General features: G+C 44.2%; 1 protein-coding gene across 1 annotated transcript; it reads right to left on the bottom strand.

The window, feature by feature from the left end:
- Positions 1 to 77945: 77945 nt before the first annotated feature.
- WNT9A (Wnt family member 9A) lies at positions 77946 to 135281 on the bottom strand (the record flags this gene model as incomplete). The annotated part of the gene is made up of 4 exons (XM_080339378.1): positions 135137 to 135281; positions 97302 to 97561; positions 91571 to 91833; positions 77946 to 78419 (listed from the first exon to the last, which is right to left on the bottom strand). Exons 1-4 carry the CDS (start codon positions 135226 to 135228, stop codon positions 77946 to 77948), a joined length of 1089 nt encoding a protein of 362 aa, XP_080195504.1. The 5' UTR covers positions 135229 to 135281.
- Between the last annotated feature and the right edge of the window lie 8898 nt (positions 135282 to 144179).

Below are 144179 nucleotides of genomic sequence, written 5' to 3'. Positions count from 1 at the left end.
TCTGAATACAATGCATTCTTCACACATGGAATATAGACGTATGCCATGGAAAGGAAAACTTTCTCCTGAGGGGTGGAGGTGTCCCCTGGCATCATGCTTCAGGGCAAGTAGTCAGGATGTTGTCCAGATCATCAGTTATAAACAGAGGTTCAAAACGTCCGCATCTGGACCTAATGGCAACCACAAACAGCATGTGGATGTTGATTAAAAATTATTCAGGTCCTGGTTCAGCAAAGCATTTTATCACATATTTTCATAGAATAGAATCATAGAATAATAGAATCATTTCGGTTGGAAAAGACCCTCAGGATCAATAAGTCCAACCATAACCTAACCTAACTCTAGCACTAAACCATGTCCCTAAGAACCTCAACTAAATGTCTCTTAAACCCCTCCAGGGCTGGTGGCTCCAACATTGCCCTGGGCAGCCTGTTCCAATGCCCAACAGTCCTTTTCAGGAATAATTTTTTTCCTAATATCCAATCTAAACCTCCCCTGGTGCAACTTGAGGCCATTTCCTCTTGTTGCTTGTTCCTTGGGAGAAGAGACCAACACCCTCCATGCTCCAACCTCCTTTCAGGTAACCGTAGACAGCAATAAGTTCTTCCCTCAGCCTCCTTTTGAATCTGACTGTGGTGGCAGTGGCAGTTCAGTCATAAGTTCGGTCATAAGTAAGCAATTTGACAGTCAAAAAGAGGTCTGAGACAGGGAAAATGTGCTGCCACTCAGCAGCAACGCAGCTCAGGAGACTGATCCACACCATCCACCTTGGGAACATCGTGTGGGTCAGGGTAAGGTCTTCTTCAATATGGATTTCACCTCTGCAAAGGGCTGGTACAGGTCTCTTTTCTCTGACACCATCAACCCTATGATTCTGCATGCCGTGACCGATCTATTTTTAAATAACACAGGCAATACAGCTCTGCCTATATCACACCTCTGGGGACATTTCTGTGATTTTAATAGAACAACTTCTCTCCTGCAGGAAGCTTTCTCCACACCTAGCTTTCACTTGCCTTGACGCCCTTTTTGTCTCGTTACTGTGGTGATGACGATTTTCTCAGGTCCCTGGACTAGATTCATGGACCTGAAAAGGTCACCGTCACCACGCCAGGTTGGAACAGAGGAGGCAATACAAGACAGATGTCCCTGACCTATGATGTTGTCCACTCATCTGAACACAAGTGTCCTGTGGGATGTATTAGCTGGCTTTAGGATCTGGAGGCAGTTTTCCATGCTTAGAATTCGCGGTTCTGGTAATTCTCCAGGAGACGAAAGGGAGGAATATATATAATAGCGCTGAGCAGAAAGGCAGTGCTGTTCTTAGAGAACTGTGTGGGGCTGACGTAATGTTCTGCGCTATGATATTCCCAGTAGGAACATATGACTTTGGGTCACAGGTTTGCGGGCAGCCATCTTGTTAACGTAATGGCAGCTCAAAGCAATCTAGCCTCCGTTTTTCCACTGCGTGTGCATATGCGCATCCATGTGGTTTCACCTGCAAGCACGGCACCGATGTGACTGGCGTTGCCTTTTATAAAATCCATGCTTTGTCTTGGTCCCTTCCCAGTAAACTATTGGCTCACCATTAGTGGATCTGGTAAGCTTCTCCTATACAATTAATAGCTGGACGGGTTTGTGGGGTGGATGGAGAAAGACCTCAGGGCTTCAGCACTTGCAAATCCCACAGCAAGTTCCTATCTACTCCCACTCCTGCAGGAACACCATGGCAACGAGCTCAAACTGTGCAAATTGGCTGCAAAATACTTTTCTTCAGTCAGTAACACAATACTTTTTCTTTCTCCAGACATCCAATATACACTTACACTCCCCCAAAACACCCTTCACCAGCTCCCAACGTGATAAGCAATTAATTTGGCTAAGGCTTCCTTTTTTGGGAGCTAAAGCTGTTAGAGTTGCTGGTCTTGGAGGAGATGTTAAATCTGCTCTCTTCTCTACCAGAGGATTCCTGCAGAACACCACCACCTCACCTCTAGGGCACTAAGATCCAAGTGATGTGAGAGCAGCTGTTGAGCTTGCAAACCCCGTTGAACCTGCCTACCATGCCTCAGAATTCTATTCTGCAACAAAAGCATCTCTCCTATTGATTTGGGTGGGCAAGTGAATTGGACCCTATCACGCAAGGCCCTTTTCTGAGGAACCATAACACTGCAGATCCATTCCCACTGTAATTCAAATCACTTTTCTCACTACAGGTTAAAAAGGAAGTGTTGAACTATGTTATGACTCAGTAAAACACAGCAGGGGTTGCTAATTTCCTGCCCAATGCTTCTATTCCGTGTTCTCAGTGCAAATGCTGGGCACCTTTTTAATTTAGAGTCCAAGGCCTTCAACCTTGAAACAATATTCAAACTCCACTGTAGCTTCAGGACATACTTTTGCTCAGCATCTCTGTTTTTTCCACCAGAAAGACATCGTGGGCTTAGTAGCTGGCATGCCCTCATTCAGACGTACATTTCCTATATTTTGCAATCCCTCAGGTATATTGCAATTTGTATTACAGAGGTACTAAGAGGTTCTGAATAAAATGAGACCTCATTTGGTGAAAAAAATGAAAACAAACAAACAAAAAAACTAATAGACTCCAAGATGAAGAGCTTCCAAAGACAATGCAGGTAGATAATCTAAGAGAGGTGAATAAAAGGAGGAACGATGTGGTGAAGCAATTTGTTTAAGGACACATGGTCTCTGTTGCATCTTCTTGCTCAGATCCTCAAGGTGGCTGAGATGATTTGATAGTCGAGAAAAAGGCCAACATCACACCAAATACCAAGGGCATGATGCATAGAGGCTCAGGCTTTGTATTGGGAAAGAAATATTATGATAAACACATGATGCTCAAAGGCTTTGGTTGAGGGTGATGGGAAGGGAGGAGAGAGGGACAGTTCCAGTTATAGCACAGAATAAGGCATAAAACCAAACAGAACAGAAAAGGAAAGGGACAAACAGAAGTAGTAGGGCAGGTAAGAAGTATCAATGGAGATCTTATTGACTTTGAACAGCAATAGGGTACCTCTAGACAGAAAAAAAATCATAAACTATGGAAGTCGTGTCAGCAGCAAAATATTGGCAGGAACCAATGTTTGCACAGAGTGGTGCTGGGCTGCACAAGAAAAGCTGCTTATCACACAGAATCACTTACTTGGCCCTCAAATTTGATTCTCTCACTCCTAATACAGGAGCCTTTCCCTCAGCTGAAAGGGTGACAATCCCATGTTGCATTTGAAGTGTTTTTTCCTCCAAAGATTCTCCATTTTGAACACAGAATCAGTGCACCTAATCCAAATCAGGAATGCCTTGTCATGAGTAGACTCACTTATGTCTTCAATGGCAAATTCTGAAAAACATCCGAGTAAATGGGACAAAGAAAACCAAGTGATTGGGTTGCAAAGTCCCTGAACTGAGACTACTTGTATGATACTGAGCAGGTCTTTAATACATGTAATGTGTTATGTTAACTGTGCCTCACTCCCTGACTTAGAAATAAAAGATAAAGGCACTTCTATTTGTTTGGATAGCAAGCTTTGAATGCAGCTCAGTTCTTAGATGCTCCTTTGGACATAATATTTACCTTTCCAGGAGGCAGCATTTTCTTGATTGTGCTCAGCGAGAACATCCATTTTCTTCCTGGGACCATTTTTCACCCCAGAGAGGAGTCCCATACTCTGCTCTCCTGCTCCTTGTGCTTGCACTCATTCTTGTTCATTCCTCTCAGATAAAGTAACGTTTACTTAAGACTGGAAAATCTTACTATGAACCTTTTACTTCATGGCTTGGGCTTGGCTCAGCTGAAAAATTAGAGGCCACATCCTCACGTAGAATGAAGCAGGAATTGGGCCAGTTTCCACCAGGGGAGAATCCAGTCTCCCCTGGCAAGAACAATGCTGCTCAGATCGACCTGTGAGGGTTAATGGGCCGTCATGCTTCGCTTTTAACATCATCTCTAACAAAAGGAGAACACAGGAGACATAGAAAGTCAGAGAGGTATTTTTCTGAGGGAGCATAAATATAATTGCACTCAGAGGCTGATATTTTCCATGGTTTGCAGCAGAGTCATTCACAAGCTTCAGACATCAATAAATGAACCTTTAACTTGCCTCCTAGCTCTGCTATCCGTGCCACAGAGTGCTTTAATTACTTGGTGCCTAAGAAGCATTTTGGACATTGAAGTCTGTCACCCCTTGAGCTGTCTGCCTGACTCTTCATTTCACGAACAAGATACACACAACCTGGTTTAGCCAACGGCAGGCTGGTCACACAAGTATTATGTTTTTCCTCTCGCTGTCTACTGTTTCACCACTGGAGGAATTACACAGCCAAGAGCATAGTAGGAATAATGGCTCTATTCATTTCCCCCTGGGACTAATTCTTACAGATGGCAAGCACTGCGATGGGGCAAATCAGCTTCTTATTTCATTTGGAGGCTTAAAGTCATAAGCTCATTTTGTTGTTGTTTACGGGGTAGCTCACCGCAGGATGGTGCAACCCTGTACATTGCTGTTCGAAGGAAAGGAGGTAAATCCTCTACCAGCGGAGGTCAGGGGGTAGGAAAGGGGATGCTAGGAGGACCCTGTCACTGCTGAGCCCCTACCCATCGTGTGGTCAGATCTGCAGCCAGAGGAAAGCTTTCTGGCTGCCTGAGCTCCCGGTCAGGTGCTGATACGAATGGGAGGCTTAGCAAAGCTGCAATCCAGGATCACGGCCACAGCAGTTCGGGAAATCGGGATTTGTGAGTGCTTCTGGGGAGAAGTGGTAGAAAAACAAGCACAGTTTCCACAAACAGGCTTGGCTGCTTGTAAAATTGCTTGGAAATTTGCTACAGATGAAAAACCGGGAGATCCTTGTTTACCTGAAAAAGTCTGACAAACAGACGTACACATGAATGTTTTCTTTCACAGTCATTTTCCTCTTGAGACACACGAGAGAGCAGCAGTTTCAAGACTCAACAGAAGATCCTTGCAAAGGGAAAGCCATCTTTTTCCCTTTGGTCATCAATGTGTGGTTTGTGATTACCCACTGAACGATGGCCATGTGCACCGCCGTACCTTCACCAGATGGCATTCCCAGACAGGGCTGAGCCTTCACGTACATCGTCATTTGTCTGATTTTCCAAGCAGGAAAACAGAAGGATATATCTTCAGTTTTGAGTGAATCAGCATCTCTCTGGAGATTTCAGTTTACACCAGTCACTAATCTGATCCATACTGTTGCTTTTTATGGGAGCTTTCATGGTCAAAGCCTCTTCTCATGAGTAGTAATGTACCACAAGTTGTTATAGAAGATGCTGGATTGGATTTCATATGCTTACAAAAATTCTATATTTGTGCCTCAGACAGAAATTGTCACTGAAACGAGTAACCGTCATTCATCAAAGATGTCATTAAGAGCTGTTTTCCTGCAACTGTCGGCCAAGATTAAGGGTTTATTTTCTACAGTGTCCCAGAATATCATAAGGGATGTCTAATCTCTCCTTGCAGAACCTGAGGGAGAGCGAGTTCATCCTCCCATCAGAGGCTTCAATTATACCAGTGAGATGATTTCAAATGCATGACAGACTTAAGTCCCAAATTCCCTGTCCCCTTTAGTCTCGGTCAGCCCTATAAAGACCTCTGATTTTTCAGCATTTCACCTAAAATTGCATTTGGGTGAAAATTACATATCAGCAATCGCTGAATCTGGAATACACATGACTATTTCAATTCTGTTCTGTCTATAGACCTATCAACATCCCTGTTCTGGTGGCCTGATTTCTTATCTCCCTTGATTTTCCACCTCTCCCAAAGGTCACCTCTGCCCTGATTTATTCTGCATTACTTATTTCTGTGTCTATCTGCTACTTGATTATATTTCTCTTTTATCCAGGAGGACTATGAGAATAAGAGCTTGCTTCCCTTCACTTCCAGTATTTACTGTTTTTTATCCCAGAAGTCACAAAAGAATATTCAGACATAATCAAGTGTAACTTGGTTTTTTTAGGTCCTTCAGTCTCACAATCTTTTTATTGACCCCCAAGTCCTTTTCTCCTGTTCCTCAGGATGGAAACTGGGAGATGTCTTCATGACACAATGCAGAAAGCCATGCTGAGATTATCATCTTGATTCTGGTCCCTTAACTAGACCAGTATTTCCATATGCTGTGACCTTGTGTGACTCTACTCCTTCTCCATACCCTGTGACCTTACTCCATAGATCTTACAGCTCTGGGTAATATTGTAGCATTAAGTAAAAGCTTACTTCCTATTGCATATTTTTTCTGTAGAAGGACCATTGACTCTACGACTTTGTGCTGCTGAGAGTTAACACGACCTCGTAGCTCACAGGTTTGCTATCAGCAGCATTCACATAAGGCTTTTATTGTGCACATGTGGCAAAAATGCACATTACTAGGCCATGTGGTGTAACGTCCACTCAGCTGTAAAAAAGGTTTTGATGGTCATCATAAGCAGAAAAGTGGCATATATCTTTGTCTACATCTGAGATGTTTCTAGGTTTGCATAAGAATATGAACCCTTCTTTTCTGAAGTAATTCAAAATATTCAAAATGAAAATCGCTGTCAGCAATATCAAATTAATCTGAAAATGACTTTTGGGGGAGGACACAATTTGGATTAAAATAAAAAACTTCCATCTGTATGAAATGGATATAACTTATTCTAATATTTTTTTTTTTAATTATGACTATTCCAACATCTAAAATAATCTTCAAAACAAAAAGTCACGATGATATGAAAATTCATAATTCTATTTTCTGACAAGACAGAATGTTTCCATCCTACAAAATGCTACATTTGCATATGTACAGACACACACATATGTTTGCAAAATGCAGCCTGCTAACAGATGCTTTTTTTTTCCCCCGAGAGTTTTATTTGTGGAAAAAGAAAAATAAATCCTATTTTCAACAGAAACAATCTCTTTAGAAAGTTTCCAGCCCCAAGTGAAGAGAAAAGTAAAACAGGTAGTCCTGTAAAGCCATCATTGCATGAGCCAATATTCTAGATAGTTTAAATTACCCCAAAATTGTGGGTACCCTGGAGTAAGTGTGTATGGATGACTAAAGTAATGTGTGAGGCAACATCTCCTCCCTAGCTTTTCTATGAGTGTTCACCACCAGCACCTTGGCTTTACAGAAAAGGTAGCCTACCTTTTCCTGAGGGTTATGGTTTTGTTGGTCACACTGTACAAGTGTGATGTATGTTTTGAGCATTCTTGCAGTTGGCTGCAGTTATCCTGTAAGTCTCTGACCTGCTGCTTTCTCTGATGTGGCAGAATGAAGCTTGTTCACAGGTTGTCCTCAGCTCTGCAGAGTGATCTTGCTCTCCATTATAGTGTGACCACCTCTGTTTTCTTCCAAGATAGGAAGGAAAAAAGCACACGTTGATTGTATTGAATCACAAACCAAACATCATGCTGTAGTGGAAATTCCTTCCTCATCCTGATGCCTCTCACCCCAGGTTTCTGTCTCCTCTTGGAGCCAGGGGTTACTGGAACCACCAAGTCCTATGTTTCATCAGGCCAAGTCCTCACTTGCCTCTACCACCACTCATTCCTAAGCCTTTGAGGGGTAAGCCCAGTCTAGCAAAGCCATGCAAGCACAGTGATGAAAGCCCTTATCAGGAACATACACATACGCACCTCCCCACCTTGCCAGATTAATGATTTCATTGCTGATTTTACAAGTATAGACTCAAGGCAGGAGAGGGGAGGAGAGCCAAGAGAGAAGGTATAGAAGTTTAATGACAAAATCATGGCTGGTTTTGCCAGGGTATTTGATTATATTTGCTGAGCAGTAAGATCGTTTCCTACGCCCCTGTGACCAAAGGAATGCGGGAAGCACGTGGCTTGAACCAGTCAGTGAAATGGAAAGCTGACTGTGTCCAGGAATAGGCATAGTCTGTACCAGCCGTCGTAGTGTAGGAGTAAATCTTCACCAGTGAATGAACAACCTGCTCCAGAGTTTCTCTAACTCTGGTCCAGGGGATTAAACAATTCACTCCAGGGTTTGCAAAGGAAAGCTTGGGTAAGCCAGCCAAAGGCAGAGTGCAGTAAACACGCAAGGAGTTCAACTCAGGATTCCTTATGAAAAGAAGTGAACAACAATAAAGTGAAATTCCAGCAGCTAAAAAGAAAAATGTTCCATGTTTCTGGAGACTCCAGGCTGAAAGGTTTATACTGCAATGCTGCTGCTTTCTGTGTTATTTCATTTTCCCAAATCCATTCACCCCATCACACACACACACACACACATACACTCTTTCTCTTCCTTCTCCTAACATTGCACACTGAATTCTCTGAAGACAAGCTGGCATTAATACTTATACATGCACTGGCCCATATTCTTTGTTCACTGAATAATAAATAGTGATAACAGCAAATATTAACTGATTGACCAGCACGTATTTGCCTCCTTTAGGCAAGAAAAGAGACATAACAGCACTTATTAATATCTCCCCAGAGGTATCTCCCCAACTCACTTGGATCAAGCTGTTTTCAAACACCATCATAGGTGTTCTTATGCTCCTCGAGTCATGTAAAACTCATGGACTAATGTCTGCACAAGCCAGGAACACACCCTAAAAGTGAAGCATTAATCTAGAAGTGAACGTATCACATCCCTCCTGCTAATATTGCATAGAGTTTGTGAGATTCATGGGGCTTGAAGAACAGGCAGCAAAAGGGAGCCTGGGTGTATAACCTGTTGGTTGGTGACCTCTGGTCAAGGCTTCTGTCTAAAATAAAATATAAATATCTTTCGAAGAAATCTCCCAGGAAAATGTTTTATGATCCTTTTCATTACTTAAAGCCCTGAAACGGCACCAACAACATCCCAGCGTCCCCTCCTTTATTGTTTCCATCTGGTTAGGGTATTTTTCTCATCACCTGCACTTCTGGTTTTGTGACGTCCATTCTAGCAGCTAAATTCTACACCCCACCCTTTACAAAGTGAAGCAAGGTGCTGAAATCAGACACGTGCATCTCACTTGCAACGGTTGCTGACCAACTTCCAGATGTTTCATTGTGGAGCGTTGCAACATCTGTGCACTTTTATGGAAAGACAGCCTTTCTGCAACAGTGTAATCAACAAAGATTGCAGGGAGGGGCAGTGTTTTTTATTCAATTGGATACACATTGCTAAGGAAAAATCCAAACCAGAAAAGCAAATAACAGACAAATTCCTCAGTAGGCAAGCCCTTCTTTGAGGGTAAAACAGGACCAGCAAGTTTGTGCTTGGGTTCACTTGAGCAGTTGGTTCGCATCCAAACTGCTGAAAAAAAGTATTTGGCATCATATCGTGAACCATTAGCTGTTCATGGGTGATGGGGCAGGAGCAAAAAAGCACTGCTCCTGGTCTTGACATGAAGTTAGGAGTTAATAAAATAAGGCATCTTGGTTTAGGTAATCATACATCTACTGTCAGTCCCTTTTATTTGTTTACACATGATTTAAAAAAAGGATTTAACATAATTATCAGTGTGGTATGCATCGTACAAAGTCATATCTAAGATTTGGAATTTAGATCTGAACACAAATTCTATCCCCGTCTCTCACATCCAGAGTCACAACATTCACCATGCTCTTGAAGTCTGGGTGTACTAAGTGAATAGATAGTAACCCAGTGTCATTTCCTAGAGGCCTCCAAAAGTCCTTTAAACAAGCACAGGATACATCATTTTATATTTCCTAGATATCCTTTTTATCCAGAGAGTTTCTTGCTTCTGTTGGGTTGTTAGGGCAGCTTTTGCTGTTGTGTTTGCACGACAAATGGCCCTGAGGATTTTGATGCAGAAAATGTCTGCCACCATGAATAGAGAAATCTGTGCAGAAAAAAATATTGTCTGAAATCCAGACCTGTTGGGTATTCACCGTGTTTAGGTGTAGAAGACAGAATCTGTTTTGGTTCCACAGTCTTGGACATTTGAACCTGACTTTGTTGAGTGAGAAATTATAGACCAGAGGACATGTAGGTGACGACATGTTCTTTTCAAAGTGTGCTCTGAGTTTTACTTTATTCCTAAACCAACTCCAGAAATGGGAGACCTGTTTCTGGCATAATCACCCCTCTGAGGCCAAGCAACATTCATGTCTTGCTTTAACCTACTGAACCTGACTTTTCACCCTACCTCAGCCCAACAATTATTATTGTGACTATTAATTCATAATGAAACTATTAACATCATCTGTGTCGGTATTATAACTACCAGTTTGCACGAATATTTTGAGTTCAAGAGGACTGCTGCATCAAGGAAAATATCTCAAAGGTGTTGAGGGTCCCAAAAAGAGACGGAAATGCATAAATCTTCATGGTTAGTGCAGAGTCTCCAGAAACCCAGTAATAATTTTCTATTACTCCATTCTCTCTTCTGGTAAAAGGAAATGCATTATGGAACATCAACTATGAAGGGATATGCATGAAAAAAATATAAAGACCATTTTGGTAAACTTCTTTCTCTCTGAACTTCTATTCTAAAAACTGCATCTAGTCCCAGCATATTGCATCCTTCCTAGGAAAGCAAGCTCAGCCCAGAGTACTTCAGAAGCCTTTATTTTATGTTACTGATACACTTCCATGGAAAGCCCCAGCCAATAATGAAGTCTTGCTATGCCAGCTGGTAAATAAATGTTTAAAGTAAGTGAACTGCAGGATTTCTGCAATATTGAGTATCAGTTTATCAAACCTGGTTGCCATGGTTATTTTGAGATCAAGTGAAAGTCAAGCTACTCCTTTTATGATATTAATATTATATTCTGAAAATCCCGGTCTCTCTTCTTCTCCTCTGAGCCAAGTTCATGCCCCAGTGATTCACCCATTCTCCTGTTTTGCCTGATTTTCAGTTGGAAAAAAACATGTTGCTTTCTAGAGAAAGGGAATGGCCCAATGGGCAGGCAAATTTCAAGGTAAGATAGAAATGTATCTTAATAAGCTGTCAAAAATCATTTGAAACAGACCCTCTTTGTGCCAGTTGATAAAAATGAAATGTTCTGCTTTGGGCTGAGCCACCCCAGGTTGGAAGCTGACATTTTAGCCTTTTCCCATTTAAAATAAATAAATGAATAAATAAAATCACATTACTTGGGGACAAAAAAAAAAAAAAAAAAAAAAAAAAAGCCAATATTCAAGTCCTGTCTTGAATATTCAAGTCCTGTCTTGAACCATTCATAAAACTACTGATAAGAGACAAAGCATGGGAGTGTGGGATGCCCATGTCAGAACCAAGAGGACAAGACAGGGCTCCTGGGGGTGACTCTGCTGATGCCCAACGACTCAGTTTCAATGCTGTGGCTACTGCAGCAGGCTGCCAGCATCTCAGTCATGGTTTGCAGGAGTCTGTCCAACCACAGCCTGACGTACACAAATATGCAAGAGCAACCTGCTGCCACAACAATGTAGTTGTGCATTCAGCTCCTCGATTTGCCCTTTGTCCTGACTGATGAAAGGGGTGGGCTTCTCGGTAAGCAGATATCCTCGTTTGATTTATCTTAAGCTGATAACTAACTCCACTTATGCCACAGCATCAAGGTTTAAAAAGAGATGACCCAGCTGACCTCCAGCAACATCCACCTGGCCCTTCTCCCTGTTGGCTCTCGTCAAAGTCCTGTCTGTCAAGCACTTGCAGACTTTCAGCCTCTGCAATTGCGGTGTCACGGGCAGCAAGAGTTTGTATACAAAGCTGTCACCACCCTCATGAGTGGGTGGATTTTTCCAGCTCATCTGTAACCTGAGTGGCACTTCAGCCCTGGGATCTTTCTCCCTAGTGTCAACAGCACGCAGCGCTGCGCTATCCCCTTACACATTATCTTTGATCGAGTTGATGGGCAGGAGGGAACAGAGCCAGAAGTAATTGTGACAGGCTGGGTGTTTTTACAGACACAATAGTTAATGGGATGGTTAATGTAAAGGATTAGCCCCTTCATCCCCAGGACATATGAGAGGGGAGGGAGGGGGTGGTGCTACTCAGTGAGCCCCAGTAGGAAGCACCACGATCAGTTTGTAATGAGATAGAAGCAAATTAGAAAAATCCTTTATAATACCTTGTCATTGGCTGGCATTTTGGGGCTCTGATGTTCATGGAGGATACACAGTATTCAAAATTAGAAAAAAAAAAAAAAGAAAAAAGGCAGTTTTAATGTAAATCATGTTTCAGGGGAGCAGGGAAAGCATGAGAAGGCTAAAGGGATGCTCTCTACCATCCTCATAAGGGGGAAGCTCTCGACTGTGCTGTGAGGACATCAGGCCTCTCTCTTCCATCTATAAGGAGGATGGGGACAGACTTTTTAGCAGGCCCTGTTGCGATAGGACAAGGGGTGATGGTTTATAACTAAAGGAGAGGAGATTGAGGCTGGACATGAGGAAGGAATTGTTGGCACTGAGGATGGTGAGAGCCTGGTTCAGGTTGCCCAGAGAGGTGGTGGATGAACCACATCCCAGCCAGGCTGGACGGGGCTCTGAGCAACCTGAGCTGGTGAAGATGTCCCTGCTCATGGCAGGGGTGGCACTGGATGAGCTTTGAAGGTCCCTTCTAACCCAAACCCTGCTATGATTATATGAAACTCCTCCCAGCAGATGATGCAGAGCATTATGTCTCTGTGTCAGGGGGTTCAATAAGCTGTTTCCCAGAGTTATATGCAGCAGGCTGGAGCTGTCTGTGTGTATGGTGGAGATTTCACATTACCTAAGATGGTAAAACCCATGGATCTGACCCTGAGGCTCCACTCTCTCCCTTCTGCATCTACCTTATATCACAGCAGCATTATCCAGAGTGCATTGGTATCACCACTAAGTCCCCAAGCTTATAGGATTTATGGCCATAAGCTCGTATGGTGGCTTATGCATCAAAAAGTTTAGAAACCCTTTCTCCAGATCCTTTGGGCAGGCTAAAGCCTCCTGCCTGGCAGCTGCATCAGCTTACAGCAGAGATACAGTCCTATGGAGACACTTCCCAGAAAATCTGCTAAACACCAGAAGAAAAGGGATCGCCGTCATCAGAAATCTGGGAGAAGTCAGAGCTGGTTTGATAACATCCCAGTGAGGAAGGTAAATCACAAAGAGGTGGAAATCCAGGACAGCAGACAAGACTGTTATCGCTTGTGTCACTAAGCCATGGAAATATGAATTTGTCTGTGGCCAAATTGTTTTCAGGTGTACTTTAGCATATAATTATTCAGGTTTTGCAATAGGCTACTGGGATTTAACCATGTCCATAGGCCAAATCTCTGTCATCTGCATAGCAAAACTATGTTTAGCATCTTCCTCACCACCATAACTTTCAGATGTGTCACATGGTCCCAACTACTTCAAAAAAATTTAGCTTAAGTTGGTGAAGATTCAGAAGAAATTCTCTCCTTTCTTTCCCTTCTCTCCCCAAATGGCATCCTAACGTCAGCAGCAAGAAACATAGGAAACAACAATAAAAAAACCCCAACCCTCAACTCCTTAGCTGTTTTACTTTTCCTTGTTTTGCTATAGTTAATTAATATTTCATATTTTGATATTTAGGTGGAGGGGAAAAATACAAGAAATGTTTAAAAGTAAGCTAGTGATTTTCCTGTCTTGGGTCAATTCACTTTCACTCTACCAGCATCATGTTACTGTCACTTATTACCATTATTACTCAGCTAATGCCAAAGATCCAGTCACTGTGCTACCTTCCATACAATCACTATCTTTCCTTGTATAAGTATCTGTAATTAGAATTAGGACATACCTTACAATTAGGCTATGTAGTTATATGTCTGCACAGATCTTCTGAGCCCAATGACACAGAGGAGGACTACAAGACCAACCCCTCACAGATTTCCCAGTTAAGTGGGGGCTGGATTAAAGAGATCAATTAGTTCACCAAATCCTATGAGTATCCAAAATTCACATGGAGGGGCTGCCACCAACGGCTCTATCATTGCAATGAATGGTTCCCACCAGCCTCACTGAACATGAAAGGCACCTAGAACTTCACAAGAGACCAGGTCCTATCTGAGCTCCCCACTCACTTCACTGCTGCCTTCAAAAGCAGTCAGCACCATCATATTGTTGAACAGATCTGGCCACCCTTTGGTCAGATATTTGTTCTCCATCGTATCTCCTCCTCCAGTGACACTTCTCCTATAATTTAGGGTTTTTTTCCAGCAATCTAGCTTCTGTGGGAATTACTTATAGACACTCACAGCCTGCTCTGTGAAGTGAAAGAAAGACGACCCTGCAGCAGGACGTTTCATCGGAATATCCTCCGGATTTGATGGCAGAAAGGATTTAAGTGCAGCATGGGAGCTGATGAAGCCTGGAATATGATTTTGGAGCTGAGAGAGAGTAGCCCAGCTAAATCAGTCTATAGATATATAAAGTGAGAAGAGATTAATCTAACTCTGTTAGTCTAATTCACAAGAGGGGTGAGCGCAGAATTTGTATTACTGTATTTTTACTGTTATTTTGTAATTATAGTCTGTAGTGCCACTTGCTAAGAACCAGCCCTTCCTTTCTCCATTGGGGACCCTTCTTCCTCTTTCCCAAACATACATGCAGATGCGTAGAAAGTCAAATGTACTTTTAGCTCCTGGTTCATGTGCACACAAAAAAAGATCCAAGGTAAGAGAGTTAAATTTTTTGTTTAGGGCATGTTCCAACTTAGGAAATTTTACATATATCCACATATACAAAAAGGTTGAAAGTAATTGCATTACTGCTTTGAAATATGAGTACCACAGAGAAGTCAAAAAGGAAAATGATTGTTCTGTTCTCAGATATTGTTTGGGCAGCTTTCAGAAAATTAGCCAGGGGCAAAAACCCAAACTGTGTCAATAATGTATAACACTGAATAGCCAGTTTCTAAGAGGGACCCATTCACTTTTGAACACAGAATGGTCCAGGAGTTGTTCTAGCTGTACCTTACAGGCAAGTGCATGGTTTCACAATATCAGTATAGAGTTTAGACATATGCTGTGTTTTAGGAAATAGTGAATGTTGTGGTAGATTCAACAAAGAACAAGGTCCTCACTTAGCAAGGGTTTCCCAAAAGCACTGGAGCTGGAAACCATCCTGCATCAAAGAGCTTGAGACAAAGTAAGTATTATCACGGTCGTTACAGATCAAGGCATCAAGAGATTAAAGGCTTGATGCTTTTATACACAGATATATGTACAAATGTATACACTGTTCTAGCATTGTAAAGAGACCCTTAAGTGACACTCAATTACAGATAGTTATGATAAAGTATATACTAAATCTTCTATGGAGTAACACCAGTGTTGAGAGACAAGACAAGGGGACAGTTTTTCATCTTTTCCACCAGTTCATAAATAAAGAGGTAACACAACATGCCCAGGTTACAGAGGAAATTTGTGGCGAAGCTGTTAAAGAAGCCTAAACTACAAAGTTCTGATCAAGGACTTGTACTCTTCAGGGGTTATTTTTCTTTTTTTTTTTTTCTGTAAAAGTCATTTGAACAAATATATATTTTAGCAAAGACTAGAGCTGTTGCAGCTGGAAGTGGACTTTTAGAAAGGCCTTTCTATAGAAAAAATAATGTCCCAACTCTCAGCATAAGTGGGGAAAAGAAAACAAATATCCTCAGGAAATAGTTACAGCAAATTTGTCACCGATAAAGTAGTCAGTAGTTTAAATTAGACACACCTCATTTACAGATCTATGTTGACTTCACCTGTGAGGGCAAGAAACAAAAGAGAAGGAAAAAAACACATAGAAATCACACACTGTTTTCAACAACCTTTGCAATACCTTCCTTTGCCAAGCAAAACCTGCTTCAGTTGTGTGTCAGACCAAAGGCAAATCTATACAGCATGAATCAAAACAGTGTTTTAATTTAACAAAGAAACAGGGCTGGGGGGACAAAAAAGAAGGGGAACAGTTAAGAAGTACAGTTAATTAATCTAGGAACTTGAACAGACCAATCCAAAAGTTTGTCTCAAGCCTCTAAGCTTTGGGCTTCTGCACCTGGACCATTCAGGGCGCCTTCCATGCTAACAAAACAGCAAACCTGACTCAACATAAGCAGTGTTCCATACCACAGGCAAATGACGTCAATTTAGGATTTATTTACACAAAGGAAGCTCAGATTAGAAGTAGCAGATGAGAAAAGAGATGAGAAAGGATGAGGGGGAAGCAAAAAAAATAATTGAGATCAAAGCCTTTGTTCAGCAAAGGATCTGAAAATGTGCTGCATGTTAAGCATATGCTTAAGTCCTTCTGGAAAAACATGTGCAAGACATATGATCCTTAATTACAGAAGAAAACTTCACATTTATTCCAAAATAGCTGAAATAATTATTGTTCCCGATTAAGAAAACAATTTTTTGTTGTTTTTAGCAGCTTCTATGTGGTTGAGAGATGCGTAAACATGCAGTAAAACCAATACACACTTATATGTTGTTAACATTTGGTTTAGTAGAAAAAAAAATAAATAGGAAAATGACTAAGGAACGCCCATAACTGCCCAGCTCAGATATCTGAGACTGGCTGCCAGGATGCCCAAACTAATACCCATTTCCACTGAGAAAGCACCTGAGTCAGAAGCCTCAACTCCATTATGGAAAGCCCAGGTGGACCTAGTAAAGAACCATGGGATATTGGTGTTCTCTCCTGCTCTCACGATCACATTATTATTATTATTATTATCATCATCATCATCATCATCATCATAGCTTTTTGGTTTTGCTAGCAAGTCTTACGTGTATTGTTGTGCACTGGGAAACATCTTTTAGCAAGGCAGTATAAAGGCATCCTGGTGTGATCTGGCTAGACTGAGACATCTGTCTCTTAAACATCTAAGATTAGCAGACACAAATCTAAAAGAAGGTCATTAAACAGTCAATTTCAGACTCAGCCAGTGCTTCTGAAACATGATGTAAGTTTTGTTTTCTACCCAGAGGAGTTATTAATCCCTTAGGAATTCGACAGTGAGTATCAAATGGATTTGCTGATGCCTTCCATCACACAAATCCAACAAGGTCAGATTCATGACAACCAGAGAACAACCTCTCACTGGCTAAGCAGGACAAACTTCATGGTCTGAATTTTCCCTTTCCTCCATGTGTGAAAAGTGGTGATACTGCTTGATGGGATGGGAACTCTACATAAGTCAAGAACACAGAAAGCCAGAACCAAGTATCATAGTTATAAACCACCTTTATGTCCTTTATGGATTCATCTAAGGAGAACATGAAAATAGTATGCAAATACCACTAAGGGAAAACTGAATTTAAGACGAGACCAATCCAGAGCATTATCATTAATGTAACCTGTGGGAAAGTGCATCTTACAGATTCCAAAAATATTTGTCTTCAAGTAACACATGAGCAAAAAGACCCAACAAAGTAAAATGCAGGAACATAGAAAATAGCATATAATGTCCAAAGCATCAGGTCATGCACTCTCTCCCTCTCAAATAGTAGCTAGCTTAAAATAAAATAACACAAAATATAGGTACATATATACTTATGTGCATGTGCCTAATTGGATATAACCGTATTTTCACACATATACAAAGACATACAGCACAGCGGAGAAGGTGTAAGGACTTGTCATGGAGGTATCCCGAGGTTAGTTTATGGGACAACAGGGTCCAAAACAACTTTTATTAAACCAGTGAGAAACAGGGTTTTAGCACTCCAAAAGTGACTTAAATAAAGGTTCAGATATCAGTTGAGGAAAATTAGTAAGGGGCAGAAACTAATACAACAGGCGGTCCACAGAGTGCATGCACATGGCTTCACCCAAAACAATGCTGGAGCCGTCCCTGAGTCCCGGAGGAGTACACACTTGCCTAAACACGGTGTGGGATTATTTTTAAAGAGATGCACGTACTCATATTGAGTACGGAAAGTGTACACTCGTGATTGTGCGAGGGTAAATTTATAATACACTTGCAATCCTGCGAGGGTTAATTTACTTACACGTGCAAATGTGCATGGAATATTACACGTGCTTATGTGGAAGCACGGGAGGAAAATACACTCACGATTGTGTGAGGAAATAATTTATACACGTGCTCATGTTGAACACGGAAATTTATACGTGCAAATGTGCACGGAAGGAAAATACACCCATGATTCTGCGAGGATTAATTTTACACATGCTTATATTGAGCACGGAAAGTTACACGTGCATATGTGCATGGAATAGTATAAATATACTCGCAATCCTGCGAGAAGTTTTACTCACACCCGTGTCGGCACGGCAAGCGGAGTCTCCAACCCGGGGAGGGGGCTTTTGGCGGCAACTTCTTGCTTGTGCTCCGGGAGACCCGCGACAACGGGCAGAGTCTTGATGAGAACCCCGTTTTTATATTGGCTGATCAGATCTGACTGTAGGCATTCTAGAAGCTTCTCTGCACCCTCACACTGGCTGTGGGTGCCCTTGAAGCCTCCAAACATCCCCCACACTGGCCGCAGATGCCCAGCGGCTCAGTGGCACCTCGGCACTCCCTTCTCCTAATGGCCCTGGCCAGGGGGCTCTGGGGCCAAACAAAAGAAGCTGTTAGCCTCAAGTAGCAGAGAGAGAGGGAGATGTGCCTACTCCTTCCATACTGAAGCAGGGAGGGGGAGAGAGTGGGGTTTGCATTCTGCCACAGACTCACAAAGTGTTTTAGCTCCAAGAGGATGAAGATTAAGCAGGTAGATGAAAAAATATCCAAGCAGAATAGGAGTAGGTGATGCTCATCTTTTAACTGCCTCTTACTGTTAATGACAACTTGTCTAATTCGGCATGGGAAAGTGAACATGGATTCACTGGCCTCATTCTAAACTCATTAATGCCATATTCTTCCCAGCAAAAGCCATAACTAGGTAGACAATATCAGTCTAACATGTAGTGTTTCTGTTTGAAGGCTCAGATGGAGTGAAATCCTACCAGGTACTGGTCTGATCTGCATTTTGTGACAGAGAATCAGAGTGAATCCTGGAGATAATGCTCTGGATTTATAAAATTATACACTTGGAAAAAGGTGTTATTCCATGGTTAAATATTGTAAACTAAAGCAAAATAAAATGAAGAACATTAAGTGGTTAATTTCCAACCTTTTGCCAACAACCACCTGAAAAACCACGATTTTTTTCTGGCTAGCCCACATAGTTGTCTAGACAACCAACACCTGCTCTTAATTAATGACTAATATCCCAAACCGGAAACACTGCTGTCTTGTAACACAGACATGACCCCTGATCATCTCCTTCCACCAGCAAATGGTCACAACAGCTGAAGACGGCCAAGCCCAGTTAACGTTGCCCACCTGCTGCTGCAGCTACTGAAGCCTGGGCTGCTCCGCTGTGCTCAGTTCCTTAGGGGTTTTGTTTTGATATTCTTTTTTTGTGCTCTGTGCAGTGACCTGAATTGGCACAAATCCGTCACTCACACATTGACAAAATTGGAAAGAAATAGAAAAATAATTATCCAGGGTGTTTGCTGTGTGTTTCTTTTCTAGAAACAGGCATGTCTTCTGCATTTTACCAGTGCAGTTGTCAGTAATTTGTCTCCTAACCATCTCGGATGAGTAGGAGCCCTTCATTCCCAGTGATATACAACTAGAGGCCTCAGGGTCTCTCTCCAGAGAACATCCCCAAAAGGCAGTCCAATATTTTATTTTAAAGTTGACCAGATTCTGCCACCAGCCCAACAACTTGCCTCTAATGATGCTGACATTGATGTTAGTCACTGGGTGATGTTGCTTTCCTAAAGAAAAAGACAAAAATCTTATTTTGTAGAGGCCAAATGTTCAGAGGGTAGCTAATGGTGACCTTAATTCCTGAAAAAAATGGGACAAAATTAACAACACAATATGAGAAAGTCCCAGCTGATATTTTATCTCTTAGAAAGTCTTCATTTATTTTCAGTCTAAAACCTTTATCTCCAAATCTGTTTAATTAACACTGAATATTAAGGAGTCATAACTTTAATTGAGGGACCCACCATTTACACAGAGCTTTACCTTTACTTCCTAGTTTCTCAGGGATCCACTAGCAGCAAAATAAAGAGTTATATGACTGTTTCTGGAGGTTGGGAGCTGGTTGTCAATACATTTCTTTTATTAACACTGACTATAGAACAACATTAGCCCTGATGAACTAGCAAACTTGCAAATAACTCTTGGGTGTTGTTTAGAAGTCAGCATGGAAAGCATTTTCAGGAATTACTTTGAATGCAGACAAGCAGTTTTGAATAGTAAGCGTGTTTACCAGTATATGCAGAAGTTATTCCATCACAACTTGTCCCCACATGCATAACTACAACCTTAGGGTCATAACAAAGAATCCACAGACTTTTCTGCTTACTGTGACATCTGAGTTCAAGAAGAGCAAGGCCAGGCTGGATGGGGCTCTGAGTAACCTGAGCTGGTGAAGATGTCCCTGCTCATGGCAGAGGTTGGACTGGATGAGCTCTGAAGGTCTCTTCCAACCCAAACTATTCTATGATTCTATAAGAAAGCTTTGACATATTGCCTAGCACTGTCAGAAGTTGGCTTCCCATGCTGTCCCCACACTGCTGTAACAAGCCCTCTACAGGACAACTAGGATGTGGTTCGACTATGAGCCCAACATTTCTCCTCCAAATTGTTCATCCTTTTTTTGACAAGTCACCTAGGTCTATTCAAGCCAGATTGTGGAGGAAAGAAATTTACAATTACCCAAATAAATGAAAGTTGGCTTGTTAAGTCATATAGACCCGTGTAGCTCTTGATTTCAGAGCAAGCAGAGATGTTACTTGTAATTCAATCTAGTGCCTGCGAGCAGCAGCAATCTACTCCCAAAGGGGAAAAGTACATCCCTGAATGCAAAGGGTGGAGACTGAAATTAAAAAGTAAATGAACTGAAAACTTGCAGTTTGTTCCCAGATAGATTTCCTCCCAAGCTCTCCACCCCTTTTCCAACAAGATGCAAGCCTTGATGAAGGTTGTGGTCACATCAAGGTTTGTGCACATACATTTTTTCATTTTAATTGTTTGCTGTGAATAAGGCTTTAGCTTATAGGACTGGTTAACAGACTGGGAAAAGGCATTGTTTCTATGAATACTTTTGCTTTTTGACTTGGGCTGGGAGAGGGAGAAGGGGACGGGCTGGGAGGTGAATGGTACAGAACAGCAGAAGAGAGAGGAGATGGGAAGGAAAAAAGAGGAAAGCAGAGGAATTTGAGAGATTTATCCAAGTCCATCCACCTATTAATAAAGGGCAAATGAGTGACAGGCAGATAACACTGAGCAGGCGTCCACCATTTCACAAACCATTGCCTATAATTTCAGGGAGAAGGAACTCCAGCTGACAGATTTTTGGAGCCAGTCACAGTGCTGGGGAGAGGAAGAAGAGGGGGGTGACTGAGAGGGGGCAGAGCTTATGGAGAGGAGAGAGAGGTGAGCGAGCCTTAGGTCAACATGGAGGTGTCAGTGGCAGCTCATGTTCTGAGGTCTCCAGTCCCAGGCACAGCAAGAGCTGCTGCTCAGTTTGGATGCACTTGGAGAAGAAGCACTTCATAAACTCTGATATTGACCGTGACAGAGCTGGGAAAAGCCGACCAGCTCGTCTTCTCCAGGGTGGCTGCTTACTCTGCATTACCTGACATTTTCCCCGACCCAGCTTTACATAATTCAAGTGCCAGAGGCTGCATTAAGGAGGTGTGAACATCATGAGTCTGGACACCAGCCAAAGCTCATGAAGGTCAAGAGGGGATTATTTCCACCAGCTTCAACTGGACTTTCAATCAGTTCCAGGTTCAGCCTGGGACTTTACCTGTGTGTACCCAAGAAAATGAGGTGATGTGCTGTGTAATGAGTGGGACCACACAGGGGTGACTCGCTTGAGGTTCTGCTCTCATGGCAAGTTTGTCGAGGACATCTGGGAACACTCCTGTTTGGGATACATGGAAAACAGGCATCCTAGCAGTTTTTTTTCCTGTTGCTTCAAATGAAATGGCCAAGACAATTTCACAGGCAGGGAGGTGTTCAAAATATGGAGACAACATACAAAATTGGGGCTGGAAAGGTTATACAGTGATTAAAAAATCCTGGGATCATTTCCTTGCTTTGGGGACATGTTCAACCACAAAGGACAGACTGCTCAGACAGCCAGACAGACAAACCACAGCTGCCGCTCCTTCACTTACAAATATAGGATGAGAGCAATTTTCTCACCCAACACGGGGCACTGGGAGGATAAAGGCATTGAAATCAGTGAGGAAATTCAATGTTGTGATTGAGAAGGAGTTGCTCCATTAGCTTGGTAGGTCTTCATCTGGTTTAACTGCCTTTGCAGATCTCACCCAATGTGCTGAAATTCTTCTTCAGCTTTGCCATCAACTCTCAAGTAAATTACCATGGAGAGGTGTTTAGAGACCCCATAGTTAGCAATGTGTTTTGAGAAAAGCACTAAAGAATGATGAAGAGTTGGTGAAATTTTATGTTACAAATATTTTTACAGCTTTAGCCCTATTTTTAGTTAACAAATCATCTATGGACCAATTATAATTTCCTTCACACATATTAAGTACACACAAGAATTTGCCAAGCACACTGGTGTTAACCCCAAACATTCAAAAAACATGAGTCAGCCCTCTCTTTGCATTCCCCCTCCCATCCCAGTCTTATTATCGACTTAAACTTCATCGGACTTTTACAAAAATAAATGTAGGTTCTTTTTATTTGCGTTCTTGTACTGGATTTTTTTTTTTTTCATTTTGACTTTTTAAGGTTTATTCTGCACTTCTGAGGATTATTACTCTATTTTCTTTTTAAAAGAAGCCTGAGATTTCCTCATAATTGCTTGTATTTCAGAGTGAAGGATGCATAAAGAACTCTCCAGATAAAGAGTGGGACAAAAGCACACACGATCTTTGGATTTCCCCATTCTGGTTGTACCCATGAGGTCTTAATTGTTTTTCCTTCATTATGTAGAGTATGCAAGTAATCAAATACTGTGATTGCTGCTTCCTCTTCCCAGCTGGGGTGGCAGTCAGACTGAAGGCATGATCAGACCCTCATAAGTGTATGTTGGAGCAATTTGAAAGCTGTTAGTCTTTTTAAATGAAGACGCATTCCCTCTCCATCCAAGTTGTCCATGGTGATTAAAGGCCTAAACATGGCCATCCAATGCCATCTGAGATGCTCTAAGGTATTCCACCTGGGTCTCCAACACATGGAGAACTGTGAGTCTTCCACAAGACCTGTCTGGTATCCACCAGCCCTGGGTGAATGTCTTAGGGTCCCAAAAGCCTTTTTTAGGGAACTGTGCACTTTTTCTTAAGTGTAGTGGGATCCACGTAAATGGACTCTGAAGATGGCTTAAGCAAATTAGCACTTTGCAGTACAGTGGACTTGTGGTCAAGTTACCATAGCATGGCCAACAGTGTGACAACTTACTAAACTATTCGCTACCCTCTGCCCACAGTCCTTCAGGAAAATGCAGTTGGTGGAGGGTTGTTTTGGCCAAATAATCATCTCTAAATCTGTGAAACTTCTGCATCAGGATCATCTTCCCCTTCTGAGTATATCAAAACAAAGGAGATATTTCTCTCTTTGGTTGCTTGTCTTCTTCCCCAAACTCTGCCCAATACAGCCTTTTCCTTTTCTTTTCTTTTTTTTTCATGTAGATTAGAGTACCTCCTGGACTGTTCAGACTGATAGTTGCTTGGAGTAACAGTTTTCCACAGATCCGTTAACTATTTTGAAAGTAAGACCCATAAGAGCGCTCCACCACATGACGAGCTGGACCATCCTTTTTCAGTGACAAGACTATATGCTGAAATTTGTTCTTACGCATTTTCAGAGTCGATTATACATTTTGCTCACTGCCAAACTTGTGTGAGAAGACTGCAGATGTATCAGTTAATCTCAAATAATTTAGTAGGATTTTGTGTATTAAATACTGCATCATTGAAAAGAAAGCAAGAAACCAATCAGAACGTGAATAAAAATAATAGATGTGGATGTTTAGATTTCCTTTAGATACGATAGCAGGAGATGTTAGGTAAAACTGATAAATGAAAGATAAAATCTAAATTAAATGAAATAAATAGTTGGTCAGCAAATACATCTTTAAGGCAAATTTTAAGTGAGCACTTCCCTGGCAGAGAACAGAAAGACAGCTTGTTTAAAGCAGCAAAGAATTATATATTTTCTCTTATAGCAAATAAGATACTGTTATTTTAGCAGTAGATATAGATGTCTATCTAATACAAGTTATATAAGCTATTAGTAACACTGTCCTGGTATTTCATATTAGTGATGAGATAGTGATTGAAAGTCTCCATTCCACTGCAGTGCTCCTCAATGAACCTGTGCTCACCCTGAACTTTCATCTATAGGCTCCCCAAAGCTTTGTTTGTACTTTTTTACTGAACTAAAGTTACAGAAGATCTTTTCATCCCTAAAACACTGATCACATCTTACTTTTCTGTAAAGCAATCTTTAATTTTGTACATCATCATTTACTTTTTTATCTGTATTGTACTTATTTATAAATATAAAATATCCATAAATGAATTTTCCATCAGTTTCCATTTTTCTGGTGATGTCATGAAGGAAAAAAGCTCAAGAAACCCTTGTCCTCTTTGCTTTCACCTATTCTAGAAGACCACAGTTTGTAGATGCCTGTACCAGAGGAAAAGTTGCAGTCACATCAGCCAGCACTAAGAGAAGTGAAGCAAAACCACACCAGGATCCACTTTATGAATGTGCACCCAAACTCTCTGACAAGATGGAGCAGAAAACTGGATGGGTCCTTATGGATTATCAGGACAAGGACCATGAGCACCTCCAGAAGGTCCAGACATTTATCCAAATACTTTTGTAGCATGGACAGTGTTGGTCTCTTCTCCCAAGGAACAAGAGGAAATGGCCTCAAGTTGACCCAGGGGAGGTTTAGATTGAATATGAGGAAAAAATCTTCCTTGAAAGGGTTGTCAGAAATTGGAATAGGCTGCCTAGGGCAGTGGTGGAGTCACCATCCTTGGAGGGATTGAACAGACGTGTAGATGAGGTTCTTAGAGACAAGGTTTAGTGCCAGATTTGGGTTAATGGTTGGACTGGATGATCTTGAGGGTCTTTTCCAACCAAAATGATTCTATGACTGCAGGAAGAGAAGAGCCTGAGAAGCAAACGGAATCCAGACAGGTTTCACACCTCCAAATCAAGCAGAGCTGCTCCTGTCAGACTGACAAACTTTACAAGGGATATGTAAAGGCTCGACTCTCATTTTAAGGTCATAACTTAAATATATGTTAAACTACCAATATAGATAGAGATATACACGAACTGCAGTCTGGATTTCTAGGTAGCTGAAGCTCATAAAAGCACGTTTGGTGTTCTTTGCACTTCAGGGATTTCTTTCTCATCTAATTGAACAAGGCGACAGAAATGCTCAGCTCTAAAAAGCTTCTTTTTGGACCAGTGTTCATTACCGTATACTGTGGCAGATACTGAAATAAATCCCTCTTGGCCTATGTGGCTTAGTGAGAATCCAGGAAAAAGAAAATTAGAAAAGCAAAATTCACTAGATCAGCTTTCTAAGCAGTGACTTCCCTTGTGCTTTCCTAGAAACCCTGCTATGCTTCTCCCATCTCCTGCCAAGCTGTATAGAATTGGATGAGCGTGATTTTTCTTTTTCCCCTTCTACACAAGCCAGTGCCAGCACAAGGAAGTTTATTATTGTAACTTAACCCTCTCTTGCAAAGTGCATTTAAAGCACCTGGCTTTACATGCTGAATGAAACTGGAACTGACCCTGCTTTGCTGAAAATTTAGCTGCTCTTTATTTGACTTTCAGGGATTTAAGTCAGCTGCGATGGATTGGGATTAAGAGAGTCTCTGGTGAGAAATACCTATAAGAGGAGAGAGAGCAGCTGGAAGCAAAATAAACTTACAAAATCCTTGAGAGACTTAAGAGATAGTACTGTCTGGCAATCTTCAAATTCTACCTGTGCTACTGAAAAGGGGGACCCATTCGGGGGCTGGTTTTTTTGTTTGTTTGTTTGTTTTGATGTTTTTTTTAAGCAGGATTATAGAGATCTTTAATTATAGAGACCTTTAACCTGGAGGCTACCAAGTGCATGAGTGTCTGGAGGCTCCCTTCACTATAAAGAGAGAATTGAGTGACTAGCACAGACTTAAATAATTTGCAGACATCTGATATTAAAATGAGAGAAATCCCACCCTAACGTCTACTGACTGGGAACTGTGCCCTGCAGACAATTTTAATGGCTAATGTGGCTCCATGCACCGTAACCTTCCAGGAATGCTTTTCTCTGGGATATTTACTGATTTTTTTAGGATCTAAACAAAAACAGAGGAAAGAAAAATAATAATAATAATAGAAAGTTAAATCAGATGGAGAACAGCTGATAAACCATCTTTAGAGAAATCCTGAGAGAAGCTGTCAGTAAAGTCACCCTGAAGATGTGACAGTTTTGTAGCTCTGGTACAACCAGGTCAGGATATCAAACTGAGTTAAGGAAGTGAGAAAAATCACTGAAATAGGACTCATTAGGGGCACCCATTTCACTAAGGTTGGTGACCACTACTGCAACCTCATATGCCCCCAGCACGAAACCTGTGATGAAGAGCAGAAAACAAATGACAGGCTTCAAAGCTTTTCATTGGAAAATAAAGTTATATCAGAATCTAGAGTGTCTAGAGTAGAGGACTAATAAAATAATACATTGATTTGGAGGTTCATGTGGTTGTTCTTATTATTGCATGCATTCATTCTTTAATGTTGAAATAGAAATTCCAAGTAAAATAGGTCTTTCAAACCAGAGGCAATGTTTGGAAATGTTGTATTTAGCTCACTTTATATAATCTCTTTTCCATATTTTATTTTTAATAATTGGAATAATCCTCTGACAAAGCTGGACAAGGATTCACCTAAGACCAGGTGTTGTGAAATCAGTTAATTCACCCTCTAGCTTCAGATGCTACAAAAAAAGTAGAAGTGGCCAAATTAGACAAGATATCAAGGTTCAGATTCCTAATTTTGACTCAAATAAACTCTATTTTTTCCTTTATACCAGACCCAGTTTCCACTTGTAGAATGAGGATATTAGCATTGCCAAACTTCAGATGACTCAGTGAAAGGGTACAAGATATAAAAAATAATGCAGTGGCAGTGGAGACTTTAAAAACACTGTCTTTACCAGTTACGTTTAAGGAATGTTGTCTTCAATGCTAACTTCTAGTTCTTTAATTCTAATTTAGCTCTAGGCCTTTCATTCTGCTTGCAGAGCCAATTTTTTAAATTTTATTCTCTGTAAATGAGGAATGATAACCAATTCAGATTAATCCCTGAAACCCAGAGGAACAAGAGCTGTTCTACAGAAATTTGAGTCATTTTGACATCAGTGGTTTTTTCAGTGGTTGAAAGGGTCTGCAGGAATGCTGCCAGATTGACATCATTGCTTGTGACAGGGTTGGTGATGACAAGCAAAATGTCATCCCACTTGATTCATGAAAGGCTGTCCTTCATGTCAGCTGCTAAAGGAGGTTCATTGTCCTTTTTCAAGCACCAGGCTTGAGGTAAGAATTCATCTCACCCACTCTCCCACTAGCAGTGGGTTGTCCTGATCACTGACCCTGCTTTGAGCAAGAGGTTGGACAAGGTGATCTGCAGTCCCCTCTGACCTGAATCTGGTGTGGCTTTCAGAGGAAAGGTTGTCTTGGAAGTGGGGAGAAAAGGGACCACAGGAGCCCGACACCCACACATGCAGTAATTTGGCAGGGAGCCTGTCAAACCAAGCAACATCGCATCAGTAACCCAGCAAAGCTCAGTTTGGTGAGACCAAACCCCAATGGCACAAATCCCACTCTGGTTCCTGCGAGAAACAACTGCCTGTGGCTGAGTCACTCCAGTCGCTGCACTTGAGTCTTGCAGCTATCTGATCTCATTGCTAACTTCATAACCTTTGTCCTGCCTCAAAACTTTCCACTTGTGTCTGCACCACCATTCCTGACCTTTGGCTGCTGTGCTGAATATTTCTCCTACTCCATCATTCCATATTTGAGATGCAAACCTCAACCACAGCATGGTCCCCTGTTTAAAAATTACCAAGAGAACATATGGTTGGACTTGATGATCTTAAGGGTCTCCTCCAACCAAAATGATTCTATGAATCTATGATACAACAGACCCATTTTTTATATTGGCTACCAGCAATAACCTCAAAAGTTTACCACATGCTAAGAAGAGACAGCATTCATTTTCTGAAACCATAATTCCTGTCCTTATTTAGCAAGAGCTTCATTTCACCGTTGGCTGGTTGCTTTCTTGGGTCCGTACTCAAGTGGTCAGTGTGGCCATCAGGCTCATAGAGCAAGGAGACAAGGTTGCAAAACTTTATTTGCACATTGTTAATTAGAGGTTCTTGATCTCTTTACAACACCAAAGGTGTTGTGAACAGTGCTGGCAAGTTTTAATTATGCAATCACCCTTAAAAGCACCCATCACTAGGGAAGGCTAGAAGTGTCCTCTTCTTATATCTGTTTACTCATTAAAATTTAGGGAGGAAAAAAGGAAGGAAAGAGAGAAAAGCATTTGTGACACTTTCGCAAGGAATAGCACAGCAGAGAAAAAGGTCAAGTTCAAAAATGTTGATATATTTTCCTATTTAAGAGAGAAAAAAAAGTGCAAGGCAGCTTCTGTTCAGAAGTAAAATCAGCTGTCTATGGCAGCAGGTTGAAGGGAACTCACAGCAAAGATGGTCCTATGGTCTATTTTATTAAAAGAAATAGCAAAATTTGGAAAAACCAGGGCAGCTGCTTCTGAGGGAGGAGATGTGATGCCTGAGAAGGAAAGGCAGATTTCCCACTCCAGGCATAAGTGAGGTTGCTTAGAGTAGAGATAGAATACATTGACAGACTGATAGAGATAGAGATAGAGAGAGAGAGAGTTAGTTCATAAAAAGGATTGTAGATCTACAATCTTCTGCCAGAAATCCATGAGGCCAACATGTTCCAAGTACTGCTGAGCAGAGCCCTACAAAGTAAGTAGAAATGACCACAAATATGCCTGTGTTTTAAATTCTAGAGGGGTTGGCACTGCCTGATAGTCTGCTGTTTGGAAAGGGAGCAACCAAATCCATGCCATTGCAGCGAGGCATCCTCATGTTCTCTGCAAGGGGTGAATTTGCCAAGTAATGCCAAACATCCAAGCCAATGCTGCAGAAAGCCCTTTGTAAAAGTGACCTTCCTTTTGCATACTTGCAAAAGCTGTGTGTGTCACTGCAAAAGACAGAAACCATTGTTGTGTGACTTGGGCACCCAACCGAAGCAGCTCACCCTGCTGAGCCCCAAATAACCAACCTCTCACTAACACGTGTTCATTCTCACTGTATTGAGAGTCGGAGCTGGGACATCAGTTCAAGAAAATCAGAACCCATGAAGACAGAAAGTGATGAAAGACAGCAAAGATGTTATTCACACAGAAAGTTTCCCTACTTTAAATACAAAAAGTTTGGAAAAAAAATGGACCACTTTCTTTGTGCGTTTATTTTTGAGGCTGACAACAAGAACACCAAGAAGGGCAATTCCACACAGCAGTGCGAATCACTAGATATTTTAGGAAAGGATGCTTGCACACAGAGAAAACCAATGATATTCCAGCTCCCAGCTGCAACACATAAGACAGACATATGCACCATAAACTCAAGAAAGTGATTTTCTGCTCCTTTATTTGTCCATCCTTCCACAGAATCTGGAAGTTGACTTCTAAAAGGAGTATCAAAGCCCTTGATTAGGTGTCTGTTCATAAACACTGTGCCTGATTGAACATAAGGTCTTTCTCTAATCATTTTAACCTCGTAAGAAGCACCTACCACACCATTTTCTGCCCAGGGAATGAGAGGACCCACTGATTCTTCCTGCTCCCACACTGCAAAGTTTGCGGTTGATATCTTTAGCGGATCAGCCAAATTCAGATAAACACTCTTTCTACGTGGGCCACCACAGAGAGATTACATGGTAGGAAAGGTCAGGCTGAACTCAACTTTCTATTTCCACAAGCACTGAAAGATGTGAAGAAACAGCAGGTCTTCAATGAACTTCTTGAGCATTTAACATCAGCCCATGCTCGTGTATTTCCATGAAGGCTGGGAGTGAAACTGCAGCCTTCACCATGGGTGAAGGGTTGCATGTGCCTGTTACTCAATTTGGGAAGTGGGCATTTTAGTCGTGACTAATATATTTTCTTCTCTCTGCTTCCTGTCTCCTAACCTCAAGAGCATCAACCTTTTTACTTTCCACTTGCCCATGGAAAGAGCTGAAAACCCGTTTGTACTAGATAACATACTTTGGATTGTTTGGTACTCCATTGCTGTGTTTCCAATTAGGTTTCCTTGCTTTTATCTTCTTTGTGTAATCTATTCAGTCCCTCCCACTAATTAGAACCTTATTTGCCTTTTTTCCCCTTTCAACAGTGTTTATTCTTCACATTGTTCCTTGCATCTCTGCTTAGCAAGATTGACTTCTGTTATCTTTGTTTTTTAAATATATGTTTAGATTTTATTGGCACAGATGCTTGTTAAAGCGATCCAACTATTCATTACAGACCTCATGATTTTCCACAGTAAATTTTCTAGACAATCAACTCAGATTAACATTATTTTTTGCCTCATTCTACATTCTTTCAGAGAGTTATGTTTTATGAGAAGCCCAATACTTCAGATTATTACCTTTCATACATAACATTCCCTCATAATCAGTGGATATCTGACGATATTCTGATGGCTAGACCTCCAGATGTTTTATTTTATTTATCATACTTGGCTTGTTTTCTAGGATCAAGTCCAAGACAGCCTCTAATCTCAGGGGTTGCTCAACAAATTCTGTGAGGGGCTATGAAAAGTTATTAAGGGGGGAAAAAAGTCTTTACACAACAAATAACTCTGCTAATCCTAGACTTGTCCTTGCGTACTTAAAATATATTTTGATCAATAATGACCTTGTAAGAAGATTCATGAGGAATTTTAACATGTACTTTGAAGAGGGTGTGGAAACTCTAAGAATAAATTTATTTCTTGCTAATGCAAGTCAGGAAGAAACTTTCTGAAGACAGGTTTCTATAATTGTTGATTAGGAGGGTTTTGTGCTTTTTTCTGTAGCAGATGGCACTTGCCACTGGTCCAGAGTCAAAACAGGTTCTAGATCTGTAGTTTGAGCAATCTTCATGTCCAGAAAACAAAGAGAACGAAGATGAGAAGGAACCAAACGTGCAATATGTTGTGATGCCCTCCTGCTTGCATTGAGCTTCACAAGGCTCAGAACCTAAAACCACATTTCTGGAAGGACAGGCTGTGGTCACCTGAACTAAGTGGCATGTCTAGGAGTCAATAAAGAGGTAGGTGAAGACTAAGGGGCCCAAAATTAGACAGAATAAATGAGCCAGTAAAACTGCAATTAACAATTTCAGTTCATTGAGTAAGGACATTAACAGATTTAACTTACTGATAGGCAGGAGGTGTATTTCCATAATAAAATAGTCTCTGGGAAGAAGAAATTTTCAGTCCATTCTGCTTTCCTTGTAGTGCCAACCTGATTTTGGTATCCAACAGAGACAGATGTGAAAACTCAGAGGCTGGGAATTAAGCATTTGTAGTTAGATGGAAGGCTCTCATATCCAGTAACATCAAGTCTTCTTCTACCAAACAAATCAGTCACCTCTATTCATGACTGACACCATCAAAATATAGTGGTGTAGTTATCCTGAGTGAACTTACATTCTTCGGCAGTGCTATCAAGGCACCATTGCATTCCCTGGAGAAAATGCTGCCTCCACCATGGGCTGTGAACATCCCCAGATAGTTCCTGTCCTTCTCCTGCCCATGACAATGACAGAAAAGGGTTTATCCACAGCCACTTCAAGGCTAGGAGGAAAGTCTGTGGTGATGCTGGGTCACCACTAGTCTAGACCCAGGTAGGAGCCAAAGAAAAAGGGGTCTCATAGCTACTGGTGCCATCTCTCATTAGTGCCATTGCAGTGAGATGAAAGCTCCTCTGAACAGGTCCCACGTTCCAGGTGAGGTCAGAGCAGAGAAAGAGAGATCAAAAGAGAGTTTTTCCACTCCAATTTCACCAAAGCATTGCGTTAAAACTCACCTTTCATGTGATCTCTAGGCTAATGAATAGGAAGTTTTACAGTAACATGCATTTAATAACAGAACATCCATTTGCTTTTCTGTTCAATCAATTTTACACAAAGTTTTATCAGAAGATACAGATGCAGATTCTCTTTTCCAGCTTTTAATACAATCTTTTGCTAGACTCACTTAAGCCACTATTCTTTTTTTATTTGTCTTCACCTCTGCTCTGTTTCCTTCAGTAACTGAGCTTCAGTGGAAATCACAAGTTCAGTGCCACAGGCAAAGCTTTGCTTATCTGCAGGTATATACCTGCATGCCCCCTTCTTGAGTCCTATAAGTCTTCAGCTGAAGTCCCAAAGCATGAATATAAACTGAATTAACTGCACAACTAAGCACACAGTCTCATCAAGTTGCTCTGAAATTCCTCTCATCAGGTTTTGTATCCTTGATTTCTTGCAATCAGGCTCTCCAACATCAGCAGTGCCCTTGAGAAAGAGCAATGGGACAAACAAGACAAAATACAGACTAATTTTTGAGTTTTCAAGGAAGTTTGTACATTTATTTGTTTTCTTTCAAACCATATTCAAAGCTGACATGCTGAAATTCAGAATACAAAAAAAAAAAAAAAAAGTAGGAAATTTGAGGATTTTCCCACCCCATCCCACTTTCAACAGTTTCCAGACCTTTTTTACTACGATGGCCTGAGAGGGCTTTTTATTTTTACAGCTGCTGCATACCTAGTTCTCCTCGCTGGAAGACGCACACACAGCTCCAGCGATTCTAATCTTTTTATTCCAGGAAAAGAACCAGCTGTAAATCCACTGAAGCAAGATTGGGATACAGCACCAGGACTGTTGTTCTGGCCTCCCGCTGGTCAAGACTTCCCTTGAACTGCTCTCACACTCAGTCCTGTCTCGGGTCCAAGAGCCTCTGACTTAAGAATCCCTTCCCACCTTCCAGTCCTGACCTCAGTAAGCTTCTACAGGCAGTGGTATTATGATTTATTATGATTTTCATGATCTGGTGAGACACTCTTGCAAAGCACTAGTTGAGTGTCGAGGGTTTAGATTGCGGGGTGACAATAAAATCCTGGCAGATGTATTGTTAACCTCCTCTCCCCCCCACTTCCCCCTTTTGCCCCTCCCTCTCCCCTTTTCCCACTCAGGACAGGCGATCAGGAGGGAAAGAAGGACAGAGAGAAGAGAGTTAGAAAAATTAAAAATGTTTTACTAATGCTACTAATAAGAATAGAGAAAATAATACAAAATATACAGAAACAACCTTGAAAGTCTCAGCAACTGCAGATCCAGCACCTGAAGTCCTGGACTGGACTCTGAAGCCAACCGGAGCTGGATTCAGTCTGTCACTGGCCTCAGTTCACAGGGACGACTAGCAAGGTCCTCTCCTAATGTCGGCCATAAGCAAAATGGACAAGATCCTCGTGATCTTCCACTTTTATATGAAGTATTCACATGAATGGGATGTTATACACAGTTGGTCAGTTTCTTGGTCACCAGTTTCTTGTTGCCTCTCTCAAGAGATGTCCATCTGTGCTTATCAATAAGATTGCATTCCATTGCTATGTTTACCGAAACATGTATCTGGTTCTCCAGGAAAATGCAGGTAATATGAAGGCTTTAGCTGACAGGGAAATTCACTAAAAGAGAAACTTGTTTTTTAACAAAACCAGGACATTGAGTCAGATTTGACAGAGCAGAAGGTACTTGATTTTTTCTGTTCTAAAAGCACCTGAGAGAGGTACTATGTTTGTATCCACTTCCAATTTCAAAAAAGAGTGGTAGGGATAAAGTTACTCCATGCACACTCCCTGTCCCTGGGTGATGATGTAAATCAATTTATGTGATGATGGTGTAGCATTCGCTAGCACAGATCTTTCTCTCTTTTACTCCAAGCAGGGCTGTTACTATCCCTGTTGATATCATATCAGCTTTCCACTACACAGTATGCTATAAGGACAATAAAAATTTAGGCACTGTGTAAAAAAAAAAAAAAAAAAAACAACCAGTTTTAAAAGAGTGACAACTTCCTTGCACCTGTGGAAAACTGCTCAGGGAGCCACCTCATGGTGGTGAGAACGTCATCTCCTGGGAGGGTCTTTCCCAAATTTTCATGGCAACCTGGCGCCGAGTGTGTACAAACACTCACAATGACTGCTTAGCAACACCTCCTGCCAACACAGGCAGTGGCAGAGTGAACAAAAATGTGTGCCGTGCTCTCCAGCCATTCCTGCAATGAAAATATCTCATCAAGGAACAGTAAAACCTGTGCTGGGCTGATGGGGACAAGGTGGAGCAGGACCTCCCACCCCTCTTTACACTCCACTAACACAAGTCTAACTTTGTCTTCTTGAACTCGGCAAGTCTCGTTTAGGCTTCAGTGAGCCTTGTGTCCCCAGTAAAAGCTGGCATATGTAAAAGCTATATGTATATTTATATATACAGGTTGTGTGAGGGGATGGAGGAGGAGGAGGCAGTTCTGCAGCAGAAGTCACGATTGTTCCTACAGCCCAAATATCAAGAGATCTGCAGGATTTTTCCAGACGTGTGTGGTCATTTCTTAATCTGCCTAGATAAAGGGTGGCCCAACAAGGGCGAATGTGGCATGGAAAATGACTGTCACTCTCAGGGACAGGGTATGAACAGACCCTGAGACCAATAGCTGCAACACACTCCCTGTAGGAGCCCTGTGACCTTCTGCAAGGTGTTGTTCACATATGGCAGGACAGGTCCCCACTGAACGCTGGCCATGACTTAGCTCACACCATTGCGGCGTCCATTATGATTGATTTTGTGACAGTTTAGCAAATGGGGGTGCCTATATCATCCAGATGAAAACATTCCATTCAGCTAACATGAGGGTGACCTAGTGCATCATAGCCCTTGGCTATACAGAGGTATGCAAACGGATTGACTCCAGTCCAAAGGCCTACTGGTCATTTTGTGGGTAGGAGGGATGCTACTAATCAGCCTCATTGAAAGGAAATAAAGTATCTTATTCCAAACCCTGTTGATGTTCTCACATCATTGATAGCTTGGGGACAACTCTGTGCATTGCTGAATTTTTCATCCTTGTACCATACAAAGCTGTTTCTTTGATTTTCTGAGAGGCCAAGCAGAAGAATTTATTCACTCAAGGACAGTTACAGGAGATGTGCATGTCTGTCAATTGAATAGTCTCTATTTGCCACCAGCTCAGCTGACAGCAGGCTGCAGGTCTGTTTTTTCCTAGACTGTCCTGAATATATTAAACCGACTTAAAATCTAGGGCCTGGTATGTGAAACCCTACTGAGTGGGTGTTAATGATTCCTAGTCAAAACTCAAAGACAAGGCACCATGCAATTTCTTAACAACCATTTAATAAGCATAGAAAATCCTATAAATCATGTTTGGAAAAAAACCCTCAAATATTCGTGACTTGCAATAAATTTTAAATTATTACTGTTGAGGAACTTCGCCTACAGACATATTTCTTTCTATTGCTGTTATATATGTACTACTGATGTTCCTTCACAGGTAACTTCTCCAAGTTGAGAGTGTGACTGTAGGATACCCTCAGAGCTGGAGAAGAAGGACAGAATATCAGATGTTCACCTGTTGAAGGGTGGACACTTCTGGCAGAGCCTATAATAGTGTTGTTTTGAGTGATAGTTTACTGAAGACATTAAAATTACTCCCATCCCCAACATCATTTCAGCCTTGGGATTAATACCTACCTTTGTTTCATGTAGATAATATGACATAAGTCTATAAAAAAGGCAACCTGGGCCACACAAGACATATTTCCTGGTCCTACATCCACCAAACCTTTGTCTATAATTTGTACTTTCTTTTGCCTGTGTTTTAGTTGTACAAATGTCAGCTGAAAGTGACACCAGCTCCTCTGCAAGCTTCAGAGGCAGCCTCTGAACACAGCTCATAAATACTGTTTCTTACATTTGGCTGTGTCTGAGCTTTTCTAGCCATTATATGCTGCCCTTCTCTCCACGTCTGCAAGAATTAAAGCTCCCCAAAACCCCTGCCCCTCCCTACATCTTTGATGCTTTTGTCTGGACTAAAGAAATCCATGCTGATATATAAAGCATGTGTGATACATCAGCCTGGTAGAAATCTCCTTCGTGTAATAGAGCAGTGAGATTTTTGTGGTATGATGCAGAGAGCCAAACCTGCCAGCATTCCCTGGAAAGCAGGAATAAGGGGGAAAAAATCTGAGCTCATTATTTGAGACCTGATCATATTGTTATACATATATATCTTAATTATTAAACAAAACATCCACCCAGCTAATTTCCCAATTGCCATCCTGGCAAAAGGGCCCTGGGAATTGAGTATCGGTGTCAGGGAATATTGATCCATTTGGAGAGCAAGGGCTGGGTTTGTCCGTGTCGGTGAGCAGGAACATCTGGAGGGGAAGGAGGGTGCTTTCCCAAGCAAAGCAACATCTGGCTGCCCCGTGTGTCCACCCCAGCCACAGCTGGCACAGCCACAGAGCTTCAGCTTCCCTCCACATGCTATTGCCCTCGCATCATATCCTCAGCCGCACCGTGTGCTGCTTGTCACTTACACCATCCCCACATGGCAGTGGCACAGCAGGGCCCTGGCCCCTGGCCCTGCGCAGCGTAAGGATACGGGGCCGTGGGGGAGCCAGGAGTTGTATCGTTTGCATCCCAGAGGCGTGAGTAAGGCCATTGCCAAATACAGCAGCGACTTGCTGTCAAGGGTTGCAGGACCATTCATACCAGAAGCGGATGATTTGTGTATAGCGTCATACGACATTACTAACGCTGTTGGGTTCCCTCCCAAGTGGAATAACTCCCCGCTTCGAGGCAAAGCCTGGCTGGTATTTAACCGCACAAAGGATCCCTATCAACTATCCTTTCTATTAAAGCTCTGACAAATCGTTTTCCTCTCCCCATGCAAGTCACAACAAGTTTGTCAACTTTCCCATCCCAACACCATCCCAGGAACTCTTCTCCCCCCGACGTCAACCGCTGGTGATCAGAGCCAACCCATGAAACCAGCTCCCCTGGGAAGTGCAGATGACTTCTCTCTGAAAGAATTCCCATCTCACCACGATGCCACAGAGGTCAGGTCTACAACCCATGAATCAAGAGCCTCCTGTACTTGATACAAACCCGCAGGGTTGTTTGACAATCCAAAGATTGCCTTAATTAAAACTAGAGATCAAATTCTCAAAATAGATCCGATTCTATTTTGGATGGAGTCCTGGCTTTGATTTTGATCTTCCTAGTCAAACTGTCTCCTTTCCTTCCACCGGCTGTCACTGGCTGGAGGCCTTTGGCACCCAGTGGAGCAGTCTTTATTATAAAAGTGCTAAAAAGCAGACCAATAATTCCTGAAATCTGTAAAGATTGGACAGAAGTCAGTTAAATTTCTTAGTGCCCTAGCTCAACTTGTTAGGTGTATTTATCACCATGAAGTATAGAAAGTTGTACTGCTGAGGTGCTAGAGCTCTCTATGTCCTCTGCCACACCATGGAAGCTGCTAAGGACAATAAAGCAAAGGTCTTTAAAGCCATGGACAATATTACAAAACAAGGATGACAATGGACGTCTCTTTTCTTTCATGCTGGGGAAACTGCAGCAAGACAACTGACTTAGCAGAAGGGCGTGGTGCCCGCTTGAGAAGATAAAAATCTTTCCAGTATAGTGAATCTTTCAGCTTTGTTGCGAACCAAATGATAAATGGATGAGCAAGAATATTACTACTTCTAATTTAACCATTGGAACAGCCTCTGGGAAATCTAGACCTAAGAAAAGATGTTCCCAACTTCCGCCTTTACAAGGCAGCAGGTTGAGGAACACAAATCCCTACAAGATATATGCAATACAGACATGTCATGTAAGCCTTGGGGTTGCCATAATAACCAACCACAATCTGAGAGCCTCCTGCGTATATCAGCTGTTAACTACATCACCCACTCAAAGAACCAGGGGCTAAAATCTGATCTCAGATGTCTTGGGGGTAAATCTAGGGCAAATCTTGCTGATGACAGAAGGCTCACTCCCAGCTGGGCTGAGAACCAAAACTGGGCTTGAACAGCTACCTTCCACCCCTACAACCACCTCATCCGTAGGGTGGAAGGTCAGTGAGAGAGTCAAGGAAGGAATCAGAAGCTAGTGGTGATCTCTTAGCATGACCTCCAACTAGGTAGCTTCCCACTCCATCCTCCCAGTACCAGATTTTAATTCAGCCCATGACTCCTACACTTGCACCAAATCTGACTTCAGCTCCTAAGTGACAAGAACATTTTGGAGCATTTTTTCCAAAAAGCAGATGTTGGCCCCTGTTGCTTCAGTTAATGATCGAAGTTGTGACAAAACTGTCACATGTCTGGGTTGATTTGTAAGTGGGGATGTGAGAAGGGGAAAGAAAAGGCACTTAGGCATTGACATAGGTACAAGAAAGATACCATAAGAAAATAAATGTCTTTTTCCATTTTTTATGTTGACTATCAAGTCCCTTTGGAGCTTTACGAAGCACACACCAAAGGAGCTCTCCTTGCTTGGAGAGTGTAGGCCATAGATGGCTTTCTACAGCCATCATGGCCTTTGACATTTCTGGAGAACTGCTCCTTGATTTCACTGAGCTTCACTTAAAACCTGAAGTATTGAGTGTCCATGGGCATGCATGGATATAGCACACAGGCTGAGCTGAAGACTGGCAGACAAGTGAATATTCAGTTTCTCCTGGTTTGCGGTTAGTGGCTGCCTTATCTTGGGAAGCTTTTCCAGACTCTGATGGTATATTCTGCATTCTATAAATTTCTCTTGCAGAGATTGGTTTAATTTCTAAAGCAGTGACTTTCCCCATGGCTTCTCTTTGCTTTGTTTTATTTGGTTCGCTTTGGTTTTCCTAGACGTTCAGAAATGGAGATGGCTTTATCCACGAACCCACACTTAATCAGAGCCAGTCAGAGCCAGAGCATCCCACCTCCTCCCACTTCCTAACCACTGCATCTTCCTTTGCAAAGGCCGTTAATTAACCCTGTACACAAAGCCAGGTTTGGCTTCTCTGCTCAATACCCTGACAATTAGTGCCAGCTGTTAAGGATGACACAGCCCCTGAGAGTACTGAGAAATGGGCTGAGACCACAAATTCATTTCACGTCAGTCATCACTAGCACACTAAAGCCTTTGACCACCGCAGCCAAAATAGACTACTCTCAAACTAGCCATCTAGAAGAAATAGGAGAGGGTTATTTTACATTACATTTTCCATAAGACAAGTGGATCCAACTTCTTTGGTGGTAGGAATTGGATGTCAATATTGGGACCCTTCTTCAGAAGATCTACAGATGGGGTAACAGCAATGCTGACCTTTACTTTCTGGTCAATTATAATCCAGACAAATGATAGGACGTATTTAGCTGCCGGACTCCATGCACTGCCTTCACTGCTATGTCTCCAAAGCAAATGCAGCAGTTTAAAGAGGATTGTCCTGGTGGTCAGATTCAATCCTTAAATCCTCAGCTGGGTTCCTAACTCACTGACACTGTGTGTGTGATCCACCCAATTTATAGAATTATAGAATCATAGAATAATTTTGGTTGAAAAAGACCTTTAAGATCATTGAGTACAATCATCATCCAAGGTCCAGTCCTCTGGAGCTGTACAAAAAAACCCAAATGCATCCTTTCTGGTTGTCTAGTGGGCTGTAACAGAAATATAATAAAGTAGCAAAACAACAAGTCTTAAAGAAAGACTAAAACTAGACTTAGAGCTGGTTCTTAATAGTCAGTTTTTAAATTCCATGTTTTACAAAAAGCGCTGCACCAATTGGCATGAAAACAAAGGTTTCACCTCACTCGTTCCATTATCCACAATGACACTGCTTGGATTGTGAGAAATTCCACGTAAAGTGATCAAAGAATGCCATAAATTACTTTATTCAATTGTTTTGTGCTCTGTGCGCTGATGTACTCAGCTGCTTTTGGGAACTGCAGTAATAATAGCAAAGTTATATGGAATTTGGAGCTGGTCTGGAGAATGTAGAAGCAGAAGAGGCCCTTGATGGAAGCTGTGTCTGATGAGCCATTTCTGATTAAATTCTTGGACATTTTGACCCATCTGCATTTGAGATCTTTCCATACCCTTTATCTTCAAATACAGACATTCCATGCCCAAAGTCATCCAGAAGCATATCCGTCATCAACAGGATGTGCTGCACAAAGTCATCCTTTCCTGATATCTTCCCATGCTGGTAAATCCTTAACACATTCAATATACCCTCTCATTTTCTTTACATTCCTATATGATTCCTACATGCTGCACATCTTATGGGAAGCAATTGAGATTCACAAATGTTCCCTAAAAATGCATGAGCCATGTTCAGAAAACATACACTGAAAAATTTGTTGCAAAGACAAAGCATAGTGTCTTGCTTTCTTCTTTTTATAGAGCTCACCTTGGTCCATCACAGCTGATATTATTTGTATGTGTTTTCAGCAGCCTCTGTCAAATGAGCTGCTAAATTCTCAAAAAGAAAACCAGTCAACAATCTACATCAGGTCCTAGGTCAAATCTAGTACCCAGACAAAGGTCAGTAGTGGTAGATGCCCATCCCTGGAGACATCCCAGGCCAGGCTGGATGGGGCTCTGAGCAACCTGAGCTGGTGAAGATGTCCCTGCTCATGGCAAGGGTGGCACTGGATAAGCTTTGGAGGTCCCTTCCAACCCAAACCATGCTATGATTATACAACAGATGAAGTGTAAGGAGAAATTTCTGCTCCCTTTAGGTAAGTACTAATCTTTTATTTACTAGTAACCCAATTAGTAACCCTGACAGGATTTAACTAGTTCCCTTGCCAGGGAATCCAAGCAGACAGGCAATGGTAGAACAAACTAAGAACAGCAATGTGTATTTTTGCCTGCAGTTCAGGTCCCTGTGCAGCAGGACTGAATCAGCCACAGTGGGGGAGGATGGAGGAGACCTCCTTTGCTCTTGCTATGGTCTATTAGTCCTGTGCCTAATCAGAGGGCTTAACATCTCCAAGCCATCAATATAGGCCTATAATCTCACATTACAAATAGCATAGAGCTCACAAATGCACACTGTACACAACATTCATGGAAACAAGTAATTCTCCTAGACTAATAACCATTCCATCATTCCTTTGGGTCTTGACATGCCATGGCCTCAGGCTCAGGTTATTTCATGTTCATTTGGCTTTCTTTGTGGCCCTGTGTGAGGTCTTTCTGGAGTTTAAGCTGGAGGACAGCCAAGGTGTCAAAGGGACACCTTTCCTCTGAGCTGTTGAGTGGAATGTCCTAAGTTTATGAACACTGGAGTAATTCTAGGTATATGGCCCTCATGAGCACCATCAATCACGGATTTTCATTTCAAATTCTCCCTACTTTTTATGGCACTTCCCATGGCTGGGTAGGAGAAATGCTGTCACTCCCACCAGATCACTGCAGCTTACTGGAGTTGCTGAGCTGGGTGCTGAGTTATTTTTAATACCCAGAGTGGAGGCTCCAGCAGATTCCTGACGAGGATCATGGAAAGCTGAGAATGAAAATAAAAAACCTTTCAGATATTCCAACTCAATCCAACATTAGTGTAAAACTAACTGTCCTGGTGCCTGCAAGACGGGACCCGTGTAACTAAGTGGGATTGTGGACTGTTTCTCATAGAGAAATGTATGTACTTGTTCTGTAAAAACCCAGACCAGAGATTGGTGGGAGTCTGTGGGACACAGTATTAACAGCTCAGGCACTTTTAAGTATACTGATTTATCTGTTTACTGATTCATGCCTCAGACGGCTCTAGAAATCAGTGTTGAGGTTACTGATTATCTCAGGGAATATTCTCCATGGTAAAATACTCTAACCAAGTAAACAAACAAGAAGAAAAAGCCTGAAATATCAGTTTAAGGTTTTTCCTAAGCACCTACAATTACTCATTCTCACATTTTACCAGGCATATTCAGATAGATGTATATCACAAAGATACATCTTCCCAAGAATATTATAGGAATTCAAATAACCAAACAGGCATGAGGGCTATCTAGTCCAGAGCAGGAGTAAGAACTGTTCTTACTACACGAAATTAATAAGAGCAGACGAAGATATTACTAAGATTTGGAGATACAATTTATTGGAGATTTTCCCCCTAAAAAATGTATAACCTGACAGAATAAAAACTTCCCAGTAGAGCATGTCAATCCTGCTCAAACTCAGACACAAATAACAAGACAGGTAGACAACATGTAGATGCTTTCTCCTGTTTACCACTCAGGCAGGGCTGTTTGGGAATTTGCTGGTGAGGCACCTCTTGGTTTCAAAGGGCCGCTTGAGTAATGGTTTTAAAGGGGAAAATGTCATTGGAAAAAAAAAAATAAAAAATCCTTCTTTGATTTCCAAGCAGATGCTGCCTAAGAGCCTGTCAGGTTTCAGGTAAAATCTCTTATTAGAGTCGGAGAAAGCTTCCCAAGAAGTTCATGGAATCATAGAATCATTTCAGTTGGAAGAGATCCTCATCGAGTCCAGCCATAACCCAACTCCAGCACTAAACCATGTCCCTAAGAACCTCGTCTAAACACCTTTTAAACCCCTTCAGAGCTGGTGACTCCACCACTGCCCTGGGCAGCCTGTTCCAATGCCTGACAACCCTTTCTGTGAAGAATTTTTTCCCAATATCCAATCTAAACCTTCCCTGGTGCAACTTGAGGCCACTTCCTCTTGTTCTGTTGCTTGCTCCTTGGGAGAAGAGACCAACACCCTCCATGCTCCAACAGCAATAAGGTCTCCCCTCAGCCTCGTGTTCTCCAGGCTGAACACCCCAGGTCCCTCAACTGCTTCTATCACACTTGTTCTCCAGCCCCCTTACCAGCTTTATCACCTCCTCTGCACTCTCTCTAGTACCTCAATGTCCTAATGACGAGGGTTGGAATTCCTTAATTGTAGGTTGGTGCTAGGGAAAACAGGTTGGATGAGAAAACCAGAGTCAGTGAGTCATTTCTGAGATCTACATGAAGCAGAATTTTTCTTCTATAGCCATCTCTCCTTCTTGCCTTCTGGCCTGTACAGCTCGTTGGTTTCCTGCAAGGTTCAGATGATCAGCTCCTTCGACAGAGAAATACATGATTTCTCAATGAATAAGCAGACCAGGACTAAGGAGCTATTCCACCCTTGGGCGCAATAAGCTGCATCAGCAGCAGGGAAGCATGAGACTGGACATTCCCCCTAGGTGCCCTGAAGAACCTTCACCTTCCCAGAATGTCCAAGGAGCAAGAAAATGAACCCCACTAGCTTAGACCCACCTCCCCATGCCAAGACCTACCCTCACCAGTACAGGCCTCTCAAGAATAAAGTCTCTGAGCTACCATGCAAGGTGTCTTCAACAGCGTGGCATCTCAGGCTTTCTCACCCTCCTCTTTTACAACACGACCTCCTTCCTCCCCCCAGCCTTCTGCTTAAGCCTGCCTTGAACTGTGGCAAATGATGGAAGAAACGGCAGAGGATTAGGTTCCCCTAACACAAAGGGGGCCAATGCAGGGCCAAGATGCAGACAGGAATTTTCCCCAAAAGTATCATTACTCCTCCAGCCTTCCCAGACATCCAGAGGCTCAGCAGCCTCCATCTCCCAAGACTACAGCCCAAGGAGCCAGTGGCTTTGTCCAGCTACTCTGTTGATTTGAGGGAAACAAGGAGAGTATTTTCTTTGCTTGCCCTTTAATTTAGTCAGCAAACATTCCCCACACAAAAAAACTGGGCTGGGAAGAATTGATCTGTGCACCATCTTGCATTTGCCAAATGGATTAGCTTGTAATTGCTGGGAGTCTCAAATGAAAAAGGGCTCCTGATTCTTATGTATGGCAGGTCTTTATTTAATTTATTTATCATTATTATTTCCCTCCCCCTTTCTCACCCTTGACAAGACAAGACCCTGATCTGTTTCCTAAATCCTTTTTTTTTGGGGGGAAAGAGGGGTTCTTTCATTAGCAAAGCCTGTGAGCCTTAAAGTGACTTTAGAATGCAGGATATTAACCTTTATGGCTCCTAATGCCACATTACAACGTCTAATCCTGCATTCCAGAGCAGGCTGAAAAATGAGGATAGGATGAGTAGAAGAGAAAATATTGCTCTTTGTGCAAAATGTATTCATTCCAAAGGAAACAGAGGTCAGTGCACAAGAGGTAAAGAGACAGAGCAGAAAGGGAACAAAAACAGCTTTGGGTGGATTTTTCTGGGGATGTACAGAAATTTCCAAAGAGCAGAGGGCCTGGAGTGATTTATTGAAATGATAATTTCGTCTTCTCTCCTTGGCTTTATACCACTCCCCATGCCCTCCCAAGAGTTATTTGCTCAGGATTGTTATCAATCATTTATCACCCAGATGGTGGGACTAGGGCAATAACTGTCCCCACCAGTGCCAGGAAGCACCTGGAAATATAGTGGACAGTAACACGGTTGTGTGGTGGGATGGGAAAGTCCCACCACACAGAGGGAGCAATGGAGCTTCACAATGGCTCTCAATGACCCTTTCCTGCGGATGAAGTGTGAGGTGACCAAAACTACTTCTCTCTGTGGGAACACAGAATCATTTTGGTTGGAAAAAACCCTCCAGATCATTGACTCCAAGCACTAACCCAACACTGACACTGCCCCATGTCCCTGAGAACCTCATCTCCATGTCTGTTCAACCTCTCCAGGGATGGTGACTCCAGCACTGCCCTGGGCAGCCTGTTCCAATGCCCCACAGCCCTTTGGGGAAGAAATTGTTCCCCAGATCCAACCTCAGCCTCCTCTGGCACAACTTGAGGCCATTTCCTCTTGTCTTATCACTTGTTACTTGGGCAAAGAGACCAATCCCCCCATCGCTACAACTTCCTTTCAGGTAGTTGCAGAGAGCGAGAAGGACTCCCCTCAGCCTCCTGTTCTCCAGGCTGAACCCCCCAGGTCCCTCAGCTGCTCCCATCACACTTGTGTTCCAGCCCCCTCCCCAGCTCCGTTCCCTTCTCTCAACTCACTCCAAAACTGCACCCACAATCTCCTTGCTGAAATATTTAATTCATTGTATACTGTATGGTTGTTAGAGTCTGATTTCATGAGATTGTACGTGTCTGAGCCATAATGTCATCAGACAATGCAAGTCTTACTTCAAGGTACTGCTGCGCATATACACAACAAAGTGAGAAAAACAGATATTTTGGCAGAGGAAGGAGAAACAGGCAACTCTGAGTAAACTATAAAATATCAACCAGAAAAGGAAAAATAAAAAAAAAATTTTAAAAAATATAAAAAAAAGGAGAAAGTAGGATTGGCATTTGAAAATACTTGTGTTTGAAAGTCAACCTTGACAGCTGTGATCTGAAGAGCATCTCCAGATTTTGGTGTGTACCAAAAAAGAACCTGAGCTTGAGTCAGTGGTACCTTCAGCACAGTGGTGCAGAATGGGGCACTACAACACTGTCTGACATTGGTTTTGTTGGTTCTATCTGTGTTTTTATCCAGCAGCAGTGACAAAGCAAGGAACGGTGCCAAAAATTTCTTAGGACCTAGACAGCTGTTGAGTCTCTGGGAGGTTTTACTCTGGAATATTCTTTTTCAGGAAAAGAGATGGAAATACCACATGAGAATAAATTGATTTTGATAACATTTTTTTTTTTTTTCCCCACAAAAAAAAAAAAAAAATAGTGCTTTAAGATGAAAATTTCCTTCTCTGACATGTACAGGGTGGAATGATTCATGTTATTTGAGCAATCTGGAGGAGAGAGGGTAAGGAAGGGGATTAAGTTCTTGGTAAAGTTTATGGTGTTTTTTAAATTACAGAATCCTCTTAAAAGCCAAAGTCAGATACCACACATTTTGCATGCCTTCCAGTCTGCCTCTCTGCAGATGAATGCCCTGATATATACCCATCCATAAACCCAGACATCTAACTAATAATTAGATTTTATTACTGCAACCTCAAGAAAAGCTCCTCACATCTTGCTTAGAGTCCCAACTCCCCATCAAGTTTGATGGCAAGTGAGAAAACAGAGGTCCTGGCTTGAGATCTGAGGATTGGGTGCAAACACATACTGAACAATCACCGTCAGCTCCTGTAAAATTACTCTTTGGTCACGTTCCTTGATCACATTCTTGCTTCCCTGTTCAGACACCCCACTTTCAAACCATTTGTCTCTTGGTTTATGTTCATGTGAGTTAAACAAAACAAACCAAAGCAAATCGGCCGTGATCGGCTTTGGGTTTTCTCCCTTTTCTGCAAGACACACGCCAGGGCTTTGCTTACAGCAGAGCCAAAACCAAAGGACGGTTAAACTCCAGGTTCCTTTTTAAACTAAATGTTCCCATCCAGGTCATGGGTTCTGCTCCAAACCAGACAGCAAATCCACCAAAGGGCAGGTGAAAGAGTTTAGTGTTGTGGCACTTGGTTGCACAGCTCCTTGCAAATCACCATCAAGTTATGGACTTCAGGGGTGCTGACCTGATGAACTTCTGGTTCAGGATCTGAACATATTACTTTTTCACCATGATCTACAGTTGTGGAAAGCATGTTTGTTATTCATGAGGACAGAATATTTCTTTTTCCTGGATTCACAACAGTTAGCAAGGAGCAAAGAGGGCTGGAGAAGCTCATTGCCTTGCTAATGTGTGGTTTGCAACAGGAGCTGTGGAAAGGCTTCTTGAAGGAAAACCAAACTGGCTTCAGGAACGAGCCAAACCCAAGTGTTTGGGAGGGATCTGGGGGAGAGGTTGAAAAGTGGGGAGGGGAAGAGTTAAAGGAGAGTAATAAGAGCTGTGTGTGGTACTTCCACATAGAAACAAAAAAACCTTGAGGAATGGATTTGGGATTCCTCCCTTTGGAAACAGTTGAAAAAAAAGTAGCAGAAGCCTGCATTTAACAAGAGCTTAGAAATGTTTAAAAAACAAATAGACTATAAAAAAACCAAAACCGTGTCCTTGAGGGTTTCTCTCCCATCAGCACGACCATTCGAAGAGAGCACACTGGGTAAGGCTACGTGACCAATGAATGCATCCTGACCCCAAATGCACCACAAAAATAATAGATCTTATATTGCGCTTTCCTTTGGTAGATGTCAGAACACTTTATGGGAAAATTTTGTGTTTTCCCCAGAAAAAATGTTTTCCAACAGGAACTGGACCCAAGGTGGAGGTGGCGGGAGGGGGGGAAGAACAAAAAGAAGAAGGAAAAAAAAAAAGCTTTATAAATTTTACATTTAACAAATAAAATATAGAGGGGGAAGATATTTAGGAGGGTAAAAAAAAAATTGTTTAAAACCAAAGCACTTCATTTCTGAGTTGAAAATCAAAGTATGGGGAATTTAAAGTGCCTTGTCCAGAAACTCACTTGGGACTTGCATCTAGATCTAAGCCACAAGCCAGTCTGTCTTCATTTAAACTGTAACGTCAACAGAGATTTCAAGCAAATATCAAAAAAAGAGTGCGGTATTATTGGTAAAGTCGCTGGGCTATAAACCAGCCTCTTTAGAGATCTCCGTGCCCACACATGTACTATTCATCACTGGTGTATAACAGAAAAGCAAAGCAGGCTGGTCCCAGGGAGACCATTTACCCCTCTTATCCCCCCATAATAACCAACCCCCTGAAAACACGTACAGCATTCCTTGCGCAATCTGCTCATCTGCTGTGTATAATATCACACATACTACGCACATAAGGTCAATCTGAACACGCACGAGCCATTCCCAAGGCTCTGAAATTCCTGCGTGCTCCATTCGGGTAACTTCTGTGAGTGAATTCCCCTGAACAATGCTGAATTTCAGCCTCTCCAAGACATCAAGATTTTCTCCTAAGCAAACAGCACGTTAATCCTGCATGGAGTTTTTACAGAGCGCAAGGATCCTGTCACGTATGGAGACTCTCAAGATGTCATCTGCCACTTAAGAGGTACTAAGAGAGCCAAGAATAGCAGAAACCCAGAGCAGCACATACCCTTGGGTGCTCTACAGCTGCGCTTGAGTCTGGAAGACATGTAATTTTCACACCGCTTCTCACCAACATACATTCAGTCAACTCCGTTTTCCCAGCTCTGTGGTCTAAACACACAGATCTCCAATTTTCACTTTGTCTTCTCATTCAAAAGAGTTGGCAGCGCCTGTAGGCGCTTTCAGTCAACTGCATTTCTGTGCTCCAATTTACATTGGCTACTGGAACTGGCTCCTCTATTTAATAACTATTTAATTAAGCAGGGAGGGGTGAAGAAAAACAAACAAACAAACAAACCTACCTACCTGGATGGATTGTTCAGCATTGGTTGACGGCTTTATTGAACATCATTTGGGAGCGAGGATGAAGTGGGATGCTGAGAACTGGAGATGAAAGAAACCATAGCACAGAGAAGCAGAAAATGCATCACTCTACCACCTCCTGCTTTTGTAGGTAAAGAAGTCTTTGCAACTTTTAGCCCTAGCCCTACCCGCCTCTTCAAGCTAAACACACACACTTCTCTAGCTAGTAGATGTAAGAGGAGCTCTACCAAAGAGGACATTCATTTGATCAAAACAAAGGAGGAATTAATTATTTGGGGCGTAAATTTGTAAATTGGCTATTGTCAGTCATTAGTCACCATATACAAAGTGACTAGTGTGATGAGTTCTTGGAATGGAATGAGTCACATACCATCAATACCCTCTCCATAAATGAAGTAAATCTGTTACAGATGAATTGAGAGATTTTCATGAAATTTACACCTAAAACCAACATTAGGAGTAACCAATCTAAACTGTCATCAAATTTGACAGCAGAAGATACAGAAAAACGTCTTGTAAAGTGGATTTCTTTTCCTGATTCTATAGGAATCGGAACAGAAGTGTTGGATCAGCAATAAGACCTAGACACAAACCTAAGACTTGGTATCCACAGGTGTCCACTTGCATTGTGTTGAGGGTGTATTGTACAGCCATACCACTACTGTGTCATCTTGCTAGTAGGTGCGATCTCCAAGGATTTCAAACCAAAATGGGCTTAGATATTTAGACTTGACTTTTTTTCTTAGGACCTAAGTGAGTTAGGCCCTGATCTCTCACGGAATGCTCTTTCTACAACTCCTGTGGACCTCTGGAAGCCCCAGTTTTCTACTGCTGTTGTGGTCTCCAACTAGCTAGCATCCAAATTTACAGTCAGTGCTGAAATACAGCCTGACAACAAAAGGGTTAACATAATACCTAAGGCATGCTCTCAACATACAAAGAGATTAAAATTTAGACTTCTGCGTGATTTACTGGCAGATACAGTACTCAGAGAAATATCATCCTTTACTAGTCCCAATGGTTAATAACTCAGATCATCTCAGGTTCAAGGATTTCGTAGACCAGATTCTTGGTGCATTTATCTGCTTTTTTTTAAAGGATGGGCCTACCATAAGTCTTAAAACAAACTCTACATGAGGAAGAAACCTGTCAGCAACTGACAGCAAAGAGAGAAACTGCAGATTAATCCCTGACAGTCACCACGTCTGTCAGAAATGCCTTCTCCAAACACCAGGTGACCAGGGTCAAGGGAATCTCTGTCTCCCATTATAAACCTGGCTTACAACACAAGGGTCCACCTAAATCTAAATCCTCTGGCTAATAGCCCCTGTGGGGCATGACAGATGAAGGTCAAGTCCAAGGATCCCTCTATCAAAGGAAGAACATGGTTTTGGTGCCATTCTGGCAGCCAAAATATTTACTGCTACTGGAGCCCTCTATGCAGACATGGGACAGGGATCTGCTGGGGTTTTGTGGTCTCCTGCCTTTCTTCTCCTACTTTTGGAGTAGAAGAGCTGGCTGAGAAGGACTGCACATCCAGCATAGTGTCTTTCTCAGAAAAGCACTCTACAAAAGGGCTCTTGCTTGCCACCCTAAAGGTGCTCACTGAAGTCACCGCAAGAGCATCTGTTGAGCCAATAGGCGTTGGGTCAAGATCTAAAACAAATGGTTCTCACTCTTCAAGATGCTGTATCTATCCACAGAGCACTGCGACATGTGTTAGCTATCAATAGAATACATGGGGTAGATGTGAAGAATAATGAGATGAGGTCCCCATGACTGTAATTAAAAATAAAAAATTGCAGTAATTTAAATCACGATCAGACTTGCTCAGAAAAATAAAGAAACAACAAATTCAGTCTATCCACCTATGTACTTTTCTCTCTCAAAACAAAACAAAAAAAATATATATATATAAATCCCAGTTTGGCTTGGACTGAACTGAGTTGAACATGAAGACCAAAACCAGTCACTAATTAATGGTGCCTGGTTTTCTGGTATTTGTGCACCATAAAAATTAATAAGGGACTTCTCTGGGAAAATAAATGGTTAGCTGGAAAGCCAGTTTTGGCCTTCTTTTTCTGTTAGTCATAGCTTCTCAAAGAGATTCCTTGAAACTTCAAGCTGGTTACTTCCCAGGAACTTGTAGTGATTTTCCCAAAGCCAACATTTCAAGCAAGGAATTGATGCAGTTCCCCTGATATCAGCATACAGAGAGTGTGTGTAAAATTTAACTGTTCAAGCTGATTCCCAGGCTTAATATTCTCAAGATACACATATGCAGGAAGAGCAAGGCATAAAATTCTAAAATCTGCATGCATTTTTAGATGCATTTATATATATGATTACCTGCATAACAAGATTTAGGCATCAAAGCCTCTGTGCTTAACAGTGGCAATCACCTGTAGTGGTCATACGGAGGTCAGAAGGATTTTTCTTTTCTACATAAGATGTTCCAAAGCAAGGGAACATTTTGACTGAGCAGTGGAGCATGGTGCAAAGTCTTGCACCAATACTTAGTTCCAGCCACTCTCCTCATATAATTCAGTCTGGCACAAAGATACAAGATTAGTCCTTTAAACCACGTAGTGCATGAGTATGGTGTTAAATATTGTGTCTGAGCTGAAAGTTTGTTTCCAGAAAGTTTAGCTGGTGCAAAACCATGGAAGCGATAGAAGAAAACTACTCATCAAACAGCGGATTCAGAGTGCAAGCAAATTTTGCTTGGGCTTCACCAAAGTCTCAGATATCTGATATTACCCACGTTCCTGGTGGAGTTCCCACACTCCTTATCAACCTCTTGGTCTCTCAGGAGACAAATCCATTGCACCCACACCATCCCCACCTGTGGAAGCAACATACAGCAGCCTGGGTGGCCTGGCAGAGGGAAGAGCAAACACACCACTTTCTGCTGAGCAGACCTTGGTGTGGATCAACAGAGCTCAATGGGCATGGAAAAAATGAAGCCCAGAGCCTGTTTTTAGGTCTTTATAAGAAAAAGCAGCGTTGATACCTCATCCTTGCTTAGCAACTGGGAGCCTCAGGTAGAAGAACCAAGGTCAGACCTTCAGCTGGAGTAAATCAGGAAAGCGTTTGACATTGACAGAGCTCTCCTAATTTACATCAGCTGAGGATCTGGCCCTCCTCTTTCATTTTTACCATGGGGTTTGTTTTCCTCTTTGCAATTCTCCTGGAATCTGTGAGTTGAGCTTTTCCCCTTAATGAATCCACTTCTTTCAACAGCACAGCGCCGGAGAAGGAGTCCTGTTTGGGCATTTCTAGGCAGCAAGGTCTTCTTTGAGGCCTGTGGAGAACTGCAGGTGTTTGGCTTAGGATGAAAGAATGAACTAACAATTCTGGTTTATTCCTGACATTAGTCCTGATATTTTCTTGAAGTATTACAGTGATGTCAGAGCCAAACCTTAGGAAAAAGAATTATATACGTAGTACACGGGGTTGGGACTAGTGAATGGATTAAAAGAACATGATTATTTTGATTACCTTGATTTAGAGCACCAGCAGTGCTGAATTATGTTTAGCCAAAGAAATATCATGGTGACAAAATTTACTTCTCCATACTCAGAAAAGCAGAAGAGGAGGAAGGCGGGGAGGAAAGAAAAATTACTCTGAATCAAAAGATGAAAACATACACCAGTTTCAACATTTTCTTCTTGTGATGATTTTCTTTCTTAAGAAGGCAACCACAAAACACAGAGATGTTTAATCCATTAAAAGTGTAGTTTTCTGGACAGAATAATCTGAGTTTAGTCAACCCACCAGCCTGCTTCTCACTGGGTGGGCTCTGGCTGGGTAGGGGATAGGCTTTCACTTGATTCCTTCAGAACAGGTCAGTGCCACAAGCTTTATGGATGGTATCTAATAACCTTTGCTGGCAGATTTTCAACACGAGCGCTATGGGAAAATGGATTTTCAGAGAGCAGCACAGATTTGAATGTCATCTGGTACCACGGCGGCAAGGGGGGGATGGCTTGTGGTGAGAGCATGTACCTTGCGGAAGAATGGAATTATGGTTCTCTTTTAATGGTTTCCTTCACTGGTCATTCAGCTCTTTGTGTTGTCCTGAAACGTTGCAAAGGCAGAAAGATCCCCCACTTTTTTGCAATGCATGGGTGGATGGAGAGATGTTTGGAAAGCCTGGCTTCAGACAGAGCAATATCAAGCATCTCTGGAGAAAAAGGGACTTTACTTAAGTATTAACACAGTCAAGGGCAGTGGATGGATGCAGATGTCTCCTGTCCCTTGCCTCTCTCCTCTGAAACAGGGAGGACAAGACCAGGATCATTATAGCATTTACACGCAAACACTGAGGGCCTGTTCAGAAGATAACTTGGGAAAGGTTTAGCTGTTACGGCATGGTTACCATCAAACTGTCACCCTCCCTCCAGCAGCTGTCTTGTAGAGGCTGCACCTCATCCTGGACATGGGAGGTCTAAATTCGAATTTCAGTATATTCTTGGTCACTCTTAAGTGTACCAGGTCTTTGACTGTTCTGCCATAGAGCTACACATGGCTGTTATTTTTCAACAAGGGCTCAGGGAGCTTGGTGTTGTCTTGATGTAAGAAAAATACATGAAAACTCACCAAAAAAAGTAGCACATTTATGGTACCTGAAAAAAAAAAAAAAAAAAAGGAGAAAAAAATATTTTCTACTTATATTAATAGTATTTATAGTCACTCTCTGGTTTCATTTGCACACAGGCTCACACAAAGACACAGGTCAGTTCTCGAATGCACAGAGGTTGAAGAAAGGTTGTCTGTGGTCCTGCTCCTGCTGAGTTTTCTGTGCCCTGAGCAGTGCTCAGTCCAGATAGGTTCTTTATATCAGAAAGCTGAGCTAATGCTGTATCAATGACAAAACAAAAACAATCTAGCTGTGACAAAATGACAAGGCTAAGTACCTTCTCTCTTAAGCTTTTTTTTTTTTTTCTTGCTTGTTTTAATGAAAAGAATGGGCTACAGTGTCACAGGAGAAATACACACAGTCTCTCTTTAGTTTGTTCAGTTGAAGAAATGTCAGAATTAAGTCTTTACAAAAGCAAAAGAGTTCTTTAAAAAAGTAAAAGAGGGTTTTTTTTTTTTTTCAAAAGTAAAAGAGGTTTTGCCCCTCTTTTCTCTAGTAAAACCTAGGAAATACACTTTTTATATCTCCAGTTAAAAATTCAGTTAAAGATGATTTCCCTGTTAAAAAATATTTTCTTCTCATCAAAGAGATCATTTGTACTCAAACAAACAGCAAAAGCAACCCTTATATTCAGCAAGCCCTGCAAACAACAGATGGATGAGGGACTGTGAGTCAATATAGAACTGCTACATCTATAGGTCCCAAGAGGTCTCAACACTGAATCCAGTCCTGACACCCCAACATCTCTGGAGGGAGCAGACATCCAGCAAAGCCCCGACACTGCTCCATCCCTCTCCAGCAAGGGTGATGTGTTAAGGGGGAAAGGAGAAAGCATCAAATGATAGAGGCTGAGGATGGGATTCCCTGGAAGGAAACTCAAGGAAAATCCCTTGCTTGAAGCTCACCTTGGTCCCAGGCATTTGGCTATGGATCCTTCCTCACCAAAATCATCCTGACCTTCTGTCCTGCATTTTTATCTGGCATGTGAAGGACCAGGATCATCCTACTCCAGAATGAACCCAGAAAACTAGCCAGTTCCTCCTGTTTTCAAGGGTCTGAGGTTCAACATTGTTGCTTACCTTGGCTGCAATAATGCTCTGAATGAATGGACACCTTCCTGGACCAGCCATTACTGATGCGTAAAATACATACAGGCAATTATCACCATGTACAAGCACAAAACTTGTGAGGTGGTCCCAAAACCACATCTGAACCTAGGGCTTTTTGGAGATGGAACTTATCTTGTAATGTCCACTCAGTACCAGGGCAAAGAAGTCTTCTTCACTAAGGATTTTCCCAGAAATGCTACAACTGCCCCAAAAGCCCGATGCATTACCCAGACACTAAACCACACACAAACTGAGCCCCAGAGGACATGAAGTTAACTGCTCATTTCCCAGAACCCTCAGGCAGTTTGTCAGAGGCTAATAAAAAGAATAATGGATCATGGGGGAAAATCATAATTAGGCTTACAAAATATAATCTAGGCTTCTGGTTTTGTTTCAAATATCAGTCCCACCAAAGAAGGTGTATTTCGTGTTTCTACGATTTCCTGAGTAAAACTGAGAGGAAATCGTAAAATGGAAAAAAACACCCACAAATGAAAAGTCCTTATCTTGACATGAAAACATTATTCAGAATCTCTGTGGATTGTTTTGCTAATTTCCAAAATGGATGATCAAATAGTGAGTGATCCTTCTTTGACTGCCAATATTTTTAATAGGCATCTTAGTCAATGTTAGTACAGCTGTCCTTTCAAATCAACTCTTCTGATGACTCACAATTGGATTCGGAGATTTCCCGAGGTTTTATCTGCTCTCCTAATGCTCTTGGTGGACCCGTCCTTGAATCCCATCACATGAGAGAGCAGGAGGTGCCTCCTCATCCAAAATACACAACCCACTGGGCAGTGAAAAGGACACGCACAATTAAAAGAGGCAGCAAAGGAAGGGAAAAAAAAAAAGAGAGGAAAAAAAAAAAAAGGAACCAGTATGGTCATTTTATGCTCCAGCAGATCGGTATTTATATATAAAGCTCCTGGAACATCGTAGTTCTATAGCCACCCTTCACCCTTACTCATGGCGAGTTCACATCACCTGTTTCCCCTTTGAGTCGACATTTCCAAGGACTTTGGCTTCCTGACATGGAGTTGGAAAACTGAAAGGCAAAAAAGTCTTCACATTCTGAAGAAAACACGGCTCCTTGCAAAGCCCCAGGGAAATGTCAACAGCCAACGGAAACGAAGAGGAAGCCATGAGACACTATCCCTACAGTAGAAAACAACCGATGAATTAATACTCATTTGAGGAGTTTTATTTCTCCTTGATTAAACTTTTCCCACATCACTTTGACTGAAGATTGAAGGAGATTGAACAGTGTGGTTGTGGAAGGGAGAAAACATTCCCCTCTAAAAGCTCATTCTTCAGGTGGAAAAGTGCTTTGTGGCCCAAAGTGTAACATGAGAAAGATTTTGTGTTGATAAACTGAAGTTTTGTTACAGCCCAGATTGCTCTTGGTCCTTCTGGGGGGAAAAAAAATAAAAATTAAAAAATGGAGAATTCTCTGGGCTGAATACTTTAATTTTGAAGCCTCCAGTAGCTTGAAATATCTCCAAACCTATTAAATCCTGAAACTAAAATAAACATTTTGTCCTCCCTTCATGGAAGCATAAAGAATGTCTTAAGTCAACCCGTCCACTTGCCTGCCAATACCAAATTGCCCTCAAGAACATATTCTCCAGGGCTTTGTCAAATCAGCTTCAGCATTCCTCAAGCAATGGGGGGTTCTACCATGTTCCTGGAAAGTCTATTCCACAATCTGTTCCCGTATCCTACTTAAAAACCACCATAAAGCGCCTATTACCTGCAAGCACCGTAGCTGGAGGGGAATCGAGTTTTCCATTCTGTGGTAAATCTCATGCTTTCAAATATCTTTCCAGTCTGAATCCAAAGGAAAACAAAATATTTCCAAAATTTCCTACTACACACAATTCTGAGAGAAAAGGACACTCACAGTTGATAGAAATGTTCATGTCAATAAAGGCAAATTTTTGGACTGACTTTGAGATTTATTGCTTCTATACAACCAGTATGCTACAGCACTTAAAAACAATAGAAATAAAAACACATTCTGAAACTGAAAACTCAACTTTTTTTGGTTTTTGTTTGTTTGTTTGTTTTTTCTAGTGAAAAAGTTCATCAAAATCAACATTTGCAAAATATTTCACTTTTATCAAATTGGCTTTTTCCAACAGGAAAACACTCCTTCAGAAATTTTCCCATTGGCTCTCAGACAGGTCTTTGCAATATCAAGATCAGAAAGGCTGCTTTCAGTTTCTACTCTCTAAGAACTTAAACTGCCCAACTATTCCTTTCCCAGAAGATGCGTTTCTCAGAAAAGAATTAAAGTGTGATCGAAGAATTCCTTTTAAATTGAAGGGATTTAAATATTTTAATTGTTGTATTCTGAAGCAGTTCAGTATCTAAGGCTAAATTCAAGCAGCCTTTAGGTAGAGTGGATTATTTTTATTTTCTCAGAATTTTAATTCTTGTAGCCTTTGTTTTCTAACCATCTTTCTCCAGTTAAGAACATAAATGTTCCTTAAATTAAAGGAAGGGTCAATACACAACTCGAGCTACTTCAGGGCCAAATTTAAGAATAGGCTTGATGTGAATTGTCAAATATTGGAGGGGGGGGGGCAGGTAAGGGGGTAGGAAAGGAATCTTTCCCATTCAGCATTGGCACAAGTGACATCAGGTCCTTGGTACCAACATGGGGCAGGGCAATCTCCCATTCGTTCACATCTTAAAGGCTTATTGCATACCCTTCCCCATCAACCCCTCCCCAATATTGATTAATAATTGTTTGCAGAGAGAAGCTGCTTGCACTGTCAGCCATTTAGTATTGATTAAGAAGCACTCCACAAGGTAAGACTGGTTGGCTGCAGCTCCAGAAATTGCCAACAAAAATAAAACTGGTATTAGTGGTCCTCAGCTTCTTTCCCGGGGCTGAGAAAAAGGCAGTATTGTGGGCTTGGAAAGGACTCACCAAAATGTCAGTCCTTGCCAGCTACCCAACATTAATAATAAGCATTAGATAAATAGGTGGGATACTCGCAAGGGAAACCATCAGAGGGAATTAAAAATGAGTAAAATAAGAAGGAGGAGAGGGGAAAAAAGGGAAGGCATTAGACTTTCCAGCATTCTGCAAGAACAAGGTTTTATCCTCAGTCGAGGGAAAAACAGATTTACTAAACAGGGTGACCTCACTTGTTTGCATAGCATTCAGTAACGTGTATTTTATTACCCATGCTACCTCCATGCTAGCTTGCAAAGCCTTTCCAGCAGCCCTGTGAAGGATGCCGAGCGTATGGAAAAGAAATAAACTGGCTAGAGGAAGGAATGGCATAGCTGGTTTAAAGAAAAAAATACAGCATAGAAACACATGGGTTGAGTGTAAATAAAACCGAGCGGGTGAACACCCTGAGAGAAAATGCTTCTCTGCTCTGCCCAGTGTCAGCTCATCAGTGAGGGTCATTTGTACTGATGATGGGGACATGCAGATGGAAACAGTTCTGCTGGGAGGACAGGCTGAAAGAGTTGGGGTGTTCAGCTTGGAGAAGAGAAGCTCCAGGGAGACCTTTTTCTGTACTTTAAAGGGGCTGATAAGGAAGATGGGGACAGACTTTTTAGCAGGCCCTGTTGTGATAGGACAAGTGGTAACAGTTTTAAATGAAAGGAGGGAAATTTAGGCCAGACATGAAAAAGAAATTTTGTATGCTGAAGGTGGTGAAACACTGATTGCCCAGAGAGATGGTGGATGACCCATCCCTGGAGACATCCCAGGCCAGGCTGGACGGGGCTCTGAGCAACCTGAGCTGGTGAAGATGTCCCTGCTCATGGCAAGGGTGGCACTAGATAAGCTTTGGAGGTCTCTTCCAACCCAAACTATTCTATGATTCTCCTCCTTACAGTGCATGCACCATGGACTTGTTGGGCATTGGGAGATGAAGGAGATGTGTTAATGGGAAGGGGTCTGGGACCAGGCTGCAGGTAGGAAGTTCCCATCTAGAGAGGACCCTCTGAGGGATCAACCTCTGTCTGCAGCTCAACTTCTGCTCCAGGAGCAATCACACTGGGTCACTGCCAGGACTGGGTGTGAGTGAAGATGATCAGCCCTGCTTGATGGGTGAGAACCAAAAAATGGGACTCAGACCATCGTTCCACACTGAGATGTGAAACAGAGTCTGTCTACCAGCTGACCTGAAATATGCTGGTTATTTTTGGCTAAGGAAGTACCACCTTATATGCAATTACATGAAAGGGTCCTCCAAATGTGATTTAGTTGAACTCAAAGTTAAGCACTTTTATTACTGCAAAATTTGGACCCTGGACTGTGACCAAAACATATGACCATGATGTGTGAAAGAGGAAAACTGGAAGCCCCAACAGATATGTTCCAGAAGCCAGCTCCACCTTAGAGGTCTTCTTTTCCATCTCTTTGCACTAAGATCATCTGTGAGCTTGAAGGAAGCAAATGAGAGCCTGTGAACTGAGAACTAAGGTTTAACAGCACTAAAAAAAATATAACAAAAGGAAAGCAAATCCCGCTGGAATAAAAATAATAATAATTTTTAAAAGTAAATAGGGAGGGGAACTGTCTAGTATGAGGTGAAATCAAGAAATCTCAGGGTCAGTCTAGTTTAAAAAAAAAATAAAAACAAGCCATCAAATGACTTGTCTTATTCCATTGTCAAGAGTGGGGGCTCTGCCTGCTCCTGAAGTAGGAGCCAGCCCAGGCAAGAAATCACCTATGCTGTTATTTTATATAATTATTATTTTGAGCCCAGAGTAAAAACAAGAGCAGCAGATGAGTAGAGGTTGAGCTGTTGCACCCTGTGTGTCAAACAAATGGCATTTGGTCAGGATGAGGTCTCCCCTGTCTGAGAACAGGGCACCAGATTATCCAGAACCTGTGCAGACCAGACCCATGCAACTGACTGTGCATCACCTCTCCATCATGTGATGGAAACTCTATCCGGTGATGAACCTGCCATTGCTTTGCCCAGACAGGAATGGAGATTTGCCTGGGCAGAATATGGATAAGAGGGGGGTAGCTCTTAGAAAGATCTCCAATAACTGACCTTGCTTTGGCCATGCTTATTCTATCTCCTGGTCCTGACCTTGTGTAACATATTTTCTGACCTTTGGTCTGTCCCAGGACCAGGCTTTTTCTTTGCCTTCCCTGTTGTTATCTCCTTCCCTTATTTCCTGGTGTTTAACATGAGAGCCATCCTCCTACCCTGAACTTCAGTTTGGTATCACCCTTGGTTTCTCCAGCTCCTGACCATGAATGACTTTGATCACAGCACCACAATTCTGGCTCCAAACGGTAGTCAAACCTGCTGAGCTACTTGCCACCTTTCATCCAACGAACCCCTAACAGTACATATAAGCGACGGACCCATGCCTTGACCTGCTGCAGGTGAATCGGGTCCTTTCTGGGCCTCAAATAATCATGTTAGTGACTCTCATGAGATAAACCCTGTTCAGAGGCAGTAGATATTAGCACAGACAGAGCATCACGTTCACCTATTCAGATAGCTTTCACCTCACAGGTTATTAAGTCTCATTAAGGTTCCTCAACACCAAGGTGAAAGTCACAAAGCAGCAGCTCAACAGAGCATGGCCACATCTGATTTTATTCATGCAAATTGAGCCTGTTGTATGACTGTCAGACTGGACACTAGCACTGTGGTGAAGATAGGGTTGGAAAGTGAATTACACAGCCTAGAGAAAGGAAAGGCAAGGCGGGGTACTTTAAGTGGCTCCTATAAGCTGCTAAGTGGAAGAAGTTGTCTCGGTGTCTACTGAGGTTAATGGCCTATTACAGATAGGAGAAATGCATCAGCAGAGCATTTACATGCACTTGGGCTTTGGGCTGAAATAACAGAAGTGGTCAGCGATGCTGCAGCCATCACTTGAGCAGCTACCAAGAGATGTGGGTAGGAGCTCCATGAGACCAGCTTGAGCCCAGCCTTGTTCCCAGCAAGCCTGGGTGGGCAGTCCCATGCTGCAAGGTGACCACAGGCAGGAGCGAGGAGCCAACCTAGCAGTCATGCATGAGATAAACAGAAACAACAGCCTTGCGTTAGCTGTTCCTCCCAGCCAACCATCAGCCATGCCAAGGTCTAGTTGCAATGGCCAAATTTACACCTCATCAGGAGTTCACTGTTGGTAAATGAACCCACACTCGATTCCCTCTTCTTTGTAAGAAAGACATGAACTTCCTGGGCTGGGAGAGGGAGAAAAAAAACCCAACCAAACCAACCAACCAACGATTCCTCTTTTTGGTTAGCCACATCGATTGTGCAATCATCCCAGAGTGTTCTCAGCTGGCCCATTCCAGGGAGCTCTCTACCAGCTCCACCTGGTGGCAAAAAGGACATTCAGGACATTGCCATGGGCATCAGACTGGGCTCCAAGGGGACAGCAATTCAGATTCTCCTGCTGCCGTTTTGCATGGCATTGGTTTGCCTCCCCTCATGAGGCCTTCAACGCACAGGTAAGTAAACCCAGTCTCCTATGTGCTCACATGAGGTGTGTGGTATGGTGAGGAAACCACAACTGAGAAGAAGACATATAGCAAGAAAGCAATGGGAGTCTTGGGCTGGTAGCCAGGCATAGCTAATGGATGTTTGCAGTATTTGCCTTGGGAGTCAAACACTCCTGACTGTCCAAGATCATGGGGGACCATTGAGGGTCTTCTCTGAGCATGGTTAGAGCAGTGATATCTTCTGGCTTGGCATTTAGGAGGTCCAGGGCTGAATTCAGTTGCCCAGACATAGGCATCTCATGTCCTTGGAGATGATCTGACAAGTCTCACCTGTTCTGCCTTAATTCTCACATGAAGGAGCAGGAGTTGCCTGGTTACCTCTTGCTGGTGAAGATACCTTCACTTCCATCAGTATATTTGACATGATCATAATGAGAAGGAGTTGTAAAAAGATAAGATACAAATATAGACATCCCCAGATGGCTCTATATCAGTCCAGGATCCTTCAAAACCTTGACCCTTTGACTGACTCAGATATCAAATCTTGATCAAGATAGCTCCAGGATTTGGTCACCTCCTGGTCCAAAATACCATTCAAGCCAGGCCTTATCATGAATTCCTCCAGTTAGAACAATCAGAACAGCAATGGCAACATCATTTTCTGAGTGGTTTTGTTTTTGTATTTTGTGTGTGTGCACGTTTTTGTGGTTTTTTTCTATTTTACTTTCTGAAAGGATGAAAGAAAAAGAGAACCCAAAAAAAAAGAAAAAAAGAGAGAGAGAGAAAGAAGGAACCAATAATAAAGGAATAAGAAAGTATCCCAGTAGTTCCAGACCAAATGCAGAGCATCCCTCCCCTAAAAGTAGAAATTAATTACAGCTCTTTTTTGAATGACAGAAATTTGATATTTTTAAACACCTAACAGAATAAACTGAGAAAATGGTGAAAAAAAGAGGATCATGAAAAAGTGTCATTTCTTTTTTCCTAAATATTAAATACCTAATTTCTTAACATCAAAAATTATCAAAACTCATAAAAAATCATGAGCTGGCAAAAAGTCCTGGGTCTGGCTTATAGCTCCTTAAGATGCCAAGGACTCGAGCATGTAACACTTTGATATCTAACATAAAGCTGATTACAAATACTGTTATTTATGTTTAAAATACTATGAGGAAGGCTGTGTGTATCCTTTGGGGATCTTCCCCTAGCTTACCAGTAACAGCTCTGACTTATACATGCCAGAAGCTGAAGTCACTGGTATGAGAAACATCAGGGTGTGAGAAGTGAAGCCTTTGTAGGAAGTTATAGGAGCTATACGCAGCTAATGCCAGGTTCAGAAACAGTGATAAAGCTGTATAGAGACAATAGAACATATGGAAGTGGGGGATGGAAAGGAGAGACAAAGAATCATAGAATCATTTTGGTTGGTAGAGACCATCAAGTCCAACCATTAACCCACCCCAGCACTCACCCATGTCCCTGAGAACCTCATCTACACATCTGTTCAACCCCTCCAGGGATGATGACTCCACCACTGCCCTGGGTAGCCTGTTCCAATGCCCAACAGCCCTTTGGGGAAGAAATTGTTCCCCAGATCCAACCTCAACGTCCCCTGGCACAACTTGAGGCCATTTCCTCTTGTCTTATCACTTGTTACTTGGGCAAAGAGACCAATCCCCCCATCGCTACAACCTCCTTTCAGGTAGTTGCAGCAAGGCATGGATATAACATGAAATCTGCATTTGATTCTTTCCTGGGACAGAAGATAGCATAAAGGGCATTACCAACCCAAAAAAAGAAAGTATGAGAGCCATACTATCTCTTGTAACTCCAGAATGAAACAAGATGCATGGAAATAACCAAGATAAAGTTGGTAATTGTTCATTAAATCCAAAACATCTTTGGCAGTTGTCATAATAATTCTTGTAAGCTCTAGTTGAACTACAGCTCAGGTGGGACACAGACTTGACAGAGCACTAGAAGGCTGGAATTTAGCAAAATGTTTGCATTTTGTTACCTACTCAGATTTTATGACTTTCACAAAAGCAGTATTTTTCCCCCTCAAAGTGACTAGGACTAACTGTATATCACAGCATCTGTTTCCTTCCATTAGTGATTCCTAGCTCAAATGTATCAGATACTCCTAAATAGTGAACTGAGAGCCCTGTAAAAAGATACAATGTTCCAAAGTGCTTAGGATTATTCTTTTTAAGCCAGTGAACTATCTGATTAAAAATAATTCATTCCTAAAATATGGAACATAACTTCAGTTCTATAACTCTTGAATACTTAAATCATAAGGCCTTCCACAGAGCTGTTTATTTTGCATTTTAAGTGGGTACAACCTGGTGGAATGGGCTCTGAATTTCTGTCAGGATTCCACAATAAAGAATCCCAAAATAAAACTGAACTATGGATTTAAATGTGAACAACCTTCCCCTTCTGAGAATGTTCCAGCACATCCCATATGTCAAGTGATATCAAGTGGGTGAGATGTAAAACTGAGGGAGTGTGGGTGAGGTTGGCCTTGGGTTATTTTTGGCAAGAGGGGCCAAGAGATGGAATCAAGAGGCTTCATTACTATACTGATGATCTTCTCTGAGGGTCCTCTTATCTGCAGATAATCATGGGAAAAATATTCCCATAAATACTTGCTTTCAGTGGAGAATTTTGGTTTCAACATAGTTTAAACATGCTGTGATTTCCATGGAAAATACTGCTATTTTACTCAAATTTCATCACTGCTATCCCTTCCTTTGTATTCTCATGCACTGAAAATGCACTTCTTCTTGTTTTCCCCAAACTAGCTTATGAGAGTTAATGCTCAAATGCCTCCTGTCCCTGCTCTGAGATGCAGACCAAGGTCCATGGCCAGCCCATCTTCAGGAGGGACATGCTGTGCATTGAAGGAGTCTGGTGTGACCAGAAGGCCAGTCTGTAGGGGAGAGTGGGAACAAAAGCAATTGAACTTTGACTTTTCAGCTACATTTTCTAATTTTAAAAATTATCTTTTTTTTTTTTCCATTTTTCCAACAAAAACTTGCTTTTTGGACAGATGAAAAAGAAACAAAACAAAACATTATCCGATCAGCTGTAGTCAATGGCACCAGTGGCCTGTTTATGTTGTTGAAACAACACATTCCAGCTCATTTTCTGTCACCAAACCTTGCTGAAGCTTCAGAAAAATGCACATTTCCCTTTTTCTCTCCACCTCTGTAACTTCAAACCATGAATGAAAGTGGAGACCTTTCCTCCATGAGGTAACACAAAGCTTGCTTGGTACCATCAGCTTCTCCTCAAAGCCCTCACACTGTAGCTCACTCCACTGAAGCAATTTCAATTCACAAAGTAATTTACTGCCACAATAAAACAACACCTGGCTTCCCTGCATGTAACCAACTGGATCTGCACAAAACAGAGAATTTCCATCTTTCCTTTCATTTATCCAGTATTTACAATCATTTCCATTTCACTCAGAGGCACCGCTAACTATCCTTGAGGGAATCAACATTGTGAGATGCCCACTGGAGTTCACAGCATTGCTTGCTTGAAGATTTCCACCACCTCTAACGTGGTGTCCCATGAAGGAAAAAGCAATTTAGGACAAGCATCTTCATGCCAAGCCCATCATATGTACCGTTATGTGCTGCACGCAGCCTCTGTGCACACTTTGTTGTGAACTAGAAGTCAGGAAACAAACGATATGACTGTCTGTAAAGTAATTTCTCTTGATTGTAGATGACTAATAACATTTCAATGCCATTACAGCTGTAGTAACTGAGATGAGCCAGCCCAGCAGGGAGAGACAATCATGGAGGAGTCAACCAAGTATGGTTTGTGTAAGACCACAATTAGCCCAGGGTTTGAGATGGGCTTCCCAGAGCATCCAAAAAAGCTAAGAATGGCTTATCTGTGTTTTTTCCAAGTGCCAGCTGGTAGAAGTAAGGGTTTTTTTAACAAAGAACAAATTCAAAGCTGATATCCAATGCAATCCAGAAATAAAACTCAGTTATAAATATACCCCCTCCTCACTGTGTCTTTGTACAGCCAGAGTGTGTCTCTGAGCTGGGTACATGTCCCCGTCACGTGTCACAAGGAATGAGGAAAGGCTGACAGGCACAAGTGAGGTCATTCACACCTGGGAAAGGAAAACTTGTATTTTGTTGGGGTTTCCTTGCCTCAGGAGACAATAAACAGAAAAACAAGAGAGAGGTTTCTCATGGAAAACATGATAGCAGACCAGCCTTGATGCTTGGGATAATTTACCAGCCTATAAAATTAACCAGGACATCAAATCAGGTAAGGACCACACACTAATGCCTCAAATATCTTCTTTATGCCTTTATTATTTATTTTTTTTCAGTTGTGTCCAATACTTCAATTTAAGTGCTACCTTGTTAGAAGCAACTAAGCCCATTTTTTTCCATCTTTAATCATCACAAAATGCAGCGAAATATCAGAAATGCGGAGTCCTCTGTCTTGTCTGAATCATCAAGCAGGGTTAGCTGGTAGAATTCCCCAGTAGATCTTGGGGGATTCCCTAGGGCTGGAGGTCCCTCCAGTTTACACCTCAGTGTTCAACCACTTTTATTTTCTCGTTATTCCCTCAGCCCTCCTAGTAGGCTGCCCAGTTCTCCTGGGACATCACTCATACAGGATCCTGTCCTGTTTTAATAAACATAATCCCTTGACGGATTCTTCCATGTGAGGGGGAGAAATGAGTGATAATTTATGATGAGTGCCCTTGCAATTAGCACCTTGGAAAATAACGCTGCCTGGGGAAGCCGAGAAGGCCATAAATGAAAGTGTAGCCAGGACAGAAGTGTCATTCTGATACTAAGTCTAAATTCTTATTAAAGCCAGTGGGAACTCCTTCCTGAGAAGGACAGCATAGCCTAGAGATGTGGGGAATGCCCCAGGCTACCAAAGCTCTGAAACTCTTCCCCTTTTGTCTTACCTGATGCAATATCAAGCTCTTTAAGGCAGAAGCCATTGGCCAGAATGATCTTAGCAAAGTGGAGCTACTATCAGAGACTTTATCAAAAGAGAGTTGGAGAATAGACTCAAACACAGGCTCTGCACCTGAATTCTAATATTTACAACTGATATTTTAATGTCAGTTATGTAGATGTGAGTTTTCACCCTCAGTAGAGTCTTTCTATTGACTCTAGCCCTTGGGTTTAGTTCTTGCAGTGAATGCTGCCAGACACTAAATTTATAGGATACATGAATGTAAATATAGGAATGAAATCACACATACACATAACCCAAGGCATGACCAGTTCATGGAAAAAGAAGTGTAGAAGAGAGACCACTTACCCTCTCTGTTATTCTCCAGGTGTGATTACCACTCCATGAACTACAGGTGGAGAGTTTACTGCCTCGATTCATTATATAGGTGCCTTGTTAAACAATTAAAGAAAGCTGTGGCTGTTCAGACCTTGAGCCTGTTGAAGAAGCAGCAGAAGGCTATGTACGGCCTACAAATAGTGATAAGCACATAAAGGGATCACCCATGCTTGGGCTGTCTTTTGGTATGAGGTCTTTTTCAAGGCCTGGCCACGTCTTGCCCAAAAAGTGATGAGTTTTGTGAGGTCTAGTTACAGTTACACTACAGAAATCAGTTCAGGAGCAGCTGTGATGGACTCGCTTCTTGCTTTGGTCCTGGTCAGCCAGGAAAGCCCCCCTTCCCTGAGATGTGGTTTCCTCACCAGCAGAATGAGAGAACTGACCAATAAATACTAACGCTCCAGACTTAGTGTGTGAGGATTATTAGTAAAACACTTGAATTTCTGCACCTATTTTAGCAGATTTAAGGAGTGGCAAGAAACATTCCTGGGCATTGTAACTTGGTCTCACATATTGTTAAAATACTAGAAAACTGACTGCATGCTTTGGCGCAGGTAAAAGTGCAGTCCTGAGCGATTCCTGGGCATGATTCAAGAGTTAGCATGGGCCAAGGACCATTCCCAGGAGACATTTTGCATAAAACCACGTTGTTCTGGAAAGCAAGAGTATTTAACAGGTTGGATGTGGGTTGTTTTATGCCAGGTGGCATCAGCACCAGAGCTATATTTAATTAACTACTAGAGATATAGCCAGAAAGCCTAATCCACTCCCTATATTGACACTGTGACTCTTGGAAGTAGAAGCAGAAATGACCTGGGAGACAATGTGAGATGGCTCCTCGTCTTTTCCAAGCAAATGGCAGCATCTCCTCTCACTATCTCTGTATACTAGGTCCTGAGGGAAATGCTCCATTTTGCATTTGACAGCAGCTATACCCTTTATTAGCCTGGCTACACCTCACCAGTACTGTAGCCAACAGCATGCAAGGGAGCCATACCTTTAGCAACCTCTCCAGCCAGGTTTGATTCCCACTGCAAAACTGGTAATTGGCAGAAGCGGAAGAGACAGTTTCTAATGTAATCCTGGAGAGCCAGGCTTGAAGCAAATCCACAGGGAAACACACGACTTGTGCTGCTATCTCATCTGCTTCCCATTGCAGAAAGGCAGGATATGGACACTGAAGTGTAGCATGAGTTGTGTGTTTTTCCTGGCCACGGGTGGTACCTCCACATCTCAAATAGTGTTGAGGGCACTTATCACTACCTGGTTCTAGGCCTAGCTCTCAAAATGACCAAGGTATGAGTTTAGGCAAGTCATGTCTATTTTCTAGCCTTCTTTCATCTCTCTTGTTCTGTGTCTGTACTCCTATTTAGACTGAAAGCAGCCATAGCATCTGTTCATTAACTAACTCAGGACCTCTATAACTAAATGTTCAAAAGCATCTACACAGCTTATGGTAATGATGATGATGAATCAATATCTGGGACCCGACTCTCTCATCTCAGTGATAAATTTTATTTTTTCCAAGTAATAGACTGTCATATTTCATGCCTATTTAAGAGGAAGCTCTATATAAGATTTTTTCCCTCGTTATTTTTTCTTTCTCCTCATTCTGTTTTTTTTTTTGCTCACAAATTCACATGCTCTTCAGCATTTGTCTGTGCTCAGTCATTAGTTTCCTGGCTGGATTATACACAGTTCCACACAAAACACATTCCTCAGATGAGTAGCTAAAAGCTTGTAAGAGGTTCAGGCTAGTCCTTACTTTTTTCTAAGCTAAAGGCACCTCTATTGTTTATTGGATTTTATTCAGTTCTCACACTCCCCAGCTGCTCAGAACATCCACAGATGCAGGTTGAAACCACCTTCTCGCAAAGACCCAGCAGGGGTCCTAAGGAAAGCAATGGGAGAGAAGGGAGAAGGAAACATATTTTATTTTTCTGGAAGTGTAGTCTCTCATTTGATACTTTTTTTTTTTTTAATCCCAAATTCTTACAATACGCATTCTAGCTTCACCCACTTCCTCTGCGGGAACAGCTGTCAAAACGCTGTTACATCCTCGGCTGCTGCGGCTTTACAACTCACATTAGCAGCTCTTTAAGGGTCTGGCGGAGGCTGGCTGTGAGGTTTCAAGCCTGTGATTTCTCATTACCCAACTGCCAGGAAGTGTAATGCAAGGTCAGTTGGGAGGCTGAAGAAGGCAGGGATGTATGCTGCAGAGTTTGATGGGAGGTAGACCAGAGATAGCTCTATGGATCCTCATCTCCAGCCCCATCATCTGCAATCATCCATTCTTCTGGCTTAAAACTAGCTGGACCAAACATCAGCTAAAGTATCTCCCTGGTTCCTCACAGCTTGGTGCTGATATTTCTCATAGAAATATGGAATCATAGAATCATTTTGGCTGGAAAAGACTCTCAAGGTCATGCAGTCCAACTGTTAACCCAACCCTGACACTAAACCCATGTCCCTGAGAACCTCATCTACACGTCTGTTCAACCCTCCAGGGATGGTGACTCCACCACTGCCCTGGGCAGCCTGTTTCAATGCCCGACAGCCCTTTCTGGGAAGAAATTGTTCCCAAGATCCAACCTCAACCTCGCCTGGCGCAACTTGAGGCCGTTTCCTCTTGTCCTGTCACTTGTTCCTTGGGAGAAGAGACCAACACCCTCCTTGCTACTCCTTGACTTCAAGTAGTTGTAGAGAGCCATATCCTCTCACCTGAGCCTCCTTTTCTCCAGACTACACACACCCAGGTCCCTCAGCTGCTCCTCATAAGACTTGCGTTCATCAGAAGAACAGATAAAGCAAAGCAAAGCAAATGCAGGTGCATTGCTTGTGCAGGATTCTCAATTATTTAGTAAACATTTCATTGGGTAGATGCTGCAGATATCAAGTTGTGAGAGGTGCAACAGTGATATACAACACCAACATCAGCATGATACTTGATAAAGGTAATGTTTTCTCTCTTTGAGGAGGGGACAGTGTTGTTTCTGTGTGAAGTACTGAAGAGCCATCCCTTAAGGGGTTGGTTTAAAGACCTGGATGTAAACCACAGTTTAAAATGAAGGTAAAATAAGTGCCAGAATTTTTCGTGCATGAGGAGGAGACAATTGGATAATGAACTCTGACTTTTTGAAGAACTTTGGAGACGCAAACCAGAGTTTTCAAAGTCCCCCAGCACACCAACAAGAACCCAGCAGCCTTTGTTTAATAGTCTTACCTGGGACGTATGGAAGTCTATCAAGGATACACTGAAAGGACATCTGGGACTAAAGCTCTGTTTTTCTGTCACATGCCTGCCAAGCAACTTGAGTTGGCTGTCTGCTTGTTTGAGTCATTTGGATGACACTTACCTGCCTTGACAGGGTGCCAAGCGGTTGAGGAGCAGCGGGACACACATGTGAAAGCCACGTAAGTTAATGAAGAGCAGGAGGTTACCTCCTGCCAGCTGAACCACCATTATTGATTACGTGCTTTTCCTTCCCCTCCTCCCGAAGATGATACAGGAAATTGACAACTAATTTATTAACACTTAATAACTAACACTTAAAGAACTAACCCTACCCCACATCACTGAAGACACTTAGCTAACCCTTTAACCCACATCACTATTGCCTAGCCTTGCTTAGCTCTGTGTAACTTATTGTACGAAAAACAGGACTTCACTGATGCCTTGCAAAAATAATAATCCTTGGGTGCATCCTTGGGTGACCTAGATAACAGAAACTTGGGCACAGGACAGGAGATACATCAGTTTTAACCAACTCAGCAGTCTGAGACCCAACCAACTCATCACACTGGACCAAAGGTGACCGTGTACAGAGAAAGAGGACCTGGGGTCACGATCACTGTGCAGCTGCAACCAGGAAGAGCCAGAGGTGGAGACTATGGAAATGGTCTCCCGGAACTCATTGTAATACGAACTGCCTTCTCGGGGACAGGTTATGAATATGTATAGGCATTCCTAAAACTTTCATGAATATGTAACACTTTACTGCATTTAACCAAACTCACAGCTACTGTAATTTTACACACGCATTAGGTGAAATGATTCCCCGTGTGTCTGGCGTTGTAAATAAATGCATACCTTTCTTATAACTTCAAGGGTTGTAAGGTCATTCTGCGCCACAAAGATGCTTCATGTTAACTTGACCATTGAGGGAGGTGACAAGGATTCCTGTGCCTGGTTGCCTGCCTCAACAGAGAGAAGCCCAGTAATCTAAACATCCTATTACTGAATAGTCCACCATCTGCTATCTCAATAAGGTCTTTTCTGCCACAAGTTTTTTCTACTCCAGGTCTACATTTGAGTTGCTTCTTTATTTTTTAAACATTCGGAGGAGTTAGACCTTAGGTGGCTGCTGGTTGATTTCTAAACTTTCTCCTCATTCACATGAAAAAGCAGCATCTGTGAACCATCCTGCAGCTGTGGTCCAGAGAAGTAGCATCTCATTGCAGACACCCACATATAGGGGTATTGTGTGGTTTCTCAGAATTTGCAAACAGAGATCACCCAAGTCATTATTAGGTTGTAAGATGAACACCAACAGAGTCTGTGTATTTAAAGCTCAGCTGAAATGATTTTTTTGGTACTAAATATCCCCAGGGGGACATTGTGAAAAGCAAAAAAAAAAAAAAAAAAAAAAGACACTTGATCAAGTGAGACAATATGTAGCTTAGGATGACAATTTTTGTTGTCATTCACAAAGACTAAATTTGGCCAAGCCTTTCCTATTCTGAGCTTCAGCCAGTCACGCAATCAGAGTACCTTTGTACCTTTGCAATCACATCATGATATTCTGCAAAGGTATTATGACTTCTGTAGCAAAGCATGATGAATAATACAATCCCATGAAAAGCTGGTGGAGTCAATCAACCTCCTTACACTTGTTTAACACTGTATTGCTCAAAACACCAGCACCGCGACTGGCCCAAACCAGAGCACTCTGTAACAGTCCTGAATCAGGTTGCACTTGTGAGCTGTTTCACTGGGAGAGTAGAAGATCTGAGGGGAAAGTAGGAATCTGAGAGTTTGTGCCTTTCTGTAGACAGGTCACTCCATCCACAGTAACACTACAAGGACAACTACTATTTTTCACAAGTAGATTTTTTACACTGGTGAAACCCTGGCCCAGGTTGCCCAGAGAGGTGGTGGATGAACCATCCCTGGAGACATCCCAGGCCAGGCTGGATGGGGCTCTGAGCAACCTGAGCTGGTGTAGATGTCCCTGCTCATGGCAGGGGTGGCACTGGATGAGCTTTGAAGGTCCATTCCAACCCAAATTATTCTGCAATTCTACATTTAAACTTCCGAGGCACTAAGTTGGCTGTGATCAAAGGGCCAGCTCAAGGACCTAAGATGGGCATATCTCAGAGTTCACTTGGCAAGAGTTAATTGTTGCCAAGGCTGGGCTTGTTAAGGACCCAGTTCTTGAGCTGTTGACACTGAGGGTCTCCACCATCCCAGCTGTGTCTGGAAATACAGCATCCTACTCATTTAGGCAACACACTTTCCACTCTACTAGGTTTTATGGTCTTTCAAGGATTAAATTAGCCACAGGGACAGGTTGGCTCCAAGACCAGAGGTAGTGCTGAGGGAGTCACAGAGGCTCCCACAACCACTGAACATATGAACATAAACCTTTTTCAATAGATGCAAAGAAAGAGGAGCAGGCTTCAAGTATAATTTAAAATACATTTATTGTTTCATTTGTTCTGTTTTTTTGTTTTTGTTTTTTTTTTTTTTTGTTATACAAAGATGTTAAATAACTTAAATACATTCTCAACAGTCACTCAGAATCAGATTTATACCTACAAGCTGTACATATGAGGTAGAGAAAAATAACTTAGGCTCCCATAAGACATTAGGAAAAAAAAAATAAAGAAAAATACTAATCCTTCATGTTAGTATTCCCACCTCCCTTTAAAAGGAAATGCCATCCTAAGCATGCAAAACAAATCCTAGACTTTACGTTCAGGCCTCAAAGGGCATTTTTAGAGACTGGAGTGGAACCAGGGAAAATTTCCTGTGCTAGTTTGGTGTTTGCTGTTTCAGGTGGCTCTGTGCCTGAGGGGAGCTGGTAGGGCTATCCACACATACCTGGATTAGTCCTGAATTCATCCCAACCTCTATTAACCTGGGTGTCTATGTCTTTATCCTCTTCTGTTTTCAACAGGAAGAAACTGGCACCTCCACATGGGCCAAAACACCTCCTAGAGGTGCCTACACTGATTGCAGACAGCAGATTTCTTACCTAAGAGGGAACAAATCAAGGTCCATTGCAAATACCCCACTATGCCAAGCATGTCAGCATCTCCCCCAAATTTCCTGAGCAACCCTGTGATGAAAGAGAGGACAGAGCAAAGGAGGAATCTCCTGTCCCTTTAAGCCACCTTACCCAATGCTGCTGAGAAGGGTTTTGCCCATTTCTGAAAACAGTCAGCAACAAACAAGAAAAATGCATTGTTCAGGTGCGTCCACTGATAACCTACTGAATTTTATACGTCTGAAGCATTTACTGTCTTAACTTCTACCGTGCTCACTCCTTGACCTTGAAGTAGTGTGGTTATGGGAAGCCCTACCATGATGCCAGAGCTAAACTGTGCTTGCAATATCCATTTGCTTTTTCCTCCACACTCACAAATAGTAGAGAATCCCTTTTTTGTTTTGTTTGTTTGTCTTGTTCAGAAATATTGCTTCCTGGAACATGTAAATAGCTTGGTCAAATGCAATGTTCATCAGTGAAAAATAAACCTAAAAGTTACTCGATGGTAATATCCATGGCCCTAAGCTTGACCTAAGCAATCATCAGATTTCTACAGGCCTCATAATGTGTCATACCGAGCCTCCTTCAAGTTACATGAGCAGTAATAGTCAACAAAAGGTACTACTTCTCTTACAAGAAAATGCTGCTCTCCAAAAGTCATCACCTAGTTAGCACCCTGAAAACTGAAAGGCAGGACGAGCTGACCACGGAAGGCAGACTCAACACAACAGATGTGCAAGCAGAGCCGAATAAACCGGGAATGAAAAGCTTTGCTGCACCTGTTTTATCGAGTACAGAACAGACCTAATTTTACTGCAACATCAACGGAGGAATTTTTCACAGGCACTATAATCCACCAGAAAATTACCTCAAGCAGCATCTACTCCATGAAAGTACCCTTGAGAAATCTGTCCCTTCGTCTGGGTTCTCATCCAGCCCTACTACAGCCAAACCAACCTAATGTATTTTGGCTAAAATAGGGCAGCTGAAAAACTATTAATAAAGAAATTCAAGACCTGTGCAGATGTGTACGAGAGGCAGATGTGTACGAGCTGGTTGGCCACAAAAAATACCCCAAAATTATTTCAAACCCAGCAATCCCAAAAACTCTTTTGAAAACAGATGGTCCATAACTCATCTCCTGCTTCCAAAAGGTGAACCAGAGGCTTCCTGAACCACAGCAGACCAAGTTCCCAACTCCACAGTTTTACACTGCCCCATTCGAATAGACAAAAGATTCTTGTGTTAGATCAAGCCTGGAATTTGGTCCTCTTCATTAAACCTTCCCATGTAATCAAATTATTTTTGTCTCCCCAATAACCTTTTAGGAGTTATTCTTCCCAGGCCAACAGAGATTAACAGCAAATATCTAGTTATTATAAATAGATTTAGGATTTCCTGCATCCAGAAGCATCTCAAGTCCAGGACGCACAACTAAAAAAGGGTTAGCTTGAATTTTCAGGGTAGGCTTTTGTATTTTAATGACAAGCCACTCATTTTTCATAACTCATTTTTAGTATTAAAAAAAGCCCCTTTGATTTGGCTTGTTTTGCCAACTTCAATCTTTTGAGAGCTTTGAGAGAATGAGAACGTAATGTTTAGGACTTGTTTTGCATGTCTCCACATCCGGCATATATGAGTCAGTCACACAGAATAGAAGCTTGTTGAAAAACAGATGACGGGTGCAACAATTATTTGTGTGGGGTTTTATTTCTTTTAATAGAAAATTCTAATATAAAACAGCAAACATTTTCAGTTTGCCTTGTTTACAAAAATATTATATATATTTTTTTTATATTTCTGACATAACTAAATGCACTATTCAATAAAAAATATTCTTCCATCAGCTAATTTCTCTTTTAAAAAAATTAATAAAAAAGTTATATAAATAATGGTTGCACCCCCCCACCCCAAAACTGATCTTGCAAGTCTTGCTGGATCAGCTTAGGAGAACCAACACTTTGACACTTTTGGGGGGACAAGGGGTGAAAGGGAATCAGAAAGCAGAGACCTCCCGCACACCCATCCACTCTTCTCCAGTTACATCTGCTGTAAAAACCTGTTTCTCTGGGGGTAAGAAAAAGGGAAAAAGTTGCTTTGCACTTTTTTTTTTTAATGAAGTGACACTATGAAAGATTCAGGGACCCAAATCTATTCTTGTAGAAGTTCTACAAAAATTAGCAATTGCATTGAATTGCACTGGAGATCCAATGGAATGGTGGTAGAATCAGCCTCTCTGGAAAAATCCAATTTCATATAGCTGGAACAAAAAAAGCTCTTACAAGACACTACCCAATGCTTTATAAAGGACTCCAGGGCCACTTATCTACAGTTTTCTTAACTCATGTATGGAGCAGCACAAGCAGAAGCTCCTGCTCCACAGGTTAACTCAATTCCAACACACATCTACCAACACCATAAAACCCAGGTCAAGATCTTGAGCAGGTTTTGCAAGGATTTGACAACTTTTCTACCAGCTGTTTCTTGTTTCATTCTACTCAAGCTTCACTGGATTTTTCCAAAATGAGGCTTTTCCCCCCCCATTCTTTCTTCAAAGATAAGGCAAACATCAGAAAACGATGGAACTAAACACCCCCCCACACCCAAAACATGAATAATGTGGTGGGAAGAAGAAGAAAAATAACCCACATATGTTTTACCACCCTAGGTCAAAAGGCCAAGACAACAAGTTCTCCTGATTTCAGAGTGTTAGTATATTTTATACACTGCCTATACATTTTACACATGTGCCTCGCTACTATTTAGTTATTTATAATTTTTTTTTTAACCACAGGAGAATAAACCTTGCTATTTACAATATATAACAGGCAAGTAATATATCCACATTAACATAAATACAATTTTTTGTGGTGTTTTTTTTTTCTTTTTTCTTTTTTTAAATACTTACAGAAAGCATCCAGGCTTCAGTGCGTGAGTTATAATATACAGAAGAGCTCTTTCACTCAGTAGTTCATTCACTCTTTGCTGCTTTCTTCTAGTCAAGCTTTGACAAGTCTGCCTTATTGCCCACCCAAATCTCTCTTCACCCAGTTACCAAACACACCAAAGTACCCTAATCCCATCCAACCCAGGCATTTTCTCCCCATTTTTGTATCGCCAACACTGCCCTCTCTTCTGCATCTAGGGATTCATTCTCCTCTCACACCAGTGCAATGTGGAGTTACTCCAGCGAGGTCAACAGAGACAGAGACACCAGTGAAAAGAAGGAAAATGAGGCCCATGGTTTAAATATAACAATAATAATAACAACACTAATTAATTATAGTAATAATGCACATAAATTGTGGCCCCTTCTTTAATTAAGAATTTTTTTTTTTTTTAAAGAATGGAGCCAGAAATAGTAATTCAGACCCACAAATCCTCATGTTTTGAGCACATTTGGATCTGGCCTTACTTTGGAGGGGAAGAGCTATTCTAACACACACAAAATGTAACAGTGAGTTTGCACATATGCGTGAGAGAGACAGAGAGAGAAAGAATTTAACATAATACCACATTGAAACCATAAGAAGGTCCTTCTGAAGGGCTTTACAATAAATAAATGTTCGTTTAATATTTATATATATATATTTATGTGTCTGCGTGTGTGTATATATATATACACACACGCACACACTGAATAATAGGTTTCTAGTCAGTTTACTTTCTAAACCATTAGATAAACTGCTTGCAGGTGACTTTCAGAGCGGTGCATCTCCCAGAAGCTGCGAGACCTTCCTGCGAACGTTCTGCGTCGAAAGCACCACCGCGTATTTGTCGTGGTGGGACAAACACCACCTGTGGATTCCTCCTTCTCCAGCGCTACCCCGACCTCCAGAATTGTACAGCAAATAAGCAAACATAAAAAAAAAAAGAGACAGTACGCTTCACTTTGCAGGACCATAGGGCTGTTAACAGTAACATTCCATACCCCCACCTCAAGATTTGATGCCGATGAGCCAAGCTGGACTGCGGATATTTGTTACCAATAAAAAAGAAAAAATACCTTTTCTCCTCCCAGTAGATGCACATGAACATCTTATATATTAGTGGCTACTATTTGGGGGGGAACATAAAGAAAAAAAAAAATACAAAAACCAAAAAACACATTGAAAAATACTGGTCCATCTTGGAAAACTGCTCTCTTTTTACTTGGCTAACATCTACAACTGCTTGAAAAACTCCAGCTTTTCTCTTGTAAGAACCAGATCAATGGCTTATGAAAAAATGGTGGAAATTGCTACTACCGGACAATCAAAAATTGCTATCAATAAAAATTGAAACAAAATGCCCTCCGCTCTCCAGTGTTTCCTTAGAAAGCTTTGTTGAGGCATTCGCTGGCTGCTTCCAATCCACTTTTAAATGACTGAAGGATATTGCTGCATCAAGTCCTGGATTGTAAGTGTCCTCTTCAAAGGAAAAAGAGAAATGCTGAAGGTTGTAATTGATTTCACAGCATCAGAGTGATCTACCACTGCAGTCAACTTCTGGCTTTTCTGGCCACTTGATAGTTTGTCTCTGCATCAATTGGTTGTTCCAAATCCAATAGTGGGTTAGCAGTTGTATTTTAAAAATACAGTTCTTGATCTAGTGGTTAAAAAATAAATCTTAAGGTCATAGGGTTTACATACAGCTTGTGTCATGTACCACTGCCATGGCTTAGAGTAAATGGAATGATGACCTAGTAAAAGAAAAGTCAACTCCTCCAGATGTCTGACCCAGTCCAAGACAGCTGCTCTACAACGCAAGACAGCACTGTGTTCCAAGATGCACTCGAATTTCTCTTGTCCTACCCAGAAACACACGTCCGAATTCAGCTGGCGTAAGACTAAAAAGTTCCAGTTCAGCTTTCTGAAGCAGTTACCACAGGGTGAATTCGATCAACAAGAGGTGGGAAGAGAAGAAAAAAGAAAATGAATCATGCAAAATAAAACAAAATTATCTAGTGGTTCTTTAAAAAAAAATAAAAATAAAAAAGACAGCAATAGTGCTAAAGAAATGGCATTTAAAGAAATTGTTTTAAAAAAAGAACACATGATTGGACTGAAGGGGACAGGCATATCTGATTTTCTACTGCCTTCCCAACCTCTTTCTTGGATATATTTCTGTCTGCAACATGGTGGACCCAACATTTTTGGGGCTGTATTTGGTGTTCAAAGCACGTGGATACGGAGCTGTTGTTAAAAGCTTAACCTCCCAGTGGGTCTCTTTGTCAGAGCCTTGTTTGCTCAATGTGCAGAAACTCCATGAGAGGAACCATCAGGGCTATTCCTGCTCACCCTACACGCTTCTCTCCAGTTTTAGAAGGGGAAAAAATTTGATCACTTCCTGTACCATCGCATTCAAAGCAGAAAGATCTTTGATTTGTATCTGCTTAGTTCTCTAAGCAGTTGGGTAAGCTCTGGGAATACAGTATAGGTTATAAGATAATATATTAGCCCAGGAGTCCATGGAGGATTGGTAAAACGATCAAGATGATCCAAGGATAAATGATCCATCGAACTACGTAGACAACTAAGGTGAAGGTCAACTGGTGTCTAACCCCAGTGTGACAGGCACTTATTTCCACATGGTTGGACCTCATTAAAATTCAGTCTACAGGAAAACAAAACAAAAACAAAACAGCAACACAGCTGGGTCACCTGTACCCTACAAAGTGCTTATGTCTCAACATAGCTTTCAGATCCCAGAAGGTCAATCAAACCCTGTTTGTCTCCATATGTAGTTCTCATAGATCGCCATCGCCCGTCACTGAGGGTTGCCATCAAGCAGAAGATGCGTCAGTCTTTGCAGGTGTAAACCTCTTCTCTCTGGGTGCATTGCTTGCATTCCACATAGCAGCACCAACGGACTTGGCATTGGCACGGACGGGTGACCACCCGGCTCTGTGTATTGTGCCCTCGCCCGCAGCAGATGCTGTCGCAGTTCTTGTCTTTGTAACATTTCCTTCCCGAAGTCCCAGGCGAGTATCTACTCATCATACAGAAGCTCGGGGAATCGTCAATGTAGACAAGATCCGTAGTCCTTGGGATTTGATCACTGTGACCATGGATGGACTTCTTGGGTGGGGAGATGTCTCCTTCCCCCGTGGCCTCGTTGGTAGTGCTGCCCACTTTGAGCGATGTCTCGTACTTCTGCTTCAGCTGCTTCCCTATTTCATGGAATGGAGAGAGCTGTCTCCAGCACGTTCGGACAGTGCAGGATCCAGATACACCGTGGCATTTACAGGTTGTCTCCACTCCAGCTTTGATGACCTGCAGACACACACGGCCCCAAAAGAAAATCAGTTATGGGAAAGAAAAGACACAGAGAAAACAAAACAAAATCTAAAAGACATTTCTGGAACACAAAGTTGATGACAAAACAAATCCACTCCTGGAAGAGGACAGAAAATACGTACTACAGGAAATACTTGTTTCAGAAGCATCCCAGTTTCCAGGAATACAACATTTACCTGCCAAAATATTGCTTTATTGGGTAGTTAATGATACCAGTAAGATGTATTATACAAAGGCCGTCCGGTGCTGCCTCTCTTCTACGTAGACAGAGGTCTGAAGTTGTCATGTAACTAAGAGATTAATACATATTCGAATACCAATTTATCTGTTTTAATAAGAATCGGGAGCTATAATAAAAGTGGAAATAGTTGGTTTAGCGGAGAGAAGAGGGAGAGTGCTCCTGCAACACAAACACACAAGTGGGGTGACGCATGCTCCAGAACATGAACATGGACAGTAGGAGCCCTCTCCATACCACAGCACACTGGTTACCACCTTAAACTCTCACAGCTCTCAAACAACAGCAGAGGCTCAGTGGAAACATGGTTCAGCTGTGCTGTTCCCACCAGTAGTGACTGAGGAAAAGCCTTCATGCAGCTGAAATTTATACAAAAGCTCTCAAGAATTACAGTCTGAACCTCCATCACCAAAACCAGCAGCTCCAAAAACACCAAGGTTGCTTACACCTCTCCAGCTTGTGTTCAGGAACCTATTCCAGAACATGGTGACGTGTTCAAAAGATCTTGCCAATTTTTTTTCTGCTAGCAATGAAGACAATTGTATGTGCTTTTAAAAACAAAGAGGGCAGCTGCTTGCTGGCCAAACACAAGTTTAATCAAGCACGTTTTCATGCAGAGTCAAGCCCAAGGCTGCCTCAGTCTCCTCTGTCCCCTTCCTTTCTCTGAAAAATTAAGACGTGAAGAAATGGAAAACAGCCTCCTGTGGGAAGGTCTCAGTATTTCCAGGTGGTTTAATGCAGGCCCCAGGATTTACTCTGCCATATATATTTACTATAAGCAGCTTGGAAGGCTGGCTTCTCATACAGAGGAAAAAAAACATGAAATCTGGGTTGATGTTGCAGTGAGAGAGCCCATCTCAGTGCCCAGTGGGTTTCGTCCTCAGCCCATCAAACAGTGACTCCTGGGGACTATGACAGGGCTGGTGGCTGCAGGGAGGACTAGGGGAGCAGTCTTCATCTTTCAACCAGAGAGGAGACGCAGGACAGTCGCTCTGCAGGAAGATAAGTGGACTTGAAATTTTCAGTTCCAGCTACGGGAACAGACCTCCCGAACTAAAGGCTGAACCATCCACCCCATCACGAGCAAACAGGAGCTGATCCACGTGAGATTGAGGAACCTCAACTGCTGCCTTGATGCCTCAGCAGCACCTCAGGGTGAGCCAGTCCTGAGATCTGACCAGGTAAAACAGTGAGAAAGGTCACAAGTGTTTACAAAGAGACTGATCCAGGGGTGGAAAAGCCACTTAACTAAATGCTGTGTAGGGCTTCTGGTGAGAGGATAAAGGGAGAAGGCATCACACAGGGATTCAGGGGCTGCTACACCCTAATCTTGTCTATACAAGCCACTGCCCTGGGAGTAACAGGCTGCAAGGTTCAAGTCTCAGGCTAGTATAACATCTATAATGTATTGGTAGAACCTTCTATAAGGTGTTTTCAATTAGGACGGAAATGCATGTTTTAGTCTCTACACAAAAACAAAACCAAACAAACCAACCACAAAAAAAACCCACAGAAAACAAACAAACAAGCAAACATATTATGACCAAGGTCTTCAAACTCAAGGTGGAAAATAAAGGAAAGACATTTGCACTATTATAAACTGATGTGGATTATGTCCCCTCCACACCAGGAACCTCATGTTAAACTTCGTGTCTGCTTATGCCTCTTGATCACTATTATCAATAGCAAGGCTTGGTTTCAAATCCTTTCTTAATTTATTTTATTGTAATAGTAAAAGAACTGCAGGGGGTTTTGTAATGAGAAATTAGGCTCATCTCACAGATCCTTAAAGGAGGGAAATAACTTGTTCAATATATCAGACAACAATACTTTTAATTTATTCCCAAAGCAAAAGAAAGTCAATTTCCATAGAGGAAGGTGTCCAGATCTTGCCTGGGGATACCTTGCATGGGAATAGATCTCTTCAGACCACCACAAAGCACAAAAACAGAAGGAAGAGCAGAGCCAGTGCAATCACAGCGTTCACATACGAGATGGGGAAACATAAAGAGAAGATTATTTTCAACAGAAAAAGCATCATGAGAAGGAGAAGCAGCATCAAGAAAGGAAGAGAAGAAAGCAAAGAATCAATGGTTTTTCATCTTGGAGAGAGACAAAGATGGTAACAGCCCCTCCAGGTGCTGTAAAGGACTCCATGCATACAAACCAACTGATGCTAAACAAAAGACCTCATGCTTTTAGAAACAGCCTGCAATAAAGATGCTTCACGGCACTAAAGTGTATCCTTCTCCTTATAAATAGCATCTGAATGTTCCTCTGCACCTTCTCCAGAGAGAGGTTTATGCTTCAGGCTCCTCCATGGGAAATGTGACAGTAGACACATCATTTGGACAGTCACAGACAACCTGTGTTTTGTCCACAGATTATAAACAGATATTTCTAGTTCTCCTTTCTGCACCCCCACATAAAAAAAAAAAAAGGCTACATTTTGACTTTAAATGGGTAAGGTAAACCTCCTCTTAAAGCTGCAAGTTAGAACTGAGTCTGTTTTATAGAGCTGCCTCCTGTCAAGATACTACTGAGAGTGACCATCCTTTGGGCATCTACAGTATCTGAAAATATTAAAAGCAAAACAAATTTTCCTCCCTCTGCCCATTATGGCATCTGCCAACATTACGGCCTCATGACAGCAGCGGGCTGGCTCCAGTCCATTTCCTGACCATCCGATTCTTAATTATTTGGCTGCATGAGTCCTGCTGAGCACCATGTGCAAATGTGCAATAGGTCATGGACTCAGAATTGGGGTCTGGTCCAATCCAGATATTACAGAGACATTTTTAGAAAGACACTCTGCATAATACTGCCTTCAGCAAAACCTGGCCAGTGGTCACACTTCATTCCTGCGACAGCCAAGACCTTTTCAAATGCAATCCAATAATACACAGTAGCACTGAAATGAGTGACGGGTTACAGGGAGAGATGTGTTACTGCTTATAGTGCTCAGCTGGGCCGGCTTGGGTAGGGACTGTCACGCTTTACGTGCCAAAGTGTCTAGCCAACTCTGCAAGAAATCCCACAATGTTAGACAAGAGCATACAGAACACATTTCAGCACCAAGAAAAAAAAGCCCAAAAAAGAACCATCACACACCCTCACCCATACTGTCCCTCATGTAAAGTCACATTTCTCTGGTTGTCCAGAAATTAGAGCTGAGTTGCTGCAAAACAAAGCTTCTAGATCTGATTTCATGCCCAAATCCATCAGCAAACTGGGCAAAAAATGCTGAAGAGCTGCACACAGCAGTCGTTCATCAGTTCAGGGTTTTCTCAGTCCTTCTACCTCCCCCCAAAACTCATTCACATCTGCTCCACCTGGAAAAGGAGACTATTACCATTGTACAGGAGATGGGAAAGTAAGAAACCAAGAGGAGTTGGCTTGGCTGCAGACAGGCTCCCATGCACAGCCTTGGCTGGATGTAGAATCATAGAAGTTTGGGTCAGAAGGGACCTTCAAAGGTCATCTAGTCCAACCTCCCTGCCATGAGCAGGGACATCTTCCCCAGCTCAGGTTGCTCAGAGCCCTGTCCAGCCTGGCCTGGGATGTCTCCAGGGCTGGTTCATCCACCACCTCTCTAGGCAACCTGGGACAGTGTTTCACCACCCTCAGTGTAAGTAATTTCTTCCTCATTTAGAGCTGGTTGAACAAGGAAGGTTGAACCTGGACACAGGGCTGTTCTCATCAGGAGCCATCTCTCCAGAGCTCAGTAGGAGAGCTGACATTCCAGGTGTGGTATATCCAAGGTATCCACATGGGGCTGGTAGATACAGTACAACGCATGTTGGATATCCAGACCCTGATGGATTGGCAGCTGGCAGATGGCAGCAGATCTTCAGTCAGGAATAGGCATGTAGGTTTAGGCACCTAAATCATACCATCCAGCCAGGGTTGACCTCACTGAGGCAGACATTTGAGTTTAAATGTTTACATTTGAGAAAAAACTCTAAACTCCCATCTGACTCCGTGGAGCCAGAGCAAGCATAGGATCCTGCAGTGAAGTAGACACCTGCACTTGCCAAGCTGAGCAGCTCTCCAGGCTCCACCAACTGTGCTGACCACATCTTCAACCACCAACAGGGGCCCAGGGACTCAGTTCACATTGAGACACCTCAGTTTAGATGTCTTGACCTGTGAGCAGAATCCCACCTTCTGAGCAGAATTCAGATGTCTAAATATCAGGTTCTAGTATTATTTGAGGTACTGTAAAACATTGTGCATCATCACCAGATGCCTCTTCAGAAGCATAAAAGTCTCTCAAAAGGTACTAATATGTATATTTAGGTAGATCAATTATACTCTCATTGTCTGTGCTTAAACAGTGATGTACAAAGCGCCTAATGAATCCCAATCTGTTTTTTTCTGACTTATTTCTAGCTCCTCATTAAGCAGTGGCTAAGACAGCTTAGATGTCATGCACTGGCAGACCAAAGCACAAAAGTTTTCCATTGTCCTCATTCTCATGAATGCAACAGTTCATTAAATCCAGCATATGGACTTTCATGCAGTCACTGTGCAAGTGTGGTGCACCCCAACCACTCCATAAACCTTCTCCTTGAAGGGCGGGGAAGGACTCAAGAATGTTACGAAGCCACTATAGTGAAAATTTTAGACAAACTTTCTTCTCCAGGTGGCCTCCCCTGCTGCTGTCAGTCACAATGCAGCTACTCAAGGCGACGGGTGATGGAGAACTGCTGCCTATGGGCCCCTAGCCACCCATGAGCCAAAAATGAATCTTGGCAAAGCCCTTCTGTTTCCCCATCTCACTTGCCTGTTCCTCCTGTTGTTTCAGGCTCCTGTCAGAGATACTTAAATCCAGCTCGCGCCTTTAGGAAGTAGAGTAAGACTTATCCAAGTCAGCAGGTTGCTTGGAGCAGTGTTGGACAAACTTTTCCTGGCTGGGCCCTGGGACTAATATCTAGATCATGTTTTCAAGCCTGGAGGGGCTTCCAGGGTATTGTAACATAGCTTTAATTCCCAAAAGAAGTCTAGCATACATGAGAGAGAATAAGACTTTAACACAAGCTTATAATTTCAAGAGCCATAGGTAACTCCTGTTTTATTTTCAAGGCACACTGCAGGTCAGAGCCTGATCTGCCTCCATCCTACATGGACTTGAACCTCTCTTGAAGCACATAGCCTCACCACTTGTTTAATACTAAATTCATCTACACCATGTTAAGTCACCACATGCATGTTTCTGTCTTGTCACAGATGTGAAGCAAAATGTATTAGCATAAATCCAAAGCACAGAACATTTCACGCTCCCCATGGGCCAAACACCACTGCTACCACAATATGAAAGCTGTAGCAACTCAGGAGTAACAAGACCAGTGTGCATTTGAATCCTTATTTTGTTACATGCTGTAGAGAACATGTACCATGAAAGTCAAACAATCAGTGGATCAGGGATAACATCACACATTGAAATTTTGTCCTCCTGAACAATCACCCGGTCTTGTAGTCTCACAAAGAAGAGAGCAGTTTGGGAGGAAAATAAAGCTCTCTGAGCAAATTAGTTCATTTGACTTCAGAACACAAACTCCCATTGATCTTGTCATGAGAATACCAAACACTCACAAAGGCACAGTGATGAAAACAATTATCATAGAGCAAGACTGAACCGTCTTTATTGGTGCTTGCTGCTAAGAAGAAATTAGATAGCACCGCAGGACCGTCTGCCCAAGTGGCTTTACAAGAGCCATAGGGAAAAGGGATCACAGCAGAGCATTGCTATGCAACATGTAATCCTTCCTCACAACAATGGTTTTGCTACGAAGCTCAGACTAAGTGCCCCCGTAATGATCAGTCTCAGACATGCTGCAACACACAATTTCTCAGTGTTTTAGCTGAAGCACTCAGGACAGATTCCCATTCATTCCCAGCTGGGTCACGGGGCTCTGGCAAGTGGGGGTTTTGTGTTTTTCTTTATTTTTTCAGACAACTCTTGTCTGGGCAGCAGCAGTCCAAAGCGGACGCGTAGCCGTGGGAATTCCTCGGTTATAGCTTGGCTGTCGTCATGGCTGGTCTGCAGCTCCAAGGCTTCAAACCATTTGCTATGGTCTGGGGGAGAGGAAGGGAGCAGATGAACCTCCTTAGAATCAGCTCACCCAGGAAAAAGCCTGTCCTCATCTTGTCTTGCTTCAGAAAAGGGCTTTGGGATGCTTCTTTACAAATCAAACCTCTTTCGTCCTCCACATACGTATCCTCCTTCAATTCAAATAGGTTTAGTTATCCACTCAGCTCAAGTATTAATGTTTGCTTGGACAGCAGCCACAGTCCCCATTTCTTCACAGTGCCCAAATGACTAGAAGACCAGACTTGCCCCTTAACACTGGACATTGCCATTGGTTGAATTATAGACATTTCATGGGTAATTAAAAGTCCTTTCCTTTTTTTCATTCTATCTTGTTTAAAAAAAAAGCCCTTCTTTTGAGATTGTTTTCAAACTTTTTTAGAACAGTTTTCCCTTTCTACTACCCTTTCTTCCTTAAATATGTGAACACTCAAATTTTAGTGAAACATACATTAAAACACAAACACTTAAACATAGAATAACATAACCCTACTTTAAATTGAGAACTTTAAAAGTATTTTCCCATCCTTCAGTATCACTAGTGTGCTTCACATGCTAAGAAAGCTCCACATAAACAACTAACTGCAAACACTTGTGGGATAGGCAATTTTTTCCAGAGTATTGATTTCCAGGCCTTAGAAAGACTTTGGCTCAGCCAATTTCAGCCTAAAAGGAGGGGATGGAAAAGAAAAAAAATCAAGAGAATATGCTTATGCATTCCTACCTGTCATAACCTGGAATAATTAATACCAGCAGTGGCCCTGCAAACTGACCTGTACACACAAAGTCAAGAGCTCATCTCAGAGAGGCTGCTACCCTTTGTTTCCCCCAAAACAAGATCTCCCCCAAAAATAAGCCCTAGCATGATTTTTCAGGATTTTTGAGGATGCTCAAAACATAAGCCCTACTCCAAAAATAAGTCCTAGTTACAGTTCATTAGAAAAGTCAATTTAAGTAGTGTCCAGGCAGCTATACATGTAAAAAAGGTAAGCATCTTTTGGAGCAAAAATTAATATAAGACCCTGTCTTATTCTTGTGGAAACAGGGTATTTGCTAGGTTTGATTTGTACCTTGGTAAAAGCATGATGCTAGATTTCTCACTGCACACACATCACTAAAGAAATTGCCTAAAGGATGCATTATATCTCCCTTTATTTCCCCCCCGCCCCATGCATCAACTCCATTAGCAGGCTCACTTGGATTTGTCTCATTAAAAAGGGCAATGATAACACTTTTTTGAGGGTGCAGAAAAACAGATTAGTATTTGGGGTTGCCTGTTTAACAAACTGTGGAGTTTGATTGGAATTATGTTCCCTAGTAGGAACCATATGAGGTGGGATGGACAGTGCTTGTAAACACTGCATCTGCAACAGGAGACCAGGGCGCAAACCTCTGTTCCACTACGCCTGTGTGTGACCTTTAGTAAGTCACTTAATCTTTCTGGGTCTCAATTTCCCCCCCCCCGCCCTGGTAAAATGGAGATACAGAAATGAAGAGGGTGGTATGCCCTGATAACATGCTACGTGATAGCTCGTGAAGTTCCTCAGACAGATGATAGCTGGGCAAACATCTACCTGATATGGAGAGTCCGTCTCCAGCGCAGGAGGCACGCTCAGCCCTTGAGATAGATCCCTGCCAGCACCGCCTAAGGGGAAAAGCCATTCCTTGCATGGTCTTCCAGAACAAGCAAGTCAACAGCAAGGAAAAGAAAATAAAAACCCATGCACCTCCCACTGTCCTCGCCAGAGCATCCCACATGGTTATAGAGATGCAGGCGTAACGTGTCTCTGGATGGGTCCGGACTTGAACCCTACAGCAACAAGGGTAACAAGGATCCTTCTGCACAGACTGAAACATATGGGTTGATATAGTGCAAAAACAAAGAAGCCTCATGAAAAGAACCAGTTTCAAAGGGGGATATTGCCAAAAGAGAGATCTTTCGGAGGGGAGGAATTTTCTTGTTCTCTATTTCTGCAGTCCCGTAGTTTTGGCCCTCAAAAGGACTGTGGTTATATGCCTGACTTCAGAGTCCTGAAAGCAAAGGCTTGCTTACATCTCTCCTTCTGGAAGGATAAAGGGAATGAGAAGATGACAATTATTATTATTATTATTATTTATTTTTTTCTTGGGTAACAGCAGCCCCCTTTAATAGTGCCCCTTAGATCTGTAAGACATGCTTGACCAGACATACCTCTGGAAGAGGTCAGCACTCCTGGGATTAAGAAACTTAGCAACGCTCCAGAGAGGGAGTTGGGAAGTCATGTTTAATGATACTTTGCTGAGAAACTGGGCAAATTTAATTAAAACATCACTTACTCAAGCCCAGTGGAACTAATTGAGTGCTCTAATATTCCAACTTTTCATTAATGGGTTACAAAAGAGGGCTGCACTTGTGTGTACAAGGAGGGGGGAAGGGGGAAGGATATATAGAAGAGGAGAGCTTTAGCAAGGCTGCCTGTGCTTCATTTAATATAACCAAGAAACTTCATTGCTGGCAATGGAGCTTTAATACAGTTGACTTCTCCCACTCCCTTGACACATAACACAACTCCCCACAACACACACCCTCTCCACCCAAGACCCTTCTGAAAGAATAGCTGAATGAGCGACAGTAGATTTGCCAAAGGAAGGGAAATTGCTTTTTTAATAAGTGGTCTATTCAGAGCTCCCGCTATTCAATAAAGAGAAGGCTGGAGAAGTCCTAGTTTAATTACCTCATCCTCACGCTAGACAAGCTCACCCTTTCATTAACGATTGAGGTCATATCATATAACTTTGTGAGCCATCACAGGCACAACATGTTCAGTGATTATTTCATTGGTGGCGACAAAATTACAGTCGGCCCATCAAGGTTGTAAAAACTAGAAGTAAAAATAATAATTAAATGAGAATGTCTACCAAGAGACACTAAAACTAGGTGGGATACGATAATGTCACCCTTGCAGAAATGCACAGATTGTTTGCTAGTGTGACACCATGGAGAAACCACCGTGTTGACCAGAAGGGTATAGGGTTGGTTGCCAAATCAGTCAATTAAGCATAGGTCCTTTTTTCGCTGGGTCTCAAGGGACTATTTGTTAGTTTTGCCATGACTGGGAGTAATTAGATGGGAAGGATTTTGTGTTGTTAAGAATTAGTGAGAGACCACCGAGCTTGTGCTATATCTTTAATAGATATTCCTGTGCTCCCTCAGTGACTCCCTCAGTGAACACACACATGCACATCCATACATACACTTTAAATACATGTGCACGCACCACAGCAGACTCCTGTAAATAAAACAAATTACTGGAAAAGAAAAAGTCTCCTTGTTCATTCCCAGTCCAGCCCAAAGCAGTCTGCAGTGTAAAGGTTTCGGTTCATGCATGTATGGCTTCACTAATAGACATAAAATCTGTGGTTTGGTTAGAGAAAATCACAGCAGGTGCTGAGCAGGAATTCAGGAGAACTGGCTTCAGTGTCCTGCTTCATCACCAACTTGCTGTATGACCTGGGGGAATGTATTCAATTTGCTTCTCAGCTCCTGTTCAAAATCACAGAATCATTTTAGTTGGAAAAGACGCTCAAGATCACCCAGTTCAACCATTAACCTAACACCAACCATAATCATCTTTCTGAAACTCACAGGGACACCTAACACTTTAGAAGCCATAAGAGCATGTCAATTGTATAATGAGGGCTCCAATTCAGAATTGTTCTGTTCCAAAATGGCACAAATCAAGGGTATCTGCCCTCCTCTATATTGCCTCTGATTCACATTAAATACAAGTTATTGCCCAAGTAACCAAACTAGGTTAGTTCAAAGTGGTTTCAGACTGTCATAGTCCCTGGGTTAGCATCTCATGCTTCTCAATGGTTGGAAAGTCTTTAAGGCAGTAGTAGATGGGCAGCTTCTTCAGAGAAAAACGAGCAAACATGCTGAGTTTCATATTTAACTTATTGCCTTCTCAATGATTATTTCAATAAATTCAACGAGGGAACACAGTACTGCCTGCTGAGGACCTCTCATCCTCCACCAACGCTGCACTGGCAGTGAGACCAGGAGGAAAAGAAGTCAGACTGAACTTGATATTAACTGGCACCCAAGTGTAAGCAATGTCAGAGACAATCCAACCGCACCAAGAAGCTCAATGCTCAGGCTTCAAACCATTTTTGATATTTTGAAACCTCAAGTAAGCATTCTAAGTTTTGACCTTGTAATTAGAGCCAGCCTGGGTGCTCATCTCCTATGTGCACATCCTTGATCATCTTCTTACTGATACCATATTGTGCCAATGGTTTAGGTCCACACATCCTGCCTATATAGATATATGTTCTCCTGACCTTGAACTATCATCCTCCTAAAAGTTTCCTTCTCAACACATGGTTCATTTTGTCTCTGCCTTTACAGTGCTGCTGTGAATCTGGTGGGCTGGTTGGCTTGCCTTTCAACCAGACTAAGGCACAATTATTCTAGGAGCATAAACAGAGAAATCACTTCAAACATTGCTGCAAATAGGCAAGGAAAGCTGTCAGATCGCAATACCAACTCGACAGACACGGCATGGGTGGACAAAAATAGGAACAGCGGATCACTGACCTGCAGCAAAGGTCTTTGACTTGGATTGCCATGAGGGCTCTCAGTGTCTGGACAACCGTCACAACTGTTACTCAGCTGTTTAGCTGTAGATATTACACTAGTGCTCAGAAACCACTGCCAATGACCAGAGCCTGACTGTGCCAAGCAGAGGATGCAAGAGAGTCCCCGACATCTCCCCTTCCCCTGGGAACTAACTCACAGTGGGACCAGGACACGAAAGGGCCAGCAGAAAGGGGAGATTCATTCCCTCCAGCTCATCCTTGGAGTATGCTCAGCTCAGAGTCACAGACAGTGTAGACCAGAGATGACAAATAAGGACACCTAACCTAAATCCAAGACTGTGTCTCAGCCATGTGAGCATCCTGACTGCAGCTACTGGGGTGGAGAACACAGGGAATTAGGTCAGATCCCTTGGACAAGTTTTTTAGCCCCACTGCTGTTGGAAGAGAGGTATTCATAGAGCTACAAAAACATGTCAGTGGCACCTGAAGACACAGTCTTATAGGTTTTGATGAGACTGTATTAAATGGCTCTGGAAAGAGAGGAGAGCAGGGGCATCTCACAGCAATCTCTCCAGCATGAAATCACAGCCTTTGAGAGCCACCTTCTCCATTTTCAGTTCCATTTGCTACACAGCTAACTCCAAAGGCTTGGGACAGGCCCTCGGGAACAACCGACCACAAGGATTAAAACTAATTTCATCACCCTGTAAAGCCTGTTTCACACGCCAAAGAGCTGCAACAGGAGTTCAGAGACACTGAGCCTTTTAATCCAGAAGCAGAAAAGCTGTCAGCCAAAGCCAGACATCAGCTAAATCCAGGATATTTCTAATCCTGATCTCAGCACTGTCTAGGAGCATCTGGTGGTGGAGAGAGGGGGAGAGTTTTTGCTGGCCAGCACTCACTGGTGGCATTCTCCGGTGCCCCAACTCTGTCACAAGGAATGACATTTTATGCATACGCACAGGAACAACTGAGCTGGGGTGGCGATTCCTAGAATGCACAACTGGCTGGGCTGCATTTGCCTGGGAAACTGGAGACCCAGGTCCCCCATCCCAGCCCCAACCCTCCATCCAATCACACGGACAATAACAAGGCTCGGAGGCTATTTATAGCCTTACAGTATGTCTCCCTTCGAGGTTGGCGCAATGAAACCCTGATCCTGGGCACCTGTGCTGGCCAATCTGAGGGATTTTCGTGTTCGAGCAACTCTAGGCTAGGTACGGCCAAGCAGATTACAGGAGAAGGTGGAAAGCCCCAGTAATTGCAGACACTTCGTCCTTTACATCATTCCTGTGGGGAGGCCCCCAGGCTGGAGGGTAAAGCCCCGTGGGAGGAACATGAGGTAGAGCACAGAAAGCCTTCCAGCTGAGAGGATAAGGATGGGAAAAGGAAAAAGTAAAATTAAAAATAAAAGGAGGGACTACACACCCAAGCACTGCCAGCTGCAAAACCAGCAGCTCTAGGCGGGGTGAGCGGCTGCTATAAAGTACAGCTAAAGGAGCTGCTAGGACTGAGGTCAGTCAGAGAGGAATATCTCCACCCTGGTTCCCTGCCAGGTGTTTGACCAGCCAGTTTTAAAGAAACTGGGTTATGCAAATGCTAGGCTGTCGGTGCTCCACTGAACCACTGCAAGAAAAGCATCCCTTCCATCTGTACTGTGGCAGCATAAACCTCTTCGTCCTTGTCCTATCTCAGGTAAGCTTGGAGCACCTGCCTTTCCACCCGTTTACACTGTAAGGCCTGTTTCTCCCTGTAGAAAGCCAACAATCTTTTCCCCAGCTCATGTTCCCAAGGGAATGGCAGGAAGATGTGCCAGGAGAGGATCAAGTTGGACATTACAAATATGTTCTTCACCCAGAGGGTGCTGAAGCACTAGAACAGGCTCCCCAGGTAGGTGTCATGGTCTCAAGCCTGACAATACTTAAGAACCATTTGGACAACATCCTCAGACACATGGCATGAATTTTGGGATTGTCCTGCGTAGGGACAGGAGTTGGACTCGATCCTTCTGTGTCCCTTCCAACTCAGGATATTCTCTGATTCTATAACTCTTGAATCACAGTGACAAAACCAGGGCATAGTCCTTTAACTGAAACTTCACCTGTCCAGCAGAACAATCAATCCATCACATCCAACACTAGCATTTCCACACCAAATGCAGCATCTTATTGCCCCCGCAAACCCACGAACTCCCACTCCGAGCAGTCTGCAACGCACCTTCATCCCCACGAGGTTATTGTGGAAGTCCACCCTGGCTCGCAGGTCCTTGTTGGGCTTCCTCCCCAGGAACTCCTTGACGAACTTGTTGCTGTATTTCAGGTTGTCACCACAGCCGCCCCACTGCCAAGCCTCGCGGTTCTCCAGGTCAGGGGCTTCATCGCAGGTGCAACGCTCCATCCGCCCCGCACTGCATGCCTTGGCCATGGCGTGGGTCAGTCCTGCAGAGGAGATGGCGTACAAGAAGGCTGTCTCCTTAAAACCTGCAAGAGAGAGGAGGAGATGGCATTAATTGCAGCTGGAGCAAGGGTTACACAAAAGAAGAAAAAGTGAGGGAATCAAGGCAAAATATAGTAAGAAGGATTTGAGGAATGTCCATGCATGCCAAGCTCTACACACATCACTGATCATAGAATCACAGGATGGTTGGAGTTGGAAGGGACCTCTGGAGATCATCCAGTCCAACGCACCTGCTAAAACAGGTTCAGAGTAGATTGCACAGGAATGTGTCCAGGTGGGTTTGAATGTCCGCAGAGAAGGAGACTCCACAGCCTCTCTGGGCAGCCTGGTCCAGGGCTCTGGCAATTCAAAGAATTTTCTCCTCATATTCAGATGGAACTTCCTGTGTTTCAGTCTGCACCCATTGCCCCTCATCCTGTCATCAGGCACCACTGAAAAGAGTTTGGTTCATCCTCTTGACACCCAGCCTCGAGATATCTATCATCGTAAGTAAGATTCCCCCTCAGCTTCTCTTCTCCATGCTGAACCAACCCAGCTCTCTCAGTCTTTCCTCATGGAAAGACTGGACTCTCTCCAGTAGTTCCTTCTCCTTCTAGAACTGTGAAGCCCAGAACTGGACACAGTGCTCCAGGTGATGGTGAAGACAACACAGTGGAAAGCAAGGAATGAGAGAGAGAAGTGGCACAAAACAGGATTCAAGAATGCAAAAGAAAGCTGGCCAGCTGTGTGGCTGTCACCCTGCAGACAGTCTCTGCCTGAAAACAGGAAAAGGTGAGCAAGAGCTGGACAGGCCATGGAGGTACCATCACCATGGTACCACAATACTGCTACCAAGGAGAGACCAAATAGCAGGAAACCAGGACAAACTTCTAGTCTGATGGTTGGGGTAGAATCATGAAGGCCCCTTGTTCTTGTGTAGATGAGGTTTCTCAGGGACACAGTTTAGTGCCACTGTTGAGTTAACAGTTGAGCTTGATGATCTTGAGGGTCTGTTCCAACCAAAATGATTCTATGATTCTTCCCTGTTCCCCCACCCAAAAAAAATCCAATCAAAGAACATTTTAACAAGAGACACCTGAGGGCTGGGAAACACACAATCGCCAGCCTGTCACCCAAGACAGCAACTCACTCAAATGCCTCAAAAAGCAGTTTATAGCTCAAACCTCTCATGCACAACCCCCTTTTTTTAAACAACAACAAATACCTCCATGCTCACCTGCAGGGATGCAACAGCATCCACTCAGCTCAACAGGTAAACTGAGGCCCAGAGAGACCCATGATTTTGATCCAAATGATAAAAGTCAGAAATAAAAAGCAAACATGCCAGTATTTATAACTCCTCATTCTCCTGCTATGGAAGCCGTAAACGACTGCATATTTGAGATGCAATTCCAGAACAGCTTTGGATTCAACTCAAGAAATCCCCCACTCAGAAATAACACAAGTGGATGGTGACAGTAGTGGATATATCTGTAAGCTCGTGTGTCAACCAAGGACATGCAGAGACACTGCCAGGGCATTTTTGGAACTGTTCCTTGGGAGGTTTGTGGTAGTCCAACCAAGCTCATGTGGTGCTGCCCTGGCCCATGCCCAGGGTCTGCCCTCCCAAACCACTCCCAGGTGCACAACGCTGAATTTCAGCAGAACACAGATGAAAATCCAGTCCAGAAGACTGAAGTTTGGTTCTCCCAAAGGAGCTGACAAACCAAATCGTGGTAGGCATTGTCTGACCATTCACTGCTTATCTGGAAAAGAAGAGCAGGAACCTTTTCTGCATGGGAAAGTTAACATTAAAAACAAAACAAAATAAAAACAAAACAACACAAAAAACTACACGTGTTGTGGACACCATAAAGAGTTCAGAAACTATTTTTTTGTTGTTGTTGCTTTGTGTTTATTTTGTTTTTATTTGTTTTTCTCCTCTTTGTTTTCTCCCTGAAGTTAGACCATGTATTCTGGCAACCTAGAAACACCATCAGCATTGAAAACTCTCTCACTGAGAGGGTGGAAGAATTCTTTACTTGATTCACACATCAAAAAACTCATGGGGATGCAGACCACCCAGCTCCTTCAGGTAGAAAAATGCCTTCTAGCCTACAGAAGATGAAAGCAGCTTAGTTCAGAATTTTCTAGGTTAGAACCTAGACTGCCTGTCACAGGGATGCCACTGCTAGAGAGATGCTCCTAAACCTCCATGCTCCTGAGTTGCAGAGTTGGCCTCTTGCCACTGCTACTACTTGTGCCATGAAATGAAGAGGTACCAGTGTGCTAACAGAAGGTCCTCGGTGGAACAGGGCATGAAAACTTTTCTCAAAGAGTCTGAGACATTGCAACTAGTAGCAAACAAACAGCTTGGATGTGGTCCAGTTTAGTAGAGCGCTCAAATTTATCTACTCTGCTCTGGTGAGACCCCCCTGCAGTGCTGGTCCAGCGCTGGTTCCTCAGCACAGGACACACATGGACCTGTTGGAGAGGGGCCAGAGGAGCCACAGAAATGATCCAAGGCTGGAACAGCTCTGTTGGGGACAGGCTGAGAGAGTTGGGGTGTTCAGCCGGAGAAGAGAAAGCTCCAGGGAGACCTAATTATGGCCTTTCTGTGCTTAAATGGGGCTGATAAAGATAGGGACAGACTTTTAAGCAGGATCTGTTGTGATAGGACAAGGGGTGATGATTTTAAACTAAAGGAGGGAGATTCAAGCTGGACATGTGGAAGAAGTTTTTACACTGAGGGTGGCGAAACACTGGCCCAGGTTGCCCAGAGAGGTGGTGGATGAACCATCCCTGGAGACATCCCAGGCCAGGCTGGACAGGGCTCTGAGCAACCTGAGCTGGTGAAGATGTCCCTGCTCATGGCAGGGGGGGTACTGGATGAGCTTTGAAGGTTCCTTCAACCCAAATTATTCTATGATTCTGTGAACTAAAACCTACTTAAAGGCCTTCTGGTTTGAAGCACTAAATTCAGAGCAGTTGTGAAATCCCAGTAGAAAGTCAGTACCATGCAACCACAATGCATACCAGGTTTGACAAAAATCCAGGAGGACTGCTTCAATTTGCCAGGTTCCACCCCTCCATCAATCTCCTCATCAGCTTCAACTCTACTCCTCCCGTTCTCCATCACCGAAAGCCTCACAAATTCCCAGTGCCCATCAGCACGGGTATCATCTCGCCCACGAGCAGCTTCCAAGCAAGTTCATGTGACATTTGGCTCTGGCCAGATTTAAAGCCATCTCTGCCATGCACTATTTGATTGCACCAAGATATTTTGTAACAAGATAATGAGCTTTAAATCAATGCAGGCATTCTAACCCCCAGTGCATCGACAGCCTGCCGTCCGCAGCTATCCAGTTTCAGCCATTTCCAAAATTGTTCACGAGTATCCAAAGAGGATAACAAGTCCCTTAAACAATCCCCCGTTATTTTAAGAAACAGGTTGCATCAGTCCAACTTGCAAACCAGCGGCCAGGCTGTTCTGGTGACCAAGTGTAAAAGTGGAAGGAAAAACTTTTCCTAAGTGATATGTGGGTTTTTTTCCCTTTTCTCTTTTTTTTTTTTATGCCTCTCCCTAAAAAGCTACAATAGTCCTGCAGGAAAAGAAGCAAGCCCACACCGACATATTTGAATAGATGTGTCTTAGTGGGTGATACATGTGCCCCTTTGCCCCGGGGTACCACTTGCTGCAATGCTGAACCAGGAACCAGCAGCTCCCGTAGAGGAGGAGAAAGATTTACAGGGCAGTGTGTTATGCTGCAGGAACAACATCTGAAGGATTTACAGCATCGGTGGAGGGCAGAGATGTTGCAGGGGCATAAAACATGGGAGAATGAGACAGCAGGCAGAGCCTTGTAGCCCTCACATCTACCATTTATTACAGGGGGTCCTGACAAGGGCTTGGGGGGTGGTCCTCAATGGTGTTTTAAGTCAACTCAGGCTGCTTTGAAATACTCCTTGCCGAGGGTTGCCCATGGGGACAAACATCTGAAGGAACAAGCTGTCGCCTCCAGGTGTCAGCATGAGAAAGTGCTTGGCCTTCCCAAGGCACCACTAATCCAGAGACTCCTCTGGCATGCAGGGATATTTTTAAATGTCTTGCAGCTCTGGCTGGACCTCTTGGGTTTCATAAGGACTTGCCTTGTTTCCACTGCACTCAGTGACAGTGCATTAGTTAAGCCCCACGGCTTCTGAATTACTCCTTCTCACTAATTAGCAAGGGAAGAAGCTTTGCAAATCTCTGCTCTTATCTTTGAGCATGTCGGAACCTGGGTTTCCATGTCCAGCTCCATCGCTGAATGTGGGACTTTCTGGAAGTCACCAAAATGCTTGAAACCCATGCAAGCTATCTGTAAAATCGTCCTTCAGCATCATTAGCTTCAGTCCAGAAATAAGAACTGGGCTTTACTTGAAGAGTGTGGAAAATTGGACTATGTGAGGTCAGTCGTGCAAAGGAGAGACAAAAATCCCACCTGCTCCTCCAATACTCTCAGCTTCTAGTGATCTCCACCTGAGCTGCTAGAAAGGGGTGTGGGAATTACCCACCACTCACATCCAGGGACCTTTTCCCTGAGTAGAGCAGTAACAGGACACACAAACATTTGCAGGTTTTGCCTTGCACTATGATAGGACCCTCCACATCCCTGCTACTGGGACAGCACAATTCTGCCTTATTTCCCTTAACAAGGTATTTTCTTGATTTCTTTCCTGAAAGATTGGCATAAAAAAAAACCCAGAAAAATAAAATAATTAAAAAAAAAAAAAAAAGCAAGGGGGAACAACTTTAGAAACTTTAACACTTTCTCCTCCAGCAACAGCTCAGCCTCCAGCAGAACAGAGGAGGAGCCGGAGCTACTGGTTGCAGACACACAGATGAACGTCTCCAGCTCCAAGGAGAGGAGCTGTGGCCAGCAGTGGGAAGCCAGCAGGGTTTACTTCACTAGTAAAAGCACATAAATTACTGCCATACAGCACACCCTTCGCCTGCTGTGCACTTCCATGGGTGAGCTGAGCCCGGCTTTGCTTTTATCTTCTACAAGCTCTTTTTGGAGCTGTGGGAAGGTGGTGACCCACTCCTGGCAAAGGATGCACCAGGATGATTGGTGGCCCTTCCAGTACTCAAAAGGAGCCAATAAGAAAGATGGAGACAGACTTTTAAGCAGGATCTGTTGTGATAGGACAAGGGGTGATAAACTAAAAGAGGGGAGATTCAGGCTGGACATAAGAAATAAATTTTTTACACTGAGAGTGGTGAAACATTGGCCCAGGTTGGCCAGAGAGGTGGTGGATGAACCATCCCTGGAGACATCCCAGGCCAGGCTGGACGGGGCTCTGAACAACCTGAGCTTGTGAAGATGTCCCTGCTCATGGCAGGGGTGGCACTGGATGAGCTTTGAACATTCCTTCCAACCCAAACTATTCTATGCTTCTATGACCAATCCGTAAAACATCAGGGAAGCTGATGGGTGCAGGAGGTGCCGATCAAAACCCTTTCCCCACTCACCTCTCTTTAGCAAACTGGCCCGGTAGCGACCCTCGAGGGTGCAGTTCCAGCGCTCAAAGCGAAACTGGTATTGGCACTCCAGCGCGCTCATGCTGATCGCCTCCATCAAGGTCTCGGCCACGCCGGGGTCCCGCCGGCACATCCTGCGCTGCTTCTTCTCCAGCTTCAGGCGGTCACAGACTTTGTAGTGGGCTTTGACGGCAGCTTCCTCCATTTCTGAGGTCAGAGGGAGGATGGTCAGGGGTTCGTTCCCCGTCAGCCTGTGGAGGAACAAAGAGGGACAGCGGTGAGGAGAGAGAAATAGAGCCCATGGTAGAAATATGGGCCAAACGACTTGTTGGAGAGGGTCTAGAAAAGGCCACAAAAATGATGCAAGGCTGGAATAGCTCTGCTAGGAGGACAGGATGAGAAAGTTGAGGTGTTCAGCTGGAGAAGAGAAGGCTCCAGGGAGACCTTATTGTGGCCTTTCTGTGCTTAAAAGGGGCCAATAAGAAAGATGGGGACAGACTACTGAGCAGACTCTGTTGTGATAGGACAAGGAGTGATGGTTTCAAACTAAAGGAGGGGAGATTCAGGCTGGACATGAAGAAATTCTTTACAATGGGGGTGGTGAGAGCCTGGCCCAGGTTGGCCAGAGAGATGGTGGATGAACCATCCCTGGAGACACCCCAAGACAGGCTGGACAGGTCTCTGTGCAACCTGAGCTGGTGAAGATGTCCCTGCTCATGGCAAGGGTGGGAATGGATGAACTTTGAACGTCCCTCCCAACCACAACTGTTTTATGATTCTGTGGTGGGATTTGGCTTCCACCAGCTGAGCACCCACATGGACTTGCTGCTGCCCCCGCAAGGGGTGATTTTACAGCCAGGTTCTCTCTGTAGTGTGTGACCAAGGTGGGAGCAAGAGGAAAAAGGGTAAGAAGCAATATTTGGATTGATGTGCTCTACGAGCTCTCACAGAGCTTGTCTGGCCATAAGACCTTTGCAATCTCCACCACAGAACTGCATTGAAAACTGAAATAGGGAAGAAATAATGGAAGGTATCTAACTGCATGAACTTTGGGAACTAGTCAAAAGTGAAGTGCAGTGCTGCCACTCTCATATGCATTAAAAAAAATTAAAATAAAAATCAGCACATCAATCAGAACTAGCTTAGGAAGTGGGATAGGGTGATTCATCCCACCAGACCACAGAGAGACACACTGAGAAAGCACATACACTCTGCCCTCAGCAGAGGAGATCCTGACATAAAACCAAACGAGCCGCAGCCTGAGGCTTGAGAGCAGCATACGCTTTTACAGGCAACACTGCCAAATGCTTTTACAAGTGAAAACGAGCTCAAAACCTAAAAAATGACCCCAATGTCGCATTGCCTTCTCCCCTCCCCTGCCTCCTCTGAGAACAAGGCCCTCGACTTGTACAATGCACAACAAAAGAAGCCAGCGTACTGTTCCCGGTGTCAAGTGACGAGCTGCTGGAAAAGGACCAGGCTGGCATCGGCCCCGGGGAGCAGAGAGGCTGGAGGAACATCTGCTGGGCTCAGGAGCGGGTTTGTTGGCCAAGCTGCCCGCACCCCGCTCTCCTGGCTCTGTCCTGTTCCGGCCAGGTGCCAGTCCACGCAGTCAATGGGAATCACTATGTTGGGCTTTGAAGGACATGAAGACACATTTTCCCAGCCAAAAAAAGGAAGAACTGCTTAAAGCCAGAACTAAAAAAACACGCTGAAACGTTGCGGTCCTGCACAGGCGAGCACAAAGATGGGTCACAGGCTTAGACATCTCCATCGCTGCAGGACCACTGGGAGAAATGGGGTGGTGGGCACAGGAGAGGAGCACACACTCACCCGCTTTGCTGAACACAGACAGACTTTGGAAATGCTTTAAAATCCCACCTGTCCTACAGGAGCAGTGGTTTGTTAGTTTAATTTTAATGAGTATTTCTCCCTAATCGGTGGGATGCATCGTGCCAGGAGCACAGTCCCACAGGGCAAGCAGCTAGGATGCCTCAGATCTCAAACCTCCCTGCACAATGGGCACAAAATCATGACCTGAGCCACAGGCAGCAACATCCCATACAGATCCAATCATTACTGATGGTTTAATAAGATGAGGAAAAAAAAAAAAGCTGAGTTTAGGGTGTTTTCTGGTTTTGTTTCCTGTCTTTTTGGATTGGTTTTGGTTTTTTGGTGTGTGTGTGTGTATGTGTTTGTTTGAGTTTGGGTTTCTTGTTACTTTTTTGTTTGTTTTGTGTGTTTAGGGGAACAGAGGCTAGCAGGGAAACATTCCCCTTCAGTTACCTGTGAAAATATTAGAATCTCAAGAAAAAAACTGCAATAGCTAAAGTGAAGTCAGAATGATTTGTAGGAAACATGGAAAGCTAGTGTAATCTGTATAAACTTCCAACAAAGTTTGGTTTATTTCCCCTCAAATTCTGCTGCCCCAAAAGTGATAAAAAAGCATCCAAAAGGACAAAGTGCCAACTGACAAATGTTATCCCTTATGTTTTTGCTCTGTCTGGACTGGGACAGAGTGGGGACATCACCCAGCCCTGGTGCCCCATGAACTGAAGCTCCAAGCAGGCTTGTTCAAGAGAAAGGTGGCTTGATCTGAGCTTCCCAGTAGTAAAGAAGGTCTCCAGGACATTCATTCCTGGCCTCCATCAATACTTCTGCTCTGAAGGTTCACCCCTGCAAGCTTTCACATTTGGTGCAAGAGCTGGCAAAGGAAAGCGAGGGAGGCATGAAAGCATTTTCTCCAGCTCCCCAGTTTACCTTTTCAATTGAGCAGGTATTGTTCAGCTAAATGTTCTGGAAAACATAAGCTCCAAGTATCATGTAGCAGATGGCTATCACAGGGAGAAGGGACACAGGAATTGATTCTACAGTCGAGATTTCTGTAGAGCAGTTGGTGATTTTGAGCCCCTTCACCACCTTTCCCCTTAGATGCTTGGCTTTGAGATACATGCAATTGGGTTGTGCTATCAGCAGCTACACTTTGACATATCTCCAAAGTGGGTCCCGATAAAAGTCACCTAAACAAAAACAAAATAACGAGCCCAGGATGGGGAGAATGTAGAAAACAGGATTTGTGGTGAGCACAATGCCAGAGGACAGCCCTCCAGCAGCCAGCTTAGAACCCATAGAAACAATAGAAAAATGTCAGAAACGTCCATTTTCAGTGCTCTGTGCAAAAGGCTGAGGTAGGAGTTCACCAGCTCTGATATCTGGGACACTTGGGTAACAACTGTAGCGACACGGGAAAGCTGGGTCAGCATGCAGAACTTCACCCCTTCAAGAACACCACCCCCTTCTGAGAAAACAACCCAAAGACAAGGCACTAACACCATGTTCTTATAGGGAAGGCATAAGAACACCTTTTTCCACCTCCTGTTTCCTGATGCAGCTCTGCCCTGTCCTCACACATTAGCGAAAAGAGGACATGAAAATCTGGTGAAAACAAGCCCATCCATCACTGTCATTGCTTAGACTAATTTCACTGGTTTTCAAGCTGGTCTGAATCAGATCGAAGCAAATGAATTAGGAAAGCATCTCCAGAACAAGACAAGGAGTAAATTTAGGGGGAAGGGGCTTCTCTTTTTTTTCCTAGCCAGGAAGCAATGAAGCTCTTCCAGGTGAAGACCTCCATGAGTGAAAGCAGCACACATGCACAAACACACAAGTTTTCCCTCCCCAGCGCTGGACATGTGCCCAAATCAGCAGGGGAGGACCGATGCAGCAGCCTTAGCTCTGCAGACATATTCCAGCAGCCCTGGAGAAGAAGGGTGAGGTGGCACTTTTCAGAGCATGGCATCAATAATAAACAAGCGCAGGCAGAGCCAGGGAGAGCCGGTGCCCCCACCTGAAATGCTGCCTCGGAGCTGCCGCTGCATGGAACCTTTATAATCCTATAAAGCCCTTTTATGCAACCTAGGCTGAGTGAGGTCCCGTAAGGCAACGGTGTCAGAGTCGGATGCTTTCTCAGCTCCTCACAAAGACCAAGCTGTTCCTTTCAAGGAAATTTTTGGGGGCAGGGGAGAAGGTAGAGGTGTTTTATTTTATACACACCCAATCCACAACTGTTACAATTAGCACTCTGTGCAATTGTGTTATTTTCAATTGAGGGGGCTGAGCATGAGATGAAGGTGTTTGTCCACCAAGAACCTGGAGAGAGACCAAACAGCACATTGCATGCAAACCAGGAACCTTTAACTCTCCGGAAATTAACTCTGGCCTCTATGAGCACAATATGAATCTACAAAGTCAGGAGACCATTTCTGCTTCATAATTTGACTTAATCTTCTGTGCACCTTGTCCGACTCTTGCTTTGAGTGGCACACTTGCCCTGTCCAGACCTCAGGAAGGACTTGGTTGCTCAGTGCCATACCCACCTCCCTGAAAGGAACCTTTGCAACATCATTTGCACTGTTCTCCTTCCAATTCAATGTCATTAGTTCGAAGCCAGGAAAACAGAAGGTTTATTATCACCAGCAAGACCTATACAGTTTGCACATGCACTACTGGTGGCGCTCGGCTGCCTTGGTTGTGAACTTCATGTCAAACATCTCTAATTTCTTTGCCATCCTGGAGTTCAGACTCCAATCACTGAGGCTTGGGAGCGAACCCAAAAACAGCCCCTGCCACAGCACAACTCACACTGATAGCTGTGCAGCCAAGTTTTATCTGTAGCACCACAGAATGACTGCCCTTCCAGAGAAGAAATTCAAGATGGGTCTTGCTTTCAGCTCATCTCAGAAGTCAAGGGTTTTTATAGCCTCGTCAGCTCACACTTCCATCAGTGCCCCTGTATTTTCCCTTATTTAACTGGGGATTTTCCTGGTAAGAATTTGTGGGGGATGAGACAGAAGTAAGGCGCCTGCATAGACCTGTGAGCGCACTCTTGTTTTTGACGTGCTCAAGAGTTTCCTTTGCAAATGCCGCCAGAGACGCGAGCCAAGGTGAGCTGCTTTCCTGCAAGGAAACGCCTCTGCTATACCCGCCTGGAATGACAGACCTGCTGAAATATTGCATTCCTACCCCGGTGCTTCCTTCACTGCCGGGAGATTTATCTTTAGTACATCTGTACAAAGATCTAATTGATTCTAATTTCACTTTTTACATTAATGTCTTTCCCTCAGCATTGCTACTCTTTTGATCCTTTTTCTTCTCTCTCCATTACTTTTACTTTTTTAATAATAATTAAAAAAAAATGTTTGAAAAGTTGAGAACTTTCATACTAACTTTCTTCACTGTAATACTCAAATTAATGATTCTACAAATTAAGGAGGCAGACTGAATTATGCTGGACACCAGGCTTATACTATTGTAGCTTGCATCCAACAACCTTCAGCTGCCCTCTCTTCCCCTCACCATCACTTCCCACACTGCAAAGAACCTTTCCTAGACTTTCTTGAACCTTTCCTAGACTGCTCTGCCATCGTCCCTCCAACCCACAAAGCCTAAATACTATTTGAATTGCAACAAGCCAAAAGTCCAAGAAAATGCTGAATTCCATTGTGAGTTGGCCATTGAAGAATCAACTTCCTCATTCTGTATTCTGTATTGTGTTGCTTGGGGTTTTCTTTTAAGTGTTCACAGGTACAAGTGCCACCATTGTGCTCACACTGTAACCCAATGTCCTTTGGAGGAAACTATGTGAAGAGCACTCAACCACCTCATTCCTGCTCTTCCCAGAGCTGCCAGAATAATTGGTAGACCCCCAAATCATTCCAGATCAGAGAAGGCTTTCTCTTCTTTGCTACTAAATAATTAGATCTCTATTTTCTATCTACCCCTCAAAGTCTATGTCACCTTACTCAGATCACAAAATCCAGTCCCACACACGCTAGTTTCAAAATTCACTCCCATTTGCTGAGCTACAAAGCCAAAGGTTTCCTACTTTGGCTAATGTATACACATGCAAAAAATAAGATCCCATATCCCCTTAAGTCCTCACAAAAAAATATAATGTAAGGTATTCTCCAAGGCTCAGCAAGGATTTCTTGGTTTCCACAATATCCTGCTATCTCAGTACATTAACTCCCTTAATGAAGATTGCTCTGTTAGAGTTATTCACTTTTAGCTCAACCCCTTTCTGGCATAATTTTTCCACCAATCTCCTCTGCCATTGTACTGTGACATTGTGAGGGTCTGAGAAGGTGACAGGAGGAAAAGTGTTTCTCCCAGCCCTAGAAAACATAGATCACCTAGGACTTCACAGGACAGAGATGAACAGCCTGCACTGCACCTACAAATACAAACCAACTAAAACTCCGTTTATCTTGGTACGTTGCTCCCCTTATCATCATCCACAGACCACTGCCCCTTACACATGCTAGATCTCTTCCTTTGAGATCTTTCCCAATCAACTCTCTGCTTTGTGCTCACCTTTTTGCTCTTCATGTCATTCTCCACAAACAATGGAGTCTTGCTGTTGGAGACCATTAAACAAAGCAAAGAAAAATTAGAAACTCAAGGAACAAATACAGCTATCCTCATCATTGGATCTCCTTCTGAGTGGTGGGAATTAGGAGGATAGAGAGGAGAAAAGCTAAAGCATGGGGGAATTTCCAACCCAATAGATGATTCTTAACAGGGAAGCAATCAGTCTCCATACTTCCTGATGAAGTATGCTCAAATGGATTTTTTTCTCCTTTTCATTTTATTTTTTAGGAGACAAATATGCAGATTTTTTTAGGCTTCAGTCATTCAAACTTGTCTTCGATCACTCCTCTGCCTGGATAGATCTATACAGTGGTTTCCTCTGAGCATCCTGTACAAGAGAATGGAGGAGTGGACATGTAAAGATCCTGCTACACATGCCTGCCAGGCTCTTAGGTCCTATCAAAAGTTATTCCTAGCATCCAGCAAAAAAGAGAAATAATAGCTACTTCTGGAAGAAAGAATTTACTGGTGCAAATCCCCAGCTCTTGCCTTTCCAACCCCACTTTCCTGAATGCTTCTAACACTCACAGCAGCCAATCTGATCCTGAATCATTATGCTTTTTTTAGGAACAGAGATAATTTATTCCCTAAGTTTCCCACTTTAGCCTTAGCTGAATTTCACACAGAAATCAGAGGACTTTTCCCAAGCTGCTAAACACAGCAATCCAAGAAAGTGGAATCTTCCCAAGCCAGCTGTCCTGCACCAAGAAGAGACCTGGACCCCAAGCACCTTTAGACCAGTTCAGATGGGATTTTTCTGTGAATGGGGCAAGACATAGATGGTTGCCTCCCAAATACAGCATGGTTACTGCATATATAAATAAGCTTCCATGCAATTTCCTGCCAGAACATGCCCTCAACTTCTCCTGTACAAATTACCAAAAGTTTGGCACATAGCACATGAGGGCAAAATTTAGCAGCTGAAGGAAAATTACTTCAATGAATGAACAGGGAATACGTGACTTGGTTCAGATGTGGAGGGCTGGAGATGTTCTCATTACAGTGCATTCCTGAGTAGGACCTGTGGGACCAAGGTGCTATGAGGAGCAGCTATTTTTGCACTGTGGCAATCGGAAGGACCACAAGCAAATACTTCAAGCTACTGCAGCATTTCCCACTCATGTGAAGCAGAAGATCCGCATGGGTTGTGAATTACAGCTAATAGTGTCCCACTGAATTAAGGAATCATTGTGTTCCCTTCTGCTTCCCTTTCCCCAGTGAGAAGGGCATCAACAATCACAGGAAAACCCCACAGGAGAAGGAGGAATCACGTTTGGGTCTTTCAGCCCTTGGTGGTGTTCCTGAAGCACAAGACTGAACTATTCTTCTTTTTTGCCCCCTCCTTACAACAAACCTTGTTCAGAAAGGTGACAACCTTTGATAGGACAACCAATGACAGGACAAGGGGTAATGGGGTCATGTCATTGACATCATGACAATTCAGGGGTAATGGATACAAACCGGAACACAAAAGGTTCCACTTAAATTTGAGAAGAAACTTCTTCTCAGTGAGGGTGACAGAGCCTGGCCCAGGCTGCCCAGGGAGGTTGTGGAGTCTCCTTCTCTGCAAACATTCCAACCCACCTGGACACCTTCCTGTGTAACCTCATCTGGGTGTTCCTGCTCCATGGGGGGATTGCACTGGATGAGCTTTCCAGGTCCCTTCCAACCCCTGACATTCTGGGATTCTGTGAAAGTTTCCAGTCCATAAAAGCAAAAGACTATTTTAGGTAAATATCAGAGTTGCAGCATTAAGGTTCACCAGCATGGAAACAATATCAAGGAAAAAGCAAATATCAATATTTGCAAGATTCCCTTTACAATTCCCATAGCTTGTGCTGAACAGTTCCCAGCGCCAAAGTGCCTTTGGAAAAAACACTGCAGGATTTTTGAGGAGGGGGTGTTCAGTTTATACAGCTCGATGACTATCAGTTGCCCTCAGCTGGGACATCCCAAGTAGCTTGGCCCCAAGAGCTACCAGCAACCTAATTCCACTGGAATAACCCATTTTGTCTGTAAGCGAGCAGAGGTGGACAAAGGAGGCAGGGAGGGGGGAGAAGGAAGAGAAGGTTGTTTCCTCTCCCCCTTCATCCTCTCAAGAATGAAACAGCAATCAGCGAGATTTATGAAGGATTTTCAACCCAACTTAAAACTGGCCGGTGAACCGCGGTGCCAGTGGAATGCACGGGCCAGGCGGCAAAAGGGGCTTTCACTAACGATTTAATATGGAATTAGCTTTGCCCTTCACAGCCTGTGCCAGGAATTACACCCCCCTGGCCTGGGCAGCTCCCAGACCCCCACCCCACAACCCATCACTGCTCCTTATCCCAGCCACTGCTTATTTTTGTATTTTTAGTTTAGCATTCCTCTTGGCATGGGTCCCACTAGACCGTAGGCAACAAGTACCTGTGAGTTTTGGTGCAGGGAAGTGGTAAATGGGGAGCAAAGCGATAGAAGAAGATGAAGAAATAAGCTCAGAAGAAAAAAAAAAGACTTGTTTTAACCCATTTAGCTCTCCACAGTGTGGAAGGAGTAAAGAGAGGTTTGCAGAATATTTTCCATGATGAGCTGGAGAGAGATTTGCACATGCACATCAGATCTATGCTGTATAGTAACACCTCCTTGCAGAAGGAAGACAATACTAACATAAGGTAGGTTTGGATTTTTTAATTATTGTGGGTTTCTTCATTTGTTAGGTATTTTTTGTGGGTTGTGGTGTAGATTTTTTTGTTGTTTGCTTGGGATTTTTTGGGGAGAGAGGAGTTGTTTTGTCAGATCCCTGGTGCAATAAAAACCAGCTCAGCTGCATCCTTGACATGGGCTTAGAGCAGTTTGTTTTAATCTAGAACTGGGCCTAAGAACTCTCCATAACATAGAAAACAAGGGATATTTCTAGATCACATTTACAGAAAATATACATAACCATCTCTCTCCCCACCTTGCCTTTGAATTTTTTCTGGTGGGGTTGAGGACCAGGAGAAGATCACAGATATAATGGATCACACAAAGGAATACAGTAGAATAATTTATACCTTATTTTAAAGAACGCAGACCAAAAGAAACAGATCAGGTGCTCAATGGCATGATTTTCTGGCAACAAAATGTTGAGCCATATGCAAACTCTATTACATCTGCTCCTACCTAAAGCCCAAATTCCTAAAAGCCAGAGTGTCATCTTTGCTATTAACCTGCAGCAATAGCTTTGGTTTTCTGTTCCAAGCAAAGGAAACCCAAGTTCTTGGTCTTTCTTGGTAGCTTCCCTTGTCTAGAGACAGTTGCACGTAACAAAGGACATCTAACCTTTGAAATTTAAACAAAGAGAACCCAAAACCCCATAGATCATAGAACTATTTTGGTTGGAAAAGACCCTCAAGATCATCAAGTCCAACCATTAACCCAACCCCTGGCACTACCCATGTCCCCAAGAACCTCATCCACACATCTGTCCAACCCTCCAGGGATGGTGACTCCAGCACTGCCCTGGGCAGCCTGTTCCAATGCCCCACAGCCCTTTGGGGAAGAAATTGTTCCTAATATCCAATCTAAACCTCCCCTGGCACAATTTAGGGTCATTTTCTCATCCTATTGCTTGTTATATGGGAGACCACCACCCTCTGTGCAGAGATCAGACCTGCTGACTCAGGCCACATGCAGCATTAAAAAAAAAAAAGTAATAAATACAAGACTGAGAACGGAGCCTGTTTTCCAAACAGCGCATCATTTATCTGCAAGGCTTATTGCCACCAGATGTCGTGAAGCCGAAAATTACGAACAGGTTCCAAGAGGGAATAGACAGATTCAGGAAAGGGCGGTTCACCCAGGTGGGTGATGGAACCCGAGGGCTTGAATACAACCTCTGGCTGAGGACATGCCAGGAGACGCATCACTTGTCCCATTTCTCTTTGGCTTCCTCAGATGTCCATGCCTGGTTGAAGAAACTTTTGGTTTGTCCCTATAAGGTAGTTACTACGTTCTCAGCACCAAGACAGGTACCTATAAGAGATGCACTGCAGAGTCTCTTTGGCTGCAGGATTTATAGCATCATTCCAGGACCTAAAGGGGACCTGCGAGAAAGCTGGAGGGACTTTCTGCAAGGACATGTAGTGATAAGACAAGGGGTAATGGCTTTAAACTGAAAAAGGGGAGATTTAAATTAGATACAAGGAAAAAATTCTTCCACATGAGGGTGGTGAGGCACTGGAACAGGTTGCCCAGAACAGCTGTGGATACCCCATCCCTGGAAGTGTTCAAGGTCAGGTTGGTTGGGGCTTTGAGCAACCTGGTCTAGTGGAAGGTGACCCTGCCCATGGCAGGGAGGTTGGAATGGGATGATCTTTACAATCCCTTCAAAGCCAAACCATTCTATAGTTCTATGATTTAATTCACACTCTCCAACCCTTTGGATGACAGCAGGAACTGACCCAGTGGTGACAAGCACACGCCACACACTAGCACACTGTAAGAAATTTCTTCCTCAAAGAAAGAGGGTGGTAAAATCCTGTCCCAGGTTGCCCAGAGAGGTGGTGGACGAACTATCCCTGGAGACATCCCCGGCCAGGCTGGATGGAGCTCTGAGCAACCTGAGCTGCTGAAGATGTCCCTGCTCATGACAGGGGTGGCACTGGACGAGCCTTGAAGGTCCCTTCCAACCCAAACTGTTCTATGAATGCTTTGCAATGCTGGGTTGATGGATTCATACAGCCAGCTCTTTCTGCAGAGACACTATTGCTGTCGTGCTTGCTTTGGGCAACCCCACCTCCACAGTGCCAGCAGCAACCCTGCCCCATTCCCAGCAATCCCACCACATCCCCAGCAGCAACCCAGCCGCCCACGGCAGCCCTCAGCACGCCGGGACGTGGACGTGCCTCGCACGGCTCCAGCGACAGCACGGCCAGCCATGTGTCAGTGTCAGTCTCTCCCACCCGCTCCTGCCAGGGAACGCATCTGAGTTCATCATGAATCACCCATTTGTCTCACTAACACCTCAGCCAGCCCTTTTGTTAAGCCTTTATCTACCCAATTTAACAGCTCCACAGCACGCACCACACAGCAGGACTTGGCCTCTTCTTTCCACCCCCCCTTCCCCATCCCGTCTGTGGGATAAATCGTCTGTCGTTCCCGAACACTGCCCGGTCTGTTCTCGGCAGATGCTGCAGTTACGGAGCTGCCCTTGCCCAGACCACAGAGATTGGCAGCCAGGGAAGAAAAACTGTTTGGAGCCAATGCAGCAGCTTCACCTCCCAGCCTGGAGATCTCTCTGTGCACACACACGCTCAAGTAGCACAGTAGCAAAGGGAAAATAAAGGTTATTCTGGAGACAACACAAATCTCAGAAGCTTGAAGTTGAACCTTTGAATGGAAATAGCTCCCCAAGTTTGTTGGGACAGAAAAACTGAAGAATGAGCTTCCTCCTCCTTCCCCAGCCGTAGCTTTTATATCCAGGTCCCAGCTGGACGCAAACTGGCTCCCAGTCAATTTCTGGACAAATGACAGTTTCTAGAAACAGGCATGCAGATTAATGCAGAAGGGGGTTTTCACCTCCCCCTCCCCTCAAAACATTTTACCCAGCCCCTATTTTATATCGTACGGAGGTCAGCTCGTGGAGTATTTAGATGGTTGGGCAGTTTGACACATCATCTGATCTATTTTAGGAGCAGTTTACAGCTCTGCAATTCCTCCTCTGCACAACAGCGATAGCTTTTCCACTCTAATGTCATATTATCCTCATGGCAGGTTTAAAAACTAAACAGGTGAAAAAACAAACTTTCTGGGCACTGGAGAGAGCAGGATGCATGAGATGCAGATTATGCTGATGGGATGGTTCAAGTTTATCCTCATTCTGAGCCCCAACAGAATGAACTGTGAACACAGAGGCTGGTTCCTTACAAAACTCAAGAGAAGGATACTCAAAATCTCTTGCATAAAGGTCATCCCATGACAAAAGGTGTCTTATGAATGTCTTTCAGAAGGAGCTTCACAGTCTTGAGGTTTCACAAGCCTCAGATGAAACTTCAGCAGTCGGATCTTCAGCTAAGCAAGTTAAATCTGGCCAAGGTTCCAAACTCATCAGATAAGGATAAACCACCAGTGCAGGAGATGTTCTCACTGGTGTATCCTAGAACAGGTTCCTATGAAGCCAACCAACATCACATCTTGCTGTCTTCTGCTCCAAATGCAAGGGTTCGACACGGTCCTTCCCTCACTGCCATCCATTGAACAACATTACTCTTTTCCTTGATCTTCTCCAGCACCCCAAAACACGGCTCCTCCACATCACAATTTGTCCCAGCAAGAAGATGGAAAGAATAAAAACCATGAACATCTGTCATCAGTCTTCTAACATCCATTCACCACCACCAGGAAAGGCCCAGGTCTCACACCACCATAGCAATGATGCAACCCTTCCTCAACAGACTGAATCCATGAACACTTCTGTGGAAGGGAAGCAGATGCTGTAACAGCATCTAATCACAGGTGATGAATACATTGATTTTAATGGCCAAGATGTCTTTAACAGGCCTGTGCTGCTGGCAGGACCCTAAGCTTTTGAAGGTGACTGGACTACAGAATATCAACAAGGACTTGAGCCAGACCTACCTTTGCCAGAACTTCAGGTGAATACCCTCAGAATACTTGGCAACTTCAGCATATACATCTTTGTGATGCTATACAGAGTTTATATGAAGAATCATATTAATCAAAATACTATAGCCCAGAAAGAGCCAAAGCTTTATTCTAATAGTGCTGCTGAATAGATGGGGCTGCATACCATCCATCTTCAAAGCAACACATTTGTGCTCAGTAATTAAAGGAAAACCCTTTATGCGTTGTATTAAAAAGGCATCTGGGGCACAGTTGACCAACTAGCATTAAGCAAAGCATTTCCTTCCTGTATTGATCATCCCTCCATCCAACTAAGTTGCATTAAAAAGGCAGGAGGGTGGATAACAAGCCAAGTGTTATACATCGCAAATTCTGATTAGATTATGAAACTTTAAGACGATCTTAACAAGTGGACAGTGTGCATTTTACATAATTAGCTTGTTACTTATAAATGCCTTCCATAGTGCCAATGGCAGATTTTCACCACCTAAAATAGCCTAAAGCTGTTGGATTCAAGAACTCCTGCCATCCCAATTTAGATCAACTCAAATACAGAAACCACGAGGTGGTTTCGTTACACCAAGATTAAGAATTGAATCGGCTCTTGTGTGCCTGGATGTTGGAAGGGGTAAAAGATTACAGAGGGCAAAGACATTATGTCACACTGCACCTCGCCAGCCCAGTCCTCACCTAATGTAAAAGCTGTTCTTGCCAGCATTTTGACAGATTTCAAGTTTCTTTTGGAAGGACATAGCCTCACTTTAAGACTGGACATAAAGATGTACCATTGTTGGATGCCACAGCTCTATCCATATTCATTTAGCAGAGAACTGTTCACCAGGTCCATGAGACACATGCTTTATGAAGCTGGGACTGTTTTACCTCAATTCCAAGAAGCAGCTCAGAGCAGGCCTCAAATTACAACCACTGACTATAAAATATGACCTTAGAAGTAGCAAACCAGGAGAGGAAGCCATTTGATTTCCAGGTTCCTCATGCTTGAAAAGGAAATCCCAACACAATGTTATTCCCATGCCAGTCCCAACAACACTCTTTCCCAGTGCCTGCAGGCATCTAAAGGGAGAGACATTTTCAATTCTAAGTAAAAAGTGCAATAAAACATGCTAGAAAGCACCTTGAGGAAAAACTGTCTCATGGTAAGAGTTTCTACAGGCTTAGAGTTACGCCAGAATGCAAACATCACCCAAGACACAGTCAACCAATTTGTGCAAGTTCCCATTTTCTAAACCACCCACCAACAACTGGCAAAAGAAGCAGAGCAGAAGAACAGTCCTTCAGTCATTGGTTACCCAAATATACCACAGAGGTAAGTTATGAGGTCTGCAGGTGAATACTATGTGATGCCCCGTCCTCACCTACTGAACAGCATTAAGAGATACACAAAAATGCCATGGTGTAACACTGTGTATGTCATTTCAGTATGTCATATAATGGCCACTTCCATATGTCACAGAATGGTCATTTCCAAGGACTGAAGGTGAAGATCATGGCCATGTAATGCACCATCCAGCCCCAAAGAATGTGATGAAAAAGGAAAATACTTCCCATTTCCCTTTGTTTTATTCCTTATACTCCAGAAATGTCATTGGGTCCACCCTCTTCAACAAATCTACAGTGCAGGATTTGAATCTTTTCCTTCAGAAAGATTATCAAGTTACAGCTGAATGAACAGCATAAGGTTCCAGATGACTGTGAGAATCTACAGAAGCTCCAACCGAGAGATGTCCCATTAATCTACGTATTTGGGAAAACAAAACCCAACCACTTCACTTTCTGGGCTCAACCCTACAAGAATGACCGAGGTTGATACTCTGTCTTACAGAGTGAATTGTTTGTGTGGTCTGAAAACACACGATCCACCTCTCAGTCCAGGGCTGAATGACCATTTTTTCCCAAATTAACAAAGGCATTTATAGCTGACATCTTATTTGAAATAATCATGATTTATATTCCTAAACTCCTCTAGAATTCAGAATACTTTAGAGTCCATCTGTGAAACAGAGATTAAGAGATTTGAAAGTCTTGTATCTAAATTATTCCTGGTGAACTCCTTTAAGAACTAGAAGCAGAAGAAGTAAAAAGAACAAAGTTATTATATACAAATGACTGGCAAGTCAGCCACTGAAGGGCCATGAAACATCAGCCTAACTATGTGTATGCCTTAGGAAATTAATTCTACCTAAAAATGTTATGGAAACACTTTCTGCAAAAAGGAGCACTGCATGAGATAGACATTATTTTCTAAATTCCCATCTTGTCTTCGTTCCCTCAGGACAACTAGATGAAAAGGAGGCAGGGGACCAAATTAAGAGCAAACTATGATCTTATAAGTATCATTCTGAAGAACTAAAATCCATACTACAACTCAAATTCAGTCAAACAGTTTTTAGATCTTTCACAAGTCATTAGTGTGCCTCATTTTCCAGGTACTGAGTCTTTGGGTTTCTCTAGTGATGACAACTAAACGTGGGATGACTTATAATTCTAAGTACTCAGAAATAATAAAAAGAAAGTTGACTTTCAGCATCAGAAGGGATGATGTTGATAAGTGGACTCTTGAGAGCTTTTTCTTTGAACTGTGTCTCAGGCAGTATCTTAAAAAACACCCACGAGGAACCAAATGTGTTTTCCATTGAGTACAGAACCTGGATAATGTGTTCTAAATAAGCCTTGGGGCCATGTGATTATTGAGAATGGTAAAGAGAAATATTTATCAATTGCCCATTCACTGGAAGAGGTAAAGATTTTGCAGACAAAAACTTGCAAACAATCATGGAACGGAATTCCATTGCAGTGTGCATGCACAGAGTAGTTTTAGCTTACTCATACAGCTCACCTCTGAAGTTTCCCAAGTTAAACTGTGAAACCTTACATTAGCTGTAATTGTGTATTAAAACCTACCTCCAGATGCTTTAGGTGCTCGCATTAAATCACACGGATTCTGAATTTCCTTGCAAGTGGATTTCTGTAGTTATGCTCATTTTTCACGTGTATTTGCCAGAAATGGTGTTCAGCACTACAAGGGATGAGCAAATCCCAGTGTCTCCAGCCTGTTCCTGCTGGGTATATAAATCAGTGAAGTCTTGCAGCATGTATAAACAATCAGATAATAAATGGCAATGCTTTGGTGCAGACGAAATTTGACATGGAAAACTACAAATAGCAAAACTAAAAAAAAACCACCACAGAGCATATTCTGTAAGCTTTGCTGCAATCTTCATGAGCAACCTATATCTTCCTTTGCTGCTTGACACTTCATATCCTAACATGACCGGTAATAAAGAACACTGAGAACTCCCTCCTTAGACTACTCCATCAACAGATGCTCATTAGAGCTACTCACAACCAGAGCAGCTCCAGCCTGAAATGGAGTTTCCATCTGTCTTCAAAATGCACGTGGGCTTGCTTTACAATTCCCACATCCCACCTTTTTCAGTGGGTCTAGAGACTGAGTCATCATCCCCAGGATGATACAGGGCACCTATCAGAACTGGAGCCAATGGGCTAAAATAAAAGAAAAATCAGAGTCTAACTTCATTTCCAAGTGTCACAAAGGTGCTCAGCTACACAGGGAAATCTCAAAAATTATGAATAGTGATACTGGAACAAGACTAAAGGCTTATGTTTCTGAGAAAAGAAACAACTTGCCTATGAATAAGTCTCCCCAGCAGGTTTTCTCACCATACAGGAGAAACAGGACTAGAGCTGTCTGCTCAAGGCCAAATAACATGCAGAAGGAGAAAGTCAGGGCAAAAGTAGTTAAAAGCTGGCTGAACCACCCCACTTGCACTCCAGTTTAGCCTGAGTTATGTTTTCCCTTGAATACTGTGGCAAAGCATATTTGAAAGGAGAGGTACGAACGCAAGGTGAAGGGAAATAATTAGGAGACTCATGCAAATGTCAAGTTCAATAGATACATTCACCAAGATAACTCTTTGGCCTGTTCTACAAACCAGAACTAGAAATTCCCAACGCTTTAAGCAAATCACTGCAAAACAGCATTGCTGAAGCAGCAGCTGAAACCCAATAGCACTGCGACAAAACTTGGCTACGTCCTTCTCTTCGGTTTTAAGTCCTTCCCTGGTAGACGGTATCACATTCCCCCTTCCCCTTTCTTCATCTATGCTTGAGACTTTCCAGTTGGCCCCTTGTCAGGAAAACTGTCCCACCCCCAAGCCTTGGTCTCTCATCCCTGCAAGAGCACATGCCAAGCTTTCCACCGGCCTCCCTGGCTCCCTCCAGCCCTCACTGAGGTTACGGAGGCATCCAGCATCCCCTGACCTGCATCCTCAAGGGATGCCAACCCACAAATCTCACACCTCAGTTCCCTGAAACCCTGCGAGCATGGGTTACACTTGCAAATCTGCCGACCGAACCACAGGAACAAGAGTGGCAGGATCTCACTTGCTTTGCCAGCTCTCTCTCCACCAAGATCCCCAGAGTGACATTTGTTTTCTCGGTGGTGGAGAAAGGAATCCCTTCAGTTTACCCCTCTCCAGCCTCAAAATAGCAGTGGTTTAAAGTGTCCCAACAGCATATAATCTGCATATGCAGCTCGAGCAATAAGCAATGGTGAAACTAAAATCAGGGAAAGACATTTTATTTTATAGCAACACCCAGGAAACATCACGTTTTTCTGTTACAGGCTGACTGCAGGTCTCAGGACAGAAGGGAGCAAGAATAACCCAACCTAGCATGCAACTATTGATATTACTTATCAAAAACATTATTTGTATTCATTTCTTCCACCTTGTGTCAAAAAGTTGAAGGAAGTACTCAAAACTAGTTTCCTAGGGTCATAATTTCCCACCCAGCTTTCTGCTGAAGGAGATCCATGTTGATAGTCTTGACAATTCAATAACAAACTCTGATCTATTCTGGAGCTGTGGAGAAGCAAAGTCAACTTTATCAAAGCAAACAACAGCTTCAAGGAGGAACATAAGGCCCAAACAACACAAAGATGAGAGGAAACCTTTACACCAGAGCTCCGTAACAATTTCTTTGTGAATCAAGAGCATTCTTCACACTGAAATTTTCCTCCAGGTTAAAGAGGGCTTGCAACACATTAAAAAAAAAAGCAGCCCTCTAAGTTTCCAAAGTATTTCAAGTGATAAAACTGAAGTTACAGCCCAAAAATAAATCATAACAGTAATATGCACACGCTTGAGAGAAAACAAACAGACATAAACCTACACTGGAAAAATCTTACACTTAGTGCAGCCAAAATGCCAGTTGATACATGTCACATTTGGGCGCTCCAGGCAACGCTATCACAATGGCTAATACAGGCAGAGCTCCAAGACGAATGTCCAAAGCCCAAGAGGACACACAGATGTTCCCTGGAGCCTTAGAGAACAGCAATGGCATCTCAGGCCTTTTGCTGAAGCTTTCACACACGTTCAGCATCTTGAGTAGCAGAGCAAGTCGAAGAAAGGCTACGACCTTTCAGATGCTGTTACCGGCTAATCCTTCTTGAAGAAGGGCCTTGGAAAACATTTAGATTGAAGTATCCGTGAGATTAAGATGTTTATCCATCCTGTAATTTGCACATTTGTGATTTCAGTGTCTCCTAGCTGGAAGAGCTCAGGAGGATCAAGGGCCAAGAAAGAAAGAACGGCTCAGGCAAAGGGAAACGATAGCAACACTAACAAATGCTTTGTGTGTTTGCTAGAAACCTGTCATCAGTGTGCAAACAGGAGAGTAAAACAAAATTAGGGGAAATTTTTCCCCCAAATGGAAATACCTTGTGCAGCTGATTTGACAGATCTAATGGGCGTAACAAGAACCAGGGCCATAAGACAAGATGTGCTCCCTGATAAGACTTCCCAGGTGTTTATATCTGGCTTCAGCCTTAAGAAGTGCCATGAACCCCTTCAGATCACCCCAGCCTATCAGCATCCCAAAGCCATCTCAGCACAAATGGTTATGAAGGAGGTCAATTAACTCCAGCCATGGCTGGAGACCGGGGTCTTCTCCCACCCCACAATGGGAGTTTGGCACCATAGTCCCCATGGAGAAACCTCACAGAGACACACTCAAATCACTGGAGGATAATGCTGACCTTTACCAAAGAGCTCACAGCATGGGAATGACCATCTGCAGAGCAGCTTTGGCCATGTACCACCAAAAAACATGGAAAAACATGCTTCATGTTACTGTAAAGTGAAGGAGAGTTATGTAACACAATACAAGAGAGGTTGAAGACAACAGTAAAACAAGAGGGATCCTCACAATACACACAGAGCGAGGAAGACAGAGGTTTATGGCAAGAAGACAAGTAAAAGCCATTCTAAGTTTGCCAGCTTCATCCTAGAATTACTGTCATGTATGTAACACAGCTTGCAAACTTCAACCTTAGGAAGCTCACAGCAGCCATTTTGGGTCACAGATGAGGAGACATCACTTCGGTCCACCACATATGTACCTAAAACAGCGCTACAGAGTCATAGAATCATAGATTAGGTTGGGCTGGAAGGGACATTCAAAGGTCATCTAGTGCAAACCCTTTCCAATGAGCAGGGACATCTTCAGTCACGCCTTTGAGTAGGATGCTGCATGGCAGAAGTTGCATGAGGACAGGGGACAAGTTATCCAGTGCTTCTGTGAAGTTTTGGGGCTAAATGCCTATTGTGGTTCATTTAGGATGATGGGGAGCTGGTGCTGGGCTGATGGTCCCCAACAGTTTTATGTTCCTACACTTTTGGTCATATCAAACAGGTGATTTGATCAATGGAGGGAGAAAATTTCAAGACATCACTGGACACTCCCCAGGCAAGGCTTCACAGCCTCCCCAAAATAATCTTAATTGGTTTCACACTGAAGGGCCCAGAGCTTGTGAGGCAGGTTTAATTTTAGAGCACACTCATCGGATTTGCTTACATAATTTCTTGATTTGGAAGGCTTTTTATTTTCCTTAGGGAGAAAAGCTGTCCAAATTTACCACGTTAAGCAGGGGTCTGCTTGCCCATAAGAATCTTAAAATACACTGGCCGTGATTTTCCTTTTAACATTTGCATATCACAATTAGGGCAATATGGAATTAGAGCAGCTTTAAAAAGTGAGGTGGGAAAGAAACCATTAAAAAGGACAAATCCTTACCAAATTATATTGGCATGTAATAAAACAGCCCACAGGGTGTCCAGGGGTTACTGAAAACAGGGCAGCAAGAGATCAAGAAATAGTTCCAAGCTGAACCCATTAAGCAGGATGTATAAACATCCTACAACAGGGATTTTCATTGATTTTAAACGGTTTCAGTGATTTTAAGAGAACATCTTTCTGTCAAAGATACATTTATAAGTATTAGAGAAGATGTTGGCCCCATCATCTAACTGGAGCTTAGTCTGCAAAGAAATTTCTCTTTTGGGTCCCCTGTAATCCAGCCTTTGTAGCCACAGAGACAGGACTTGGTAGCAGCCTGGATACTACCCCAGATTTTGTTCTGTTCAGCTCCTCCACCCAGTCCCCTCCCTAGTCACACTTGATTACAGCAAGAATTAAACTTTGAGGTTTGTCCTTAGCAACTTGAAATCACAAAATATCCATAAAACTCTTACACAAATAATTCACTTGATCCATCGCTCCCCATTTTTACACCATTTACTTCATCTTTGCCAATGGAAGTTGAGCATCTATCTTCTCCAGCAGATACTTTTGAACTCTATGGACACGTTACAGGAAGAGAAAGAAGAGACCAATTTACACAGCCTGAAAACACAGCAAGGAAACCCCAGAGACCCCATGAATGTCACAGGCCAGCATCCCTCATACTGAAGGTTCACAAGAGGGAGAATTAAGTTCAGGTTTCTTCCACCTACTGAAAACCCATTATAAGGGCCAGCTCCTGCACCTCCTTTAAAATTCCGCCCAATGGTCACAGCAATGCACAATGGAAGAGGTCACATCTTCAGCAGAACCATTTCATTTGGGCCCAAAATGCCATTCACAGGTCTGTGCAGGTCTTGCATTTGAGGCATTCCTGACTACTTAAAGAAGTTGCCCTGGAGCTCCCTGCCACCAGCCCCAAGGAAAAGAAAGTCACACTGTGGGTTGCTCTTTGATGTGAGCAGTTCCCAGCTTTTTAGGAAGCAACTCCTTTAGATGATGGTTACAGACTCAACTGAATGCCAGCTGCCTTCCATCACTGCAATCTGAGGTCTTTTGGCCACAAGTTTTGAGTAAGGGTGACACCACCAAGACAGAAGCAGGAGACTAATTAGCTAATGCACATCCTCATTTCCAACTCACTGCACAAAAGGATGGCAATTCCCCAGAGGCACAGGCCTCTCTTTTCTGTTATGGCATCAGAGAATCATTTTGGTTGGAAAGAGACCCTCAAAATCATTGAGTCCAACTGGTAACATAACACTGGCACTAAACCATATCTCTAAGAACCTCATCTACATGTCATTTAAACCCCTCCAGGAATGGCGACTCAACCACTTCTCGTGTTACTGGGATACCTCTTCTCCCAGCTCCCACAACCCTACTTGTTGTCTTCTACTGAAAAGCCTACTGTGTATAAGCGTGGTCTTCAAAGAGCTACCCTGGAAATGTACCCCAGGCTTGTCCAGGCACTACAAGAAGATAAGGTTTTACAGATGGTACAGTTTGGCAAGGTGTATTAACATACCTTTTCATACATCATGAGGTTGAACGACAGCATCACCCCAAGAAAAAACTTGTACCTACATTAAACATCTCCTTTCAAGTAAGACCTTGCCATTTTCTCAGGAGTGAAGCTATGAGTTGGCTGCTTATACAAAAAGTGATGTGTGATCAGTTTAGGTATTCTTTTCAGGACAGCCCAGATCAATAGTCCCCAGAAAAATCTTAAGAGATGCTAAAGATGATGTTAATGGCCTCATGTCTCAAAGAATGAAACACCAACACTTCATGGTGCTAATCTCATTAGGACTTGCCACCTAAACTCAGCAAGACAGAGGTCTCATCTCAGGTAATAAAGAAAGAAAATCTAAAGATATAATAACTTTATAGGACTGTTGTGTTCCCCCCCCCCCCCCCCCCCCCATACTGGTAGAGAATACTCCAAGTACTCCTTTGTGAGGGTATTCTTTCAGCAAGAGTACAAGAAAAAAACCTCTGAAGACCTGGCCATTGATTTACATCACTACTCTAGGAAACTTAGGCAGAGAAACCAGATGTAATGCATAACTACATCAGCACACACCCATGTTGTCACTGTGTGTGTCCACATCATGACCAAGCCTGAAGAAGGCTGGGGACTGTAGAGCTACATGGTGATGTTCTTCGGCCACGCACAAGATGCTACAGAGAGAGGAGGAGGAGTCCATTGGTGGTAAGAAAATAAGCTGAAATCGGCTTATGGTTCAGCCACAGAAATTTCTATCACATGCTAGAGGAAAATCTTTATCACTAGGAAATGAAGCACTGGTGAAAACAGCCAGGTTTACAGCAGAGCACCTTTCATTGAGCATTTGAAAGGCTGTTCTGGCAAAGCATCTGCCAGCGATTGTTCAGACATTTGCAAACAGGGGCCTTTCCAGACCAAATTCATAATCCAGCTGCAGCAGGCTGCACTGTCCTTTCACCTCTACTCCCTGACATAAAACCCAACAGACCCTCATTTTGTACAATGAGGGTTGTGAGACACTTGCCCAGGTTGACCAGAGAGGTGGTGGATGAACCATCCCTGGAGACATCCCAGGCCAGGCTGGACGGGGCTCTGAGCAACCTGAGCTGGTGAAGATGTCCCTGCTCATGGCAGAGGGGGCACTGGATGAGCTTGGAAGGTCCCTCCCAACCCAAATTATTCTATGAGGAAGACCCAGAACATCTCCAAATGCCCAGTTAGAAATCCTCCGCCATCCTCATGGCCATAAGCAGGATGTGGGCTTTGCATGGTGGCATAACAAGTCCTTTGAGGGATTTCAGAGCTTTGGCATCACAGCACAGAGTTATCTCACAGGCCCAGCACAGCAGCATCTGCATCCCATTTGTGTGCAAAGCATGTTCCCTTCTCCACAGCCTGTGGGGCATTGGGACTTCTCATGAGAGCCATGAAAAACCCAAACTAAAGAAACTGAAAATTTGTTCCCTCCCCACCAGAGAAGCTCATATAGCTTCCAGCTGCTCCTGTGACCACCCAAAATGCTCACCTATTTCTTAACTGATGCTGAACTAAGTAGAAGAGCTAAAATATCATAAGCAGGAAGAGATGCGAGTAGCACAGGGTGAAGTTACACAGGGCTATTAGCAAAATAAACCTTTGCTTTGGCAGGCTGAAGAAGCAGAACCAAGAGCAATGTCCGCACTCATTTCAATCCTCAGGTTTAACCCTTCCTTTCCTCAGCCACCATCCCTGTGAAAAACAGCAAAACTGTGCCAAATAGCCCTCCCCTCCCTCCTCTGCTGGCAGCTGCTCAGCAGGGATTAAATTCGGACCCAGAGCCGCAAAACAGGGAGCTCAGGTGAAGCTCAAGGGGTCAGGATGGTATTAAATCAATTAATGGACTGCAGGGATACAGACAAGGGGAGAGAGATCATCTGCAGAGGGATCAGTGCTACCTCAGCTCCCCATGGGAAAGCAAAACCAAAATATTCAGGGTCTGCATGAAGGAAATAAAATATCATGATAATTTCCCTCTCTCCTGCTCAGGGATCTTCCCCTCACTTGGTGCTGGTAGGATTCACCTTTTTCCCCCCAACACATGCATTATCTCACACTTAAAACACAGACAAAAACCCCTGTCCTGCACAGCTCTCCCCAAGGCAAAGGATTATCCTGCCCGCTTGCCCAAGGCACCACAGATATAATGTCTACTTTTCACTCAAGCTTCAGGGAAATAGAGGCCAATCTCTTTCACAACCACAGCTCTTCTTCAACTGGAGAGTTAAATTACTGAGCTAAAAGGATGAGTGCACTGTTGAAGTACTCTCATTTTATATTTCATCCAGTGAGTTAAGCACTGCAGAGAAAAACTGCTGTGTGACTCACTGCTCTGCATTTTTAAGCGAAAAAGCAAAGAGCTTGGTTTGAAGAATTTAAAAAAAAATAAAAAAGGCAAAATCTGGAAAAGAAAAATGAAGAGTGAAAAAAAACAGAGGAGAGCAAACATCTCTAAAACACCCTAGTTGGGCAATTTTAAGCACTGAATCAGCAGATACAGGAGCCGGTTCACACATCAGCCTAAGGTAATGTGTTTGCAGCTTTATATCCCAGAGGGTGCCTATATTAGTCATCTGTAAGGGGACACTTCAGGAACGCTAACTGGAATGAATTGAGCACAGGAATGCAAAGTGGGGTGGTTAAACCACATCAATTTTGAAGAAGTGCCTCCACACAAGGCTCTAAAGTGCCCTTAATTCAGTTTAGCCTGATTTGCATTGAAATAAAGTACGTTAAAGTGAATTAAGGATCTTTAATCCCCCAAGGAGAGTGTTTCCACCAGGGCTAGTTAAGAGTAATTGAACTAATCCACTTTAAAAGTCAGTTCAGATTAGTTGTGCTAAAGTGGCTGTGCAGATGAGGCCTGGGAGCACAGGGACTGTCTCTTAGCATGCAATAATCACATCAATCTGCCTCTGGGAGGACAGCTACAGCAGGGCTATTTTGCTATCCAGAGGCTGGGAGTGGTCCAAGACACTCAAGAACACTAATAGAAATGTCTAGTTGTGCTTGACAGGTGCCATCTGGTTGCAACTGAAAGCATTTTCCACATGTATTTTCTCGTACATACAGTATATGCTGGGTATGGCCAAGGGGAAGCTGCTTTTATGAGGAGCTCAGGGACCATGTTGTTGGTCCAAAAAAAGTGCTGGCAGCATCTCCCATTCGAGCTTGAAGGTCACATCACCTCACTCAAATACATAACGCGATTTTGCAGATCTCCATACCCCCCATCCCAGAGATGTCAGGAGATGTGTTGTGAGCTCAGTGGAGGACTAAAGGGACCACCTCCACCACATACTGATGCCTGGGTGGGCTTGGTTTCCCCATTTAGTACTACATCACACATGACCCACTCTTCTGCAAGCTCCTAGGGTGTTAACCAGTTTCCCACTGGTTTCCACCCTGGCTTTTCAACTGGACTCAACTGGCTATAGAATGACAGAGTAGATTGGGTTGGAAGGGACCTTCAAAGCTCATCCAGTGCCACACCTGCCATGAGCAGGGACATCTTCACCAGCTCAGGTTGCTCAGAGCCCCATCCAGCCTGGCCTGGGATGTCTCCAGGGATGGTTCATCCACCACCTCTCTGGCCAACCTGGGACAGGGTGTTACCACTTTCATTGTACAAACTTTCTTCTTCATGTCTAACTGAATCTCCCCTCCTTTAGTTTAAAACCATCCCCCCTTGTCCTAGCAGTTCAGGCCCACTCAGCTCCTACAGAAAGCAGCTAAGAAGGGGCAATAAAAATCAGAGAGAGCAAACAACCACCCCAAAACCCGTCTTGCCCCCAGTTTCTACTGCAGTTCCTCCCTCCCCCAAACCAGGCAGCAGCACAGGACAGGCTCAGCACAGGTTTTGCCTTTCTAGGAAAGCACCGAGCCCCTCTGTTTGATCCAAGCCAGTTCTTCCCCAGCTAAGAATAATCCCCCCAGCTGCTGTTTGATTTACACATTACCATGGACGCACATTATTTTTTTATCTGGTTGATATACAGGGGGAGAGGGAGCAAGTCTGCGTGTGTTCGTTTCTAGTTAATGTTTCCTGTGCGGTTCAGGCCGTTATGCCTACAGGTATGTTTATTCCACTACTTTAGCAAACCAGCAGACTTTTTAATGGAACTGTTGATATTTTTCCTGGCTGCTCCCCCTGGAGAGGCGAGGCAGCGTACAAATGAAGTTCATTCCTAGCTCCAGCCTGAAGCTACTCTTCTCCTCCTGGGACTGCAGGGAATTGAAGTTTTCCATTGCACTGGTCAGATTTCTTCCTTCTCCAGCCCTTCAAGTTTTAGATGCATAAACAGAGGCGCTCAGGCAGCTGACAGTAGCAAGAGCAATGCGTGGCTGGTGCCTTATGCAAGGGCAGCAGCTGCACTGAAAATCCAGCCATGCATCTCCCAACATTTGGAAAAATACAGTGGGTAGAACATTGCACCCCTAAAAATGAAGTCTCAGCTACCAGGTCCCTTTTGCAGTCAGATCTTGCAGGCTGAAGCTAGGGGTTTCCTGCTTATTATAATTCCAGAGATCACTAAGCCATCAGTAGACACCCCCCCGCCTTCATTTGTCTTTATTGCATTCTTTTTATTGCTGGAACAGGAGCAGTAACTACAACCCAAAGGGCTCTGCTTCATCAGGCACTTTCAGGTGTGGTCCCTAGTCCAACAGCCCTTTGGGGTCCCAAGAAGAGCCAAGGGATATTCACCAAGTCCCTGACCCTGCAGCTCTTGGTGGTCCTGAGAAGAGCCAAGGGATGTTCACCATGTCTCTGACCCTGCAGCTCTTTGGAGTCCCAAGAAGAGCCAAGGAAAGTTCACCAAGTCCCTGCTCAGTCTGCTCTCACTGAGAACAGCCCCATTTTACAAGCTCAAGTACCCTGAGGTTAAAGAATGTGCCCAAAGACATGCAGATGCCTGGCAATCTCTCTGCTCCCTTCATCCTCACAGAGCAAGGAGGTAAAACCTACCCTGGCCTCTGAACACATCCAGACAGATCAGACACCAGCTTTAGAGCCACTTCAGTTGAAAGGAGAGCGCCAAAGAGCTCTGGTAACAGAGTAAACAGCCTTGCGCAAGCAGACAAGAGCATCTGTTTGGATAAGGCAACCCAACTGCCCCTCCCTCTGATCCATCCAACATCAGCTGAAGCGCAGCATCCCTGGGAGCAGCTCACCAGCCTCACATCAGGGTCCATGCTGGAACAGCCAGCTTTGGGAGCAGATGGGGTCACCACCCACCTTCACACCACGAGGTGTGCCCCCCAGCCTACAGCACGGTCTGCAAGGGAGAGATGCCAACTCTAGCCAGCTGCTAGGGGACATGGTTAAAATACAGCCAGTGTCACCACATAACAGGGTCATCGAGCTTGGTGCGGTCCCAAAATGATGAGTCAGAAAAGGCCAAGCCTTCGAGCTCACCTCCTCCCTCCCAGCGCCAGCTCTCAGTTGTTCCATGAGCTTTGCAGCAGCCCAAGCAAGCGCCTCGAGGGATGCAGTGCTGAGGGAGGATGCCTTGGTGCCTCCCATGAGGCAGGGTCTGGGACAGACAACAGGGAACCCAGTCTGTGCACCGGGGAAGACCGGGACCACAACGCAGTTTTAAGGCAACTCCACTATGTTTAGCGAGATTTGTTTCTGCATGGTTGTTGATCCTTCTGCAATGCAGGATTATGCTTGGCCCCACTCCCCTTCAAATCCTAATTCTTTTGTAAAACATCTGTCCCGCACCTTGCAGAGACATCTCTGCCTATAAACACATTTTTATCTGCTACAAAAAGCAGTATAGAAACTATGGCTTCAATCGGGCAAAACAAAGAGTAGCCATGTAATGCTGACCATCCGAGCTGCTCAAAGCCTTGTCTCATCCAGTTCACTCACCCAAAAAGCAGCTCTTCAGCTTCAGTCCTCTCTTCAAACTCATGCTAAGCCTCTGGATTTCCAGAGTCAACATGGGACAAGCCAGAAGATAGAAATAGTCACCAGGGATGCAACGCAGCCGTGCTAATGAGCCAAAGGAAGTGTTGTATCTTTGGTTAGACCCTGCAATTGGGCTCAAGTGGCTGCTTCACCTTTGGCCTGTCAGATCAACTTGCTAACCACAGACTGGGAAATAGCTCCCTGTGAGCTCCCAGCAGGAGATTTATCTTTGACAGGGGCCAAAAACATCCCTGCCTCCCCCCTCACCTTTGATTACAGAGAGGCCCACAGATGCAGAAAGAGCTCTGCTCTAAGACTGCTGGGTTTTCAAGATCTCACCTTACACTGGAAGAGGATTAGGTCTAGAAAAGAATTTTGTCAAGATTAAGTAAAACAAGTCAGTTCTTTTAAATAAAGTATCAGTTCAGGTCAACTGTCCCCAGAGGGGTTTGGGCTCCAGGATAGGGTTTCTCGTCAGAAGAGATGGGCAGCCCTGGAGAACTGTAGCACAGCTGGGCTTACAGCAGAGCCATGAGCTGAACTTTGTGTCCCTGAGCTGGCCAAGTTCCCATTAAGTCATTGATTACCCTGGGAGAAGTCCCTGTAGCCAACTTGCTCTGACTGGACTTGCTCTGACTGGAAGTTGGAACAGGTATTCTTGAAGACAGGTGTGAGCCTCTATGATGTGTTTCCCCTCTACTCTGCCCTGGGGAGACCACACCTGGAATCTTGTGTCCAGTTGTGGCCTCTCAGTTCCAGCAGGACAGGGAACTGCTGCAGAGGGTCCAGCGCAGCCACCAAGATGCTGCAGGGAGTGGAGCATCTCCCGTGTGAGGAAAGGCTGAGGGAGCTGGGGCTCTGGAGCTGGACAAGAGGACACTGAGGGGGGACTCATTCATGGGGATCAATATGGAAAGGGGGAGTGTCAGGAGGATGGAGCCAGGCTCTTCTCGGTGACAACCAATGATAGGACAACAGGCAATGGGTATAAACTGGAACACAAGAGGTTCCACTTAAATATGAAAAGAAACTTCTTCCTGGTGAGGGTGGCAGAGCCTGGAACAGGCTGCCCAGGCAGGTTGTGGAGTCTCCTTCTCTGCAGACATTCAAACCCACCTGGACACCTTCCTGTGTAACCTCATCTGGGTGTTCCTGCTCCATGGGGGGATTGCACTGGATGAGCTTTCCAGGTCCCTTCTAACCCCTGACATTCTGGGATTCTGAGCCTGCCTCAGTAGATGTTCCTCTGGTAGTGCTGATGATTTTGGAGAAGTCACGAGCTTCCTTTTGACAATAAATTAAGAGATGCTTAAGATACAGAAGAAGGAAACCCCATGTCAAGCCATGAGCTCTGTGCATCCAAGTAATTCATCTTGGCAGCCTGTCCCACCTACCGATATGCTACACATGAAGGCATCATCCAAGGGTCAGACTCAAAACACACCCTTGCATATCTCAAAGGAAGCTTAATTTTGCTAGACTCCAACAATGGCAGAAAAAAATTAAGTAGACCAAGAGCAGATGGAAGGTAACTTCTCATAATCAGCTGACCTCTTCCAGGAATCCAAAAGGACTTGGTCTTGACCCTACTGGCCTTGGAAGGTTGCTCCACAATTTGATTTCAGACTAGTTCAACAGCAGACCAGGATTCTGGCTAAACTGCCCAGTCTTCCCAGGACTGTCTTAGCCTGACAGGGCCATTTGACAGGTTTTTAAGCAAAGCTCAGATTCCTACAGGCATCTCAGTACTTCATTCACATGTAGGGGAAATCACATGTTGCTCCACAGCACAAGATATTACCTCCTACTATGCACAGTAAATGGCCAATTATGCTACTTTAGTCTCTGGAAGACTCAGAACAGTTTTTCCAAGAAAGGAAACTATTGCTACAATTGTGAAACTTGTCCATCCAGTGCAAAGCAAATGCAGAAGTCCAAGCAAGCCCAGTTTTCCCCAAACTCCATAAGCATCTGGCTATACAATTAATGCCATTGTAATGAGCTACACCAAATGAATACGCTCATAAAATTCACGCCAGCTCCCATACAGCCTGACATCCCATCAACCTGGACTGCATGCTCCATGCTGCCTTCCAAGCCAGCACAGACTCAGCATTAATGTCAGATACTGTTGAGTTTGCATGTTCTACAGTAGATGTATAGAAGAGCTGTTTTGCTCTGTGTTCTTTCCAAAGGAAGAGTTCAAGTTTTTTTAACCCGTCATTTCCCCTTCCCCCAAAAGAAATCCTTCAGCAACTGAATTAACAAATTACTCCCCACACCTTAGAGAAGAATGATTTAAGGTCACAAGTGGACTAGAAGACCACATAGCACGTGCAGGAGCTGCTTGATCCATTTGAAAGAGTTCTCTGCAACAGCTAAGGGGAAAAAAAAAACTCAGAGTAGATTTTTCTATCAGCTAAAGCAAACCCCGTAACTGCTATGTTTATCCATGTAGTCAAAATACTCCCTGTTCCACTTAGCACAGTGCAAACACGCATTACAATAAAACGTAAAGCTTACCGAGCTGATAAACTTCATAAGTGTATTTTATGACAGTATCTCAAGAGATAAGACTTAGCACTTACAGACATGATTCCGAGGGAACCTTAAAATGTACGGTTAAAAACAGGGGGGGGAAACAGCTTCTAAAGGGTTAACCCTTTTACACCCAACATCATAATTTTAACTCCTACTCAACTTGTCCTGAGCTGGTTCTGGACCCAGTAGAGAAAATATACCCTACCTGTCCTGCCTGCAGCCAGACCATGTGCTGGTCTGGGACCTGCAGCACCAGTAGCCTCCCATCAGCATTTAACAGCGCAAGCAACAGGCCCTCTCGCTCAGATTGAGAAACCGATTGCGTTAACGCGCTACAAGCCACCAGAGAGCTTTTTTTGGCTGCGCAGAGGAAAGGCTGCTTCGTTATGGAGAGAAGCCAGAGGCTCGGCATGTTTGCAGCCTGGAAAGCCAGGTACATGAGACTTCTTGGACTGCTTCAACACATACCCTGAGGGAAGCACTGGGAAGCTGGCAGGTTGCTACCTGGACAGTCAGGGAACTTGGGGTAAAGAAGTTAGTGTCTAACATAGGCTTTTAGTACAAAGTAAGCAAGTTCCATCCCACCCAAGAGTGCTTTCTCCAGGAGGTGGCTGTACCTGGGTGCTTAGGCACAGAGCGCCTTCACATGCACAACAGAAGAGAATAGTTTGGGTTGAAAGGACCTTCAAAGCTCATCTAGTCCAACCCCTGCCATGAGCAGGGACAGCTTCACCCAGCTCATATAGCTCAGAGCCTTCTCTCAAATGTCTCAGGCAACAAGCATTAAAATGAGCTGTCTCATTTGTGCTCTAGAAAACTCAAGTGACCAGACAACCCAAGTCCTGAAGGTGCCACATTGCCCTGTGAAACCAGAGCAGAGGGTCTACATCAGGTTTCAGGAAGCAGAAGTCCTTATACCTCTGGTGGCCTGAGACCATGTTCAAGACAGTCTCTCACACCAGAATATTCCAACATCTCAGTCTCAAAAAAACCTTCAAAACTCTCCTCCAACCTAACAATGTCTTAGAAAGCCACTATGCACAGGAACATGAGACAGGGCAGGCAAGTTTAGCCCTCAGTTCTTCTGAGCTTTTTTGGTCCCACCACCCCTGTGCAGCTCTGGTCAGCTCCACATCAGAAACTGCCTCTTGCACCAGGAACACTGGTGATGCTCAGTTCAGTATCTCCTCTGGCTCATCAGACCCCTCCATAAATACAAAGAGCATAGTTCAGTGTCTTCTGGCTTGGCTTTTCCACCAAAAAATTCTCAAGGAGCATTTAAATATCAACATTTCACTGAGGAAAACACCAGGAATAAAAACACTGCCAGCATCTCCCTAAATGAAGGGAATGGAGCATCCCTGGGACAGGAACATCTTCTCCGAGAGGCAGTTACACCAAGTCTGCAAGTACAGTGGATTAAACAGACTGAAAAATTAAGAAAGCAGCGGAGACTGACAAAACTCAGTTTGGTCAGAAAGATTCAAACTAAGGAGCATCACATTGGCTTCTCCATGTAGTCTTCCAGAACTTCCATACAACCCTCCCCCTTCCCAGTCCCACAACCTAATTCAATTACCTGCCACTGAATAAGCCTTAAGGCAATTCTCATTACTCTGCGATAAAGCACAAGCCTTTAATTATTAAACACTCATGGGCTTTTTGTGTTGGGGTTGTGGGACTGGACTCCCTTTTATTGTTGTTCGCAGCTTCCAGAAAGCAAGTTAATCATTGACCAGGCCTTTCACCAGGAGACCAGAGTCCTATAGATTCCTGGTCGCCATTTCTGCATCACCAGTCACACTACAGAAAGTCACTGGCCTCCTGCTTTGTCAAGTATACACTGAATATTCTCCTAACAAGCCATCTTGCCCTCCTAAGCACTGTAGCACTGGTGATCCCTGCAAAAAAAACCCAACACATGCAATATTTGAACACAGAAGCCACACACAATGTTCACCATTAGTTGAGCTCAGACAGAAATGCTCCTCTGTCTGTCCAATAAGGGAAACTGAGGCACAATGTAGTGGTTCCCAAGGCCCAAGCAATATGGTCAATCTAGTATGTAAGTCTAAGATGTACTAATCCCTTTCTGAATAAGTTTTTGCTCCATCCTTTAAGTATGCTGCAGGTGGAAGGAGTTTACAGCTACTTCCCAGCCCAATTTGGGCCAGACCCTGGTCCCCAAGGCTGAAGATGTGGGTCTGGCAGACACAAGCTGCATACACAGTAAGTTCTTTCCAAATGCTCCTGGGTTTGTCACCACCCTTATGGCACTTCATCATGTCCAGTGCCACCTTCAAGCATCTACAACACAAACGCTTCTTGTAGGCATGGGGTTCCCCCTTTGCAAAAGAATGGGGGCTAAACACTTCGAAATCACCCAGAAAAAAAAACAACTTGGGGGAGAAGCCAGGACTCAGATCAGTATCTACGTGACAATTAATTCAGCTCAGAAGAAGCAGAGGGGGGAAAAAAAAAAAAATACATTTTTAAAGTTACGCACACCCTTCCTCTTCCAAGAAAAACCAGAAATCCAGCACCTTGAAAACCAGCATCGCCATCTAGAAACAGGCAGAACACCACAGGGTGGGATGGCAAAGCCGCTCTCCCAGCCTCAGGAGCTGCCTCCTTACGCTCCAGCTGTGTTTTGCCTGCGTGCCACATTCCTTCCTCACCACCCGACTCCAGGTTTTTGTGGTGTTTTTTATTTGGGGGGGTGATTGTAGCTGAGAACCAGCTGCTCCATCTCTCACACACACACACACGCCAGAGACAACCGGCGTGTCTGGAAAAAGCCAACGCGCTGTGGCCTGGCGACGCCAACAGCTTCCCGGAGAAGTTCACACGCCTCCGGCTGAAAGCAAAAACGTGTGGCCCCACACCACCATCAAGTGACAGGTAGAGAAATTCTTGATAGGCAACAAGCCGTGTTAGCACCTGCATATCCCACAGGCTGGGGAAAAATATTAAAAACAAAAAAAAAAAAACCAAAAAAAAAAGTCAGTCAAAGCCTGCCAGCACCAGTGGGTTTGCTTTTATTGGAGATGACGTTCCAGCTGATGCCACACACTTGTAGTGACAAAGTTCAACAACTTGTGCGAAATCGCAGCCCCATTAAGAGCCCACTCCATCAGGGTGGTCACAACCCTTAATAACCCCCTTCAACTTCAGTGTTAAGTGATTTTAGCAGAATCACACCCTGAATGGCAGGGCATTTTAAATTTCTACCCCAGCAGCACCTAAAGCACAGCAAGGTACCTGCTCTGCATCTGTCAATGGGAACATAAATATATTGCACTTCCCACACTTAAGCACTCTACCATGCAGTAAGGAACCTGCTCTCACTAGTGATGTGTTAGTAAATTAGGACAAGTTATGCTCCCCCTCCCTCCCTCTACCCCACTCAAGCATTTCAGGGTTCCTGTTGCCTGCGTGCAGTGTACGGATCGGTTACATTTACGAAGAACATTGCAATCTGTCAATATAAACACTATGTAAGCATGAGCCACTTGTAACATTACTACTTGTCTTGACAAATGTTCTGCAGAGGGAGCAGAGCTGCTCAGCTCCTTCTGCTGCGGGAGGAAAGCAGAGCAAAAGTCTGAGCTGCAGAAACCAATAAAACAAAGAAAAAAAAAAGGAGGGAGGTGCATCAAAACTGAGTCAGGCCATAAATCAGAAAGAAATAGAGGGGTTTTGATTTATGGTCTGGACAGGTTGCAACCTCAGAGCCACAGACCAGGCAGCAAGCTCCTATGGGCCAGTTTGCCTTCCCACTAACACCAGTGCACAGGGGGACTGAAGTTAATCAGCCTGTCACCCCAGCATGGCTAATCTCATCATCTGCCACTTCCAAAGCCCAGTATTGCAAGACCCGACACGATTCCCAGATGCTGCTACAGCAGTTCCACCGCCCCCCAGCCACATTTGAGAGAGGAAAGGGAGGTATCCACACCCAAAGCTTGTCATGCGCGAGAAAAGTGGAGAGAAAAGTGAAATGCAATGCTTTCTCAGGGATCCCAACAGGCTGGGGCTGCTCCAAGCTACCCCCGCCAGCCAGTCGTAATATGGTGCAAATTAGTTTTCAGACAGCCCAGCTGCAGGGGAGATGGCTGGACATAAAAAGCAGGCTTCACTTTTGGAACAGTCAGTGCATCTCAACAAGCCGGTCTCAGCTGACGCTTATCTCAATGCAATGCTTCCCCTTCTGGTATAAAATCAGCCAGTAACAGTATCCCATACGTGCTCCTACCCTAAAGTGCTCCCTTCATCATCAAACATCCCAATGGGTGACACCACAAGCCATCAAGTCCTGCTCAGTTTTGCAGGCATGTTTTTTCCTCTCTAGCATCAAGGATACTCATATTAAAGACCTCTGTAGCATCACCACACCCCTGAAACAGATGCTTTCCAGTAATTAGGGCTAACAGACCCCTCCAGAGTAGGTGCCTATAGGGACCCAGCTCTTCTCACAGCTGCACATCAGCATCAGGTCCTGCCTTTGCTGTGTACCAGCTCCAGGTCGAGGTGGCACCTGCTTCTCTCCTGCACCAGGGAGGTCAGCAACACCCAGGGAGCAGCACTGAGGCTGCCGGCATCACCCTAAGCAAGGGACAAGACTGTTCCTCCCTTCAACCCGGACAGTGAACTGTTACCTTCAGCATCTGTCCCAGCCAGGCAGCTTGGGGATGGAGCAAACCAGCAGCAAGGGTCTCATATGCAGCAATGTCTTATCTCACATACACCAAACTCTACTTCCAGAAGGCATTTATCATTTTTGGCTGCTTACTGCATCCCTCTAAGATGCCAGAGCTAGACACAGAGAGCAGCAGTGGCCTCCAGCCATGGTCTTCCCACCCCAGCATCCCCTCCCACTCACTAGCTGCCCCTTTGGGGCAGACACAGGCATAACTACATGCTGACACAACCTTGTTATCATGTAACCATGCCCGTTTTCTGTCCCCCCCTGCACTAATTCCCCCACGAGGCCACACATTTGGAGACACTGAATTCTTTCCCTGAAATAAGACATTGGGGATGGGGCCAGAGGGGTGGGAAGGGATCATCCACAGCTGTCCCTATTCCCCACCAGACTGCGGAACGGAGCTGCAGCCACAGCGTGACATCTGTTTAACACAGACGCCTGCTGCGCTCTGCTCCCAACCACCTCCTCCAACAGGGATGCTGGCACCCAGAGCAGAAGGTCTAACAAGCCACCAAAAGGTGTCACGGTGGCTTTGATGATGCTTTGGACTGGGAAGGAATGTCCCTTTCCTTGCTTAGAAAGGGAGCTACATTAACTGAGTACATTCATTCCAGCTCAGCCCCTGAGCAAAAGGTGATGCATCCAGGCTTTTTAAGGAATGATTTATTAGAATACACATGTGCTTCCTCACCTGGAGTAGTTCCTCTCTAGGCATAGCAAGAAGGGCTAATACCAGCTTTCACAGAACACTTGCAGAGGCACCAAGAGCTCCGCAGGGACAGACACCTTTTCTCAGGTAAGTTTTATTTTCTTATCAATACACAGAAGCCCACAGCAAGGAGGGCTCAGCTCTTCCACACACACTTGTTAGATCACATATCACCAGGGATTAGCAGGGACCCTGGACCTCAGCATTGACTGTTCCCCCATGTCCCCAGCAGCTCAGCAAGTGCAATCTCTGCTTTAAGCCTCTTGGAAGAACAAAGAGGAGATTAGCAGCAGATGCTGCTCCTTCCCTGTGGCTCTGACCAGAGAGCAGGATGCTTTGCATAAGCAAACTTCACCGCACTCCACAGCAGCCCTGGAGCACTTGAGGTGCACATCTGGCTGGGCGCACATCTGGCAGCATCTCCTCTCCCCTGCTTATTGCCAGACAGGGAGTCTCAAATCAGAAACAGCAGTTGCGCTGAGACAGAGGGAATAACCTAGAGCGGTCAGGACAGACCTAGCAGCACGCTTTCCCTCAGCTCAACATGTTCGCTCCGAAATTAAAACCTACACCAGCCACACGAGGCCAAAAAGAGAAATCCCAGAAGCAAGCGACTGGAATGAGTTACCTGCTACCCTACAGCAGATACCAGCACCACGTGGATTAGCGTGAGAGTTGTAGCCAAACTCCTTACAAGCCCTGTCAGTCCCTGAGGCATCGTACAACTGCACAGTGCTGGTGGTCTTGGGCAGACAGACGAGCTAGCAGGCTCAGTATAGCCCTCTGTGTGCTGCTGGGGGGAAAAAAAAGGGCTTTTCCTAAAAATCTGAGCACACAGGACAGGCTGTTTCCCCACAAAACCAGCCTCAGAAGCAGGAAGTTAAATGGTTCTTGAGTTGGAAACAGAAGATGTAAGTAGCACTGTTTGGAAAACTTTGCCAGACCACAAGCAATGGACAAGCCTCAGCACCAGGATTTGTTTTACTGGAAAGAGAGGGGGGGTGAAGGGAAACCTCAAGTCTGCTAAAACATTCTCCAGTGCTGATCCAGTGGCTCCTACCAGCGGTCACAGCACAACATCTCAAAAAGCAGCAAGGACCATCACTCTTGAGCAAACTTGCGCCCAAACCTCTTACTCAGGTGCTCGCATCCCACTTCCCTCACTAACCGACACCATTTGGGGATAAGTCTTTATAAGAGGATAAGAAACAGCTACAAAGCATCTTCACAACACCCCAAAAAGCAAAAAGGGGGCTGCAGGGATGGAAAGCCAAGAGAACCCTCTGCTTCAGGCTGAAGCATCGCAACGTGGCTGCGGTTGCAGAGTGGGTTAAAAAAAGGAGGGTGAGTGAGTTTTATTCGGCATCTCCAGCTCAGCCACCCAGGCCCAGGAAGGGGGATCGAGGGGGGATCTTGGGGGGGACCGGGATCCACCTGCGCGGTGCGCATCGGACAGGTAGCGCCCCCTGCCGGCCGCGCCCCTGTAACGCGCACAGGTGAGCGCCGCCGGGATGCGGAGGCTCCGCGCCGGCTCCGCACCTCTCCGCGCTCAACCGCCGCACGGAACCCTCACCTCCTTCGGGAATAAAGCTTTGTCACCGTGCCAGGCTGGTGACAGCAGCATGCTACCCCAAAAAACAAAAAATAAATAATTATAACGCCGTCGGGGTGATGTTGGGACCTGCTTGGAGCACCTGATGTTGAAACATGCACTTAAATTAAGGGGAAAAAAAAATAAAATAAAATAAAAGTTTTTTTCGGTGCTGCCTCATGATGGTGGAGGTTACAGCATTCACCTGGAGCCGATGTCCCCAGGCCGCCCCGCTATGGGTCCCCTCCGGGCAGACCATCGCCGCCCGCCCCGTCGGGGAAGGGCAGAACCTGACGCTCCCTCGCCCACAGAGTTTCTGCCGGCGGCCCCTGGGAAAAGCGCGGCAGCCCCCGCAAGGCAGCAACCTGCAGCTCCCGAGGAGCCCGGCAGAACACCCAGGGGATTAGAGTCGCCCGGCTCCGAGCGGCGGGACGGGGAAGAGACACGGGGTTGTCCCTCCCCGTACCCCTCTCCCTGGGCGGCTGTCAGAGCCGGCGGATTGGATGCCAGCACCCACCGTGCGGGAAGAAAGCACCATCCGCACCTCGGGTTGCGCGGACAAAATGCAAAAAAAAAAAAAAAAGAAGAAAAGCAAAAATATACTAAAAGTTAAAAAGGAGGAGGCGGGGGAGTGCGGGTGCGTCCACGTCGGGCACCTACCCGAAGTATGCGGCGGAGGGCCGCGGGGCGCAGGCGAGCAGCCCTAGGAGCGCGCAGAAGAGCCATCCCAGCAGGACGTGTCCATCCAGCATCTTGCAGCGGCGGCGCCGGCGCTGCTCATCTCGTTCCCCCGCCGCGCCCGCTGCGGCCCCGCCGCCCGCTCCGCTTCTTATAGCGCGGCCGCTGGCGAGAGCCCGACCGGCGGGGGGGGCGGGACCGGGGCGGGGCGGGGCCGGGGCGGGGCTGCGGCGGAGGGGCGGGGGGACACGCCCCGGGAGGCGGGAGATGGGGGTGGAGGCGGGGCGGAGAGAACGGGACGGGGCGGGGAATGGGGGGGTGTCCCCAGCCGGGGTGTCCCCGGCTTGAGTGTTCCGGGGCTGGGTGTGACACGACCGGACGGATAAGGGCTGGCTGTGCAAGGGATGGGCGTGCAAGGGATCAATGTGTCAGGGATGTGCAGTTGTTCAAGGGGAAGATGCGTTATATCTGGCCAGCTGTGCAATTGATAGGTAATCATGCGAGGGCTGGACGTTTCGGGGATGTGCAGTTGTGCAAGGGGAAGATGTGTCACATCTGGCCAGCTGTGCAATTGATAGGCAATCATGCAAGGGCTGGACATTTTAGGGATGTGGGGTTGTGCAACGGGGAGACATGTCACACCTCAGCAGCTGTGCAAATCGATAGGTAATGATGCAGGGGCTGGACATTTCAGGCGTGTGCAGTTGTGCAAGTGGAAGATGTGATACATCTGGCCAGCTGTGCAAGGGATGGGTATTCACACAAGGGCTGGATGTGACAGGAATGAGCAGCTGGGCAGGGGTTAGGTAGTTGTGCAAGGGGTAGGTATGCCACAACTAGCCAGATGTGCAAGGGCTGGGTATGCAAGGACTGGATGTTCCAGGGATGGGCAGTTGTGCAAGGGGTGGATGTGCAAGGACAAGATGTATTACATCTGGGCTGCTGTGCAAGGGCTGGACATGACAGGGATGGGCAGTTGTGCCTGGGGTACGCATGCCACATATGGCCAGCTGTGCAAGGTCTGGTGCACAAGGGCTGGCCATGCCAGGGATGGGCAGCTGTGCAAAGGTTGGGCAGTTGTGCAAGGGCCAGGTGTGGAAGGGGTGGCAGTGCAAGGGCTGGATGTGCCAAGACAGGACAGTCGTGCAAGGGTTGAATGTGCCAGGGATGGGCAGCTGTGCCAGTGGTGGATGCACCACATCTGGGCAGCTGTGCAAGGGCTGGGTAGTCACACAAGTGCTGGATGTGCCAGGGATAGGCAGTTGTGCAAGCACCAGGTGTGCAAGGGCCAGGTGTGCAGTAACCAGGCATGCAAGGACTTCAGGTAGTGATGATCCATTGTGCAAAAGCTGGGTAATTGTGCAAGGGCTGGACAGTCATCCAAAGGTTAGACATGCCTGTCAGTCTTTTAAAGGCTGGACAGCCCTGCAGAGGCAAGATGGGCGAGGGCTGACCCAGTTGTGCAAAGGCTGGACATGGAAAGGCATCACACACACTCCTGTGCACACATTCCCAGCCCTGTGCAAGAGCAATGCACCCCAGCGATGGACAGCACAATGAGCACCCTGGCTGGGAAGTAGTTAATGCCCTAAATGTCACCGGTGCTTGGTGGCAGCGTTGTTCCAGGTCAGTAGACGTCACCCTCATCGTCATCCTGAAGGTAATTTCTACACTTGCTGCCACGCAAGAACAAAAAGGTCTCACTCCTGAGCACGCTTGTGTGTCACGCTGCTGAACCACCACGTGTCCCTGTGGGGACACAGACAGGAGGACACGCAGGCACTTGGCGCTGGGCTCTCGTCCCAAAAGCCGCTGTCCCTGGGAGGGGGTTTAAGCCATTCAGCTCCACAGAGATGTGCCCAGCAGGTGGCAATTGAGTGTGTGATGAGACAGTGAGACCCTCGGATAACAGCGGTGGGGTTGGTGTTTCTGATTCCGATAGTTCACAGACAAACCGATTCAGGGGGTGGGTTAATAGAGACGAACCTTTTGTCCTGGAATAGCCCCTGGAGCGGCACTGGGAACTCAGTGAATTTATTTCCACCACTGGCCGTGTGCTCAGACATTTCCAGCACTGTGCAAACTATTTGGGTCCTGCTTCTTTTCAGAATAAAAGCGTGGGGGAAGAGGGAAGGAGAGGGGCGAGCTGCTTTAATTTTTGATGTCTAAGACAGATCAGCCCAGTCCTTGACGGAACCTTTGCAAAACAGCCTTGTGGAAAATCACTATGCAAAGCTTTGCACATCCATGGATGAGATTGGGTGGTTTCGCATCACATCCCTTGTGGTGGGGGCTGAAACATCCTGGGGGGAGTCAAATCCAATACAACAGAAGTCTTCCATAAATCCACATTATTCACCAGGATCTGGGAATATCTCAGTTCCCTCATGCTGATGGTTGGGGTGCAGTGGCACTATGTCACCACCTCGTGTGTCCCCAAGCTGAGCAGCCCCCAGGCTCCGCGGGCAATCACAGCTCAGCACTGGACTTTAATGTAATATTGCATTAAAGCCCCATCTAGAGGCCTTTCACTAAGGAGAGTTTGGGAGATAAGAACCAGCTCTGGGGTCACGTTGGATGTCCTTAACCTCCCACCCAAACTCTTCCAACTGAAGAACAGGCAATAAGGGCTGCGGATGGAGGCAAGGACAGGCAACATTATATATATGTAATTGAGAGGCTTCGCCTGAGTGTTTCTCCACTGGAAAAGACAGTTTAAGAGTCCTTCTTTATGCTCATCCCATAGAAGCTGGTGTGCCCAGCATGTGGAAGGAAACTCCGGTTACACCAGGCAGCCCCGAGGCAGAGGTCCGGTCATGGAAAGGCAGCGCGACCCTCACTGTTACTCATTTCCTCTGCCCGCAGCAAGGTGCCATAGCTGGGGGGGATGCTCTGAGGCGTGCATGGCTCTTTCCGAAGTGAGACAGCACCAAAAATAGTCACCACTTCTGCTTTCAGCTGAGGGAAAAGGGAAGCCCAAGCCAGTGCTGACTCCTCCAGGGCTTTGCTGCCTGCGAACGCTGTTTGTCGTGCTTGGGGAACACACACCAGTCCTGGGTTCAGCATCCTCCCGGACAGCTTTGTGGCTTTCCAGGTCCTTCAGCAGTCCCTATGGTGACACAAAAGCTGCGTGTTTCTACTACTCAGGGCTAGTGGCCTTGGGCAGTGTCCCCATAGCCACCGACAGCAGAGGGCAGTGCCACATAGCATGGACATGCTGGTGTCTGCTTGGCTTTTTAACTGGGTATTTTTCAGCTGGATGCTTTATATCCAGGATGGAGGGGACATGCAGTAGCCAGAGTGAAGCAGCCAAGTGGCCAAGGAGTTTCAAGGTGTTTCAAGCGACAATTTCAAAGGGCCATAACTGCAAAAGGGAATGGTGCCACTGCTAGCACCGTGCTGTCTTCTTTAGGATCAAAAGAAGATGCCAGAGTGCATTGACAGGAAGATGTGCCAGGAGACGTTTAGGTTGAACATGAGAAAAAGGTTCTTCACCCAGAGGGTGCTGGACACTGAACAGGCTCCCAGGGAGGTGTCACAGCACCAACCTGACAGCGTTCAAGAAGAGACTGGACAATGTCCTCAGACACACGGTGTGAACTGTGGGGTTGTCCTGTGCAGGGACAGGAGTTGGACTCCATGATCCTTGTGGGTCTCTTCCAACTCAGGACATTCTGTGATTCTGTGATTGCCAATGCTGGGTAAGGAGCCCCAGAGCGATTGCCACTGGACCTGCCTCTGCGTTGGCATCTGCAGAAAACCCACATCCTCTCCCTAACCCCCATCCCACCCTTGTGGTTCCATAATGTGCATCCTGCATGTGAGGCAGGTGGGGGAATGACTGCGAGGATTCCAGCAAAGGGTCTGGTATCCTGCAAAGGGCTCCTGGCTTCCTGCACCCGCTGCTGGGGTGAGCCCTGCCCCCCAGCCCTGTGGGTGACACCAACTCGTGACACGGCCAATGGGACATCCTCGGGCAACACGAGGCTCTTCCCGGGCGCTTTAGACCACAGAAGGATCCGGAGCATGACTTGAAGTTTTCCTTCTCCATGACTCAGCTCTTGAGCTGCCTGTATCACTCCAGAGGCTTCCCCATCCCTGAGGAGCCCTCGCCACCATCCCTGTCATGGTTTTTGCAGGAAACCTTGTGTCTCTTTCACTCAGGATTCCCCTTCCCTCCCTATGGCTTTTTTCCACAGCACAGAGCCGGGCTCCATCTCCCCTCCAAGCAGTTCCCGTTAGAGATGCCAGGACTTTGACCCGCTCGCAGATGTCTTGCTGCCACAGGAACCAAACCTCTCCAGGGCAGCGACTCCAGCTCAGCGGGGCGGTTGAGTCAGAGAAGTGCAAAAGGGAAGGAAAATACCCATGAGGTCACCTCTTTCATCCCTCGCTGCCAGTCCTGCATGGGTTCCCCACCATATATTTGGCACTCACTCCCAGATCAGAGTAACTCAAGCAAGGCAGCAAGAGTTGGGGAACCTCCCCAGGCTCCATCTGGGTATCCGAGGCTGTGCCCGGGATAGATGAGAAGCCTTCAGCTGCATTTCCTCCCGACAAATCACCTCCGAGACGAGCCACTCACATTTCCCTTCCTCAGTTTCCTTAATTAGAAGTGGGCCTGGCATTTATCTGCCCTCCGGATGCAGGCTGAAATAACAGACAAGACCTGGGAACACCGCCTGCCCACAGGACGTCGTTTATTCCACCATCTCGGGGATCACACCATGCAAATCCCCCCTGCTGCCACCGCCTTCATTTCCAGTTACTCTTTTTTCACCATCACGTGGACTTTCAGGGTGTTTCCTCCCTTCCAGTGATCACACGCAGGCTGGAAGCCAGGCTTTTCGCTTCTTTTCCATCAGGCTTGAATGCAGTTAGAGTCACCCTGGGGACAGCTCTGAGCTTCAGGCAACATGCTGTTGTGTTGCACCTCCATCCCTAACCTCATTCCTGCCTGCACCCAGTCCTCTGGCCAGGGTCAATGATTTTGAGGGGTATAGATGGGGTCAAAATGCTTCTGTTGCTTTCAGATGGGCTGCTGAGAGCCAGGCTCAGAGCATCCCTGCTTCCTCAGGGCTCTGGGGAGCACAAATCACTGCAAATAAGGAGCAGCATGGCCCTGACCCCTACTCCTACCCTGTCTCTCCTCGGTTTTCCAAATGAATAAAAGGCACCAAAACCAGCAGCAGTCAATTATTGAAGACAAAAAAGCAAATGAGACCCTGTCGCACCATGATGTTCTGCAAGCAGTTTTCCACCCTCCTGTTCATGCAGGGCAGAGATGGATGTGGGAACACAGGTGTGTCCCCAGTTGCAGGAGGTGGGGACCACCAGCTTTGTCCCCTGAGATCTGTGGGAAACATGACAGACGTGGAGCCACAGCTCATTGGGCTTTACGTGTTGAGGTTTTTTGCTTGTTGCTATATAAATCTACCCCAAAATGACGCCATTTGATGAGAACAGAATCAGAATTAGGGCAGGGCACCAAGCAAGCCACCAAGTCATGGGACTGACCCCTAGCAGGGCCCCTCGTACCAACTCTCAACAAGCCATAGGTTTCCCTAAACCTCCCTCCCATCAGACATCCCCTCTCTTAACTGATTACAGGACCCATATTAAAATACTTTGAAAGAGACTTAACCAACAAGTCCCAATAGGCATCTGTTACACAGCAGCTAAATCTTATTAAGCATTAGCAAGCACCTTACTCCTGGCCCACGGTAACAGGCTCACGCAGATCCTTCCTGAGCATTGCCAGCTCTCAGTATAATCGGGCAATCTCATAAAATATGTTTACAAGGGGCCTCAGGAGGTCACCTAGTCCAGCCCCCACTCCACGGCAGGAGCAGTTCCTTTTATTTCTATTTTTTTTAAGAGTGAACTTCAAGCATTCTGCTCTATTGTTATGCCACTCCTGCAAGAAAAGCAAGGGCTTACCTCCCCTCTTTCCACCTAATTTAAGAGGCTCTTGCTTGCGATTTAAGCTGAAAGAAGGACCAAGCTCATCACCTGTTTGTATCAAGTGAGCTCAAAGTGGCTGCACAGACTTTCCCCAAGAGGTGGACGGGCATTGCAAGCAGCTGAAGACACTTGCAGCTGGTCCACCCTTCTGCATCTTTTGCAAGGACTCCTACACCCCAAGGCATGTTGTTAAAACCTTGACCCACAGGAGCTGCTGATGCCGTGTTACATTTGTTCTCAGTCTTTGGAGTGATGTGTGATAGCAGCAATAACCCAGCATCTGCACAGGCTTGCAATGAATCCAGATTAGGACAGTGTGACCAAAAGAAGCTCAATAGGTTCCAGCAGCACTTATGTCTCCCATTTAGGGGTGTCCTTGGACTCCTGGACTACAAAGTCCCCATGGTGATGAGGAAAGATGCCTTTGCAGAGCGCTACATAGAATCATAGAATCCTTTTGTTTTGAAGAGACCCTCAAGGTCATTGAATACAACCATTGGCCCAACATTCTTCCTGAGAACCTCATCTTCACATCTTTTCAACCCCTCCAGGGATGGTGACTCCACCACTGACCTGGGCAGCCTGTTCCAATGCCCGACAAACAGAAAAGTTGTTGAGGAAATTTTTCCGAATATCCAATCTAAACCTTCCCTGGAGCAACTTGAGGACATTTCCTCTTGTCCTGCCACTTGTTACCTGGAAGAAGAGACCAAACCTCTCCATGCTCCAAGCTCCTTTCAGGCAGTTCAGAGATCAGAAGGTCTCCCCTCAGCTCCTGTTCTCCAGCTGAACCCCCCAGTTCCCTCAGCCGCTCCATCACACCTGTGCTCCAGCCCCTCACCAGCTCCGTTCCCTTCTCTCAACTCACTCCAGCACCTCAAGGGTGTCACAAGGGGCCCAGAACTGACCCCAGGATTCCAGGTTTGGCCTCCCCAGGTCCCAGCACAGGGACGGTCACTGCTTTGGTCCTGCTGGCCACACCAGTGCTGGTACCAGCCAGGATGTTGGTGGCCTCTTGGCCACCTGGGCACACACTGGCTCATGTTCAGCCACTGTCACCAACACCCCCAGGACTTTTTCCCCCAGGCACTTTCCAGCTGCTCTTCCCCGAGCCTGTAGCGCTGCCGGGGGTTGTTGTGACCCCAGTGCAGGACCTGGCACTTGACCTTATTGAACCTCATACAACTGGCCTCAACCTATCAATTGATGAGGTGAACCCATGAGCAAATCCTGCCCAGGGCAGGCAGGGATACTGCCCTTCAGACAGTGGGACTCTGCAGGGAGGGGGAGAGAGGAGGGTGACTCAATGGGGCTTCCTCAGATGGATTCAATGGTCCTGAACTGCAGGAAAGCACCATCAGGGGTCTCCCAAACCTCAGGGCTTGCTGGTATTATACACCATGTTTGTGAAAAAAAAGTTTTAAGTTTTTTAATTGTTCTGTATCATTAAAGAATTGAAATTATAAAGTTTCCCACTAATGGAAAGCCCAGTAAATGCATCTCTTCAGCTAAAATCCTTTCTTTCTAGCAGCACAAGACATCTCTTTTCACCGATGTTCCCAAGAGCTGGCAAAAATATTTTAAAATGACTCAAAAATGGTTATTCTGCCTTCTACTCCCTTGCATATCTTTCCTGGGTTGTGCTTTGCTCTTGTGAAGATTTTTCTTCTTAAGTACATGAGTACTATGAAAAAAGTCCCTCAGAGCAAACCCAGACAGGTTGTCCTTTACATGGACACCTTCCTCCTGGTGATTTCACGGAGAATTGGGGACTTTTCAGTCTGGACCAGAGTGATTTTTTAATACAATTAGTCCCAGTGCAAAATAAAGTCCTTATTGTCTTTATGACAATCAGGCATGCTAGGAATGAATGTGTTTTTGTTAGACAGAGCTGCAGGAGGTATTTTTCAGGCCTGAAGAAATAGTGCCAAGCAAGCAGGGACTCTTTTCGCATTCTGTCTGAACCCTTGCTGTAAAACATAGTGATTTACTGGACATTATTTGAGGGGTTTTGGTGACAGTTTGCTTCCTTAGGAAATACGGATAGAAGAGACACGAATTGGTGAGCAGTGGAGGGAGAGGCCAAGGAACCGGGGGAGGGAAATGGGGATAGGGAAATTTAACAGAGCCTGTTGTGATAAGACAAGACGTGATGGTTTTAAACTAAAGAAGGAGAGATTCGGACTAGACATAAGGAAGAAATTGTTGCCCCTGAGGGTGGTGAGAGCCTGTCCCAGGTTGGCCAGAGAGGTGGTGGATGAACCATCCCTGGAGACATCCCAGGCCAGGCTGGACGGGGCTCTGAGCAACCTGAGCTGGTGAAGATGTCCCTGCTCATGGCAGGGGTGGCACTGGGGGAGCTTTGAAGTTTCCTTCCAACCCAAACTATTCTATATTTCTATGATTCTATGAAATTGAGGTTGTGCAGGTAGGCATTAGGGGAGCTGAAGGTGAAGCAAGGGTTACTGTGAGGGTGGATGTCAGGATTCCATCTGCATATCTATAGGAGGCCTCATTAACTCTGCTCCTGTAGCTCTCTTGTTTACCTCATCCTTAGGGTGACAGGTGCCCTGGGATAACCTATTCCTCTATCTTTAAGGTCACCCACCTTGCCTCTGTATCTTAGGGACTGATGGCAATGACCAGGAATATGCTCAAGTCAAGCCTGAACATACATTAAACCAGTTAACTGAAGGGCATGCACAGTCCTTGAGACAGAAAGGGACGGGTGTGATAATATGCAAGAAAAAAAGGGGGAAAGGAGTAATAAGAAAAAGAAATAGAGAGTGAGGAGTATAGGCTGCATTTCTAGAGTCCAGCTGGCCTCTGTTTCTGTGTCCCTGGCTGTCTGCTTGGAAAGAGGTACACAGAAACCTCTGTAGATGTCTGCAAATCAATTTTAATTGAGGTTTTGTAACAGTTTCTAGCCATCCCAGTGGTCTGTGGATGTTGCCATCCACCGTGGGTTTTTTTGAAGTTCCCCCAATTAATTACTGCTCTAACAAAATACATTTTTAAAAATCTTATTGCTTCCTAGTTTCTTGCCACCATGTCATTTGAG

Source organism: Nesoenas mayeri (genome assembly GCF_963082525.1).
Source record: "Nesoenas mayeri genome assembly, chromosome: 2".
Classification (NCBI taxonomy): Eukaryota; Metazoa; Chordata; class Aves; order Columbiformes; family Columbidae; genus Nesoenas; species Nesoenas mayeri.
Note: the sequence above shows the minus strand (reverse complement) of the source record. Positions and strands in the feature narration are given on the sequence as shown.